Here is a 144,179-nt window from a genome sequence, read left to right on the forward strand (position 1 = left end):
AACCTGTTTAATATAAAAGAAAAATATTTCTAAAGAATTTTAATACTATAGGGTAAAGGTAAAGGATTAAGGAAGGGGCAACCCCCCTCATTTATTGAATAAGTTCTGATTGTTTTAAGTTTTAGTGTTGCTCCTTAGTTTTAGTTGAAAAAAGCGTTTTTTTTTATTTAGTCTAGCAAAAGACACATTCCAAGCTGCATTGTGGAATTTTGAGGTAATTTCTGATCCTGTTGTTTTGAAAAACAGTCTATAAACATATATCTGACTTTTAAAAAAGGGGAGTAGAAAAGGTCAAGAGGAAAAACTGAAAGGTGCTGGCCGACAATTCTTAAATTGTCGGCCAAATTCTTGAATTCCAAGAATTAAATTCCAATTGGAATAAAAATTCCAAGAATTAAATTCTTAAATTGTGTTAAATTAAAAAGTATAAAAAATGGCAATGCGCTTCTTGGTGATGGTGATGTTCTAATTATTAACTGTTCAAATCAAAAAATAAACCAGTTATTTGTCTTGTCTGGATTGGCAAAGCCTCTGATTGCATATTCCACTCACCTTAAAAATTACCTACTTATTTTTTTACTAGAATTTACTGAAAACAGAAAATCTTGCAAATGCGTGATACAGGAAAATTACATCCATGTATTCATAAATTAAACCTTTTTTTTATAATGTGTTAGACAGACTGTAAACTGAAGATAAAGTTTATAAAATAAATTTGATTTAGAAAGGTGGAGCAGCTAACCTCCCATTTCACACCTCATTATAAAATTCACGGCATGTTTGTTAACCAGATATGGTTAATCTTACTCCGAGCTCTATCCCGAATAGATTTAAAACACCTAAAAAAGTACAACAATGATGAATGCGAATCTCATTCCGACCTTCTTCGTGTAGTTTATGAAAAGTTGCAAGTCAGAGGTATGGTAATTGTGTTTCAGCCGTGTAAGGTGCATAAAATCTAGTGCTGCTGGTAATTACGGGTTTAAACATAAACCGTGAAATTGCGCGCCACTTTTTTAGGGTTAAAACATTAATGGGCCATTACCATTTTAAAGTTATTAGAAGTACAATGCCTTTGCTGTGTGAGATTATTTCACACAAAAGTTGTAATTTGGATTATTTGATTGGTTGTCATGTTGTTCACGCGAGATTTTGATAATATAAAAGATTATTCCATACTTTCCTTGAACGTCCTAGTGAAAGATTTAAGGGAAATTTGAACTTCCTGTTAGGAAGTAAAGAGGGGGGCTTTGAATAGACTAGGAAGGACGAAGAACGTAGGTAGGTGCGTTGGCCTCAGGCGGCTTACTGCTGGAGCGAGTTGTTAGCAGTAGTAGCAGTAATATTCCATGCTTTCAATTATGCTAAAAATGGGGATGGACTGTTATAAAAGGTCATTATTTTACAAGACAAAAACGTGTGTATTTTTTTGATTTGTTGTGCTATGGACCTAAGTGTTTGTTTCAGAGATAAAGTGTAAACTTCTGATTCCAGAATCCAGAATGGTAGACACGAATCTAATTTAAGACATAATTTAATCTTACTTTTAAAATTACTTAAGAGAAGATACAGTAACACGCTTTTTCATAAACCATGCTGACAAGATCCCTACAAATGCAAGTCTTGGGTCGACCAGTCCAGTTAGACCAATGATCTCCCTGATAGGGCATAAGATATTAATAGGGTTTCCTAGGGGTTATCATATGGAACGAATAGTCGTGGAAGTTTGAAGAAGGGCTAGATTTATCCCAATTTCCGCCCTTGTTACAACGTCGGAATAGAATATGAGGTAAAACGATACATATTCAGCGCTCTCGATGCCCCATAGCTCCACATGGTATCGGATAAAATCATTTGATTATCAATTAAGCCAGAACAGTCATTAGCTCCAAAATATGGCCTCTGAGGACCATGACTACTTCTCGATGAACAAGAGATCTCAGATTTTGCAAATAATCAATATACAAGCGTAGCTTCAGAGACAAATTCTAATGTACAGGTGGACATTTTGTGTCTAATTAACATTAGTAAAAAAAAATCTGAGGGAAGTAAATAGGGAAGTTGAAACTTAAAACAAACTAACAAAACGCGCAAATAAACCGACTGATGATATTTTCCAATGTTTGTATGATTATAGAAAATTAGCACTTTACAAAAACACAAAACAATATAGGAGTTTTGGTATAGTAAAAGCCAACCGATTAAGGACGCTTTAAAAAAATAAATAAAATAAGCATTTTAGTATTGTTGCTTATTTCTTCCTTTAAATTGGTATGACTTATACAGAATAAGCTTAGTTCAATGACTGGATCTCGTTTTGGTTCAGAAAAGGATATTTTATGATTATTTTGTAGACAAGTCTGAAGTGAAGCCATCTTGATAGTATTAGGACTATAGAGTAGGTTTAGAATATGTACCTTAACTTAAAACTCTCCATTGTGTAGAGAGAAATAACCAGATTTCCGGAGTTCATATTACGTTTTATTTGTTCTTCATTTCGAGTAATACTAAAGCGGGTTTTTACAATTTAAAATTGTATATTACTCACTATTGTTATTACAGCTGGTGATACCAAGATTCATTTTTATGTTTAAGTTTTAAGGTAATTTTAATTCTATATTAAAAGTTACTGATATTACAGCTGGTGTAAGACTATGAAAAGTGTTATAGGTTAGTTTGTTGTTTTCAGTATACGTAATAACTTTTGAATCCTACATCAATACTCTTGTTTCTTATTCTTGGCTTTTGCGTTTTCAGTAAAGTGCTAACTTACTGTAATAATACAAACACAGGAAAATATCATCAGTTGGTGTATTTGCAGTAGTTTTAACAATAAATGTTAAACAGACTTAATTTTCAAATTTAGGTCCTTTTAGTCGTTTTAAGTTTCAATTCGCGCTTTATTTCCCTCAGAAAAAAACTTCGGTTTTTAAATTAATGCCACTTTTTTAAATTCCATTTTTTTGTATTCTTTGCCATTTTTTATTAAGATTTAATGTAGAAGCAAAACTGCCATGATTTTTTTTTTCGGGAATGGCAGCCCCCCTCATATATAGAACAATCTCTGTTCGTCTTAATTTTTAATACTACTCCTTACTTTAAGTTACTTAAGAAAACTTTTATTTAATTTGTGACGGTTTTTCAAATCATGCCAGAAAATCCCCACCCCTGTGTAAAACATCTCTTGGGAAGTTCCTCCAGAAGTTTTCCTTCCAGCGGCGAATTTTTTCCGTGGAAAATCCCTTCTGTAAAAATCCCACCCTAAAAAATGTCTGTATATTTCCCAGTAAAAAATACTAGGCTTTACGTGAACAATGGCAAATGCAATAACTTACAACCCTTTCTTCGGAGACCATGGGAAACAAAAGAAAAAATGAATTGCCAAATTCGAATAATAGTAGTATCCCCAATATGGTTTTAAACGCACACATAGGGGGTAAACTATAAGAGCTACTAGTCCCTCAAGACGCTATTACGAACACCTGGGTGTGACACAATAATATAGCGCACGTGTTTGGTGCACCTACGTAGTAGAATTTGCATGTTACGCCATAGAGAATGTTTTCTAATAGACACAGGTGCATGTTACGTAATTGGAGTTGAGGGTGATGTTATCTTGCGTAAATAATGAATTTGTTGTGAGTGACGCAATCTCAAGTGACAGGTTAGACTTCAGGAGCCCACGAGGAACCTTCGCTTTTAACTAAGCACGGTTGACACGTGGGTGTTGCGTTAAGTCAGCGCACACGCGGGTGCTATGTAATGGCGGTGCAAGCGTGGGATGTGACGCAATCTTACCCGTTAGTGTTACGTAACTAGGGGGCACACGTGGGAATTACGTAATGACAGCGCACACGTGGGATGCTACGTAATGACAGTGCAAATTTGAAATGTTACGTAATTAGGGTATGCACATCGGTGCTACATAATACTTTAAGAAATTTTTTTCGTCAGGATTTCTTTTTATTTCCAGACGTTTTATTTCTCAGAGAACCTTTATATTCTAACGATTTTCGTCCCCATTCGGATTCGAAAGGGCCATTTCCATCCAATGGTACTTCGCCCTACACAGCTGGACCAGCAACCTATTTCAAATACCATGATTCAAGAAGATTCTACAAAACAACCAATTCCATACGAGGAGAATTCCCATGTCCCACTTACTAGAATGATTAATCTATTGATTACGTGTTTTCTATGAATGTAATAATTGAGATCCAGAGAGGAAAATCAATTACTAGAGTTTGGCTATATTTGAATGACATAAACTTGTTCAAAACATAGGAAAATACCCCTTCTTAGAGCATATTTAGAGATTTTTTCTTAGAGAATGATCGAAGTTTGCCAAAAATATAAGAAAATGGGGGAACTAGATATGTGACTTATTTGTACAATTTGTTCATTTTTCTTGGTACTATTTTCTCTCAATTCCCAGCTTGTGACACTCAACGGGTGATCCAACCCCTAGTGAGCAATTCCAACTGGGTAGGGGGGTTGATATTAGAGGTAAATTTAAGCCTTATTAAGAGTTATTTCTGAGAGATTTTAATGAAAATGCCGCGTTTCTTTGAGCCAAGACGCTGCATCCCCGATTGACTGAGTGCTAGACATCAGCCCCCCATCACCAAGGTCTTGACTTTTATGAACTCATCTGGATTTATAGGGTCTGACCATGATTAATATGAATTGGCCTTGATTTCTAAGGATTGTTCTGGATCTTTACATGTTGATTTCTAAAATTTCGTGAGTTCGCCTGGATTTCTATGCATTGCTTATGATTTCTATGGGGTTGCTCTAGATAGCTACATATTGACTTCTTGATTTCTTCGGGCTGATCCTCATTTTTCTATAGGTTGGCCCTGATTCCGTCAGTTTGGTCTTGACTTTTATCAATTCGTCAGGATTTCTATCGCTTAGTCTTGATTTCTACGCATTGGTCTCAATTTCTATAGTTTGGTCTTGATTTCTAGAGTTTGGTCTGGATTTCTACGCATTGGTATTCATTTTCAAGGATTATTCTGGATTTCTACACATTGATCTTTTAATGTTTTTAGTTCGTCTGGATTTCTATGAGTTGGTCATGATTTCTTTGGGCTTGTTTCTAAATTTATACATATTGGTCATTTCATTTCTTGGGTTTGCTCTTGATTTCTTGAGGTTGGCCTTGATTTTTTCAGTTTGGTCTTGATTTTTATGAATTCGTCAGGATTTCTATAGCCTGGTCATGATTTAAATTTAATGAACTCTATTTATAGATGTTGCCCTAGATTTCTTCGGATTGGTCGTGATTTAAGAGCTCGGCCTTGATTTTTAGAGTTTGGTCTACGGTTTAGTCTGTTTTTTTTTTGCACTGGTTATGATTTCTGCAGTTCGGTCTTGATTTCCATGTGATGGTTTTGGTTTCTAACGATTGTTCTGGATTTCTATATATTGCTCTCTTGAATACTTTGGATTGGACTTGATGTCTATCGCTTGGCATAAATTTCTACGGCTGGCCCTGATTTTTAAGAATTCATGTTGATTTCTATGCAATGGCTATAATTTCTATGTATTGGTCTTGATTTTAGAGGCTGCCCTCAATTTCTGCAGTTTGGTGATGATTTCTTTGAGGCTGTCTGGATTTCTACGGCTTGGTCTTGATGCTTATTGTTTGGTCTGGATTTCTACACGTTGCGGTAATAAGGAAAAGGCATATTCAAGAAAATGTTTTAAACTTTGCCACGCGTCAGTCATTTAGTGTCACAGACTGGGAATTGCCATGGAACATCACAATCTAACAATGAAATGACAAGTTTCCACTGTTCAAATGAAAATAATGTTCATTTTTAGTTTATATATTTATTTTCGAGGGAAAAGTGCTGAAAAACCATTATATGTGATATTTTGCGACAGAATGGTGTCATCGGGGCTGGTACATTGTACCATGCTGTCCTCAATTTCTAGGAGTCACCAGGAGGAGCCCTAATTGGGACTTTTTATTAACTTTAAATTTTCGATTCTAGTGCAAACGAGTGTTTTTGTAACAAATAGTCCAAGCGATGTTTTATATGTGCTATTGCTTTCTAAGGAGTGTCGTTTGTCAGCTATTGAGTGACACCGGCTGGGAATTGGCATAGAACAACGCAATCTAGAAACGAAATGGCAGTTTTCCGCTGTTAAAATAAAAACAATGGTAATTTTTTGTTTATACATTTATTTTTCAGAGACAAGGTTGGAATCCCCCTTAAGTATGAAAATGTGCACCAGAAGGATGTCATTGGAGGGCTGCTACATTGTACCACGCTGACCTCAATTGCTAGAAGTCATCAGAAATAAACGCCAATGCGGATTTATTCATTAAGTTTAGACGATCGAGTCTAGTGCAAACGAATTTTTTTGCAGGAAAATGCTAAAAAACGTCATATGTGCAATAATTCCTGCTAAAGAGTGCAGTGTGCCAGCCATTGAGTGTCATGGGCTTAGAATTGCCTCGGTAAATCACAATCTAGCAATGAAATGGTAAGTTTCTGCTGTTCAAATTAAATAATGGTCATTTTTTAGTTTATAAATTTATTTTTGAGGGGTAAATGTTGAAAAATCCTTAGGTGTGATCATGTTCGCTAGAAGGATGTCATCGGTAGGGGGGATGTGTGGCCATTATATTGTGCCACGGTGGCCTCAACTGCTAAGAGTCATCAGAAGAAACTCTAATAAGAATTTTTCTCCTTAAAATTAAACGAAAGACTACCGTAAACGAATACTTTTACAGGGAAATGCGGGAACAATGTCATGTGTGTGAAAATACCTGCTAGAGGGTGTCGTTTGTCTACAATTCAGCATGTTTCCACTGTTCAAATAAAAATAATGGCTATTTTCAGTTAATAAATTAATTTTTGAGAAAAAAAAGTTGAAAATCCTTAAGGGTGATAATATGCACCAGAAGGGTGTAATTGGGGGGTGGTACATTGTGCAACGCTGACCTCAATTGCTAGAGGTCATCAGAAGAAACGCTAATGGGGATTTTTCTCATTAAGTTTAAACGATTGATTCTAGTGTAAACGAATATTATTTCCGGGAATTGCTTGAAAAATGTCATATGTGCGATAATGCCTGCTAGAGAGTCAGTGTGTCAGGCATTTAGTGTCACGGGCTTGGAATTGCCATGGAACACCGCTATCTAGCAATGAAATGACAAGTTTCTGTTGTTCAAATAAAACAATGGCCAATTTTTAGTCTATAAGCCTGTTTTTGCGGGGAAAACCCATGTCTGCACTGCCATTACGTAGCATCCGTGCGTGCACTGCTATTACGTAACACCTAAGTGTGTGCCGTGCTCAGTTACAAGTGGGGCCCCACGGACTGCTGAAGTCTAGCATGTCACGCGAGATTGCGTCACCCCCAATAAATCCGTCAAGCCACGCAAGATTACATCACTCTCAATTCCAATTACATAGCAAGCACCTGCATCTCTTAGAAGAAATTCCCTATGGTGTAACATGCAAGCCCTATTACGTAGGTATGCTAAACACGTGTGCTATAGTATTACGTCAGACCCAACATCTTGAGGGACAAGTAGCTTTAATAGTTTACCCCCTATTTGTGTGTTGAAAACCATCTTCAGGATAATACTGATAACTTGATTTAATTTTTTTCAAAATATTAAAACAAAATGTAACAAAAGTGAAACAATTTTTTTTATCCAGAAATTATCAGAATAAATGATCACCCTCAAAATCGCTCAGATTCTTGCTGTTAATCGGGATTTTTTGGTGTAGCAGGAAAACAACATTAGTTAAGAATTATCGTAAACAGCCTTAATAAACAGAGGTTCTAAACATAATCATAAAGAAGGCACAAAACCATGATTGATAAAAATGCCTAATAAGGAAATTGCACCCTTGATATTCTGATTCAGAGTCCAATGCTCCTCCGTCTACATAAACACGTAACTTAATTTAATTTAGTGATTGTATTAGCACCATAATTGCGTAACTTATAGCCCTTTTCCAGTGGACTAAGGAGGGTCATGTCATCACCAAAAGTATAGTTATTGGACCTTTAAACTATGCTTAGAAAATGGTTATCTCAAACTTTTGATTGGGTGAATTGGGGGGGGGGGAATTGCAACGCTTGTATTTAAAGATCCCTGTGGTTGTTGATAACAAATATGATGACAGTATTCTTCTAATTTGTTTCCCCGGGGGTAGTCGGATAAAACAGGTGATACTAAAAAATCGATGAAGGACAAGTTCGATATCGAAGTCCGAGCTATAGCAACCTTTGTAAACGTCCTATGAGCCGCTGGGTATCCTGAAGCCCTACACTACATCTTAAAAGTTAAATATTTTAAATTAAATCATGAATGGTCCGAATGACCGGGACACAGGGACACAACTACAACGGGGACGCCGGGGAGCACAGGGGGATATATAAATGACGACGGGGACACAGAGAATGTTCGATTAGCAATCACCATCAACAAAGTTCAAGGGCAATCATTAGAATCATGAGGTATAGACCTGAATACGGATTGTTTTTCCCAATGACAATTATATGTTGCATGTTCAAGAGTTGGTAAACCTGACAATCTCTTTATATGCACAGACAATGGGACAGCGAAGAATGTAAAGAAAAAAACTAAAAAAAATCAAAAAAAAAGGTAAAAACTACAAAAAAAACTAAAAAGAAAAAAACTAAAAACTAAAATAAAAACTAAAAAAACTAAAAAAAACTAAAAACTGGAAAAGAAAAAAAAACTAAAAAAAGGAAAAAAAACTGAAAAATAAAGGAGAAAAAGAAAACTAAAAAAAAAAAAAAATAAAAAAAACTAAAAAAGGTAAATGTATTCAAGCCGAAGTAGCTGAGTTGGTGAAGCGTTATGTTCCAGGTCCTAGGTCCGAGAGGTTCCAGGGTCGAACCTTGGCTTTAGCATTAATACAAAAGAAGAAAAAAACTAAAAAAGGTAAAAACTACAAAAAAATTAAAAAAGAAAAAAACTAAAAAAAGGTAAAAAGCAAAAAAACTAAAAACTAATAAAAAAACCTAAAAAAAACTAAAAACTGAAAAAGAAAAAAACTAAAAAAAGGAAAAAAACTGAAAAATAAAGGAGAAAAAGAAAACTAAAAAAACTAAAACTAAAAATAAAAAAACTTGAAAAAGGTAAAAACTACAAAAAAAGAAGAAAAAAAGACGACCGGGACACTCGAAGAGAAATTACAGACTGGTACACCGGGACACAAATGACGACTGGGAAGTGTGTGTCGACCGACGTCATGTTTGTCGACTATAAATGACGACTGGGACACAGGGACACAACTACAACAGGGACGCCGGGGGGCACAGGGGGATATATAAATGACGATGGGGACACAGGCAATGTTTGATTCCCTGTGTCATCAACAAAGCTCAAGGGCAATCATTAGAATAATGAGGTATAGATCTGAATACGGATTGTTTTTCCCATGGACAATTATATGTTGCATGTTCAAGAGTCGGTAAACCTGACAATCTATTTATATGTACAGACAATGGGACAGCGAAGCATGTTGTATATTCGCAAGTTTTACGTAGTTAAAACATATATATATATATATATATATATATATATATATATATATATATATATATATATATATATATAATATATATATATATATATATATATATATATAAATATATATATATGTATATATATATATATATATATATATATATATATATATATATATATATATATATATATATATATATATATATATATATATTATATATATATATATATATATATATATATATATATATATATATATATATATATATGTATATATATATATATATATATATATATATATATATATATATATATATATATATATATATATATATACATATATATCTATTTTCACAGGTGGGACACATGGACACAACTACAATGGTGCGTAACGGCTTACGTGCGCGGGCTGGGGCTTGGGGGGTTTTTGGCGAAGCGCCCCCGCCAACTAGGTGTTGGTGTGAGCGCCCCTACCAACAGCTAGTATATATATATATATATATATATATATATATATATATATATATATATATATATATATATATATATATATATATGTATATATTATCTATATATATAAAAATAAGTTGTCTGTGTGTCTGTCGACTGACGTCATGTTTTTGTGTCGACTGACGTCATGTTTGTCGACTGACGTCATTATAAGGATTGAGCTGTATGTCGTCATGAAGTTGTTTGTCGTCTGACGTCATGTTTGTCGACTGAAGAAATTACAGACCGGGACACCGGGACACAAATGACGACCGGGACACAGGGAATATAAATGACGACCGGGACACATCATATACCAATTCAAAAACGAATGTATTCAAGCCGAAGTAGCTGAGTTGGTAAAGCGTTATGTTCCAGGTCCAAGAGGTTCCAGGTTCGAACCTTGGCCTTAGCATTAATACAAAAGAAGAAAAAAACTAAAAAAGGTAAAAACTACAAAAAAACTAAAAAGAAAATACTAAAAAAACTAAAAAAGCTAAAAAACTAAAAAAAGGTAAAAAACTAAAAACTAAAAAAGAAAAGAAACTAAAAAAAAACTAAAAAAAAGGTAAAAACTACGAAAAAAACTAAAAAGAAAAAAAAACAAAACTAATAAAAAAAACTAAAAAAACTAAAAACATATATATATCTATATATATAAAAATAAGTTGTATGTGTGTTATATCTGTCGAGTGACATCATGTCATCATGTTGTCATGTCGTCATGAAGTTAGTTGTCGTCATGTTTGTTATGACGATAACGTCATTAAAGGTATTTAAGAAATTCTTTCAAAGACAAATTTTTAATTGTAAGAAGATCGTGGACGGAAAAATGTTTAATTGTAAAATGACTGAAGAACCTACAATGGCAACTGCCGAGGAAGCTGCTCAAAGAGTCTATGCCAAAAAACTTGTGGCTGATAGAGAAAGTAAGAAAAGAAAGCGTGCCGAGGAATCACAAGAACAGCAAGAAAACAGGCTTGCGGCTGATAGAGAAAGTAAGAAAAGAAAGCGTGCCGAGGAATCACAAGAACAGCAAGAAAACAGGCTTGCGGCTAAAGAACGCAAAACCGCGCAGTTAGATGAAAATCCACCTGGACAGCGAGAGTCAAAACTTATCAAAACTGAAAATGATAGCGATGATGATTGGGTTTGGGATTTTGACTTGGATAAGGTCATCAATGCCTATCAGATTTTAGTTAAAAAAAACAAAGGTTCGGCGATATGTATTTCATAGTGACGCTGAAAAATAAAGAAGTAAAAGAAAACTGAAAAAAGAAAAAAGGTAAAAAACTAAAAAGAAAAAACACTCAAAGAAAAATTACAGACCGGGACACAAATGACGACTGGGACAGAGGGAATATAAATGACGACCGGGACACTCAAAGAGAAATTACAGACTGGGATACCGGGACACAAATGACGACCGGGACACAGGGAATATAAATGACGACCAGGACACAGGGACACAACTACAACGGGGACGCCGGTGGCACAGGGGGATATATAAATGACGACGGGGACACAGGAAATGTTCGATTAGCAATCACCATCAACAAAGCTCAAGGGCAATCGTTAGGTAAATGCGGTATAGATCTGAATAGGGATTGTTTTCCCATGGACAATTATTATGTTGCATGTTCAAGAGTTGGTAAACCTGAAAATCTTTGCTAGAAATCGGACTTCCTTTAATAACCAAATATCTTTGAGAATTAAGATGATGATTCGTTGGAACTACCGGAACTATCAAACGTGATAAGGCCAAGAGAATACCCAGAATATATTAAATTCACAACGGGTGAGAATCAACAACCTGGACAGTCAAATGAGACAAGACCCAAAATACGAAAATTTACAAGTGTTATAAACCATATTTCGTTGGAAGAAAAAGAAGTTTCTGTCCCACCACCCAACAATTAACAAATCGACAAAGTTATGTAAAACTACACCAATAAGGACAGCTAAAGTAAAGGGCATTGGCAAATTGTCTGAACTAATGAAAAATCCAAAATAAAGAAGAAAGAAAAATGGGGTTAAAAGATAAGCAAAAGCAGAGTCAAAACGTGCAAAAATTGAGAATGATAGTTATGATATCATATAGGATTTTGACATGTTTAAAGTCATCAATGCTTTCCATGCCTTTGTTAAAAAATCAAATTTCTGTGATATGTATTTCCTAATGACAAAAGACAAACCGGAGCAAAAGTTGACGTTCAATACTTTATAATAGTTCCAAGCGATGAAATAGCTGTGAATAACGACATTTGAGTTTATAAGGACGTTAACCAAGAACCTGATACTGCATCAGCCTCCGTTAAAAAACAAAGTTTTGGCGTTATGTTTTTCATAATGACAAAAGACAAGCCAAGACAAAAATTACAGGTCCAACTACAAAAAATCGTAATTTTACAAAGGCGCTAATTCTATTTTAAGGTCACTTAAATATTTAAGGGGTTGATAGAAGAAAATGACTCACGAAAAAATGAGATTAGAAAAACTGGTGAAAGTGAGAATTGCAACAGCTCAAAAGTGTCTGCAGTTAGAAGACAAGCGACAATGAGAATCCATATATATAGAAGCCTACCGCGTGCCGAGTGCCTGGGCCCAGCGGCAAAGTCGTCGGGCTCCCGGTACTACACACACACACACACACACATATATATATATATATATATATATATATATATATATATATATATATATATATATATATATATATATATATATATATATATATATATATATATATATATATATATATATATATATATATATATCTTCTATATATATAAAAATAAGTTGTCTGTCTGTCTGTCTGTGGATCAGGTGACGTCATGTTTCTGTGTCGACTGACGTCATGAAATTAGTTTTCGTCATTTTTGCTATGACGGTGACGTCATTAATGGTATTTAAGACATTTGTTCACGGAAAAATGTTTAATTGTAAAATGACTGAAGAACCTACAATGGCAACAGCCGAGGAAGCTGCTCAAAGAGTTTATGCCAAAAAACTTGCTGCTGATAGAGAAAGTAAGAAAAGAAAGCGTTCGAGGAATCACAAGAACAGCAAGAAAACAGGCTTGCGGCTAAAGAACGCAAAACCGCGCAGTTAGATGAAAATCCACCTGGACAGCGAGAGTCAAAACATATCAAAACTGAAAATGATAGCGATGATGATTGGGTTTGGGATTTTGACTTGGATAAGGTCATCAATGCCTACCAGATTTAAGTTAAAAAAACAAAGGCTCGTCGATATGTACTTCATAGTGACGCTGAAAAATAAAGAAGAAAAAGAAAACTGAAAAAAGAAAAAAGGTAAAAAACTAAAAAAAAACTAAAAAGAAAAAACACTCAAAGAGAAATTACAGACCGGGACACAAATGACGACCGAGACAGAGGGAATATAAGTGACGACCGGGAACCTCAAAGAGAAATTACAGACTGGGACACCCGGACACAAATCACGACCGGGACACAGGGAATATAAATGACGACCGGGACACAGGGACACAACTACAACGGGGACGCCGGGGGCACAGGCGGGATATATAAATGACGACCGGGACACAGGGATTGTTCGAATAGAAATTACAGACCGGGACACCGGGACACAAATGACGACCGGGACACCGGGACACAGGGAATATAAATGACGACCGGGACACTCAAAGAGAAATTACAAACTGGGACACCGGGACACAAATGACGACCGGGACACATGGAATATAAATGACGACCGGGACACAGGGACACATCATTAGAATAATGAGGTATAGATCTGAATACGGATTGTTTTTCCCATGGACAATTATATGTTGCATGTTCAAGAGTCAGTAAACCTGACAATCTATTTATATGCACAGACAATGGGACAGCGAAGAATGTTGTATATTCGCATGTTTTACGTAGTTAAAAACATATATTTATATCTATCTCTATTCACAGGTGGGACACAGGGACACAACTACAATGGCGCGTAACTAATATGGCGCGTAACGACTTACGCGCGCGGGGGGGCTTGGGGGGGGCGCGAAGCGCCCCACCAACTAGGGGTTGGGGTGGCGCGAAGCGCCACCCCAACAGCTAGTATATATATATATATATATATATATATATATATATATATATATATATATATATATATATATATATATATATATATATATATATATATATATATATATATATATATATATATATATATATATATATATATATATATATAAAGAATATATACTTGCTGATAAATGTTTTTGTTTCATTAAAGCATATAAGAAAATAAAAACGCTAGTTAAGTTTCCAATTATTTTTTTATACATACAGTTTTGATAATTAACAATCAATTCTGTTTAATTACATAATTCACAAGGGCCCATATTTTGGTCACTCTTTACTTCCCCTCTATTCCCACTCAATATACCAAAAGATTCCGACGTTATTTTGCCTAACTTCCTAAGGTGTTTTCTATGTAATATCAGCCAAATAAAACAATTTTCCACCAGCATGTTTTTTTTTAAATACACTTGTGAAAGTTTTACTATTTTCAAAGTATAGTTATTTTTCTTTATTTATTTATTGTTTTTACATTTCCATATAAACGACTTGCAGGTCAAGAATTATTATGTTTGCCATCAATGGTTGAAGTTTTGAAAGAGATAGATGTAAAATGTTCACTTATTCAATGTTGGTTCAAGTATTCAGTATTGAAGATGCACACTCAAAATTCTGCATAGAATCGAAAGTTCCCAATCTGGCTAATTTTAAAAAAATGAGTGGCTAAATCTGATTATTTTCCTCGGCTCTTTCGCCTATAAAAACAGATACAACTAACTATATTCCTAAAACTATTTATTTGGGTGGTGGGAGGGGGACGAACCCTAGCTTTTCTATTAGAAACCTATTTATATTACTATAAAGATATATTGTAAAAAAAAATCCCCACTTTAATAACCAACATTTATTATTTCTTGTGCGAAACATACTTTTACGTGAATGACTCTTTTGTTTCTCGTTGTTTCCTGAGGTTAACAATGGCTACTCATCTTCAATCACATTTATTTTGTCACCTCATTTCCGTCAGACCATCGCTTTATCTTACCATCAAAATTTAGTGTTCATCACTCAAACAAACCAAATTCAATTCCCATCCATGTGAAGTTTAGATGTGGATGAACCTGACGTGATAACCGTTTTACTTCGCTCTTTTTAACACGAGTAAAAGAAAAAGAGAATTGTATTTGGGATGGTGCTCATTGCTTTGGCCTGCGAGTCTAACTTGATTTACACATCAATTTTCTGGCTTTGACATTTGATCTGATATTCCATGCAGAATTACCTACTGATTTAGGAGATCCTCTACGCATAAACCTGCCAGAGAGGGAAAAACTGCTAAATAAACTGGTTGCTTGCTGGTTTATTTTACGCTGTAATTTGCCAGCAGTATTGCAGCTTTCATACATAAGCAGTCAAAATACGGACGAAAAAACTCATTGATTTTATTGCAAAAGTTTTTTTTTGATGTTTTTAACTACGGCTTTTGTTTCTTTTAAAGACAGCTTTGATTATGACTGCATAATTAAGATGTCTGTGGATCGCTGCCGAGGCTTAGAAATAATAAAATGGGATTTTTGGCCTGGGCAACGTCCCAACGTATTGGGACAATGACCGTCCGGATTTTTCTAGAAGATCTAGTTTCGTCCCGATTTTACAAAATATTTTTACGAGATTGGTTCAAGTACAGAAGTAATACCACTGTGAAAAGAGATTTTTCAGGATTTTCTTTTTGGGGGCGGGGGATGCCAATAATTAACAAAATGTTTTACATTTTGAATAAGAAGTACACAGAAACTGAGAAAAAATCAGGATTTCGGCGGGGTGGAGTGGGGGGGTTGGTTTAGCCCCCCTCCTTTCGTGCATAACCTTTCGTACATACCTGGTTCGGTGAACTGATGAAAAAGCTGACTGCTTTCAGGGACTGTAGAATCAATCTTACAGCGCCAGTTTTACTACAGGATGACCTAACGGCTGTTTTATAATTGCGTAAAAGGGAGAAAAACTTGAAAAAAGCGAAATCCTTCTAAGAATATGTTGTACCAACTGCTTCTGCCGCAACAAGGTCCAAGAAGTTGTGCTAAAAAAAACAAGAAATTGTTTCTAATAATTGTTAATGTTTATTTCTACACCCCATCTCAATGCGTACTGACGAAGTACCAGCTAGATGTACCAGTATTAATCATAGCGATATTTGTTTATGTTGAAAAGAGTTTATTAGCGACCAATTGGGAAATTGTTTCAAGTTATTTTGTATAGAACGGACGAATTAGAAGCGGAAGGAATAAAATACAGACAATCAGTTAACAAAACATTGCGTTTATTCGGAATCATTCACTAAGTTCTATCCATTCATCATTGAGTTTACTTATTTTGGAGAATTATTTAAGAATAGTTTCAGCTATTAAAGTTACTGACGAGGCGTAAAACCCTACTTTATGGATTGAAGGGTTCGATTCTACTTAGAAAGTACATCATGATAGAATAGTTCAGATAGATTTAGGGCCGGGAACATGTAACTTTTTCGGAATAGGTTTCAGCAGCTAAATCGGCAGACGATAGCATTACAAAAACAGTGCCCTTTGCGCAGGATTTTCAAAACTAAACATCATGGACACCAACTGAAGTTTTTTTTTTTTTTTTTTAGTTACTGAAGCCTATGTAGCACAGCGGTCAAAGAAACTGAAGTTTACTAATAGTTGCATGATTGATCTTAACTTAGTTCTTTTGATTTTCCTGCTGAAGAGAGGGAAAGATTAAGGATTGAAGCACCTCAGGAAGAACATTTTTTATGATCACAGTGAAATCCCGTACCGTTTTGTAAATCGGCACAGAAGCCTAAAAAATTGTTCTAGCTCGAATCGCTGCCGTTTTCTACAATTCCGCGCCGATTTGGCAAGTCAGTGCTGAAAAGACCTATGTTTGTCTAGCCTTTTAGGATTACACTCCGTATGCACTGCGCGTGTACGACTAAATAGCTTGAATTAAGTGAGAAGACCAGAAACCCATTATTAGCATGAGAAAGATTGAAAAAGGCCCATAATCTTTGTGAAATTCTTGAGACACGGTAAAAATAGGCGTTATGTCAGCACTTTTGCCCTAGGTGGCTTAGTTAAGTCTGCCCAAAACTCGACAAGCTCCTCGAACGCGAGAAAGATACAACATACTGAAAAAGTTCTACAACAAAACTGCGGTTCACATTCACACCCATGCGCAGGGTTCCAGATGGTGCTTAAACCATACAAGGATAATGAGGCTTTGGATGATATTCCTTAGCGCTAAATATTTACTTATCTTGAATTTTTTACATTGTTGAATGTGAAAGGGATAGGGGGAGAGGGGCTAAATCATGCGCTTTACTTTGAACAATTTGCATTTTGAGCAGAGTATTATTATTTGTCAAAATATTAGCGGCAAACCATCAGCAAAACCATTTCAAAAGGCTAAACATTTTGAATTCAATCCATGGATATTTTTTTGTACCTAGATCTTCAGGGGAAGGTAAAGAGCAATATTAAAACTAGAAAGAGCATTTACCGGATTGAACGTGTTTTTATGTTATATACCGTTTTTAGTTTAAAAAACCCCTCCCTACTAGTCATTCTTCGGCTTCTGAATTCAATCTACGGGCAGTTTTCAAACCTGGACCTTCAGGGGAAGGTAAGGAGCAATATTAAAACTAGAAAGAGCATTTACCAAATTGAATGTGTTTGTATATAATATACAATTTTTTAGTTTAAAAACACCCCTCCCTACTAGTCATTCTTCAACTTCTGAATTGAATCTACCAGCTTTTTTCAAACCTGGACCTTCAGGGGAAGGTAAAGAGCAATATTAAAACTAGAAAGAGCATTTACCAAATTGAATGTGCTTGTATATCATATACCATTTTTAGTTTAAAAATACCCCTCCCTACTAGTCATTCTTCAACTTCTGAATTGAATCTACGGGCTGTTTTCAAACCTGGACCTTAAGGGGAAAGTAAATAGCAATATTAAAACTAGAAAAAGGATTTACCGAATTGAACGTGTTTGTATATCATATACCGTCTTTAGTTTAAAAAACTCGCTCCCTACAAGTCATTCTTCGGCTTGTGGTTTCAATCTAAGGGTTGTTTTCAAACCTGGGCCTTCAGGGGAAGGTAAAAAACAATATTAAAACTAGAAAGAGCATTTACCAAATTGAATGTGTTTGTATATCATATACGATTTTAGTTTAAAAACACCCCTCCCTACTAGTCATTCTTCGACTTCTGAATTGAATCTACGGGCTATTTTGAAACCTAGGCCTTCAGGGGAAGGTAATGAGCAATATTAAAACTAGAAAGAGCATTTACCGAATTGAATGTGTTAGTATATCATACAGTGGTTTAATTAAGGTTTTCCTAAAATCATTAGGTACTTCCCCTTTTTCAAAAATCATGTTCATAATCTTCAGTAGCTTATTCCTAACCTCAGAGCCACCATATTTAAGAAACTCATTTATCACACTATCAGCACCTGAAGCCTTATTATTTTTTCATCCTTTTAGTACTGTCACTAATTCTTCCTCACTAAACAAATCTTCCTTCACATCCAAGGTATCACAAACTTTTTCATTTTCATCTATATCTTTTCCTGCAACTGTATCTCGGTTTAGCACATTCTCAAATTGTTCCACCCATCTTTCTTTAACTTTTTTCTTATCACTAATTGTGGCCCCATTTCTATCTTTAACTGGAACTAGTCCGGAATGACTACTCCCTTTCAATTTATTAACATGCCAGGATAATATTTTACTATTATGCCATCTAGCCGCATCTTCCAGATCCTCAGCAATTTTATCCATGGCCCCCACTTCACATCTCCTTAGTCCATATTTTAATGCTTTCTCCACTTTCTTTACATTCCTTTTGTTTTCATACGACCTATCATTCAGACAATTCTTGTAAAAACCCCTTCTACTCTCTATTAAAGCTACCAGCATCATAATTTTCCGAGAGTTAGTTACCCTTCCGAAATTTCATCTTTAAATTGACCTTAGACACTACTAGATGGTGATCTTTACTTTTAACATCAATAACAGCACTCCTATACACCCTAGTATCTTGTATTAATCCTGCTAGTCTTTGGTTTACAATAACATAACCAATAAGGTTTGCTGTCTTACCATCACGTGAATACCATGTCATTTTATGGGCCATTTTGTGACCAAACACCGTATTGGTTATAACTAGGTTGTTATACCTACAAAATTGCAAAAGTCTATAGCCACTACTGATTTCTTTTCCTACACCAAATTTACCTAGGCTAGGATACCATCTATCCCTATTTCTACTAACCTGTGCATTGAAATCTCCTAGCAAAAACATCATATTTTTACCTGGTTCCCTGTCTATTTGCTCCTATAACTGTAAGTAAAATTCATCTGAGTCCCTAGTATCTCCATCAGTTGGTTCAACTGCGGCTAATACTACTATAACTGATACCCTGAACTTTTTAGTCATAAGATGAGCAATTAATATTCTATTATTAATACCTTCCCAGCCTAAACAAGACTTAGCAGCTTCCTTATTCATCATGAGCCCTACTCCCTGTCTATGTACCCCATCCTTCCTGCCTGAGTAAACAAATTCTATTTCACCTAATTTCATGCTTCCAACCCCTGGGATATGAGTTTCTGAAACCGTCTGAATTCGTCAGTCAAAATGTCGATTCGATAGTCATTTTTTAACGTCGTAACATTCCAAGTTCCAATTTTCTTGTTCTTGAAATCTTTGAAATTATTTTGGCCTCAGGAAAAGCAATGATCCCGGATACCAGTGCAGGACGGGGACCAACATATCTTCTCAAGTCTACACCGAAGCGCTTAAGCCGGCTTGGAACCTGACAGCAAGAAGTCCCTGGGACCTCCAGTAAGTTGGAGGCTTTGTGCAATCCTGGGCCCATCTTGGTCACAACATGGTTTTCATCACTTGGCGATGCTCTTCTATCAACAAGAGTCGAAATCCTGCACAGACAATCCCAAACCTATTGTAGCCGTAGTTGTACTAAAATCATAATAGCAATTGTAGCAGTAATAGTGTATTATTATTAGTAGTGACAACAGTATTAATAGTAGTAGTAGCAGGTACATTTTGCCTTTTGGTCACCTGAGCATCCCACTCGTGATGCCCCTGAAGTTTCTTTTGATACGATAAGCTGTTCCAAAATATTGTGGATTCGCCAGTATCAGCAATCTCTTTACAAAAAGTATGTTTTGATTTAGTTCAACTTTCCCCTCAACGTTTCCTCTGAAGTTTTTTCAATATACTCAGCCTTAATAGTAATCGCTACAGAAGCAGTAGTTTTAGTCACAGTAGTGGTAGTAGTAATAGTAGTTGTTTTAGTTTAGCACTCCCCTCGACATTCCCTGGAGGACTCATCTTAATGCCCTTCGTATTTTGTGAAAATAGAAGTCAAAAATGCATACCATTTCCCAATAATATATACTATATATAAACAATGAGCAAGTTTCCTAGCTTACACCTCTTGCCCTGAGGCCTTGAGGAGGGGGGTTGACTTCCCCAAATGCATAATTACTAAACTTTCAACAATGCTGAAAAAATTGATGTTTCGAAACTTTGTTTGGATGTTTGTTTTGTGAATTGATGGGTGTGTAGGGGGGATTGCATAAGAACCTTCTATGCCCCCAGCGCACTACTTACAACTGTATCCCCATGGCACTGGAAAATTGTGCCAAACCTAGACGCATTGTAATATGTTCTTTGGACTATTTTCAAAAAAAACCTATTTCACAATTTCAATCGGATGGGTTTGGTGAAAAGAGGGGTTGTCGCTGGGAGGGGGGGGGGGGTAGTTACCTTTCATCGTTTTTGACTCTCAAAAAGGAACGAGAACTTCCAATTTTCAACCGAATGAGCCTCCCTTAAAGTTAAACAACCATCCCCTCCCTAAAAACCTTAATTAACAAACATAACTTTAGTTTATAGAGCGAAGGGACAGCTCCTCTTAATTAATAAAAACTTAACGTTAGCTTATAGAGCAAAGGGGCAACTCCCCTCATGTACAGAATAATTTTTGTTTATTTTAAATTTTAATGTTGCTCTTTACTATACGTTGAAAAAACTTTTTCAAGTCATGCCGGTAATGTTCCACTTCTGACCCCCTGTGCAACAAAAATTTAAAGTGCTATTTAAAAAGGACACTGGAACAGTTTATTTCCGTTTGGTTCTCTTCCAATCTTCAAGGACTATTGGTTCGATACAATCACCCATGGGTAAAAAAAGTAACAGCCACTCTAACTTGTCAAGTAAATTAGTTCTTCTCCACTGTTGAGGAATTATAGGGTCGCCTTAATTCTTTCGGTCTGTTCTAAGCAAATTTAACTTGACTCCAGAAAGCAAACTTGAGCCTTGCAAGCCAACCAACTTTGTTGTTCCTAAGCAACCTCCGAAAGGATTTGACACATTCGATGCACATAAAGATAATTTAGAACGTGCTGACGGTGGTTCTTGCTCCAATTCAGTGAATTTAAAGTATCTGACTAACGATTGGAGGGTTGTTCTTGACGGCAAGAAGGGTACAAAAATACCTCACAGAAGCAATGAATAAGGCTATTGACTTGGACGCCAAGTCAGGCGTCCTGCTTATCTTGGTATAATAAGATATGTTCCCAATCCCCCAATGAATTTGAGAAACGCATTCCAACAAGCTGTCGTTTGACAGTAAAGGCAACTTAGTGAAATCTATGACTATTTCTATGATTTTCGGATGTAAGGAGTACGCAATTGAGGAGTTTTGTCCCCTTCCAATTAGGTTTTTCCACTCTCAGGAATTTTGCCATGTTCCTAAGACCTCCATTATACTGGTTCGTTGTTTTCAGTGCGCCAGAAATCATAAAAATCATAAGGACAGCCCTGGCGCATCTTCCCGTAAATACACCTTGTATAAACATCCAGATGACTTTTGTTATAGATGAATATGTCCTCAAGTAAGAAAGCTGATGAAAAGCTTACGAGCTGTTGTGAACTAATAGTGACCTCTTGGAATATTGACGGTGGTTTTCTAAACCAACTCCTGCTAATTGAAAGTCTACTTTGCTGTAATGACGTTTTGTGCTTTCAGGATCTATTGTCAGGATCTATCGTTTCTCTTAAAACTTAATGAGGGCATCTGCGTGTTTGAGGTTCATGGGAAGATTTCAATTATAGAAAGTCCTCTGGAGGCCCTTTCTTGGTTTTCATCTCCCAGCATCATTACACTTTGCAAATGAATTTTTGTTGGCAGTTGAAAACAACCTTAGGGTGTTTTCATGGGAAATAAATATTTTCATGCATTCATTCATATTCCCCTTTGATGTATTTTGCTATCTCTTTTCCTGTTTAAAGAAGGTATTATAAGTTTAAATTTCCATTCAAGTGATCAGTCTCCAATATTTTGCGATAACTGATTTCACGGAATTACCCCTCGTACCAACCACTATCTCTACCCCACTAAAAAAAACAACAAAAAAACATCAAACAAACAAAAACAATACATACCTGTGATGATTCTTCTCAATGTAAAATCTAAGATTCTGTTTTTTATGGATAGGAACTGCACGTCTACTTCCGGGTTCTCCGACATGTTAAATTTTATTGTTCAGTTTTCATCTGTGTTCTTATTCCTTATTAGGGTCTTTTCTCCCTTTGCATAAATTGTACCGGTTATATTATGCTAATATTTTTTTAAACATTAGAATCTGCTCAAATATGTTTCAGCTTTTCTTTTCACTAGTTTTGTAATAATTCTGCTAAATAAGTTATTCCAGCTGAGCTCTATAAGGAAACGGAAAGAAGAATAAGGTGAGAAAGAAAATGGAAGAGATGCTTAGAGTGGTATGGAACACATCCCATACCACATTTATTTTAAAGATTCCAAGACACTCTTTTTTTCCCTGTCTGTGTCGCACACCGGATTAAGATAGATTTAAATTTTGGTTAAGTCTTTCCAATCTTGCTTCTTTTTTTTCCAGATACATGTCAAACTGTACGAATGAAAAACTAGCCCATCGGACGCATGTTTTTGCAAATCTGACAAGTCTTATTTTCAGATCAAAGGCTTTATATTTAACATGCCCTTTAGTAGCATAATAAAAGCAAGGGGATTTGCACCGCCTGCCTGTCTTGGAGATGTACAAATTTGTACTTCATAGAATTCTTGGAGCTCTGCCTCCAATTATGCCCAAGAGTTGCTTCGAGACCTATTTAGTATCATACCCGCAGGGTTCGGACAGGTCGGTTCGTTTCAAATTATAGGCTCTGTCCTATTTTTATAGGATTTCCCGGGCCCAAATATAGACCAAATATAGGATTCGGAAGTCTTCGGGACCAGATCTGTGGTAGATGGTGTGGGATGCCTGGTCACATAAATTACCAAGTTTCATCCTGATCCCTCCAATCTAAGCGTTTTCCATGATTTTAAGTCCCCCCAAATTCCCCTCAATTTCACCAGATCAGGTCGGGATTTAAAATAAGAGCTTTGAGACACGGTATCCTTCTAAATATCGAATTTCATTGAGATCCGATCACCCTTTCGTAAGTTAAGAATACCTCATTTTTTCTAATTTTTCAAAATCAACCCCCCCCCCAACATACCCCAAATAGAGCGGATCCGTTCTGGTTATGTCAATCATGTATCTAGGACTTGTGCTTATTTTTCCCACCAAGTTTCAGCCCAATCCCTCCAATCTAAGCGTTTTCCATGATTTTAGGTCACCCCAAACTCCCCCCAATGTTACCAGATCCGGTCGGGGTTTAAAACAAGAGCTTTGAGACACGATGTCCTTCTAAATATCAAATTTCATTGAGATCCGATCACCCGTTCGTAAGTTAAAAATACCTCATTTTTTCTAATTTTTCAGAATCACAAACTACCCCAAAGACAACGGATCTGTTCTGGTTCTGTCAATCATGTATCTAGGACTTGTGTTTATTTTTCCCACCAAGTTTCAGCCCAATCCCTTCACTCTAAGTGTTTTCCAAGATTTTAGTTTTCCCCCTCCAAACTCCCCCAATGTCACCAGATCCGGTCGGGATTTAAAATAACAGCTCTGGACACAAGCATCAAATTTTATTAAGATCTGATCAACCGTTCTTAAGTTAAAAATACTTGATCTTTCTATTTGTCTGAATTAACGGGCCCCCCACTCCCCCCCCCCCCCCAGATGGTCAAATCGGGAAAACGAATATTTCTAATTTAATCTGGTGCAGTTCCTGATACGCCTGCAAAATTTCATCGTCCTAGCTTACCTGGAAGTGCCTAAAGTAGCAAAACCAGGACCGACAGACAGACAGACCGACAGAAGTTGCGATTGCTATATGTCACTTGGTTAATACCAAGTACCATAAAAAGAGTATGCTACAATGAGATTAACCGAACAGACGGACCAAAGGATGATGAGGCGATAAAAGATAAAAAGCTGATTCCGACAATCTTCCATGCAGGAGGGCCAACTTTGCACTTATATCAGGGACATCAAACTTACGAATTATTTTAACATTGCTATACCAAGGGGGGGGAGATAAAGTAAAAATTTACAATATCTGAAATAAAAAGTCCGAATCTGATTAACACCATTTTTCTTTAGAATGGGATAAAGACCAAATAGATAAAGGACAGATTGATCACAGAATGTAGCATATAGCCTTCCCAGTGCATGTCTATTATACTTCCCTCGATTAGCAACTATCTTAGAATTGCCCATTTGAATAACTGGGCCGTATTCACATCAGCCAGCCAGCGTTCAGCCAGGAAACACAAAAGTCGCAAGAACATCCAGTCTCATTAAACAGAGACTGCTAGCCTATATACTGATCTTCGCTCATTTCGGACAGGCCCAACATGACAAAAAACAAAACATAGGCTACTAAGTCAACACAACAGCATAGCCCAGGCAGAAGCAGCTTACTAAGCCCAACACAAAGCATTTGTTAAGTTCAAAAAGCTCAACAGTAGTAATTAATTATCAATCTACACCAAAAGACAGAAAATTGCAAATCATGAGCAATGTTCTTAGTGGTCTTCAGCCGAAAATATAGGAATAATAGGATTTTAGCCAAAATATAGGCATTTTATAGGAGTGCATCAAAATATAGGAATTTATTGGAATTTATAGGCGAGTCCGAACACTGCACACCCGCACGCTTCCTCTGTCTTTGCGCCTCCAAATTTTGGTGTATATGACGTGACCTTAATGTGAAACCCTTGAACATTAATACAATAAGTACGGCAGAATCTGATACTGGTACTATTTCCTTTTATTGAGTCCGTGATTTGTTTTTCTTTTGTCTGTTTCAAAGTTAGAATTCCTTAGGCCAAGACTACAATAGACAAATGACTATACAAATCTGTAATAGCTTCGGTGCATTCTTGTAGATACACTTAGCTAATTTTATTTATGCCGCCATATTTAAATCTTTTATGCAGTATATTAACATAACTATTTGTAATATCTACAGTCTGTTGCTACTGCTGTCTCGAACAATTCAAGAATCGCCCTGTTCCTGTTCCAAGGGGGTTTTCAGTCTGTGCACCAGTTATAGCTGCTTTAGTTTTGATTTAACTAAATAAAAACCCATCCTTCCAACTGAAAGAAACTAGAGGTATTAGAACTTAAAGCGAAGAGAGATTATTCTGTATACGAGGAAGCTGCCTTGACCTCAATCCCATGCTCTTTACATTAACGTTTTTAGCGATTTAGAAAATCTTCTTGTTCCGATTGAATGGCCCATCTGCCTCCCCTCTCCGTCGACAATATCCCCCATAGAACTTCCCCTAATGATAATTTTCTTCCGTGGAAAATCACTGCAATGAAAATTCCTTCTGGACTGAAAGCTCCCTCTTTCAGTCCAGGTTTCATCCTCGGACTGAAACCTCAGGCCGAGGTTTCATCCTCGCTGAAAGCTCTCTCTGAAAAATTCCCTGGCTTTCATTGAAAAAACTTGCTTTTTATTTAGGTTCTGATCCTTTTTAATATCATACCTGAGCCCCCACTGTTTTCTCCGAAAAGTTTTCCTCAATGGAAAGTTCCTTCTGTGGAAAACTCTCCAGCAAAAATTTCTCCCATGAAAAATGTCCTTGAATGGAAAAATTCTCCCAGTATTTCCATCCCCGCTGAAAATTCCCCCTGGGCACTTCCCTGGAACATCCTCTACACTTGTAAATTTGAGAATCCTAAGAGAAGATAAGACAAGTAAAAAGAATTCTGCATATAAACTCCGAGATAACCCTTGTGTAAAATTGTTCCTCCCCAAGGAAAATTCTCCCCTTTGAAAATCCCCCACGCAAAAAAAATTCCATCCTGTAGAATGTATAATTTATAATTTACAATAGAATAGTATACAATAATAGAAAAATAATAGCATACAATAGAATAGTATAACAATAGAATAGTATAATTTACAAAAATTAGTGCTTGTTATTACAATTTTTCTGCCGCGATGTCGCAAAGATTTTTGAAATTCAAGAATTTTAGAAAATAGAATTGTAAAGCTGTCCTGTGGTGGCGCAGTGGATTTGACCTTAGCTTGGTAATATGGGACCCAGAGATCGAATCACGCTGCAGGAATGCACTGCAGGGCCGACGCAGGGACCTTAGTAGTCAAGAAGCGTCGTTAATTCTTAAATAAAATAGAATTGTAAATATTCAGTGGTTGGCCACTTCTGAAGAAAATATACTATACAAATAAGAGTAGTACAGCTAGATTCCTATTCTATGCTGTTTCTAAACATTATGGTCACTTTTTTCATAATGATCCCTCGTTCTTATGGTCTAAGATATAGCCTAATGAATAATCAAAAACAAAGTGCAAGGAGACAATTTGATTTCTACTTTAGAATATGTAATATTTTTCTATGAATAAGATTATCGTATTTCCTTCCATTGTTATCCACTTTGAAAATCATTTCAGACCACACTTATATTCACAATACTGTTTTCACTTAGGAGGTACTAAATTCCATCAAGTCCAAACTGTCAAACCTGTTCTAAAACAGAACCAATCATATTTCATCATACCATTTAAGGGAAAAACACATTAATAGGGCTACATCTGAGACCATCAAGGGTCCTAGGTATAGCCCAAAGTGGCCATTTTTGGAAGTCACATAAAATAAGGATTCTAATAGAACCACTTTTATTTTTAGGCCATAGCATATTTCCTTCAGAAGAGACTGACCGGTGACTAATCTGATAAAAAGTCATTACTCACATTTGTCAATTTGCTATAGCCATGGCCATATCCCAAAATTTTGTTCGTTTACAGAAAACATTCGGGGGGAGGGATACAAAAAAAATTAATGATTATCAAGGTTTATGTTCGCAAAAATCTGTTTAGTTACATTTTTGTTTATATTTGTGCGAGCTTTACATTTGGGGGGGGGGGTAAAACAAGGTAGCATGCTTGGATATGGCCACGGTTATAACCTGTCGAAACACAAATTAATCGAAATGGCTGATAAATTTGATGGCTAATTAGAAATATTTTGCTCGTATGTTTTTCCCTCTTGTGAGGTGTGCTCCACAAGGTTAGGTTTTTCTTTTTTCTGAGCACTGAAAACGATCAAAACTAAGACGGGATTTGTTATCGAAATACCGTGCTTATTTTCACTTCATGTTATTCCACTGACTTGCAACTACCCTCGTTTTTTCGACTATTTGATTTTACTTTTCATTTATTATTATTCTCTTCTTTGTTTCATAGCATTTCGGTCGTCTCCTTAGGCATTTTACGCAGTAAACAAGAACACATCCCCCCTTTTTGTAGTGGATCTGCATTGTTGTAGTTGAGGGTTTCAGGATTTATGTAAGTTACCAAAATCTATTGTTGCATATAAATATATTTTTTTGTCAAGTCTATACAATATCGTGCAAATTTTTATAAGATATCTTTTAGAAAACTAACGGGCGGAGGTTGCTAAATGGGCTGAAAAGGGTAGTACTAAAAAGATAGAATTATAAACCTCTGGTTATTGGTTTTCGCCATTGTGGATTTGTATGGCTCATGCTTCCCATCATTTCTAGTCCAGAAATTGGTCCAAAGAACGTCATTTTGGTGCAATATAGAACTTTACGATGGAGTTATTGAGACAAACATACAAAGAGCGCGTTCTCTATATATCACCAAGAACTTGAAAATGAGCCATTAAACATCTCTCTGCGATGTTGGGGTTGCCTGATACATTCTACTTGTCAACCTGCAATTTATTAAACTTACTAGGGGGATGGTAGGGAGAATATATATGAGGGAGGATTGGAAAACTCAGATTTAAGATTTTCGACCAGGGAAAATATGACGGTGCTCTTTTTATGCTTCCTAGCCTTCCCACTCCCAGAAAGTGCTAGTTTTATGTCATCGAAAAACTTGTTATTAAGAAAAACTTATAAAAAGCACGCATATGTAAAATTAGCTTTCAAATGCTTTCAACAATGGTGATTTAAATGGTGTACTTTCCCTTTCGGTCCAAAACGATCTCCGAGGAGTTTCAAGCTCTTGTTCAACATTCGTGTAAAATTATTTTCAAATTAATATTTTCTATTAAAATTAGTCGAAATAACAGTCCCCATTCCTGAATCAGATGCGAATGGCAAGTTTTTTCTCGATATACATTTTTCGTAATGCATTTTTGACTTTTAGTTGTTTTTGGCCGTGGCTTGCTGGCATCCTAACACAAAATGATTTGAAAATTGATGTTAAGGAGACTATACTAAGAATATGGTTCAGTAAACGGTCCAGAGCTTTTTTGAAAGAATGGTTAGGACGACGTCGTCCAATTTTACGGGAAAAGAATGCTACTACTACTAGCACTACTACTATTAACTCAACGCAGCACCAGGCTGCCAGAGCCTATCACAGCTGCGCATACTCCTCCTCCAAACCAATCTGTTCAGAGCTATCCTCTTTGCACTATCCCAACAAGTTCCAATTTCCTTTAAATCCTTTCTTACCAACTCTTCCCAACCTACTTACCACCTAGGATGTTTTTTGGTTGGCCGAAAAGGCCAACCATCAGATATGGGACGATCTTTGGCAATCTGTCATCCTTCGTATGCAGTAAATTTCCTCGTTATAGCCCTAGAAAGTGGGGTAGATCCGCATTTTTTGTACAGCTATACTGCTTGATACTGATACCTCTCTACTGCTTGAAATACGTGTTTGGGCTGACAAAGTGAAGCTTTGAGTAAATTAAATAAAAAAAAAAAACTAATTTTTTTAGCTGAAAGTAAGGAGCGACATTAAAACTTAAAACGAACAGAAATTACTCCGTATATGAAATGGGTTGTCCCCTCCGCAATCCCTCGCTCTTTGCGCTAAAGTTTTTAATTGTTTTAAAAAGTAGAATTGTGGCAAAGAGTCAAACTTTAGCGTAAAGAGTGAGGGATTGTTTCCCCCTATTTTCTTAAATAATGCAAATTTTCACAGGCTCGTAACTTTTGATGGGTAAGACTAAACTTGATGAAACTTATATATTTAAAATCAGAATTAAAATGCGATTCTTTTGATGTAGCTATTGATATCAAAATTCCATTTTTTAGAGTTTTGGTTACTATTGAGCCGGGTCGCTCCTTACTACAGTTCGTTACCACGAACTGTTTGATTGGCTCGGAGTAAAAGCGTCTCCAGCTCTTTTGACTCATAGGTAACTAGACTTGTAGTAGTATTTTACCATTCTTAAAGAAATCTTTTGATATTTTTATCAAGATACCATGCTAAGTGTGCACTCTTACTTGTTTCCAATATTGCCTGCTTGCTCTGACTTTAATTTAAGAAGATGAAAGATGATGATTTCGTCTTTGAAACTTCGCTAATCTTTTCTTATTCAATTTTTTGGCCATTTGAATAACAGTCGAAATGGAATTTCTTTATTCTCAGTTACATGTTACACAATGAAGTCTCAATAAAAGATGTTGTAAAAGGATGCCATTTTTCTATAAGCTATAGCCATGGCATTTTATGAAAAGATCCATTCTTGTTGAACAGCTTGCATTTCTGTTTTTTATTCTCCCGCTACTCTGATAAAAATCATTGAAGAAATTTTCACACGATTGAAAATGAGTGATATTGATGTGGGTGTCTCAGAAATTGTGAATACAAATTTGTACGGGTTTTGCACGTTTTTTTCGATTGAAAACGTACTTATATTGAACACACATTTATACTGAAAACAAACCAGAACAAAAGGGCAATATAGGACAGGAGCAGGTTTTTGTTCAATGATTTAAACGAGGAAAAGTGTATCAAAAAGCTCGCGGTGACGAACTGTAAGTAAGATGCAACCCAACTCAATAGTAACGAAAACTCTAAAACATCAGAATTTTGATACCCGTAGATACATCAAAAGAATCAGATATTTATGCTGATTTCAAATATGTAAGCCTTATAAAGTTTTGTCTTGAGTAATTTCGAAAAAAAGGGGTGAAACACCCCGTAAAAATCATAAAATCCTTATGAAAATCACACCACCAGATTCAGCTTATCAGAGAACCCTACAGTAGAGGTTTCGAGCTCCTATGTGGAAAAATGTGGAATTTTGTATTTTTTGCCAGAAGAAAGATCCCGGATGCGTGTTTATTTGTGTTTTTTTTTCTTCCCAGGGGTGACTCTATCGACCCAGTGGTCACGAGGATATCTCGTGAGAGCTAATTCGAAAGTAAATTAAAAGTTCTGTACCTTTTTAAGTGATCGATAAAATTGGAGGACAACTAAGCTTTTTCCCAAAGTCACCCGATCAAAATCTTGAGATAGCCATTTTGTTCAGCATAGTCGAAAAACCTAGTAACTATGTTTTCGAGGATGAATTAATCCCCCACAGCCCCTGGGGGAAAGGCTGCAAGTTTTGAACTTTGCCCATTGTTTACATATAGTAATGGTTGTTTGGAAGTATACGGACGTTTTCAGGGGGGATTTCTCTGGTTGTGGGAGGTCCAGGGGAGAAGGCTATGCGGGAAGGTCTTTTCATGGGGAGAGGAAGTTATCCTTGAAGGGGGCATCGGATTCCCCAGCATTATGTAAAAAAACAAATAGAAATTAAATAAAAAACAAGTTTATTCAACTGAAAGTAAAGAGCAACAGTAAAACTTAAAACGAACAGAAATTATCACGTGAATGAGGGTATTTACCCTCTTGTCAATACCCCCCTCTTTATGCTAAAGATTCTTTTAGTACCTTCAAAAGAGCTATTTAGTCTAACAAAACTCTTTATGATTCAGGGATTATTCTTAAAGAATCGGAACAAATCAGAACTTTAGCGTAAAGACCGAGGCATTGACGAACGGGCGAACGCTCTAATATACATAATAATTTCTGCTTGTTTTAAGTTTTCATGTTGCTCCTTACTTTCAGTTGAAAAAACTTGTTTTTAATTTAACACATAAACTTTTTTTAGGGGGCCCAGCTTTTTAGGGGTTCTGAACATAGCCCAGGTATTATATTTTTATGGGTTTTTACATATTAAATCACAAGACCTCACATACACAAATAGGATTTAAACTCAGGATTTACTTCTGGTATGTATGTAGGCCTATACAAAATATATATATAAAAAAAACATATGTTTTGGGAAATTTTCGGTTCATTTCTTGAATACTATTCAAAATTAATATACTTACAGTATATAAAGCTAGGAAAGAAAGAAAAACATAACTAAATATCTAAGGCTTCCATCAAAAATAATTGTCGAACAAGCAAACCAGTACTACTAGTAATAGATGGCCCTATCCAAGATTAAATAAAATATTTAACTGGAAGTAAGGAGCGACATTAAAACTTAAAAAGAACAGAAATTACTCGGTATATGAAAGGGGCTTTTCCTCCTCAACTCCCCGGTCTTTACGGTAAAGTTTGACTCTTTCTCTTAACTCTACTTTTTAAAACAGTAAAAAAAACTTTAGCGTAAAGAACAGGGAGTTGAGGAGGAAAAGCCCCTTTCATATGCGGAGTAATTTCTGTTAGTTTTAATTTTAAATGTCGCTCCTTACTTCCAGTCAAAAAAACTTGTTTTCTTATTTAATTTTTGAACATTTTTGAATTAATTCATGTTTTGATTTTGGCTTTCCGCATATAAATAATTAAAACGAAATTTGCATATTATTTTTTTTTTGGCTAAATGGTTTTCTCATAGTTTTAATCGGAAGATTTTGAAAAAAGAGTGGAGGAGGAGGCCTAGTTGCCCTCCAATTTTTTGATTACTTAAAAAGGCGACTAGAACTTTTAATTTTTTACGAACGTTTTCATTAGTAAAACCAATACGTAAATTACGAATTAACTTACGTAACAAACTTCTATAGTCGTATGTTTTATTACGTATATGAGGGGGTTCATCCCCTCGTCAATACCTCGCTCTTTACACTAAAGCTTAAATTTTATCCTAATTCTTTAAGAATGACCCCTGAATCACAAAGGCCGTAGAATAAATAGTTGAAGTTACTAAAAATACTTTGGCGTAAAGAGCGTGGTATTATGAGGAGGTGAACCTCTCATATAAGTGATAATTTCTGTTCGTTTTAAGTTTTAATGCTGCTCCTTACTTTCAGTTGAAAAAACTTTCTATATTTATTTTTTCATTGTTATTTTTTACTAATGTTATAAAATCCCGCGTCCCTTTCATTGAAATTTCCTTCCCCTTAAAAAATTCCTCCATGGAAAGATGCTTCCACGTAACCCCCCCTCAACTTCTCCCCCCCCCCCCCAAACCATAAAAATCCCCCTGAAAACGTCTGTACACTTCCCAATAATTACCATATGTAAACAGTAGTCGAAGTTTGTAACTTGCAGCCCCTCCCACAAGGACTGTGGGGGAGTAAGTCGTCCCCAAAGACATAGTTGTTAGGTTTTTCGACTATGGTGAATAAAATGGCTGTCTCAGAATTTTGATCCAGTGACTTCAGGGAAACATTAGCGTGGGAGGGGGCCTATATGCCCTCCAATTTTTTTAGTCATTTAAAAAGGGCACTAGAACTTTCAATTTCCGTTAGAATGAGCCCTCTCGCCACATTCTAGGACCACTGAGTCGATAGGATCACTCCTGGGAAGAAAAGCAAAAAAAAAACCAACAAATAAATACGCATCCGTGATCTGTCTTTTATATTAGGGTTCTCTGATACGCTGAATCTGATGGTGTGATTTTCGTTAAGACTGTATGAGTTTAGGGGGTGTTTTCCCCTATTTTCTAAAATAAGGCAAATATTCTCAGGCTCGCAACTTTTGATCGGTAAGACTAAACGTGATGAAACTTATATATTTAAAATCAGCATTAAAATGAAATTCTTTTGATGTAACCATTGGTATCAAAATCCTATTTTTAAGAGTTTCGCTTACTATTGAGCCGGGTCGCTCCTTACTACAGTTCGTTACCACGAACTGTTTGTAAACAAACCAAAGAGCTCCGGACTAGTAAGACCAAAACCCAGGAACTTCCTATGTCAGGTCCAATCTATACAAAGAGACAAGCTATCATCTACCTACATAATCAAACAGTTTGTGTTGACGAACTGCAAGTAAGGAGTGACCCGGCTCAATAGTTAAAAAAACTCTAAAAAAACAGAATTTTGATACCAATAGATAGATTTCAAATATATAGGTTTCACTAAGTTTAGTCCTACCCATCAAAATTATCAGCCTGATAATATTTACATTAAATTAAAAAAGGGAAAACATCCCTTAAAAGTCCAATCTTAGAATGTCATGATAGGGCTCATTCCAACTGAAATTGAAAGTTCTAGTGTCTATTTTGAGTTACCAAAAAATTGGAGGGAAAATAGGCACCTTTCCACGCTCATTTTATCCCAGAGAAAGTTCTAATAACTTTGTCTTTGATGGAGACTTAAACCCTCACATTTCCGGGAGAAGTGCTGCAAGTTATGGACTTTGCCCATTATTTACATGTAGTATTGTTTATTGGGAATTATACAGACGTTTTCAGGGGTGGATTTTTATGTTGGGGGAGGGTTTACGTGGGAGGATACTGCCATGGAGGATATTTTCAGGGGGGAAGAGAATTATCCTTAAAGGGGGCGCGGGATTTAAAAAACGATCAGAAATTAAATTTAAAATAAAACAAATTTTCAAGTGAAAGTAAGGAGCAGCGTTAAAATTTTAAAGGAACAGAAATTATTATGTATATAAAGTAGTTTGCCCTCTTGTCAATACCTCGCTCTTTATGCTGGAGTTTCTCTTAGTACTTTCAAAAGAGATATCTAATGTAATCTAATGGTCTTAAAGAATTATTTAGAAAAATTCTTAAAGAATTGGAACAAAATTCGAACTTTAGCGTAAAGACTGAGGAATTGAAAAGGGGTCAAACCCCCTCATATACGCAATAATTTCTGTTCGTTCTAAGTTTTAATGTTGCTCCTTTTTTTCAGTTGAAAAAAATTGTTTTTTTTTTAAGTTAATAGTAGCATATCATCAATAGACGCAGATGGAACGCCTGAGACTCTACGTTTTTCCTTTGAATACGAGCGGAACACCTCTTTTCCATATTCTAGATGGAACATAATTTTCATAATCCTGGCAGGGCCTAGCAACCAGGTCAGGTCATGAACCTTCCCTAGCAACAGATTTCCTATGGATACAAGCGACACACCTCATTTGCATATTCCCATGAGTTCATAATTACTGGTTTACCAAATTTTCTATGAATACAGAGGATACACATCATTTGTATATACCAGCTGGTACATAATTAATATTCTCTAACTCCATGACAATCCTGTGAATTAATTTTATCTGGATTGAATGAAACTGATTTACGTTTTCATATGTTTCCTAGACTGAGTGAATACATAGCGTGATTTTAAATGAGTGAATATAAGGCGAGAACAGAATTTTAATATACCTGAAATTAAAAAAATAACGAAAAATAAAACGACATGTCTGCTACCCTTTTTTCTGATGACACTCGTTTGGATAAAGTAAACCAGTGAGCTTTTGTCCCCAATGAATTAATTATTTTGTTTTTTAGAGGGAAGTTTTGGACATCCATTTCCCACCTTCAAGAGCCCCTAATTGCTTTTCTCAACTTTTCTCTTCCCTTTTTAACTTAGAAATTTTTTCAACTTTTTTGGGGAGTTATCCTTTCAACTTTTTTTTCATACATTCAAATGACGTTAAATATACTTATAATACAAGTAATTCACTTCTGATATTATCAAAATATGAAATGAAGATGATACACATATGTCAGTCTGGATTAGAAAAATAATTTCCTATTAGAAAAATAATCACACCAAGTGAGCCTAAATGAACCTAAGTTAAATGCAATTATTTGAAAAACAGTTCGGTTGAAGGTTGACTGTAGGTAACCGGGTACTTGTGCTTGTGTGTTTGTGACCGTCTATTTGCCTGTCTCTTTGTCTGGCTGTGTGTGTATTTCTGTTACTCTCTCTCTCTGTGCCCTTGTCTGTGACCGTCTGGTTGCGTGTCTCTGTGTCTGTCTCTGTGTGTTTGTGTGTCTGCTTCTCTCTCTCTTTCTCTCTCTCTGCGCCTGTATGTCTGACCATTTTATTCCCTGGGTCTGTGCCTGTCTCTATGTATTTTGTACGTGTGTGCGTATGTTTCTGTCTCTCTCTCTGTGCCTGTGTGTCTGACCGTCTGTTTGCATGTCTCTCTGTCTGTCTTTATGTGTTTGTGCGTTTTTTTCTCTCTCTCTCTCTATGTTTCTGTCTCTACCTCTCTCTCTGTGCCTGTGTGCCTGACCGTCTGATTGCATGTCTCTCTGTCTGTCTCTCTGTGTTTGTGCGTGTGTGTTTCTCTCTCTATCTCTCTCTCTCTCTCTCTCTCTCTCTCTCTCTCTCTCTCTATCTCTACTTCTCAGTCTTTGCCTGTGTGTCTGACTATGGTGTGTATTTGTGTGTTTGTGTGTCTGACTATGTGAGTTTTTATGTGTTTTGTCTCTCTCTCTATGCCTGTGTGTCTGATCGGCTGTTTGCTTGTCTCTGTGTCATCTTTGTGTTTCTGACTCTGTGCGTTTGTATGTCTTTTTTCTCTCTCTGTCTTTGTGCAGGTGTGTCTGAGTGGCTGTTTGCTTGTCTCTGTGTCTGTCTTTGTGTGTTTGCGCGTCTAAATATGTGTGTTTGTATATGTTTTTGTCTCTCTCTGTGTCTGTGTGTTTGACCATCTGTTTGACTGTCTCTGTGTCTTCCTCTGTGCGATTGCGTGTGTGTTTCTATCTCACTCTCTCTGTGCCTGTGTGTGTATAACTGTCTGTTTTGCCTCTCTCTGGGTCTGTCTTTGTGTGTTTGTGTTCGTATGTTTCTCGCTTCTCTCTCTCTTCATCTGTGCCTGTGCGTCTGAACGTCTGTCTACATGTTTTTATGTCTGTCTCTGTGTGTTTCTGTGTATGTTTCTCTCCCTCTCTTTCTCTGTGTGCTTACCGTCTATTTCCCTGTCTCTGTATGTATGTCTGAGTGTTTGTGTGCGTTTTTCTGTCTCTTTCTGTGTCTGACTGTCTGTTTACCTGTCTCTGTGTCTGTCTTTGTTTGCTTCTCTACGTGTGTTTATGTCTCTCTCTCTATGCCTCTGTGTATAACCCTCTGTTTGCCGTCTCTGAGTCTGTCTCTATGTGTTTATATGTTTGTTTCTGTCTCTCTTTCTCTGTGTCTATATGTCTGACTGTCTGTTTGCTTGTTGCTGTCTCTGCCTGTTTGTTTGTGTATGTATCTGTATCTATCTCTCTCTGTACCCGCGTGTCTGACCTTTTGCTTGTGTTTGTGCATTTGTGTGTTTCTGTCTTTCGTTCTCTGTGGCTATGTGTCTGAAAATGTGTTGGCCTGTCCCTGTGTCTATCTTTATGTGTTTGTGTGTCTCTCTCTCTCTTTCTCTCTCTCTCTCTCTCTCTCTCTCTCTCTCTCTCTCTCTCTCTCTCTGTGCTTGTGTGTCTGACCGTGTGTTTTTCTGTCTGTGTGAATTTCGAAAAAAAAACCAGCTCATCTCTCTCAGACTTGGGTAAAACCCTGTTAACCTACCTCAGATTCTAATATATCCCCTATGAGCCGGCTAGTAGTACCTATGTCTCTTAAAATACCTTTTCTTACACCTCTGACTTTTTAATAAACATTCTAAACGTTGCATAGGTTAGCGTATCTTAAAAATAATGGAAACATAACAAAACATTGCAGTGAAATATTTTTATTGAAATAACGACATGTAGATTATAATCATAATAAATATAAATGAATGTTTTCAGTACATTTAGTAAAATATTTCATCATGTAGTTTCTTGACATGGCACCTATTCCATTGAGAGATCATATAAAAGTTGTTGACAAAATTTCCAAGTCCCAAAAAAATTTGTCAAAAAAGTAAATAAAGAAAAGAAAAAATGTCACTTCAAACATTATTTCTCTAATAGGAAAAATCCATATCCCCCGAAAACATCGAAGAATTTTTTAAGTTAAAAAAATAACTTTGAAGTTAAAATAAAGGGGCTAGCAAATAGTTCGGGGAGGTGCACTGGGGGCCCTTGGAGGTAGGACATGGATGTTCATAAGTTCCCTCAATAGAAATACCATAATAATTGATTCATTGGGGCTCGCCAGTTTACTTTACCCCGTAGTGCGTCATAAGGAAATGAGTAGCAGACTTGTTGCTTTACTTTTTGTTTTTTAAAATTCAGATGATACTAGCTGTTGGGGTGGCACTTCGCGCCACCCCAACACCTAGTTGGTGGGGGCGCTTCGTGCCCCCCCCCCCCCGAAGCCCCCCGCACGCGTAAGTCGTTACGTGCCATATTAGTTACGCGCAATTGTTGGTTACGCGCAATACACCCCAACACCTAGTTGGTGGGGCGCTCAGCGCCCCCCCAAGCCCCCCCGCGCGCGTAAGTCGTTACGCGCCATATTAGTTACGCGCCATTGTAGTTGTGTCCCTGTGTCCCACCTGTTAATATAGATAGATTTATATATGTGTTTCAAACTACGTAAAAATTGCGAATATACAACATTTTTGGCTTTCCCACTACTGGAAGCTTTCCGTTTCCAATTGCCAGCAATTGATCTGAAAATGTTTGACCAGAATCATCGTTTTGCAATCGGACACGCATATTTGTAGTTAATTTTAATATTTTTACGTGTGCCCATAAATTAGAATTTTTCAGGCAAGCATTCATTTCGTCTGCAGGAGTTAAACTACGTAAAAATTGCGAATATACAACATTCTTGGCTTTCCCATTGTCTGTGCATATACAAAGCCGTATGCACTAATAATGACGTCATATGCAAACGCTCTTTTTACAAACAAACAAACATGCATACACACAACTCGTTTTTATATAGATAGATAGATAGATGGATACAATACAAATTAACTGCGTAAAACTTGCGAATATACAACATTCTTCGCTGTCCAATTGTCGCTGCATATAAATAGATTGTCAGGTTTACCGACCCTCGAACATGCAACGTACAATTGTCCATGGGAAAAACAATCAGTATTAAGATCTATACCACATTTTTCTAATGATTGACCTTGAGCTTTGTTAATGGTGATTGCAAATGCTAATCGAATTGGGAATTGCAATCTTTTAAATTGAAAAGGCAGATCCGTTGGAATCATGGGAATGCGAGGAATAAGAACAGCCTTACCCTCAAAATGCCCTGTCAAGATTGTCGCCTTTATTAGGCTTTCCATTGTTTTTTTTACGGCAAGTCGCGTGCCATTGCAAAGCTTTGGTGGGTCGCCTATTTTTAGTTGTAGCACGTGTGGTGGAAACCCTGAAAGATATATGGAATTTAAAAATTCAGATGGATAATTAACCGCTTCATTTGGTTCCAAAACTGTGTCGACTGACTTGCAAAGGACTGCCTGGTCTCGAATCTTGGTCAAAACAATATTGTTGATTTCGTGTACGTCTATATTTTTGGGTGCGAGAATCGCTCTTTCACTTAGCCATTTATTATTTTTATAATTTTTTAGAATATTCGGAAATACTTTTTCAATCGATTCATTTTTGGACGTCACTAAACTACAGAAATCAGCAGGTAGTTGTATACGTCCTGAAATTGAGTCTATCGTATCATAAATGTCTTTTTGTTCCGACGTTAACTTGTAAATGTTATTTTGTACATACGACAATAGATCACTCGTACTGTAACTTTGTTCACGATCCAATTCTACACATGTCGAAACAGCAGCGATACGGTTAGGTGAAGGCATTCCCAAATCCTGAAGAGGTTTGTTTGCCATACGTACGCACAAATCTTCTATAATAACTAAAAGCCATTTATTATTTTTATAATTTTTTAGAATATTCGGAAATACTTTTTCAATCAATTCATTTTTGGACGTCACTAAACTACAGAAATCAGCAGGTAGTTGTATACGTCCTGAAATTGAGTCTATCGTATCATAAATGTCTTTTTGTTCCGACGTTAACTTGTAAATGTTATTTTGTACATACAACAATAGATCACTCGTACTGTAACTTTGTTCACGATCCAATTCTACACATGTCGAAACAGCAGCGATACGGTTAGGTGAAGGCATTCCCAAATCCTGAAGAGGTTTGTTTGCCATACGTACGCACAAATCTTCTATAATAACTAAAGTGTCGTTATAAATTTCTGATGTAAAATCAAAAGTCATTTCTGACGTCTCTAACTGTTTTCGATGGAGTATATCTTCGGACATTTTTGACTTATATTTTTCCCATAACTCTGTAGGAGCTGATGGAGAGCAAGTGTACGAATTTGACTTGGGGTTGACGTTTCGCACGCGTCATTGATGCAGTTATCCCAGTGTTGGTCATTCTCCAATAAATTCAGAGCTTGGCATGCACTACGGTAAGTGTCATGTATAGTACCGATTTACAGTTCTCAAATACTCAAAGGATGTCGGACGGGTACATTCACCAAAAGCAGGCGTAGAAAGAAGCATTCATGTTGATTGGGGTGAACGGTGTAGAGTCTTCCTATCGTGGTATCTTTGAAGATGGTAGGTTGGCCGTAAACCCACTGGTTATCTACTTCGATGGTGGTACCGTTGCCATTGTAGGTTTTTCAGTCATTTTACAATTAGAAATTTCTCTTTCAACGGTCTTCTTACAATTAAAAATTTGTCTTTGAACGATATTCTTAAATACCTGTGTCCTGGTCGTCATTTATATTCCCTGTGTCCCGGTCGTCATTTGTGTCCCGGTATCCCAGTCTGTAATTTCTCTTTTTCTTTTTTCAGTTTTCTTTTTCTTCTTTATTTTTCAGCTTCACTATGAAATACATATCGCCGAACCTTTGTTTTTTTAACTAAAATCTGGTAGTCATTGATGACCTTATCCAAGTCAAAATCCCAAACCCAATCATCATCGCTATCATTTTCAGTTTTAATATGTTTTGACTCTCGCTGTCCAGGTGGATCTTCATCTAACTGCGCGGTTTTGCGTTCTTTAGCCTCAAGCCTGTTTCCTTGCTGTTCTTTTGATTCCTCGGCACGCTTTCTTTTCTGACTTTCTCTATCAGCAGCAAGTTTTTTGGCATAGACTCTTTGAGCATCTTCATCAGTCATTGTAAACTTAAACATTAATAGAATTCTACGCGAACATATGTCTTATATAGCTTGAATGACGTCACCTTCAAAGCAAAAATAATGGCAACTAATTTCATGACGTCAGCCGAAACATGACGTCACCTGATCCACGATCCACAGATCCACAGACAACTTATTTTTATATATATAGATATATATATATGTTTTTAACCACGTAAAACTTGCGAATATACAATATTCTTCGCTGTCCCATTGTCTGTGCATATAAATAGATTGTCAAGTTTACCAACATATAATTGTCCATGGGAAAACAATCCGTATTCAGATCTATACCTCATGATTTTAATGATTGCCCTTGAGCTTTGTTGATGGTGATTGCTAATCGAACATTCTCTGTGTCTTCGTCGTCATTTATATATCCCCCTGTGCCCCCCGGTGTCCCCGTTGTAGTTGTGTCCCTGTGTCCCGGTTATTGGTATATGATGAAATAATTCAGACGTCATATGCGGACAAACATGACGTCACTCGACAGACAGACAGACAACTTATTTTTATATACATAGATTAAAATTCTATTCTCGATGTCTTCCGAATTAATACATTTAAAGTCCTGCTTTATATTCACTCAATGAAGGAAATTTATTAAAATATAAATCGGTTTCATTCATCCCACATAAAAATTTATTCACAGAATGGTCATGGAATTAGAGAATATCAAGTATACAACGGCCGGAATATGCAAATGAAATGTATCTTCTGTATTCATAGGAAATCTGGTTAACCAGCAACTATGTACTCATAGGAATATGCAAATGAGGTTTGCCGCTTGCATCCATAGGAAATCTGGTTGCTTGGGAAGCTTCATGACCGGATCTGGTTGGTAGGGCCTACCAGGATTGTACAAATTATGTTCTATTTGGAATATGCAAATGAGGTGTTCTGCTAGTATTCATAGGATATCTATAGAGTCTTCAGAGTATGAAGTTTCATCAGCGTCCACTGATGCTGCTCTACTCATAATTGTCTATGTCGGTATATCCCAGTCAATAACTAATTATCAGCTTCGACAAATTAGGTGACGCCATACGGAGAGTACAAAAAGCTTGAAGCCAAGCGAGTGTAGGCACCGCAATAGCTTGGGCTCTAGTAAATTAAAGTAAAGAGCGATGTGAGCTCTATTTATTATTAGTTTATCTTTTATTTTTCTCCTTTTTGCTTCCCTCCCTCCTCACCCCTTTTTGCTGCACATCTTTTTTTGCAACCACAACGCACGGTCTCACGACAGACTTTGACACTGGTTGAAGGAACTTAGCTAATTGGGAAGCCACTTTTCATCGGTGGCTCTGAACCAGCCAAAGTCAGAAAACTGGAAAGTATGGGTGTTGATTTCAAGCTGCGACTGCACACACTATCTGACTGTTGCGCAACACTAAGGATATGTTGTAAAAGTGAAGTACTACCTGGAGGAAGTCTCTGCGTGTTCTTGGTATTTTGTCGTAAAAATGTTTCTTTCCTAAATTCATTCACGTCGCCACAGTTTTGTTTTACGCTGTATGTCTTCATGACAAAGCGTTCAAGGTTGTGTACTTGCAGTTTTGTCACTTGGGAAGGCTAGCTGGTCAATTGAAGGAAAGTGTCCGTTAGTCCTGGCATATTTGGCCTAGCCACAAAAAAGCTGCCTCTTTGAGTGGTGAATAAAAGAAGAAATGGGATAACATCCTGTAAACGTGTGGAAGAACGAAAGTGCCGGTGATTTCGTCGGCCCAAGAGATTAAACTATTTCATGAATAGGATTGTACTTTAGGTTGGTACCGATATCAGACACAATAAATAGTTCGCATATTTTAATGCGATCAAAGCATCAGATCTCAATCACAATCACGTCCGTGTCCACCGTTCGTATGAGAACCGACGCATGTCCTTGTAAGACTCCGTCACAAGCGTGAACTAAAAGACGGGCGTCAGCCTCTCCGTGTGAACATAACTGGATGAGGTTCTACTCATCGAATGTCTGGTTAGCTATGTATATGTTTCCAGTAGTGCAAAATACTCGTTTTGATGTTGGAGACTTTTTTCACGACAGCATGGGACAGTCGGTTAAACAAGTCTATCTTGTTTGCATCTACATGCAAACCATGAATCTACATCTTGTTTGCATCTACATGGAATTTTTTCCACTTTTTCCAATGGGGTATGTGTGTTCAAAACGACCTTTAATCGGGAGCCCTTTTCTTTCTGACTTCTGAGAGACAATTCTAGACTATTCAATCTGTAAATATCGATTACGAGGTCAAGTTGTTCGACATATCTGAGTTGATACTCTATCATGGGAAAAAAAACAAGTTTTCTGCATACTTTCCGAAGGTCTTCAAATTCCTTGGGTTCAACATTTTCACCAGAGCAGCTCCGTCTGTCGCTGTAATATTTGGAACCTTAACCTCAGCAGCTGAGGTTAAGCTGACTAGGACATCTGCAGGTTCCGCCTTGTTGCCAAAATGAATATGGCCATCACAGGTCGATGCCGGTGGTTACCGGCTGTTTTCGTGTTGTAAGAAGGAGTTTATGTCGCCTCCTCGAGCAACAGCCCACATAAAGTGCTCCAAACAGTGATACATTATTTCTAGCTGTGCTGAGCTGAGTTTTCGCTGAGGTTCATATTTTCTTGTTACGCCCAACAAATATGGCAATGCAATTCTTGACCAACGGAGTATTGATGATGACCAACGAATTATACTGACCAATGTATTTTTTTTTAGTTAGTTTAGCATCAAAATGCTCATTTTCTTATCATTCAGAACAATAGACAGAATTCCAGATGTTATTACTTTAGTCCACTCTTACTTTCATATTACAGTGCAATCGATTACCCTAGACTAGCCTATTGGAGCAGTCATGTCATCTCATTTAAACAAACACGTACTTTCGCCAGCCATTTTGAATTTGAGGTACCTAGCAGCATAACGGCACAACTTATGCTATTTTTGCGTTTTTACTCGAACATATGCCATCGATTAATCAATAGTAGCCTATTTGAACGGCCATGTTTTCTCATTTTGACAAATTATATTTTTGTCCACCATTTTGAATCATGTCTTCTCATTTTGACAAACTCATATTTTCGTCCACCATCTTGGATTTTTAGCCACCTAGTGGTTTTTCTCTTGCATAATCGAGCCATATTAAAGAGCCTGCTTGAAAGTACAGCTCAGCCAATTTTAGTTCTATCCTCAAACACGAAAGTATTCTGGTGTTTTCCGACACTTTCCGCCCGCAATAACATTCGCAAGCAACGTTTTTGGGTTGCTGCCGATTGATATTGTTTTTGCATTTGTTTGATCTTTTTGAAAGACAAAACTTATCTTATAAACTCAGCTTCAAAAGTTAAAAAGCAGTTTTTAAACTCCCCTCTCGGCACTTAACCGGCGTTATGGTCATAACCTCAATCCATAGAATCTCTAAAGGGGAGGAGCTCAACCAGGTATTTCTCTACGAGGTGTAAAGAATTGTATATGGTAGCCTGAACTTAGGTTGATATATGGTTCGGGCAATTTATTACATGATGACGTGTAATATTGGTAAAACGTGCTTAATTACATGGGTAAAATGAGCCATGTGAATTTAAATTTCTCTGTGCTAAAGCCGTGTTTTACACATCAGATTAAGGTACCAACGAGCTATGGAAGTAACTGCTCAATGATTTATTGTGCTTGCTTTATCTTTGAGAGGAATGCGACCAGGCATTTGAACTTCTCCTCAAAATTACCGAAGATTTCTGCTTATTTCTGTTTCAGCATCACTCATTACATTTATTTGAAGTTTATTTTTATTTTTGTTCGTTTTATTCAAACATCCTTTTTTTAAAATCTAGTCAAAAAATAGTTGTGTAAGACAAAACACGTATGACTGTAGAATTTCCAATTAAACTCTAAGTTTATAATAAATTGAATGGCAGATCCCTTTGCTCTCACTTTCCTGCTCCAATAAAAAATATCAGATATAAATTTGAACTGAGGAGAACATCATTTATCAAGTTTTTTAAGATTTTTTCCACAAAAAGCCCCCCCCCCACCAAAAAAAAGGTAATTTAATCACCTACTATAGGTCAGAAATTATTTTCAAAATATTAATAGGACGTCTTCAGCCCCTAAAATGGTATTTATGGAAATTTTCGTTTTGTCAAGCTGCTAGAAACTGGACGATGACATGTCACGAGAAACAGGAATATTACTATATTTATAAAGTTAATACAATATATGTTTGTCTTTAAGATTATAAAATTCACACCTAAGCCAATGAGCCGATCATTATGAACTTTGGAATATATTTTCAAAGAAAAATGATGAGTAACATCAGCACATTATTTTTCCCGCATTTATCATATGATAAATTGTAAGTTGTGGCAAGTTGTGGCTTCCAAAACCACAACTTGCACTGAGTCTAAAAATCGCGCGAAAAAATCACCGCAAATATAGCGAGGAAATAATTGCTAAGGCTACACCTCCTTCCCATTTATAATCAGAATGAAATCAAAATATAATAAAGGCATAACTTTTCCATTTATAATCAAAATGAAATAAATATGTAATAAGGGCTTAACTTTTAATCAACATAGCGAATGTTGAATTCTTTTTTTCATTTGTTAGAAACAGTTCGTGGTGACAAAGTGTTAGAAAGGAGTGAAACGGATCTATAGTAACCAAAATTCTTAGAACAAAATTTTTAACAATAACTAAACAATAATTAATGCATAAAAAGGATGTGTTTTTTATTCTGATTCCAAATGTATCATCAGAATTTATCATCCCATTAAATCCAAGAGTCTCAGAAAATTTGACTGATTTTGAAAAAAGGGCGGAAACATCCCCAAAAAGACAAGTGAGTCTAAAGAAAATCATATCATTAAATTGACATGTTAGATTTGACATGTAGCCTTATATATTTTGCTATTACGAAGCTACTAAAAGCAACTAATAAAGCTGTTATGAAGGAGGGGTGGTGGGTAATTTTGTTGGCGGGAGGCTTTGGGAGGGTAGCTGATGCCTCAAAGAGTGCATTTCAATGCACAAATATCATTACTCTCATTAAGGCTTCAGATAAATAGAGAGTTAAGTTTTGGGGAAGTGGGAGGGGAGGTAGAAATTACTGTTTGACTCGTCTTGATTTCTGTGAATTTTTAGTCTATACCATTATTACTGGTGCTGGGGCTGTGGCTAATTGCTCTTCTCACTGCGACAATCTTTCTCCTTGTAGCTTAAAATATCATGTTCACATGCCTACTGGCACAGAGATGGTAAAGGCAGGGGCAAAGGAAAAGGCAGGGGCTCATGAACCTTGTCCAGAAATTTCTTGGGGGGTAAGGCTGGCATGGGCTACTTGGAAAAACCTTTTCCGTGAGTGATTTTAAGTGGTAATATTTCTCTTTTCCTATTTATATACAATCTCTCAACGTATACGTGCACAATGTATTTAAATTTCGGAGAGCCCTATTGTAGAGGTCGCGATACCTTCAACTGCGTAGAAAATCAGAAGTCACAAATAATCCCCATGAATATGAACAATAACACCTTTCTCCGCTCGCCTGAAATTCTACAGTCAAAATATTATGAAGAACTTATTCTACCAAACTACTACTCATCAAAAATTACGACTTAATGCTCAATTTTTGCACAAAATGTCAATTACAGACCAATTTTTTGATTCTTAAGCAAAAAAAAACTGAAAAAGCGGGACGCTACAAATCAATTCCCAATTGTTCACGTATACAATTTAACAGCAAGAAGTCAGTTGTTTATAGGCTATGCAGCCCACATCTTACCTTGGTTAGGTCTATCCCATAATGCTCCAAAGGGGACTGGAAAAAATACGAAGCCATTATATCGGGATTGCAAAGCGAAGCCTTGCTTTGGTCTATGTTCCTCGGGTGTGACTAAAAGCAATAGACATTGTTATAGCCAAGCCAGGGAAGGAGGGATATTTAAATATGTGGGCATACAAAATGATCACTTTAACATTCTTTCAATTAAAAGTGATGGAACGACGTATTCATTAGTACCTGATAAGCACTTCAATGACCAAAGATATAATTTCTAAATGCCGAACAAAATTCAAAGTAAGAAGCTCCACTGAAACTGCATTACGTCAGTTGACGTTCAGGTTCAGGTTCATTTTAATAATAAAATAAGTTACAAAATGTCCAATGCCAGGCTGAGAAGACAAATTCATAATGCAAGGGATGGAAAAAAACTTCTTTAAATAAATACAACATCCATACTTCACTACATGCAATTCAAACAAGTGTAATTAAACATATTCCCCCGTCAATTGCCCGGTCAACAGCACCACCCGTTGACGCGTCCAGCGAAATAAACATAAAAATAAATAAAAGATACCAAGAACCCTGGGGAATGCCTAGGTCCAGTATCATAAAAAACCATATAAAATGGGAACAAACTTAACATCCCAAAGGCGACCCCCAACAACAATTCACTTATCACAAAAAAATTATCATTAAATCAACATAAATTTAAGTTTTCGTTTAGCTGTTTTAATTGATTTTGAAGTATCCAATTTAGACGTATAAATATTCCAACACCGAATTACCGAGTTTTGAAGGGAAAATTTCGATCTTTCATTTATTATTCTTGGCTGATATAATTTATTGAAATTTCTAGTTAAATGTCCGTGGTCAATACTTTTAAGTGGGAAAACGTGGCGAGAAGAGCAAGCCTTTGAGAGTAAAGAATATGTGTTGGGCATTTTGCTAGACATAGAAGCTGCATTCGATAATGCCATTTTTGAAGCCATAGAGGAACAACAGATCAAACCATTCAGAAACGGAACTCAAGCATGCTTAGAAATTGAGAAGTGGTCGTAGAGATGAAAGGAGCTAACAAATCAAGAACCGTTCATAAGTAATGCCCTCAGGTGGGAGTTAGCTCTTCTTATATGTAGAGTGTCCCTATGAATAATTTGTTGAGGCTTTTAGAGCAGTATTCCAAATACACCTAGACATATGCTGATGATCTGGTATCCCTCTTGAAAGGGCAATAGTTGAAAACCGTGTTTGAAGTAGAACAACATATGTTGAATGAAATCCAAAGGTGGTCGCAAAGACATAAACTACTATTAGCTCCCGATAAGAGTGAGGTGGTAGTTTTCACATAAGAAGAGGAAATGGCAAGGATGGCAAGAAATGGCCTTTTGCTCTAAAGCCTTAAGACCATCAGATCTCCTTAAAAAGAAAGTTGAAGTACATTGGAGTCATCTTTGAACATCAAATGAGCTGGAAAGTTCACTGCATAGAGAAATCACGAAATAGTAACGACTGGTGGAAAACAACTGGGGCATAGCTCTTAGTAAGACAATGTACCTTAACAAGACAGTAATCAGAAAGACCTTGTCATATGAAGCAGTGACATGGATCTGTTAGACTTAGATAAAAACCCAAATAACCCCTATAAAAGTCTAACATGCCTAATGATAATGTCAGCACACATTTTAGGACTTCAACCTACAAAAGTTTTTCTAGAGGAAAAAGTGGTAAAAAGTGTTGTCAATCTGCAGATTAGTGGTCATATGACGAAAAGACAGCAGATGCGAAATGGGAAAAATTAAAAGCTATTTTTACGTTTGTAACTCAATGATGCTTAAGGGCAAAGAGCTTCAGAGGCCTAAGGATAACATCATCCCACAAGTAAAATCGAAAGGCATCGAAAGGCTGTTTAAGATCGCCATAAAGGATAGAGAAGAAATAGTGCAGGAGCTAGAGATGCTCCACAAGAATAACCCGATATTTTGTTTCACGGATAGCTTGCGATTTGATGAGAAATTGGGAACTCTAATAATAGTATCCAGAACATACCTGACTTGGAGAAGGAAATAATTAGTTATAATATGGAGAGATTCACTATGGCTCCCAGGCTTAAATGGTTGGAATAGAACAGGCAGCTAGAACACTGATGCAGAAATAAAAGTACCCTCAGAAATTTATATTTTCCAACTGACAACCAGGCAATCTTTAAGGGTCTTCAGAATAAAAAGAGCCGGTAAAGAAGTGAGTTGGAATTTTTTGAAGCAATGAATAGTTTAGCATTTATAGAAAATATAATTACTCGGATTTGGGTCTCTGGACACGCGGGGATTCAATGTAACGAAATAGCAGATGAAGCAGCCAAGATTGAAACATCAGTGACAGGCTATGGACCAGAACCTTTCATTCCAATCTCTCAGAGCTGCTAGAAAACGGTGATAATGAGGTGGAGTATTGGAATAGTAGAACAGATTGGCATAGGAAGCTAGTATGTAATGAAACAAAGAAAGTACTCCTGAAGTTTAATCCCACACTGACTAAACACTTACTTTATTCTTTCTTATATAGGAAATACTTTTAATCTTTCTTATATAAAAACGAGGCGTTTTTAGTCAAAATTGAAACGTTAGCGCATAGAGTAGCTCCGTTTGAGAGCTTTAAGGTGCTCTGGATATATAATACTCTTGAATTGATGGATGGACAGACAGTCGAGCTCCTCAATTGGTTCAAGTGGTTTATGACTCTTCTTGTGAAGTATATTTGACAGGTTCGTGGAGTTTTCTTTTTGAAGTTTGTAAGTTAGTATCATGTCGCTACGCATAATCTGCAGCCAAGGGCTTGTAGCTTGAAGTTTTTGAGGCAGTCCACATATTAAGTTGATTTAGGCTTTTTACGTGTTTTGCTGCTCACCTCTGAATACTTTCAATGAGTATCGAATCTTGTCGGTAAGAAGGACTAGCCAGGCATATGCCAAGTTCAGGTTAAAGTGTGACGAGAGCTTTATATAATTTTACAAATGTTGCTGTCTCTCAACCTCTCATGGTCTGTTTGATTTTTCCCAAATGAAAGTTAGCAGTGAAATTACAAACTTAAATAGCATATTTTAAAATAAATAAATTCTAAACTTAAGCTGTCATGTACATGAAAAGGTCTGAAACACCCCTCCCTACTCAATTTGTTTTCCTATATCCCCTGTCCTTAGGCTAAAAGTTGAACTCTAACTCCGAGAACGAATGCCCTCAGCAACTGTGAGTGTGACGCAGAGTTTTTAAAGGAGCAAAGAAGGAGCAAAGAATAAAGGAGCTTAATGCACATTTGCGTCAAACAGACATATTTTCAATTCAAATGCTTTGAAAGGTTATTAGTAAATAAAATAGATATAATTACCAACTGGTTAGATCTTCTGCAATCGAATGTTTTCAGCAAACCACTAGGAAAGTATTAACGTAAAGGTTGGCGAATTACGAGGGGTTAGGATTTTCCTCTTATTTACAGAATAATTTCTGTCGGTTTTAGTTTTAATGTGGCTCTTCAATTTTGTTCGAAAACAAAATTGTTTTTCTGTACGTGTCTGGATAAGAATCTAAACGAAGAATACAAGAATTCTTTTGAGGCAATATCTGGTCATCTTTTGTTTTATCCAACTCACAAGATAATTCTAATTTTTTAAGACGATGCTAATCTTCTAACTGTCTGTTGGGGCAATAATGCTAATGTCAGTGCATTTCTTCAGATCTTCTATCTCTTGGAGTCGTCTTTGTGTCACGTACCATTGAAAAGAGGAGTTGCTGATAAATTGAGAGGATATTGTCGCGGTAAGTTTTTTCGTCTTTTGTATTTTCCTTAGGAAAATCGATTTTGAAAGGAACAGAACTTAATAAAAAATTAACATCCTTGTTTTACTTCGATATACTGAGTAGCAAAAATACACTGGTTTCACGCAAGATTATTGCTAGGTCAGTTTTTTCAAACCGGGGCATAGAAAAGCAGTATGTGCTAAAATGGAGTAGAAAGAGGTTATAAGAATAGGTTATGAGAAGTTGGAAATTTCATGGAAGTGACCAAAGAATAAATCTCAGAATAAGGTGGGATGGAAGAAGAGTTTGTATAGCCGTTTTTGTCTTATGTGGCTTTGGGCAGGGATAATTTATTATTAGTTGCAGTAGTTTTTCAAAAGGGTAGTGTTGATTTCTGTGTAACCAAAGGTGTTTCTTCCCCTTCTTATTTTTCTGTTTTTTGTTATTTTTTTATAGAGGTACGCGGAAATGGACTAGTTAAACTAGTAATATTAAGATTAATGAAAACCCAATATGTTTAGAAATATTATTAGGGAACCGCTTTTTGTATGGTATGAGTTTTGATTGATTTATTAATTTTTTGTGGGGAAAAAGTGAAGTAAAGAAGATTTTTACATATATTTATTGTTCACTGTGATGGTATTAGTGGTGGCCAAGTGTTCTTTTTTTTTTTTAAGGATTTTGTTTTCTCTACCTACCTTATGGACAATCGTTACTTTTTAGGGAAGATACAAATAATTTTTTGGCTATTGTGTGTTTTGTAAATAAACACACAATAGTCACACTCAAACTAAATTTTTGGGTGGAGAGGTGCATGATACCGAGAACCACGACACTGCATGCGTACCAGATGTTAAGTACCTAGACCTCCAAAGCAATAAGCTGTGTTTATTTATTATAACTTAATTACAACTTATGACCCATCCCTCCCTAGATTTGGCCGCGGCCCAAAATCAAATGACGTTTTTCATGTTTTTTTTTCAAAGTCAGATAAGAAAAAAAAAATTGCTACCTATTCCTGTAAAAAAGAGCCTGCAATAGATGTGCGATGGTTCCCTGGTCCTATCCGTGAAATTAAATAAAAGAAATCAGCTGAAAATAAGGAGCAACATTAAAACTTAAAGCGAACAGAAATTATTCTGCATATGAGGGGGCCTGCCCCGTTTTCCACGCTTAATCTTTACGCTTAAATCTTGAAGATCTTTAAGAATACTTTTCATTCAAATTCAACGGTCCTTCTGTTTACGCAGTCTTTCGTAAAGAACTATGACAAAAAGGCAATTTTTAGCATCAAGAGCGAAGGTTGAGGAAGGGACAGCCTCCTTCATATACGAAATAATTTCTGTTTACTTAAAGCTTTAATGTTGCTCCTTAATTTCAGCTAAAATAAAATCCACTTTTAAAAAACTTAATATCTGATTTTTTATCAAATAGTGCCAGGAAATCCCCCCTTGTTCCCCTGAGGAAATTCCCTCCCCATGCAAAATTCTCCCGTAGGAAAATACCCCTTTTCAGCAGAGAATTCCCTTAAATAATTTCTGTATATTTACCAGCAACAAATATTAAATGTGAATAATGGGCAAACTGTGTAACTTACAGTCCCATCCGCAGTGACTATAGATTTTATGTGATCCCTAAACTTATATTGGACCTTTCTTCTATGATGAATCAAATGGCAATCTCAAATTTTTTATCGAATGAGATTATGGAAATCGGACGTAAGAGGGGGCTAGTTACCATCCCACTCTTTGGATCAAATAGAAAGGGCACTACAAATTTTTTTCCGTTCGAATGATCCCTCTATCAATATACTAGTGCCATTAGTTCCATAGAATCATCCCTGGGGAAAAACGAATAAATACGCATCGGTAGCCTAATCTTTCTTCTGGCAAAAAGTACGAGCAAAACCGGTAATGATTGCGGTTAAAAAAGTAACAAGTCATGGTTCGGGGCGAAATGACCTAAAAGCTGATTTAGAGAATAAAAGGGGAGCAATGAAGCTCCATGCCTCTCACATTCCGGTCCCCAAGCTAGCAGGAAACTAGTAAAGAGCAATCCTCAACCCATAGCAAGAGGAAAATTAGAAGCACTTAAAAAAGGTTGGTGAGAAAAATTGTCCATTTAAAGCTGATTCAGGAGCTGTAAGAATTATTTAGGCTTGAAACTCAGTAACAAAACGCCTTTTTAAGAAAACAGATTGTCTGGCATTGTTAAGTTAGAGCTCAAAATCCCTTCAAAATGGTGGCATATCCAAATCGGAAGTAAACCATTAGAGTCACCATGCCCACTCATTTCATAGAGTCACTCATTTCACAAATCAGAAAAAAAAATGTGTCATTGATTTGTTACTTTTTTTCTCAAACACTAGCGTGGCATTACAAAATTGGAGAGAGCTGTTTAACAACTAAGTTGAAAACAACTTATTACACGGTTTTTCAAAATTCGCCTTATAAAGTGCCCTATGGGACATAAATTAAACTTATTGTTTCCATTTACAGAGAGCATAGCAGTGTCTACTATTCAAATCTCAAAGATTGGAAACCCATAACGAAAGGTTTGCGATCTGGTCTGTTGTATAACCCCCTCCCCCCAGTTTCTTTGGTAAGTGAAAACAAGTAAGTGTTTATGAAGCCCAATCACGAAAGGATATACACGAAAGGCTCCCTAATGCAACCCCGATCCTTTCTACCGTTTTATTTTACCAAAAAGATAGGCTTGTCCTAGCTTTTTTGAAGTAGAACAACTTTCTTTCATTATAATGCGCAGCATAAAGTAGGCTCTTGATTCTTTTCGGAAGCGGAAAAACGCGTCGATTTTCAGTTCTTTGACGCTAGATAGATTTGGTTCCTCCTCCCGTGTAATAGCCTCTAAGCCATCCCATGGCCAACTTTTTAGCACAAAGATAGGTATATAACATCTTTTTTAAACAGGGAAACGCAAGGATTTTCAATCTGTTTAATTAGAAGCATAAGGTGAACTCTCGGTCCCTCAACTTCTTTTTTTTCGCCTGAAGCCAACTTTTCAGCAAAAAGGCAGGCGTTTTGCATCATGTGTGCGGGCAGAATCGTGTAGAACTTCAACGGCAACATTTTAGCATAAACAATTTTATTTTGCATGATGCACCTTGTTAAACCGAAAGCATGCAAAGATATTTAATCCGTATGATCACAGAGCCAATTTTGGCCCTTAGCAAATCCAACACACTCCTACCTCTAACCATCAGCTTTTTAGCAGAAACGTAGGTGTGTTGAACCTTGTGTGAAGTAAAATCTATCGCCAAATGTTTAGCTCATCCAAGCATACTGCACCTTTCTCGAAGCGAAGTTATGCAACAGTTGTATTGAATTTATATTATTTGAAAGGTAAAGTAGGCCTTAGGTCACTCTAATACCATCGTTCCTCCTACAGTCTACTCTTTTAGTAGAAAGGTAGGCATTTTATGCCTTTCTTGAAGTGGAATTACTGACGAATTTTCAATCTGCATGATCACAAAACCAGCTTGGTCCCATGATCTGCCCATTACCCCCTCTCCTTTCACCAACAATTCAGTAAAAGGTTGGCTACATTCTGTTTGAGCCAAAATAATACAGAGATTTTCAATATTAATTCTTTGGCAATCAAAATGGGCTCGCAGCCCCTCCAGCCTAGCCCCACTACTCACCTATCAACATATAGGCAGAAGTTTTTCACAAGGGCTAGAAACTTGTAAAGCATGTACTTTGGATTGCTAGGACATGAGAATGATCACTTTCAGGGTTTTACGCCCCTTCTCTGATCTTTGTAAAAGCGTGCTCAGATTCTTCCTGGAAAACATCAATTTAAAATGTTCAGGGGAATGACAACTAAATCCTTAGCCGATGGTGTGAAGAAACAATAACAAAGTATTGCTTCTACAAGACTATTGTCAGCAAAGGCGAAAGAAACTTTATGCAAGACCTCATATCACTAAAACAATATAACATATATTGTTTATTGCATTTTGTTTGACATAATATTGTTTCTATGCAATAAAACACCTCATATATGCACCTTATAAAAAACATCAATAAACACCTCAATGCAACACCTCATATAAATGCAATTTCCGTTTGTTTGAAGTTTTAACGTGACTCTTTTGCTATCCCTTGAAAAAAAAAACTAACTGATGCTTATTTAATTTCTTTTTGTTTTTAGTTAAGGGTCATCTTAAATATGAGGGAGATATCCCCTGCTCTTTACACTAAATTTTATTGTTTTTGTTTGGCAAAGGTTTGAGAATTTTTTATCAATAGGTGCCCATTTATGTATTATTTCAAATGGACATTATCCCAAATGTCTTTTACGATCCTAAATACGAGGGACGCTGCTAACCCCATCAAACGTTATTTATGCTTAATTCATTATCACAAATATTCGATATTTTGAAAACATCAATAGAATAAAGCCTAATAAAAGAATCTTTTTCACCTTAAACCTCATCAAACTGTTCATGGCAGTGAACACCAATTAAAAAGCGAACAATGTATATAACAACCGAAACTCCAAAAAACCGAAATTCTGTAACTTATATAAAGTAAGGAAGACAAAAATCGGATAGTATAGAACCTTAGTCTCTCATTTCAGACTGTTTAGCTTTATTGTAGCTGAATAGACTACAAATGAAACTGAACTATCAGTAAAGACAGACCTATTGTCCTAGGTTAGCGAATCCGAATAGATCATTGCTGTAAAACAATTTAAGGGGTTCATACTAGTCAGCTAAGTGAAGTCAACCTACTCAGGTTAGTCATCTATACACTCTTATTTTACAAAATTTTGTTTATTTAAATCCTCGAAAAAAAATGTCTCAGCTAAAAACTTGTAAGCCTTATACTCCAATCCTTAAAAAAATTGATAGCATAAGATTGTAGCTTCTGGTTTTATGTACACATGATTAGTGTATATTTTTAACTCAGTATTGAATATCGGTCAATCGATGCACATGAAGAAAGCATTGACCTTTCGAAAAATTAAACTAAAAACTAAGTTTCTTTTCAAAAGAAAGCAAGGAGCAACATTAAAACTAGCAGAAATTATTTTACATATGAGGGGGGCTGCCCCTTACTCAACCCCTCACTTTTTGAGGTAGAGTCTTAAAGATCTTTAAAAATACTTCCCATTCAAGTAAACGGTCCTTTCCTGAGCAGTGGTTTTTAAAGAATTATCACATAAATTCAAACTTCAGCGTAAAGAGCAAGGGTTGAGGAAGTGGCAGCCCCCCTCATATAAGCAATAATTTCTGTTCGATCTAAGTTTTAATGTTGAGCCTCACTTTTAGAAGAAAAAATTTGCTTCTTTAATTAATTTCTGACCCTTTTCCAAATTACACCAGGACATTACCTTCGATCCCCTCTCCTATGTAAAATTTTCCCTGAAAAATTTCGCCCGAAAACTTCCCTATAACATAAACATTTCCCCTTTGAAAATCCCCAACCCCCTCCAACAGAAATTTCCATATGTTTCCCAATACTGCGAATACTGCAATAAAAACATTGCATGTAAATTATGGACAAATTCCACAACTTACAGCCCTTTCCCCATGGGCAGTGGGAGTCATGTCACCCACAAAAGCATAGTTACAAAAACTCTCAACTATACTGAATCCAGTGACTATTTAAAAATTTGATTGGATGTATTTAGGGAAAACAGGGCATAGGATCGGGCTAGTTACCCTCCAATTTTTTTGGTCACTTGAAAAGGGCCCAATAACTTTTGATTTCCGTTCAAATAATCCCTCCCTCGGCCATTAGTCTTCTAGGGCCATTAGATTCGATTTAATCACGTCTAGTCAAAAAAACAAATAAGCACGCATCCGTGATCTTTCTTGTGGAAAAAAAAAAATACAAATTTGACATTTTTGCAGGTATGAGCTTGAAACCTCTACAGTAAGGTTATCTGATATACTGAAACTGGTGGTGTGTTCGTTTCGTAGCTTTTTTCTCGGGTTCGTAACTTTGATGGCTAACATTAAACTTAACATATTTAATATATCTAGAATCAGCATGAGAAGCCAATTCTTTCGATGTATTAACTGTTATCAAAATTCTGTTTTTTATAGTTTCGGATACTATTAGGTCGAGTCGCTCATTATTTACAGTTTGTTACAACGAACTGTCTGATTGAAGTTGATACCCTTGGTGTAGATGTACAAAGTAAAATGAAAATTGAATACTCACCCTAGGGATTATTTTTCGGAGTCAATTTACTAATTTTTTCCCAAGTTCATTTCTTCGAGCCTGGTCCAGGGCACGTCGGAAAACTTTAGAGACCTCTATTCAAAACACTAAATTTGACAAAAAATCTAGTAAATAAAACGATCTTTATTCTGATTAAAATATATCTTTTGACTAGTAAAACAAAATACTAGCTGAACAATATAAAATACGGACGGTTTATAAAATGACTAGAAAATTTTGACAAATTAAATTGTCACCTATATAGATAGCCAACAAGATATAAGTACTACCTTTAATTTGCAACTGTATTATATGTAGAAAAAACTTTTATTTTGACGAAAAAACAAACCATATATATTTTTCAGTATCCGCTGTAGGTCGGTGATTTTCGGTTTAGGAGAGGGAGGGGCTTGTGAGCTCAACAAGCGGTTAGTTTAGGTCTTTTTTCATCCCAGTTATGATCTTTACCAAGACCAATGACGATGTTATTGTTAAAGCAGATATACTTTTTATTGACGCTAGTCATGATATTAAGCTTGAGATAGAAACCTATGTAATTAATAGGGAAAAAACATTTAAAAAATCCATTTTGATATGATATTTAAAAACATTCAGGCTATGGCACCTACAGTCCAGATCAAGAATTGTTTTAAGGACTTTGGCTCTTTTTAGGGTATAAGTTAAACTAAGAGAATTTTGTTTAAAAAACCCTCAGAGTCCAAGAATGAATACATTTTCAAAACCTTACAAGAGAGCTTCGTCTCCAAACCACTCACAGGAGTGGAACATTGTGTGCTGTTACGTGGCCTATTGTATTGCAAAAACCTAATAGCTTTCAATTGCCTTAGCTTTCAATATTCCATATTCAATACATGAGAGCTTGAATTATATCATAATTCAAATCGAAGATGATAAAAGTGAGTTTAAAAATCCACGACACTTACTGTTTATGATACAAATCAGCAAATTACACAGAATCTTATATTTCAATGCTTGATTTTTTTTTAATTGTTCGTTCAAAAATAAACAATTATTGTTTAGAGAATACTGAAGCGGCTAAGCTGTTTTTTATATTTAGGCGTGGTTCATAACCAAACATAAATCATGGTAGGTATAACTAACTTATGTTAGAAAACTCTGAAGGAAAGCAGTAAACTATACCGGGTTTTTCAACAACTTCATACTTATAGCCTGTTGACGATTTGTAAACACAAAATCTAACCAGAAAGGTTTTTAAAGCGCTCGAACAACTTTGAATAGCATGCTTTCTTGATTAACGTTGAGATAATATAAACATTAATTCATTTGTAGGTGGTGTTAATGGGGATATGAGAAGATGCATAACGTACGAGGGAAAAGTACCGTTGATGTAGTTACGCAGCAAAGAAGATTATTGATGAGTCGCGTTTAAGGAGCTGATAAGTCACACAAGCATATTTATTGGCTCAATTGGACAATGGGTTTTTAAAAATTGAACTTCATCAAGAAAAAGGGTATGTATATCAAAGAGCACCCGCACACGGTATTCGAGGGAGCTTTTTATTTTGTGGATACCTTTCTGTGTATCGTAGATTATTCAATCTAAACTGGTTACTGATTCTGACAGTTTCTATCAAAGAAAGGTGTCTCTGTCTCTCTCATGCTACCCTCCCCATTCTTTGCAGGCATGAACTTGTTTATACAGAATTTGGCGCAAAAATCCAAAAGATAATTACAAATGCTAGATTTTTGCAGTCAACATATTTAAGGCTAGTTTTACCAGTTCAAGGATTGTGTAGATTGAATGTTTTCTCAATAGCACTGTCTAATTGAAACATTATTGAACTTCAAAAACAATGAATCTAATAAATTGCTTTCAAAATAGCTACATGCGGGAAAACGGAAGAAGGGAATTCAAAGAAAACCTTAGAAAAGGAAATTTCTTATTTGGAAAACAACAAAGCTCTATAATTAAAGTTAAAAAAAGAATTATAAATTTAATATTAAACTTAATTCTAGGGATGTTTACTTGTTTTACATTCATAAGCAGAAAAGCGTTGCTTTTTAGGTCGGCTAGATTAAAAAATTTGTACGGCTTAAAAAGAAAACAAATTGAGCATTAAACATATTGAGAAGGTACGTGAACCTCAGAACTTTCACTATTGCCACTATACCTCTTTTGAGGGCCTTGTGCTTGCCTGCTAGGTAAGGGCGGTAGCGGCCGTTTAAGTGAAGTTTCATAGTCATAAATTTCACTGAATGTTTGATTTCGCGTCAAGTTCGGTGCGAGATTCTGAAGCAGCTGAGGATCAACTGCGACGTTATCTGGAATAACTTCCAGAGCCACTGGCATTAGATCTCTGCCTCGAATCGAGGCCCTACTTATCGTGTGCAAATTGCATGATACTGGTGGAACACAATGAGGAGTGTGACAATGGGGTATAGAAAATACAGACTGCACGTGAGCACGTGTCGGTCGACAACATGTTGAACAGGATCGAGAAGGAAAGCGTTGCAGTCGAGGGTTTGAACAAGTTCGAGAACACTGCTCTGGATTTGATAAATCTGAGTAATATGCACTACTGCTTGTTGATGATGGACAACCACTGGATAAACACTGCTCAGATGGTTGATTCACTGCGTTTTCATAAGCATTTTCACGAATCATATGTCTAAAACTCGCAGTAATAGGTAACTGATGACCATGATGTACCGCATGCAATGGTATATCAACTATTTCTGAATACATATTCGATAAATAGCCATGATAAAGGTCATCTCTGTTATTCAAAGAACTACTGGCACTATTTAATTCTGCATACACTGCACTAGCTTGGTCATTCACTGAAGCATATGGATTAGCACGATCTTCTAGTGAGTTTTTTGGTACTTTTTTCCACCATTTTAGGCTCCAACGGCTTCTTTTTGAATTGAAGTTTGATTGCTGGAGCGTACAAATATGAGGAACATTTAATGTGCCACAAGAATGTGCCAAAGCTGGTATAGAATGAGAATTAATTGTGCTATTTTGTGAGGGACCATCTTTGTTTGAACCACTATTGTAGCCTACTGACAACATTGCAGAGTTACCTGGAATATTAAAAAAAGATCAAACATATTCTGTTGCCAAAGTGTACATAGGATAACTGCAAACGCAAAATGTAGTTAACTATAGAATAGGCAACTAGTTAGACAATAATAAGATTGGCAAAGATTTAGAATAGGCAAGTAAGACTGGCATATATGTATACATATATATATATATATATATATATATATCCTACAAATTATTCATTAATTATGAATGTATGTTTGGTTTCAATTTTATATGCGGATTTAATTTCTAATTAAAAATTTAAAGAAGGCTGAGGGTTTCGTGGCGCAGTTGCCACTGAAATTACGACTGGGTAAGCCATTTTAAAGAAACAAATACTTAGCTAAGGTTGAACATTCTAAATTGATTTGCACAATAGCTCTTCTAACATATCCCAATCAAGATATTAGTAATATACCCTTTACTGCACATTTTGTTTGATTGCACACAAGCCGAGTGACCTGGTAGAAAATACCGCAGTGACGAGTGACGAGTGACTTTGAATTGAATTACGATTTGAGATTTCTGAAAATGTAATTTGAGATCCACAGTGACGAGTGCCTTACCGATTTTTTTCTGGAAAAAATGTTATTCCTGTGTCCACCTAACGGCTAATATATTATAGATAGATAGATTGATAGATAAGTGTATTTTAAATACACTTATCTTAGTATATTTTACTTACTTCGAATTGAATTACGATTTGAGATTTCTGAAAATGTAATTTGAGATCCACAGTGACGAGTGCCTTACCGATTTTTTTCTGGAAAAAATGTTATTCCTGTGTCCACCTAACGGCTAATATATTATAGATAGATAGATTGATAGATAAGTGTATTTTAAATACACTTATCTTAGTATATTTTACTTACTTTGAATTGGATTACGATTTGAGATTTTTGAAAATATAATTTGAGATCCGCAGTGACGAGTGCCTTACCGATTATTTTCTGGAAAAAATGTTATTCTTGTGTCCACCTAACGGCTAGTATATTATAGATAGATAGATTGATAGATAAGTGTATTTTAAATACACTTATTTTAGTATATTTTACTTACTTTGAATTGAATTACGATTTGAGATTTTTGAAAATGTAATTTGAGATCCGCAGTGACGAGTGCCTTACCGATTATTTTCTGGAAAAAATGTTATTCTTGTGTCCACCTAACGGCTAGTATATTATAGATAGATAGATTGATAGATAAGTGTATTTTAAATACACTTATCTTAGTATATTTTACTTACTTTGAATTGAATTACGATTTGCGATTTCTGAAAATGTAATTTTGTAAGTATCGGAGCATTATAGGGCAAGAATTTAAGAGGCACGGAAGTTTCACTGAAAAAAAATCTGTTGATACAAGCTATTAGGCTACACTTGTTGGTTGCGGCCTTATTTGTGTCATCTGATAGTCCTCAAAACCACAATTCAGAGATGCCGAAACGAGAGAAGGCAAAGTATAGCTTACAGCGTTCTATTATTTTTTTTTTTGTGCTATCAAATTAATCTGATCACGATGAAGTTATGGCGGTCTTTTTAGAATACAAAATTTTCATTGGCTGGCTTGTGTATGACAAAACACTGGACTTAAAATGGCTTCTACCATTCTACCCGCTCTTTGACGAATAAAATCCTGTTTGGTTTGAGGTGAAACAAAAAAAGAATCAAGAATAAACAAATGATTATTTGCAATTTTAGCAATGACAGTAATGGTAGAAATAACAATTACATAATTAACAATAATAATGCTAACAGGAATAGCAAATATCAAAAAGATAAGACGGATGATAGCAATTACAAAGTTTTAAATTACAAAACATTATAATTATAACCTAGAAAAACAACTGCGGAAAAGCCAGTTCTGCATATTGACATCTTAGATTGTTTTTTAGAAGAATTAAATAAATAGAAAAAAGTTTTGTTTTTAAACTCAAAGTAACGAGCAACATTAAAACTTAAAACCAACAGAATTATTATGCCCCCTCCTTGACACCTCACTCTTCACGCTAAAGTTTTTTGATACCTAAAGTTTAAAAAAAAAAAAAAGCTTCTTATTGCTCTAATTAAATGGTCCTTGTGTTTCAGGAGTTGTTATTAAAGAACTGGGACAAAATTACAACTTTAGTGTAAAGAGCGAGGGGCTGAGAAGGGGGCAACCCCCCTTAATATATGTAATAATTTCAGTTTTTTAGGTTGTAATGCTGCTCCTTACTTTGAGCTGAAAAAATTTATTTTTTTATTTTCTTTTTTTTCTTTTTCAAGAATTCCGGGGAATCTGACTCCACATTCACGGAAAAATCCCCCAACACAAAGATCTTTTATGTATCTCAATCCCGGGAGAAATTTACCCCGGATAATTACCCTTAGCATACGTAAAATTGAGTCAGCAAAGAGGAAGTAAGACAAATAAAAAGAATATGTTGTAGAAATTCCGGCAAATTCCCCCAATATAAAATTTCCCCTGAAAACTTCACCCCGCAGAAACCTCCCTCCCCGTGTAAAATCTCTTCGTCATAAAATTCACGTCACCCAAAACCAAAATATGTATGCAAACTTCCCAGTAACAAACACTATAGGCTACGCAAACAATGGGCAAAAAGACCTTTTCCTAAGGGGCTCTGGGGGGCTCCAAAGGTGTAGTTATTGGACCTTTCAACTATGGTGAACAAAATGGCTGTCTCAAAAATTTTGATTGGACGATTTTGGCAAAAAAGGGGCGTGGCAGGAGGGGCTACTGGCCATCCACTACATTCTACATTTTCGCAGATAGGAGCTTCAAACCACTGATTAAAGTTTTCTGGCACGCTGAATCTGATGGTGTAATTTTCAATATGATTCTTTGGCTTTTAGGGATTCTCCCATTTTTCAAAAATTAGACAAATTTCTCAATTAAACTTACTGAATCTTATATAATTGGAATGAGCTTAATAAGCCGATTCTTTTGATATATCCATTGATATCAAAGTTCCGTGTTTTAGAGTTTCTGTTGCTATTAAGCCACGTTGCTCAGTACTTTGAAACAATAATGTTAGAGCTCGAATTAAGCCATTGAAACTAACTTTGAAACTACTAAATAGGTTTTTTCTCCAAATATTCTGCTTTGCATGTTTTGTAACCTCTTATGTAATTTTTTTAATTAAATTAAAACAAATTTAACAATTTTAATGATTTTAATTTAATGACTAATTGGAACTCATGGAAAGGTATATTACTTTAAAACATTAAAATATTATATAAAATATTAAAATATTCTTTTAAATATTACAAAATTGCATTAGGTGTTTTAACAGGGTGAGGGGAAGGGAGCAACAGACCACTTTTAGCCAGCTCCCTATGAGTGACAGTTGTAGAAATCAATTCAAATCTGAGGTAAACCGCATAAGACGGAAAATAGGAGATAATTTAATTTTAAAAGCTTCACTTGTAAAAATAGTGACTCGTAGACAGGTCAACGTAATGAAAGTGGTATTAACTTGGAAGTAAGATTTACTTTGAGATTAAATAAACATGGTAGCACGCTACAATAAATTCCAACCAAAATAAATCTTCAGAGAAAAAAAGCAATATTCTTTTATTAGGCTGTACATAATTAATCTTTATTAGGAGGCAATCTCCTTGGAGGAAAAAGTTACAAAAAGTAATGGAAACATTTATTGCGATGAAGACGCAGTATTGATTGAAAATTAACCATTTATTACCATTTTAGTCTGAAACAGAATCTACAGATATTTGTACCGTCCTCATGGATGCGGGTATTAAATTTGGTAAAGCTATTGTAATTCTAGTATGTTGGGACAGTTATGTTTAGTAGGAATTCAGGAAAAAAAAATATTAGGCTGATAGAATCTTTTAAGAATAAGTACCAAGATCAAGTTTTGTCGGTCTTTTAAATTCTGTAAACACTTAAGGTGAATTATATAAGGCTTACAGAAAGGGGAAGACTTCTGTAGTTGTCCACGTACTCCACTTGTTATTAAATATAAAAAAAACAACATTTTTTCAACTGAAAGTATGGAGCAACATTAAAACTTAAAACGAACATAAATTATTACTTGTATGAGAGGATTAGCTCCCTTGTTAATACCTCGCTCTTTACGCTAAAGTTCAAATTTTTTTCCAATTCGCTAAGAATGACCCCTGAATCAAAAGGCCGCTTAACTAGAATAAATAGCTCTTTTGAAGTGCTAAAAAAAACTTTAGCGTAAAGAACGAGGTAATAACAAGAGGGCAAACCCCCTCATATACTTAATAATTTAAGTTCGTTTTAAGTTTTAATGTTGCTTCTTACTTTCAGTTGAAAAAAACTTGTTTTTTTTTAAACTTAATTTCTGATCGTTTCTTAAATAATGCTGGAAAATCTGGTGCCCCCTTCATGAAAAATTCTCTTCTCCCATGGAAAGATCTTCCCACGTAACCTACTCCCTCCGACCCCCCCCCCACCAGAAAAATGAAAACGTCAGTATACTTCCCAATAACCAATACTATTTGTAAACAGTGAACATTGTTCATAACTTGCAGCCCTTTCCCCGGGGACCGTGGGGGATTAAGTCATCCTCAAAGACATAATCATTAGATTTATCGGCTATGCTGAACAAAATGGCCATCTCCAAATTTTGATCCGGTGACTTTGGGAAAACAATGAGTGTGGGAGGGGCCCTAGTTAACCTCCATTTTTTGGTCACTTAAAAAGGGCACTAAAACTTTTAATTTCAGTTCGAATAAGCCTTTTCTTGATATTCTAGGACCATGGGGTCAATACAATTATACGTGATCTTTCTTCCGGCAAAAAATACAAAATTCCACATTTTTGCAGATAGGGGCTTGAAACCTCTGCAGTAAAATTCTTTAATACGCTGAATCTGATGGCGTAATTTTCATTAGGATTCTTCGACTTTTAGGGGGTGTTCCCCTTTATTCGAAAATAAGCCAATTTTTCCTAGGATCGTAACTTTTGACGGGTATAACTAAACTTGATGAAACTTTTATATTTTTTAAATCAGCATACAAGTCGAATTCTTTTTATGTATATATTGGTATCAAGATTCTGTCTTTTAGAATTTCAGTCACTATTGAGCCGGGTTGCTCCTTACTTATAGTTCGTAACCACGATTGATTATTTTTATTCTAATCTCTGGATAGCAAATCTGCTGCGACTGCCTGTCTTTGTCATGTGTCTTCCTTGTTTTACTAATATCTTCACGAGAGATAATTTACTAATTTTATTAGACGGAAGGAGAAATTTTGCAGTTGAATTCATGTATATACAGCTAGGTTCGCTTATATAAATGATCTTTCTAACCATTTTTTCGTATGATTTAAGAGGTCTTTCTAACCAATTTTTTTCTATGATTTAAGAGTAACAATTAAAATTAATTAGTACACATTGAGATAATTTGTCCAAAAATTTGGTCGACTCGGTTGCTGGGCAATGAGCTAAGTCAACGAGTAAGCCTCAAGCAAAGAAATATCAACTGCAATTTCCTAGGGGGGGGGCTTGGCAAGTCGAGCCTAGCCCACTAATTCCCAAGTTAAGACTACTTACAGTATTAAGCCTAGGTCAGTCTAGACATGGTTAAAGAGAGAGGCTTAATGCAGCAACAGTCGCTTCAGGGACGAGTGAGGCAAAATCGTTTCAGTGGGAAGCTTGGAAAATAATTCATGTTTATTTTTATGAGATTTAAAGGCAAAGAGACACTGCTATTACAATAGAACTGACTGCGAGGACGAGTTGTCTAGACGTACACTGTTTGATGGAACACCACCAATGGAATTTACTCTTTCGACTGATTTTAAATTCATAAAATTCCTAAAATTTACAATTCACTATTACAACTTACTAGCAAAGGAAAATTTGCAAAATTTTTCAAAAGGGAGAAACAAAAAGAAAAATGGGTGCAATACTGATGAAACACCATCATATCTTATCGTATGTTGAACAGGTCTGAGAACGTCAGAATAGAGTTTTCTATCTATCTATGAAATTAGGCCTTTTCTTGTTTTTCTTAAAAAGACATTGACGGGCGCTGGCTACATTGCTATTATTTTTTTAAGGGGTTCTGGTTTTACAGAAACAGTGGTCGCAAGATTTTGGGAGGGGACTCATTCGAACGAAAGTTGAAACTTCTAGCTCACTTTCTAAGCAACAAAAGAGATACTCTGAGGGAAAAATGGCGATCTCAAATATTATGTGCCCCAGATTAATGATTTTGACTCGAATACAGCCAAAATTTCGTTGATTGAAAATTCGTCGCACGGAATTTTTACTAGAGTTTAACTTTTTGTCAAAATTGTCGAAGAAAGACGGCTCAAAAACATAGGTCGTCGAATTTAAATGGAAGTATTTTAAAGACCTTTAAGACATCAGCGTAAAGAGTGGGGTTGAGCAAAGAGTAGGCTAGTCCCAAACATACGGAATAATTTCTAGTCATTTTAGTTTTTAATGTTGCTCCTTACTTTCAGTTGAAAAAAAACCTTTTTTTATTCAATGACAATAAAGAGCGACGTGAAGACTTGAAAATAAATAAATTTAGACTTCCCTATATATGAGAGAGGCTGTCGCTTTGAGTTTGACTTTTGTATCTCGAAGCTTCAAGAATGAACATTCTAGCATACAACCACTGTAATAAAAAGCTGTAATTTTTTACATCACTATTCTTCATGGATGATCTGGTTGCATTTGTCTAAAGCAAAAAAAAAGAAGAAAAAAAAAAAAAATCAGTCATAATGCGTTGAAAGGCAATCGGTAAAAATAACATTTGTCATCACCGTCTGGCTAAACTTATTGCATTCTCAAATGCTTTAAGAAAAACAACTGTCAAACTTAAGCGCAATGAGTGGGCAATGAAGTTGGTGACAATTTACTTTATATATATATATATATATATATATATATATATATATATATATATATATATATATATATATATATATATATATATATATATATATATATATATATATATATATATATATATATATATATATATATATATATATATATATATGTATATATATATATATATATATATATATATATATATATATATATACATATATATATATATATATATATATATATATATATATATATATATATATATATATATATCATGAAAAGAGAAATCACCGGAATAATCATTGTGGAATAATCATTGAAGTTTCAGTTGTCACTCAGGCATACACATAAGGTGGGAGCCTTCAGACCTGCCCCTCCATCTTCCTAATACCAAGGCTTATAATTCCTTATCCTTTCCGTCTATTTTTGATAAGTTTTCAAAAGTGAGCCTCCCTTCCCCCTTCAAAATTGTGTGCTCCCTCCAAAATAATACGCACACGTGTTTGTTTTCGCTTCTTGTTTACAGCTGCCTAGGGGAAACTTTCTTTTTACAGAAAGAAGCTTTTTTTCTTTTCCTACGGTTAAAGGTGGTAAGCTTTTCTTGAATATATCTTTTTCCTATTTTTAGTTTTGTTCTTATTTTAGTTCATACCCTTACATTTAAAGTTGACAGTTAAATAGTAAATGACCGTATCCGCGAATAAAAATCCTCTAGTTGATAACTTTGCCTTTTATTTATGCAAAAAGGCAAGTAACCTATATATAGTTCTAATAAATAAGCAATAAATAGACTACAAACGATTTAATTAATAAATGAAAATTCTCTCACCTGCTGTTGGGATGACTTTCAACCTAAAAAAAAAATAATGTAAATTTAAAGTGCATGAATATTACGCATTCAATTCGTTTTATTTGTCTTTTATCTAATTTTTAGATAACAAGACCCTTTTGCAAGGGTAAAAACTTATTTAAAAATTTAAAGGAGTTCTTGGACACTGGATTAATAACTTACCAGAGACAAAAATAGTACTAAAATCGGCAATTTATTTCAACAAAAGGAATAAAGAAAGAAAGAAGCTCTAAGCTACAATCTAGTACAAATTTAAGTTGTTTTTTTTATAAAAAGGAAACTTCGTTTAGAATATCCGAGCAGATCCTCGTAGTTTTGGAAAGAACAAACGACAGAACTGAAGAAACAAATTGACTCAACCGAGTAGTCCACGAGTAGTCCATTAAAATGTCAATAAAGCTACTGTGATAAACAGCATTTTAATTTTAAAAGCAACTTTTTATCTAAAGTCTTTTTTGAATCTAGTTGTCTAAGAAAGGTAAATGAAATCAAAACAAGACAAAGAAGAAGAGGAAGAAGAAGTTTCAGTTCAATAACTGGGTTTACGCTGAATGCAGGGATGCTCGAATACAATAGACTATTAGAAATGAAAAAAAAAGTTTCTAACAAGGCAATTTTCATGAGACCTCAAGAGTTCCTAACAGGGCAATTTTCTAGCAAGAATTGATTTATATCTAAAGATGCAAACTTGTAAGTGGTTCCAGAGATGAAAACACTCAAAACACCCTCCAAAATTGCCTGGGAAGGGCAAGGCATTTATTATTCTCTTATTATTTGTTGAGAACTGGAGGGGGTATAATTACTCAAGCCCAACTGTAATAGAAGGCTCATAATAGTTAATTTTCTCACTAGTGCTGCTATTATGTTTCTTGGCTGATTAGAAAAAACATAATTTATGTCAAATAAGCCTATTCCAGGGATTTGCTACTAATTCTAACAAACTTACTTTATTTCTACTATGACACTGCTTTTTTTTTATAAAATTAGTGAACAAAGGAAAAAAAGTTATCTTCTTTTTCTATTCTCTCTGAAGTCTTGTCCTGTTTTATTGGTTATGTTTCCGTTGTTTTGTACACCTACAACTTCAACTTTCTGTGCTTTGTTGACAAAATACTGTTCTTTGAATAAAACATGTACGCTGTTTTGTGTTTTAAGTATGTTCCTTCTGAAATTAAACAAAAAAACAAGTTTTTTTAAATGAAAGTAAGGAGCGACATTAAAACTTAAAACGAACAGAAATTACTCCGTTTATGAAAGGGGCTTTTCCTCCTCAACGCCCCGCTCTTTACGCTAAAGTTTGACTCTTTCTCTTAACTCTACTTTTTAAAACTGTAACAAACTTTAGCGTAAAAAGCGGGGCGTTGAAGGGGAAAAGCACCTTTCATATACGGAGTAATTTCTGTTCGTTTTAAGTTTTAATGTTGCTCCTTACTTTCATTTAGAAAAAAAACTTGTTTTTTTGTTTAATTTCTGGACGTTTTTGAATTAATGTATGTTTTGATCTTGGCTCTCCGCACATAAATAATTAAAACGAAATTTGCATATTAATTTTTTTTGGCTAAATGGCTTTTTAATAGTTTTAATCGGAAGATTTTGAGAAAAAAGGTGCGAGGGAGGAGGCCTAGTTGCCCTCCAATTTTTTTATTACTTAAAAAGGCATTAACTTTAAATTTTTTACGAACGTTTTCATAAGTACAAAATATACGTAACTTACGAATTAACTTACGTAGCGAACTTCTGTATTCGTATATGAGGGGGGTGCACTTTAGCGAACACTAAAGCTTAAATTTTGTCCCAATTCCTTAAGAATGACCCCTGAATCACAAAGGCCGTAGAATAAGTAGTTGTAATTACTAAAAATACTTTAGCGTAAAGAGCGAGGTATTACGAGGAGGTAAACCCCTCATATGCGTTATAATGTCTGTTCGTTTTCAGTTTTAATGCTGCTCCTCACTTTCAGTAGAAAAAAACTTTTCATATTTATTTTTTTGAAATAATGCTAGAAAATCCTGCGCCCCCTCCATTGGAAGTCTCTTCCCCCATGAGAAGTTCTTCCATGGAAAGATCCTCCCACGCAACCCCTCCCCTCAAATCCCCCCCAACAAAAAAAAATCCCCCTGGAAACGTCTGTACACTTCCCAGTAACCATTACTATATGTAAACACAGGTCAAAGTTTGTAACTTGCAGCCCCTCCCACGGGAACTGCGGGGGAGTAAGTCGTCCCCAAAGACATTGTTATTAGGTTTTTCGACTATGGTGAATAAAATGGCTATCTCAGAATTTTGATCCGGTGACTTTGGGGAAAAATGAGCGTGGGAGGGGGCCTAGGTGCCCTCCAATTTTTTTGGTCACTTAAAAAAGGCACTAGAAGTTTATATTTCCGTTAGAATGAGCCCTTTCGCGACATTCTAGGACCACTGAGTCGATACGATCACCCCTTGGAAAAAAAAACAACAAAAAAACAAATAAACACGCATCCGTGATGTGTCTTCTGGCAAAAAAATGTGAAATTCCACATTTTTGTAGATAGGGGCTTGAAACTTCTACAATAGGATCTCTGATACGCTGAATCTGATGGTGTGATTTTTGTTAAGATCGTATGACTTTTAGGGTGTGTTTCCCCCTATTTTCTAAAATGAGGCAAATTTTCTCAGGCTCGTAACTTTTGATGGGTAAGACTAATCTTGATGAAACTTATATATTTAAAATCAGCATTAAAATTCAATTCTTTTGATGTAACTATTGGTATCAAAATTCCGTTTTTTAGAGTTTCGGTTACTATTGAGCCGGGTCGCTCCTTACTACAGTTCGTTACCACGAACTGTTTGACAAGCAATTTTGCGACCAGCCTGCAGTCGTAATCTGTACCAGAAGGACAAGATACTTATATCATTGGATTTATTAGTTTCAGATCTGTCCATTAACCGAGCTAGAATTATTATATTACTTAGACTTATTCTAAGAGAAGGATCTAAACTTGATAAAAAAAAAAGAAATTTGTCCTTTTTTCAGTTCAATTTATCCTTCCTTAAGGTACCTGTTCTTTTTGGAGCAAGTATGCAACTGTAATCTGCACCAAAAGGACAAGATAATTATATATTAGTTTCAGATCTGTCCATTCACCGATCTAAAATTATTATAATATTTAGACTTTTTCTTAGAGAAGGATCTAAACCTGTTAAAAAAAAGAGGTCCTTTTTCAGTTCAATTTAAGAAAAAATGTTAAAAAAAAATTGTCCTTTTTCAGTTCAATTTATCCTTCCTTAAGGTAGAAATAATCTGGTTAACTGAGCTAAAATTATTATATTATTTAGACTTTCTCTTAGAGAAGGATCTAAACTTACTAAAAAAAAGGAAATCATCCCTTTTTCAGCAATTTTTAACTAATACTCAACGTATGTTCAATCTAAAAATCTATATAAGCAAAATTTCAAAAATTTAACTCGATTGATGGATCTCAGCTATGGAATTATAACAAAGTCATTGGCTTTCGTCGATGCGTTAAAAACGTAGTCAAGTAGAAAAAGAACACAGCAAAAACTGTACAGGAGCATAAACCTTCCTGAAGTAAAATATATTTTGAGCTGGTGTTGAGAATCTATTAGCATTTTTAGCAGAACATCAGTAAATAAGATTACCTAAGCTTAAAAGATTCATAGAGTGTTTTTAGTGTATATCTTTATCATAAAGTTTAGCATAGACATAAACTAGAAGTATATCCTAAAAAAAAGTTCCGCTCAAGTTCCTTAGCCTACTCAAACGAAATGTTTGTTCACCTGAACAGTTTTTTTTTCCATGTAACTGAATGAAAAATATTAACTTATTCCGACAGAAACAATCTGTTTAACACAGTTTAGCTCAAAATAAGGCTATAAAAAATAGATGTTTCTTTCATTTATTTTTTTGATGGAACAAACCAACTACCCAGAATAAAATCGACGATACTTGTGTGTTATATGGTACATACTCGAGAATTTGGATCTACGGATCGGACGCAGCTGGTTTATACCTGTCACTATTTGAAGAAAATTAGCTTAGGCTCAGACAAAATCTATGTTGTAGGTATATTTCTGTTAAATATCTAATATATAGAGATGGTATTTTGGTTGGGTTAGGTTTCTAATATAATGCGTTCTGTGCGGCTCCCCTACCATAATTCTTTGTTATAGTTTTCATAATTTTGTTGCTGAAGTATTGCACGTTCATCATGTTTTTGTATATTTCATTAGGATTAACCTAACTTCACTTCTCGAGTATGTACCACATAATACACAACCACCAAATCGATTTCTATTTAAACAACTTTACTAATTATCAAGCTTGTACAGCTGAGAAGGTAGGAGAACATGAAACTAGGGGCGCAAAAAGAAACTTCCCTTTGGAATGGCTGCGTGCCAAGCACTAGTTGCTCAGAAGTGAACACTGCCAAGTGCAAAAACGACTTTTAGATTGATTCAGCTGTTCATTAATTTCAACTTTTTATCAAAACGCTAACCAAGTTGAACAAATTGTAAGGTTCATGCTGCAACTTTTATTAGCAGCAATGATCATCTTTTATCTGTGAATTAAATAAAAAAAAACTAATTTTTTTAGCTGAAAGTAAGGAGCGACATTAAAACTTAAAACGAACAGAAATTACTCCGTATATGAAATGAGTTGTCCCCTCCGCAATCCCTCGCTCTTTACGCTGAAGCTTTTAATTGTTTTAAAAGTAGAATTGTGGCAAAGAGTCAAACTTTAGCGCAAAGAGCGAGGGATTGCGGAGGGGACAACTCATTTCATAAACGGAGTAATTGCTGTTCGTTTTAAGTTTTAATGTCGCTCCTTACTTTCAGCTAAAAAAATCTAGTTTTTTTTTATTTAATTTCTGAACGTTTTTGAATTAATGCATGTTTGGTTTTGGCTCTCCGCACATAAATTATTAAAATGAAATTTGTATATTAATTCTTTTTTTGGCTAAATGGCTTTCTCTTAGTTTAGATCAGACGATTTTGAGAAATAAGGGGTGGAGAAGGAGGCCTAGTTGCCCTCCAATTTTTCGGTTACTTAAAAAGGCAACTAGAACTTTTAATTTTTAACGAACGTTTTTATTAGTAAAAAATATACGTAACTTAAGAATTAACTTACGTAACAAACTTTTATTACCTTATATTTTTATTATGTATACGAGGGGGTTTGTACCCTCGTTAATACCTCGCTCTTTACACTAAATCGTAAGTTTTGTCCCAATTCTTTAAGAATGACCCCTGAATCAGAAAGGCCGTAGAATAATTAGTTGAAATTACTAAAAAATACTTTAGCATAAAGAGGAAGGTATTTATCTCCTCCTAAATACCTCGCTCTTTATGCTAAAGTATTTTTAGAACCCCTCATATGCGTAATAATCTCTGTTCGTTTTAAGTTTCAATGCTACTTCTTCCTTTCATTTGAAAAAACGTTTTCATGTTTATTTTTCATTGTTTTCTTGTAGTAATGCTAGAGAATCCTGCGCCCTTGTCATTGAACTTTTCTTCCCCCATGACAGATTCCTCCAAGGAAAGATCCTCCAACATAGCCCCCTCTCCTCAGCCCCACCCCCAAACAAAATAAAATCCCCCTGAAAACGTCTGTACACTTCCCAATAACCATTACTATATGTAAACACTGGTCGAAGTTTGTAACTTGCAGCCCCTCCCCCAGGAATTGTGGGGGGGTAAGTCATCCCCAAAGACATAGTTATTATGGTTTTCGACTATGCTGAACAAAATGGCTATCTCAAAATTTTGATCCGTTGACTTTGGGAAAAAATGAGCGTGGGAGGGGGCCTAGATGCCTTCCAATTTTTTTGGTCACTTAAAAAGGGCACTAGAACTTTTCATTTCCGTTAGAATGAGCCCTCTTGCGACATTCTAGGACCACTTGGTCGATACGATGACCCCTGGGAAAAAAAAAACAAAAAAAAACAAATAAACACGCACCCGTGATTTGTCTTCTGGCAAAAAATACAAAATTCCACATTTTTGTAGATAGGAGCTTGAAACTTCTACAGTAGGGTTCTCTGATACGCTGAATCTGATGGTGTCATTTTCGTTAAGATCCTACGACTTTTAGGGGGTGTTTCCCTCTATTTTCCTAAATAAGACAAATTTCCTCAGGCTCGTAACTTTTGATGGGTAAGACTAAACTTGATGAAACTTATATATTTAAAATCAGCATTAAAATGCGATTCTTTTGATGTAGCTATTGATATCAAAAATTCAATTTTTTAGAGTGTTGGTTACTATTCAGCCGGGTCGCTCCTTACTACATTTCGTTACCACGAACTGTTTGATTCTTGACAAAAGCGATGGATTAGGCGTTTTATTTGTCCATTAGCAATATCCAATGTTTTCCTTTGCCGTCTTTAATTTTGATATAGCATTGGTGATATCACTATTCGTGAACACAAATCAATTTGATTCTTCAGTTAGATTAGATTAACGATCTTAGACCGACTGGCGAGCCTAATTGCGCAGTAGATAGAGTGGAGCTACATCACTAGGCTCTGGTGTCAATCGGTCAACTGCTCTGCAAAATGGCAGGTGATACCAAGCGAAACTACCTACGATAAATAAATAAAGCACAAATCCACTGATAATATTCTAATTGATCCCTATTGACTTGGATTATCTTTTTTTTTAGCTTCAGTGAGAGTTGGGACGTGCAGACACACCTATGGGGTATGGAATATGTACGTCCGGGGCAAGTCCTTCAATGCCATTTACAGGTGTGAAAAAGAGCTTTTCCCAGTGCAGGGTTATGTAATCGGTTTCAATAGCATGCAAAGTAAGCCTCTTTCACTCAGCGGATCATATGCAAGTATATTAGCAATTACAGTCAACGATAGAAAGATTAGAGACCAACTTGTCTTTTCGTAGAACAACATTTTATTTCTTTTCTTTTTTGTAAATCTCTGTTTTCACAAGATTTCTCCTTTCATGAGTAATGACATTATTTTCCCTCGTACACCACTTAAGTTCTTCCGTTACACTTTGATTTTTAATCAAATAAAACCTATTCCTAGCATTAATACACTTCTGTCAGGTATTTTTTTAATTTTATTAATTCAGAGCTTATTTATCACCAAGATACAAAAAGGTTTTTTAATTCCGCAAAAGCACTATTTGACTGCTCTATTGATAGATTTTCCATATATCTGAATATTTTTTCTTTGGCCTTGGAATTTTACTATTGTAAAAGTTTACTATTGTTAGTTTACTATTGTGTCACTCTTGAAGAAGTGATCCACTGAATACATCAATATCCAAAAACTATTTACTAGGTTTAGCGGACAAAGAAACAGGCCGTACGGTAAGCAAATCCCCGATCAATCCGTATGCTTTTGGGCGTTGGCAATAATAAAGTCAATTGCATTCACTAGTCAGTTATCAGACAGCAGTCCACTGCAATGCAGATTTTTGTCTTTCCTTCTACTGACCAAATACTCTATGGAACATCACCGGAAAATCTCCACATAAAATATCACATAAGGTTATTTTTCTGGAGTCAAAATAACTACACGTGGAGCGAATTGTTGGAAGACTAGCAACAATCAACTCTTTTGTAAAGTAGGTCTCCAACTCCGCTCCTCACCTCTTTTCCTATTTACAAACATTAACAACATACTAATAAGAGTGGTCTTGGGTCTCATTTCAAAGGTATATATTCCTCAGAAATATTGCTTAGGTCATATATTAGGATTAAGGAAACAATAAAACCATTTGATAAACGATCGTAGGGAACGATCAGAGACAAATTACCGACCTCTAATTGGAAGAACCGATCAGAGGAAAGAGAAAATTAAGGTCTTGGGAATCCATGAGGCTCATAACATTTTTTTGTTAATTATTTATATCTTAATTTAGTTTTACTAAGTTTAGTTTAAAACGACAACTACATTTTCAAAATCGTCGCTTCATGAAACAGACATACTGGCTGCGTTGATTCAAATGTGTTGCATGACATATTTTTACAACTAATATTTAAATCCCAATAGCTTACACAGGCTCCATTGGTTTAAAAAGTTTTGCCACATTTCTTTTAGTTCTAAAGATATTTGGAGGTTTTGGATAATACACCGAATGCTGGAGATTGCTACTCTTGATTTAAGACTCGTCTTTTCCATATATCGAAAGCTTAAGGAAATGTTCCTGGTATAATTAACTGGTCTTCAGAAGTGGGGGAGAAACCCAATTTCATTTTTCATTTTATTGTTCTCTTGTGAAACATCTTTTTAATTTCCATAGTTGTCAAAGATTTAATAGTGAAAAAAAATAATGAGCAGATTTAATATTCGAATTTTAATAAACTTTGCTGATATTCTTTCAGGTAGAACTTCAATATTTCAATTAAATAATGACTTACTAAAGAATGAACCACTAGAGGATAAAACCCATAGAAAAGACTTTGGTTACCTTCAAACTTTTTGACAGCTTGGAGATAAGGAAGATCTTTCCTTTTCTCTAAATATGATCGTGTGGATGAAACGTCATCACAAACTTAGGAAAGATTCTAACTTGACTAATCTTCCTTTATTTAAATAACAAGGCTCCGCAGTAGCTAGTCAATCGCGTGAGGTTATATAGCGGGTAGCTGGAGAAAACTATTGCAATCAGGGTTGCCAACTCGACATATTTTACGTCAAAAGGACATTGTGCCGGGACACAATGACATAAAAGGTAAAAAAAAAGAGACACATTGTGTAAATTTATGACATAAAACGAAACATTTCCCAGCTGGATATATAATTTGGTTAAAAAATTGCCACTTCTTACCAAAGTAGTGCTTTTTCTCAGTACTTTTTTTTAGCACCCAGGTTTTGCCAGAAATGTCATGAGTAAAGGATTTTCTCACAAAAAGGGAATTGTATGTTTATACAAGTTAGGAGCATTCACACTAAGCCATTTCGTATGAAGGTTTTATATGTTGTTTTTTTTTGTTTCAATATATTTAATGCCAACTCGCCGCTTTGAAATATATTCACAAAGCATCTTTTGCTCAATAACACAACTAGGAAAAAATAACCTCTAGCTTTTGAGATTTTAAGACGGGCACATTTTAGCTAAAAATGACACATTTTTGAATGTTCAGGGGACGAATACATAGACCAAAAAGTTGGCGATCCTGAGTATAGCTAGGTTCAGTTGGTTTCCGATCATCGCTAGAAAGTATATCCTGTTTTGTCTCGCGGCTGGGGGATCGAGTTGAAGCTTTTGAGAATTTCTTTCTTTTCATGGGGGGTGGAGGAATTATAATTTTCTGTTTGAGGGAAGGAGATAAAAATTTCTCTCTGATCATTAGAAGGGAGCATACACCACGTATTTTTTTTCTTTATTTTCTTTTCTTTTTTTCTTTCTTTTTTTCTTTTTGTCTATGCCTGTCGTCTGACAGGCCATTTGGCAAATAAAGATAAATTATCGGTAATTTTTCTAAACGAAATTGAGGCTTACCTTCTACACCTTAGAAGAAATATCATTAAAATGGCTCCAATCATGGCCGACGCTAACGCCACAATAATTAGCATTGAAATCCATGCCCGCTGTTGTGGTATCTCTAAAATTTAAAATATAAAATAATAACTAAGGAATAGATCTTACTCAGAAGTGAAGATAAGCATAAAGTAAAACAGGAGCATGAATTTTTTTCTTCCTAATACTGTAGGAGGTTTAACGTTATCCAAACGTAAAATACTGAACCGTCGTTGGAAGGGATTTTTGTCTGGGATTAGTTTTTGGATTAACTTTTCCGAATTCAATGAAATGACGATCCCCAGACCCAGGCCAGTTCTGATTATTTATACTAAAAAAAAAAAAAAATGAAAAAGCTACATAAAAGAAATTAATACAAGTCTTAAAACTCTGTAGTCTCATTGGAAAAAATGGGTATATAAGAGTTGTGTGACCATCTGTGCATTCCGACGTACAACCATGAGCAACTCCTGCATAACTTCATGCAATTGATAAAGCTGTTATTACTGACATCTACTCTATAATGAAACATAAAATATAGAATGATAGAAATGTAGAAATATAGATTGTCTGCAATGGACAAAGTGATTATATATGTGATTTTATTAAATTCAGTCAACGAAAATAATGTCAGTTAAGTAATTTTATCATTCACAAGCAGACACTCGGCTATTTTCAATAATTACCTGACAATTATGAACTATTTAGTTTTAATCGTTTAATCCAACATCACTATGCACTATCTTGTTGATATATTATTGATCTCCAGGTCTTAAAAATTACCTTGTTTGAAGCTGCAATCACGCATGACCTTAACTAGCAGAAAAAAAACACATCTTCAGCATGTTTTTAGAGCTTTGAGTAATGTAATTATTTATTAAACATCCATTATTCACACAACATGATAAGACAGAGGAGAAGGTAAGGAATATATAACAAGCTATTTTAAAACCTGGCGACTCATGAAGTAGAAAATTTATGTAGAAGTAAATAGAAAAAAAGTATTTTTAAGTAGAAAAAAGTAAAAAAATAAGTATTAAGTAGAAAAAAAGTAGAAGTAGAAAATTTATTCATGAAGTAGAAAATATATAACCTGAAGATCTTCAGGTTATATATTCAGGATCTTCAGGTTTTAACAATTACCTTGTTTGAAGCTGCAGAAAAAAACACAGAAAGACATGAGAAAAAAACACAGAAGCTGCAAAAACACATGATGAGAAAACCGATTATTGCACTAACTTTTGTCATAGCAACGACATCGAACAATAAAAATAAAACATAAATATTTTTTTTTACTGAATAGAAAAGCTTTCAGTTATCATTATGCTTTATCGGTTGGTATTGCCTGAAACTCACCAATCTTCGCTTTTATAATATTTACGATTCTAAACAGCAGGTACGTGCACATGAATTTTTGTTCGTGCTGGTTACTAACACATGAAAAAAAAAAATTGATTTGACAGTTCAAATAATAAATGCATCCTGGAAGGCATTATGAAAGTTTAGGATTTGCAGATGGGACAGGCCTTGAGCCCCCTCTCCGTCCCTTATAAACACATTAAACATTTGAACATTCCTTGCATAAACTGTAACTGTTATAAATTTAAAATTTTACAAATAATTTTTTTGATTCTCAAACTGCTGACCGATAGGTTCATGTAGGTTAAATCAAACAGTTCGTGGTAACGAACTGTAGTAAGGAGCGACCCGGCTAAATAGTAACCAAAACTCTAAAAAATGGAATTTTGATACCAATAGACTACATCAAAGGAATCGGATTTTAATGCTGATTTTAAATATATAAGTTTCACCAAGTTTAGTCTTACCCATCAAAAGCTACGAGCCTGAGAAAATTTGCCTTATTTTAGAAAATAGGGGGAAACACCCCCTAAAAGTCATAAAATCTTAACGAGAATCACACCATCAGATTCAGCGTATCAGAGAATCCTGTTACAGAAGTTTCAATCTCCTATGTACAAAAATGTGGAATTTTGTATTTTTTGCCAGAAGGCAGATCACGGATGCGTGTTTGTTTGTTTGTTTGTTGTTTTTTCCCCCAGCGGTGATCGTATCGAACCAGTCGTCCTAGAATGTTACGAGAGGGTTCATTCTAACGGAAATGAAAAGTTCTAGTGCCCTTTTGAAGTGACCAAATTGGAGGGCACCTAGGCCCCCTCCCAAGCTAATTATTTTCCCAGAGTCACTGGATCAAAATTCTGACATAGTCATTTTATTAAGCGTAGTCGAAAAACCTTATAACTATGTCTTTGGGGACCACTTACTCCCCCACAGTCCCCGTGGGAGGGGCTACAAGTTACAAGCTTTGACCAGTGCTTACATATAGTAATGGTTATTGGGAAGTGCACAGACTTTTCAGGGGGATTTTTTGGTTGGGGGGAGGGGTTGAGAAGAGGGGGATATGTTGGGGGAACTTTCCATTGAGGAATTTGTCATGGGAGAAGAAAATTTCCATGAAGGGAGCGCAGGATTTTCTAGCATTAATTAAAAAAAAACGAAAAAGTAAATATGAAGTTTTTTCAACTGGAAGTAAGGAGAAGCATTAAAACTTAAAACGAACAGAAATTATTAAGCATATGAGGGGCTCACCTCCTCCTAATAATTCGCTCTTTACGCTAAAGTATTTTTAGTCATTTCAATTATTTATTCTACGGCTTTTGTGATTTAGGGGTCATTCTTAATGAATTGGGATCAAAATTTAAGCTTTATTGTAAAGTGCGAGGTGCTGACGAGGGGGTGAACCCCCTCATATATGTAATAAAACATGAGAATACAAAAGTGCGTTACGTAAGCTAATTTATAAGCTACGTTTATCTTTTACTAATAAAAACATTCGTAAAAAAGTTCTAGTTGCCTTTTTAAGTAACCAAAAAATCGGAGGGCAACTAGGCTTCCTCCCCCACTCCTTTTTTTCTCAAAATCATTTTATCATGAGAAAGCCATTTAGCCAAAAAAAAATATATGCAAATTTCGTTTTAATTATTCCTCTGCGGAGAGCCAAAATCAAAACATGCATTGATTCAAAAACGTTCAGAAATTAAATAAAAAAAAAACAAGTTTTATTAACTGAAAGTAAGGAGCGACATTAAAGCTTAAAACGAACAGAAATTACTTCGTATGTGAAAGGGGTTGATTCCTCATCAACGTCCCGCTCTTTACGCTAAAGTTTTTTACTGTTTGAAAAAGTAGAGTTGAGAGAAAGAGGGGAACTTTAGCGTAAAGAGCGGGGCGTTGATGAGGAATCAGCCCCTTTCATATACGAAGTAATTTCTGTTCGTTTTAAGTTTTAATGTTGCTCCTTACTTTCAGTTAAAAAACTTGTTTTTTTATTTAAAAATCTTCAATAGGAATCAGAGGTTCATGTTTAGAGGAAGTAGAAACAACAGCTCAGAGAGTGCTTACTGTGTCCTCGATAAAATCAACTTGTTCCTCGGTCCTCTAGTGATCCTAAATATAGAATGCATACTTAATTTTCAAAATGTCCTTCGGAATAGTTTAGGGAATTTTCTTTGTGCATTCAAAAGCAGGCTATCTTTAGAAGGGCTTTTCACTTGATCCGTTTTAATAGATAAATTATAAAGAAATGCATTATTTCAGAAAAGGATTTCAGTCTACTGATCCCTTGTTGAATGTCAATCTAGAATTCCCACCAAAATTATTTATTTGACTTTTATTTTACTCGGATGAGTTCGTTCATTTTTTCCTAATCTCATCGGTCGTGTAAACTATTGCCGTTGACTTGTTAAAGCCGTTTTGATAGATTGCTTCTTTTGTCCACCTTTCATTTTATGCTTTCAGCAGTGGTGACAGAACTGAATAGGTCAACATGGGTGGTTGTTCTGCTTTTGTTAAATAGTCCCTCTTTTGGTGCGTCTCAAATGCCAAGTCAAACACAATTAAACTAATGTTAATTTACATTTTTGTTTGCAGGTCCTGTGTAATTAAAAGTAATAGCTAGATAATTTTATTATACAAGACCGTGAAATATCAAAATAAACATGCATTAAGAAAAAATTAATTTATAAAGGAGAAAATGTAATGTTACACACAAAAATAATAAATAATAAGAAGAATGGCCCAAAAGGCCGAGTTTATTGGCCCAAAAAGCCCAAAAGCTTCAATTCTTTCAATATCTATAATTGGCAGGCCTCTTGGTATATAGCTTTTATTATTGATGCAGCAAAGCCGAGAGTGCATCTTACCATCAAAAAAGCATACACATTAAATATAGCACATTTATGCAAATGTTTCCCTGTGCTCCAACGACAGTCTCAGGATCCTTGGCAGCTTTCCAACATCGGTTATACAAATAAGACATTTTTAGCGGCAGAGAACCTCCTTCCATAAATATATGACAACCTCTAAACTTCCATTTTGGCTCATTTACTACCGTTTACACAAGCGGTAACAATATCATAATGTTAGTTAGTTATATCAGTCATGTTGTCAGTTCCTTCAACTCAACCCATTTAATTGAACTCCAATTCAACTCAACTCCAATGCGACTAAACCCCATGTGACTCAACCCCCACGCAAATCAATCCCCGTGCAAATAAATCCTCACTTAACTCAGACCCTTATGCAACTCAACCCCTGTTTAACCCAGCCCAGTTTGACTCATCCACAGGGACCATGAAATTCTAGTGGATATGGGCTCTGGGCACGAAAAAGTTTTGCTAATTTCAAATATATAAGACAGAACGAAACATTTATTTTTGAGGGGGGGGATGTTAAAGCAGCATAAGAAATACGCTTACATGATAATTAGCCTATAATTGAGGACCATTTCATTCGAGCTAAGTATTATTACTCCCGACAAAACGGAGTTGAGTTGCACAAGGGTTGAACTGAATGGGGTTGAGCTAAATGAGAGTAACATTAAACTGAGATTGAGTTGAACGAAGCTCTAGCTACACAGGGTTTAGTTTAACGGGGCTGAGTTACAATTGTTAAGTTGAATAGGAGTTGAGTTAAAGCGAGGTTGTATTAAAGGGGAATTGAGTTAAACAGGGTTGAGTTGCACGGGAGTTCAGTTAAATGGGTGTTCAGTTGCACTGGAACCGTTTATTTTGTACTGAGCATTTAGAGCTTGCTTATTAGTTAAACATTCGGTACTTCGTATCAACCAGAACACACTCGAGAAAATTGCTCTTTTGAATCTGATATAACCGGCTTATAGCTGTCAGTATTCGGAGACATTTAGCTTAGGCTCAAGGGAAAAACTACGTGGCGAGTATATTTAATCAAATATTTAATATATAGAGTTGGTATTTCGATTAGGTTTTTATATAATGCGTCCTGGGTGGCCTGTTTTGCATAATTCAATGTTGTAGTTTACATAATTTTGTTACTAATGTATTACATATTTATCATATTTTGGTATATTCCATTATGTTTAACCTAACTTCACTTCTTGAGCGTGTTCTGGGTAAGTGAGCGGGAACAGTGTAAATGACAGCTCAAATTCCACCGTATGACACTGTCAGAATTTCATTTTTATGATCCCACAGCCAGTCTTTCTACAGTTTTTATAACGACATTGACTATGCTGACGCAAAGACCAAAAATAAATTTAAAAAAAAGATGCGCCATATCTACATCTCACTGGTTAAAAAGCCTTTCATATCTATTGGCTTAAACTATCCTGTCTTAGGACTGCCACCTGTAAAGATTCTCTTTGGGTGTTTCGCAACCATATTTGTGTTGTCTTACGCGTTATCAAACCGTAAAGCGGATTTTCTTAGCTCTTGAATTCCAACCATTTGGTTAGCATTTAAAGCAATTAACCAAATTTTGTTTAATACTGGTGATCTTTTTTTCAGTTCAGTCAAGTTCTAGAGAGCCGCTAATACATCTCGATCTATTAACTAACAGAATAGTAATATCAAAAATTGTTCGTCCGTGGACCGTATTGCCAACTCTATCCCTTGAAAAATCGCGGCAACAATGAAGACGTTCATTGGGCTAAATGAGAACCAAACTACATGTTAAAAAGTCAAATGGCTAACTGGGCCATTAGAAAACCAACCCAACAAATAAGGTTGATTTTTAACTTTTTTAAGCATTAACATAATCAGAGTTCCTATATCTAAATATTGTACAATGAGAAGGCTATTCCCTAAGAAGGAGGAGCGATTCCACGAAATTGACAAAATCTGCGTTACCATTGAGCATTGAACAGTTAAACACAAGTGCAAATACAAGAAAGTCATAAACACCCCCCCCTCCCTAGACTGTTTGTAAATCAAAACAAAACTAACTGTGAATTTTCTTTTACATTTTTTTTCCATTGTTAATTTATGAACTTTGTTCATCTAACATGTAAAGGTTAAAATTACTTCAAAAAGGGTTATTAAACTTGTAGCACAGCTACAAGCGGTTCATGAAGTAGCCAAGTCCATACAGAAATTACAGTGAAGACTTATATGCAGAACCAGGGGTTTCCGACTATCTACCACCTGATGTGCATTACAGAGTGCCAATTGGACCGCCACGTTAACGCTTTTACGCCAAGGCTACACCATTTCACACCACGCATTGCAGTCTTCGTACCACGTCTAATATACTTCCATCATGCTTAGCGCGCGCTAGTCAGTGCACACGATTTTTTTAATTGAACACTGTCTCTATACAAAATCTAATCAAAATGTGATATTAATTCCCATCCTTAATTTCTAAACTGATACGCCTATTTACTTCGTTTATTAGAATGTTCCGCCATATTATCGCTAAAATAAAATACTAAAGAAAAGAACCGCTTTTTAAGCTAAAAAACAAATGTCTCTATTTTTACTTCCTTTTTATATTTTTTTTCTTTCTTCCTTTTTTTTAAAATGGGAATTTTATAGTTCACTATAGCCTACATTCTACGAATAATACAGTAAAATCACCACAAAGAGAGCAAATTCTGAAAGTTTGGTAGAAATTAGTGTAAACAATATACATTTTTTGTTAGCGCAAGAAAAGTAATTAAGCCTTTAACCTGAAACAGAAATAAGTGTGGAGCGGGATTAGAGAGGTTTAATAATAATAATAATGGAAAAACGAAGACAGGTATAATTATTAGTGACCGTATTCAGACTAATTAAGGTATTTAAACATGATATGAGTTGACGTTTTTTTAAAGGAACGATCTTTCCATTAAAGCCTTAAAACCCTTGAAGTCTAACCAAGATCATGCAGATGCTATCAAAGGCTATTAAATAACTATTGCTAAGGAATGGCCTAATTCGAGAGAAAATTTTTGTCCTAGTTGAATTTCTATTTACCACCCCCTCCCTTACCCTCCAGCTGAAATGACGACTCTACAGGTATACCTGGTAGTAAAAATATTACCACTGCATGATTTATAATTACTGTAGCTTATAAACGTACATTTTCTAGAAACACGACATTGCTAGAATAAGTCAAATGTCCCTGGGAAAAAAAACAAAAAAAAAAACAAACAAAAAAAAACAAACAATAAATAAACACGCATCCGTGATCTGCCTTCTGGCAAAAAATACAAAATTCAACATTTTTGTAGATAGGAGCTTGAAACTTTTAAAGTAGGGTTCTCTGATACGCTGAATCTGATGGTGTGATTTTCGTTAGTATTCTATGACTTTTATGGGGTGTTTCCCCCTATTATCTAAAATAAGGCAAATTTTCTCAGGCCCGTAACTTTTGATGGGTAAGACTAAACTTGATGAAACTTATTTATTTAAAATCATCATTAAAATTCAATTCGTTTGATGTATCTATTGGTATCAAAATTCCGTTTTTTAGAGTTTTGGTTACTACTGAGCCGGATCGCTCCTTACTACAGTTCGTTACCACGAACTGTTTGATACGACTGAGCACGGAAGTCTTTGGCTCAGTTTGACATCTCAACTGACACTTAAATCATACATCCTCTTCTACCTTCTTCCTTCTCAATCTTACCTCCCTTCTGTTAGTTTTGTATATTTTTATAGTAAAAATGGTTTGATCTAAGGGAAATGCTTAAGGGCTTAGGTTCACCATTGAAATTGTAAAAAAAATTACAATATGATAAATTTTGATGATATAATGGTTACAAAACAATCTAACTGTATAATTACACCCCTCCCTCCCCCCGCGAAAAAAAGTGTTTGGCCTTCCTAGAATGATATCCCAATTGCACCATTAACAGCTAATTAACCTGCAGTGATTTTCTTTTTAAATTGCTGCTTCACAAAGCTTCGGTTAAACCTTTAACCCTGGCAAAATCTGGTCAAATAAGCGTTTGCATGTCAATCACTTTACATAATTATAAGTCAAATTAAACTTCAAACAAAATACTGTATGCCCTTATGCCTTTGGGCTTCGTAGTAACTACCATTAACTATAGATGTCTTCATAATTTGGTGGGGTGAGGTGGCTCGATAACAAAATTAAAGAAAATTAACCCTATCATATAATTGGGGTTCGTATTTGCAACAAATGCGAACCCAATACCTATGATTTCGTATAAATGTGTGTTTTTTGTTGCTTTTTACCGATATTCATACTCTTTCTTACAAATATAAAAAACGAAACTAAATAGGCATCTAAATTATTGGGCGTCCTTTGAAAACAATTTAGTATATTTATACATATTGGCGTGAGAATACACGGAAGGATCAAATAATAATAAGCAAATATTTTAGACAAATGGGAGAGGGGGCTATTTTCTAGTGTATTTAGTTTTATGCAGTCACCTAGCTCAACAGCTTCCTGAATTAGTGGAAAGCTGCTCTTCATTCCTTTAACAATTCCAGTAAATAAGAAATAGAACTAAAAGAAACTTTGTAATAAATCGTGCCACAAATTTGAAGTTGCATATATAAGTAGATCAACTGCAGCTTCTCCATTCAGTGCTGACAGTAAAAGTGCTTTGAGCCATGCCAAACCCAAAACTATCCCAATTTAAAGATGCAAATGAACAAGAGCTCAAAATCAGAGATAACCCAAAAATTGTGAATACTAAGGTTCAAACGAATTGTAATTTTGGGTCTTTGACTCTAAGAATTGTTTAAACAACTGTGAAGTAAGTAAAGAATCTCAAATAGCTATTTCTGATGGCTCCGGAAGTGACTTGCAAGGAAATGGAAACCTATACCTCATTCTTGACGTTTAAAAAAAGTTTTTGAAGTGAAAGTAAAGAGCAACAGTAAGCCTTAAAACCAATGGATATTCTTCTTTAATAAGGGAGGCTGCCACCCCCAATTCATGGCCCCCTCTTTGTACAAAGGTGTGACTAGTGCCCTTCTGTAAAAATCTTTGAATGCAACAATATAATATATATATAATGTATATATATATATATATATATATATATATATATATATATATATATATATATATATATATATATATATATATATATATATATATAATATTTCTTTCAGAAAAATGAAAATATTTGGCGCGTTCAAAATGAAATTGCGCATTCCTTTTTTTTTTTTTTTTTACCAAATTTTAGAAGTAGCCTACTTCGATAAAAGAAAAATTGTCACATCGCTCTTGTATTAAACGATTCATGAACAAAAAAGAAATTAAACCTTTTTCTGATGAAAAAAGTGAACCTATGGCAGCATGCCCCTTATGTTAAGGATAAATTTTGAGCTTGGTGTTTTAGTGTAGCCCTAAGCTTTCATTTGAAAGAAATTTAATATCATAATCGGAATTATCCTAAATGTGTGAGGACTGCCACACCCTCAACGTTCTTTACGCTAAATTTAACTTCTGTATAAAAATACTTAAAATTAAAGCTTCTCCATTCAATGCTGACAGTAAATATGCTTTGAGCCATGCCAAACCCGAAACTTTCCCACTTTACATATGCAAATGAGCAAGAGCTCAAAATCAGAGATAACCCAAAAATTATGGATATTACGGTTCAAACGACTATCTTTAATTTAGTTTTAGTTTTAATTTAGTTTTGTCCATCTTTAATATCATAATCGAAATTATCCTAAATATGAGAGGACTGCCACACCCTCAACGTTCTTTACGATAAGTTTAACTTTGTCATAAAAATACTTAGAATATATGGGTTTCTTTGGCATATTTGCTGTGAAAATAAAATGATATATTCTAAACGGGATGGAGGCTGTCGATCTCCTCAAACGCCTTGCTCTTTAAGCCGGCACAATACTTTCACATTTAAAAACGAATTTTTTTTTTCCGTTCCAAGGTGCAGTTTTCGCAATAAGAGATCACCCGTCACCCCGCAAGCTTAGCTAAATTTTTACGATGAAAGATGTTGAGGAAAATACATTCAACCTCTTCGCATTGATTTGAAGGATATTTAATTGAAAGTTTGAGATTTTCGGACAACACATTCACTTTTTTAGGCTTTAGAATCCCCCCAAGGCCGATCAGACTTCCCTAATAGCTGAAGAGCGGCTACAATACCGTATAATAATAATAATAATAATAAAAGAAATAAAAATAACAATATACCCATCATTATAACTGTACAAGCTGTCTATAATAACTTTTGATTGTTTCTTAATTCGCAAGACCCCCTGAAACAAGGAGTTATATTATATAGTATTTCGTAGTTGTGAACTGATTCTCTATCGTAAAATTTTCGTCAGAAAGCTCTTTGACCTGAGTGGGACAAAAACAAAAGTGTCATTTTAAAAAACAATTAAAATTCTGTCAATATTCTATAAATAACTGGTCCAATGAAATCATCCTTAGGAAGTAGCTTAAAATATAAAAAAAAAATTAAGAAACAGACGAAACTGATTTCATCCTTCTTAGGATGTAAACAGGGGATTGAAAGCTTTACTTTAGGTTAGTGCTTTTGAGCATTTTTAATTTAATGGTGTAATTTTATCAGCATCACGTCCTTGTTTGCTACTTTATCCCTGTTCTTTAAAACTGTGAACGTAAAAAAAAAAAATACGAATTGAATTTTATGATAAAAAATTGATTCAAACGAAATTAATAACCATACTAAGAATTCAGCTCTTTATTCTGTCAATAATCATTAATTTTGCATTAATAACTCCAGTTAAGGTTTATCTTCTTACCACGGTTCTTCCAATGAAACTTCGCCAATATTTGAATGTTTAAACTTTAAAGTATATTAAGCATAAACAAAATGATTTATCTAAATCTATTACTCTTGCACTCTCTGGGATTTAGTGTTAATAAAACAGCGATGGAACATTGCCGGTGGTTCAGTTTGTAGAGCCGTTATGCTCTAATGATTTTAAAATTATTTACATTGCAAGGAAGATTAAAAAAAAAAAAAATAGTTTTCAACACGTTTTGGTTATAAAAGAGAAAAAAAACTTTTAGGTTACAACATAGGCGTAGCGAGAAATTTAACAAAATGAATACATTAAATACATAAATATCAAATCATTTGAGTTTGGATCCGAGGAAACAAGGAATGTTCAAAGCTTCTACCCCCACATGTTTCCTACCAAATTCCTTGAATTCACCTATAAAACTTTGTCAAAAAAATCTTTTTCGCATGGTGACCAATGGTCTGCGCAATGCAGGTACTGATCTCCTGATTCTCTGTCTTCGCCCCGGGAGTGCAATGGGTAGTTGGGAGCAAATCATCCGACACTTCCGTATTTTGACTCCAAACTTCCCCAGGTGCCCACTTGGGGCTGGGTCGACTCTTGGCTGAGCTTACAGAGTCACACCGCTGACCCCCGTTCCAAAGTAAATAACCAGCGACACCTATACTTTCTGCAGTGACTTAACCTAGACTTTCAAAAAAAAGAGATTTCCAACCGCCAACAATTGTATTGTCTAGAATAATTCACAATTATCTATTTTTCACAGAAAAAAAAGAACTAGGATTTTAGGAATCCAAAGCTAAAACAAATTCTGCATAACCTTTGATGGCTTCGAGTTCGGCACACCATAAGGTTACAGACCATAAATTGTCCATCAGTGACACATAAAATACTTCTAAGCTTCCCATTTTGTTTATCCTGTTAAACAACAAAATAAGTGTCATCAGTGTTCTTTTTACTATGGAACTTAAAATTCCCATTTCCTAAAACTTTTTTTTGCCTGTAAAATTGATGTGTTTTGATTTTGACCAGCCCATTTTCTGTTAGATTTTCTTTAAATCCTTTCTTCCGCTTCAGAACACGTTTTGTGGTAGCAAGCATGCATGCAGGAAGGGGTGAGGTCTTTCACTCCCTGAAAATGTTAGAAGAACTCTTTTCCCAAAGAAATTCGAAAAATAGTGAACTCAAATATTCCTTTTCCCCTTATGTGATCTCAATTGAAAACCCCACTATCAGTCCCCAAGATTTGCACTGGTGTTCATCTATGGTAAAAAGTATAAAAATATCAGAGTAGTTCTCACGCAATATTTCATCAAGTTGAGATAACCTTGGTCTGTAAGTAAATGTAAGAACAACGAAAAAAATATGCTTTACGATAGCCAGTCGACTTCAGATTTCGAAACTTGAAAATGTTCGCAAACGAGCGGCGCTTGTAGAGAAAAAATAACAAGACAATTACATTATAATGTCTTTATATATCTCTCTGACCTTTCAGTAAATTGTATATACCGTCGACCATGTAATGGGTTTGGGGCGTAGATTCAAAATTACTTTTCCTACGGGCTAACACCTTCGAGGAATCTAAAGAGCAGTAATTTTCGAAGATGTTATTTTAAGATTCAAAATTTTGTGAGGGTTGAACAGACATAATTATTTTAAAGAATCGTAAATCTTGGACGAAATATGAGCTATCAGCGTGCTTCAAGAAGTGAAAAATGAAGGTTAATAAAAAAATAGATCACTAAAATCGCCGTAAAGGAGTGAAATGTAAAAAGGAAAAATCGAAGTAAATAAATAATTAGAAGTAAGTAACTAAGTAAATAAATAATTCAGTAATGTGTTCTGGCCTCTACGGGTATGATTTTATTAGTATTTTTAATTTGTTCGTTGAAAGGCTTGTGGTGCCGATTAGGTCGTACTATTGGTTTTATAAATGTTTTTTTTTCTTTCTCCTGTATTGTTTTCTAATTTATTTGTCAACCCCTCGGACAAGTTTTAACTTCTCGAGGTGGCTGTTATTACCGTTTTGTTTTGGTTTAATAATAAATGTTTTCTCTCTCTTTAGAAGTAAGAAGAAGAAATTGACATGCTAAAAAAAAACAGTAGGAGCATTACTTCATTGAGTGGTATAATTTTGCTAGAGCTCCTTTAGACAGGTCCCAGACTGAGAAAAAAAAACAACACTTTAAATTACAGACTCAGCAGAAGGTCCCACACAAACCAGAACATATTCGGGTCGAGAGGAATCTCCGTCACAAGGATTGTAAGAAGACCCCACCCCCTCCCCAGACTGATTTATTAAAATATATTATACGTTGCATCAATTACGATGTGTGAGCCTAAAAGATTCAGATACGAGCATGGTCTTAAGACCAACCAAAATTTAAACAAAAGTGTGCAAATGCGCATTGTCTACATATAATGTAGCATACACTATTTTCCTGTTCTACTGAAACATTACGATTATATTTGAAGATAGGGTAGGCTACACAAAAATCTAAGATAAATGAAATTTCAATAAAAACATACAAACAAAGAGCAAAAAAAGGCTATCAAATAATAATAGTGGTTTGTCTTGTCGGACACTCTGAATGCCCGCAAATCCTCGCCGTTAGGCCTAAAGGTCCTACCTAACGTTTTTACTCTACTGAAATAAGCGCAAAAGACTGCTTGGTACGTTCTTCTCAAATCGAAGATCACCAGGGCAATGCATGTTCGATCGTGCTTTGATAAGCCTCATCTGCACTGCCCTGTGAATTCTTCCTCTAGGTCTAGCTTAGCTAGCAATTATAGCGATAATGCCAGAGATGTTAAAGAATCAAATACGAACTTGAAATTTCACCTGCGTAACAGCGACGTTGTATTAAACACAATGGAAAAAGCGTATACGCACATTATTTTATATAATTTATTTATTTTGTGATTAATTTTCATTTAAATTGAAGATAAGGATTGTTTAACATTCAAATAGTGAAATAGCGCTGATTCACATTGATAAGTTAATTTTCAAATGCCTTCCCTTTTTCGCCAATTCAAAAAAAGTTAGTGGGCTGCGTATTCCAAAAAAGACTCCAGTTTTGAAGGACTGGTCACTGTTCAGAGTATACACGATTTTTTTTTGCTAGATTTAATAAACAAAAAGGAGTCATTATTAGCTTATTGGATTTTCCAATTACATCTAAAACGCATTGAAAAGACAGTTTGCCTCAATCTTGTAGTAGCAAACATCAAAATATAGCTACGACTTAGTAACGATTATTTTCCTTGCATGTGTGTGCTTATTAATAAGCACCTGCTACAAAGATTTAATGGTTACTTATAAGTCAGAGGTCTGTCAATCTCAAAGATATAAGCACTTGGGCACAAGTTGTCAATCAAAACGTTAAGGAGACTGATCTTTCAGGCCGTTTGAGCAGTTGATCAACCATTGAGCAGTGCTTGGTTAGTGGGATTTTCGTGTTAATATCATGAGGTACTGGAAATTTGAAGTAAGATAGTAGATCAGAATCAAATCAGTTTATGTGCAAAATTCATCTTACGATCAATGGCAATTTGACGCTACTAAAATATTAGAAAAGTGGTTATACACAATGAGTTTTAAACTGGATAACCTCGAAAAAGAGACAGCTAGAGGTTCTCCACAAAGAACGACGGGTTTGATATGTGGTACATCAAATTGAAAATCAAAAAATAAGTATACAATTATCTTCTATTTTACACCGACAAGCTGATACGTGATGGCGTGTTTTCTATTTTTTTCAACGATATCTAAGGCTTCTTCTTAGCAAATTTTTAGCTGAGTTCTGAAATCAAGCCCAACTTTTTGCTTTTTTGTACTACTTGGAATAATACCATTCTTGATGAGCAAATACTTCGTAAAACAAATACCGTAAGTGAGATACAATAAAGACATAGTTGAAAAAGTTGAAATAGATCAGTTGGAATGGCCCCTAAATTAATGGGAATGGAGCAAACTCATCGAAAAGGCTTATAATACAAGAATTTATAAAAAAATAGGAGAATATGGAAAAATATTGAAGAATCGAAAGGAGGATTAGGCTTCCCGCTCCACCCCTTATATATTTTTTTTAAAGTTCCCCCCCCAAAAAAAAAGTGTTTTGTGCAAACCCTTCCCCCGAAAAAAATGCTGGATACGGCCCTGACTATTACCCATTGAAATAAAATAGACAAATCGCGAAGGAGTGTGCCTGGTAAAATTAATAATCCAAACTAGACCACAGAACTGGTAAAGTAACATCTACAAAAAAGAAAACTATTTTATCATATTGTTAATGTACCCAGAAAAGAAAATACACCAATATCGAGTTTTCTCTAAACTATTCGAACAAGTCAAGTGTCTCATCTGCTTCTTTCATGAAAGAACATCACCTAATGTCTACCTTAAAGTTTACTTTTAAGAGAGAGAGAGAGGGAGAGAAGAAAATTAATTGAACCATCTATTCAAGTTTTGAATAGCGTATAAAATCTGTGAGCGGACTCGCGGTTTTGAGTAAATCAAATTATTCCATCAGTTTTATGTGGTTTAATGGCTGTCCAAACTTAAAGCGGAATTAGAATTGCTCTTCAGTTGTTAGTAAATTTACACAATGATTCTTGAAAGTTGCTATGATTAGATTATAATCATTTATTCATAAAAAAAAGACGTATACCAGAATAAAGACTCTTTAGAATAAAGATTAGATCCGCTTTTTCTAGTAGCCTACCTCAATTTTCTCCTCCGACTCCCTGTTTTACACCGAATATGCATGCTCGGAGAATTAGTGCGAATTATACAATTTTAATTCAGCTGCCCGAGCCCGGAGACCCTCCTCGTGTAAAAGCTTTAAGTGGTCTTTATGATTGCGTTTGTACATACTTCATCTACTTTTCCTGAGTGATTGATTTTTTTGTGTTTTGTATTTATGTGAAGTTTGCTTCTTTGTTTTTTCCTTTTTGTTTGTTTACTGCGCCCATTATTCTTTTGCTGTAGGGCGGGTTATAAATAAAACTCTTCAAATCATGAGCAAAAATCAGCTCCTGTAATTGAAAAGGCAGTATGTGCCACTTTAATTTTCTAAAATGAAAACCGCCGAATTTAACGTTATACGTTCAATTGGTCAGTTCAATCGGCTTTACTAAAATGTATCTCGTATTTAGTTCTCACGATGATAAGAGGTTTTACTTTTTTCTTCACAATGTGTTATATTTCCCTTCGTCAATTGCAGAAACAATTGGAATCTCGATCTTTTAATAATATAATTGTATATTTCTTATCTTTAAAGTCGGACAAAAACCTTACTTCTATATACATAACTTTTCGTTAATAACAATCGGAAAACCTGAATGGTCTTTTTTTTCAGTTTTCTAATCTCCTGTAAAACTAGTATTGTATGACATACCCCCTTATGAATAACCACAGACGACATGTTATTAAAATAGGTAGTCAATTTTCCCAAATAAAATTTGAGTCACTCATATATTGGAGAGCAGAAACTCAACATATGTAAATTGCAAAAAAGATCGTACTACTGGAAGGAGCCCAGCCTCCCTCCCTCTTTGTTCCTGAGCAGAAGTTTTACGTAGTTTCCAAGAAGGGTCTGATTTTGGAATCCTGGTTAGAAGGGGAAAATGACTGAGAACTAGAAGAAAAAATTAAATATCACATATTCAAAACTACAATACTTTGAAGTAGAATTTAGCCGTGTAATTAGAACCTGACTGAAAGTTGGATTTTGATAAATACAAGTTACAAAAATCCTTTTTTCACAGCCCCGTTAAACTTAAATGGAATCTAATCGCAGGTATAACACTTGAAGGGAGCGTTGTAGGCACATAAACCGGTCATTTTCAGTGAGTCATATTTGGTAACATGAACTCGGAAAGAACGTACAGCGGGCAAAAGCAATTTGTGTAAGAAATGTTTACATAATTAAATAAAGGTTTGTAACAAAATTTGAGACCGCAGAAAGGGGAGGGGAGGAAGTCCCTCTCCTTACGAGTATCATAAGAAGTATTCAGCACATGGGTGCATTAAAGGATATCCTTGATAATCAAAGCTCTTCTTGGCCATAATTTTCAAATTGTCCTGGGAAAAGGGGGAGGGGTTCTTTAGTTAACTTTTGAGTAAAATCCTAAAAAAACAGGGAGTCCTTACTTTCTTTGTTAAGGTACGAGAAAAGTTCTTATTCGGATCCCTAGCAGTACAAGAGTAACTGAAAACACCGGCTCTGAAAATTCCCATTTCTGGCCGTGAAGAGATCCCCAAATTTGTTTAGGGGTTGATACAGGATGTAGTCAAAGTAGCTCTCTAACCATTCTATTTATTCAAACCCGCACGTTGCAATTAATGATATGTATTTTCCTATAATTGCTCAAGGCCATTATAAACCTAACAGCCGTGACGGTTACATTAATTAGACAAGCACTAATTTACTATTTTACTGCTCCTAGTTGTTCTCGCGTTCTCTTTTTTTTCTTTTTTTTTAACAGTTCCTAACAGTTTTTAACAGAAAAATTACATTTTTGTGCCGATGCCTAATATATAAATTCATTGAACCATCAAAAACTATGAGCTATGAACCATCATATGCTACCCATCAAAAGCTATGAGCCTAAAAAAAAATTTCTGATTTTGAAAATGGGGGAAATAACCTCAGACTACAAGTGGTCTTAATGAGAATGACACCATTAGACTCAGCATATCAGAGAACCTGACTGCAGAAGTTTGAAGCTCTTAACAACAAAAATATGGAATTTTGCATTTTTTTTTCCTAAAGAAATGATCATGGATGCGTCTTTAGTACTTCCCACCAAAAAAGAAAAGAAGAGAACTGAAGCCATATTGCCACTGTACAATTCCCAAGCATCAATACGGCCTAATAATGGCCATGACACTAAACTCTACTAAATCAATTTCAAGCTTGAATAAGAGGAAGTAATCATCCTTCCTCTAAGAAAAAGTTGACACGGGGGTTAAACTACACGGTGACTTAGCACTAGCCTACTGTGGTGAAATATCCCTTTTCAACATTAACTACCCATGCCTATGAGCATATACAAACCAGCATGATCAACTGCTCCAACAGCGATGTTTCTTTTACACTTTATACCTTGGTTATGATAAATTTTATTCCAGCCATTCTATTCACGTATACATGCTTTCAAAAGATGGCTCTCGCCTCCCTTTTTCGCTTCTAGATAAATAACTCTAACAATATTATTTTCTTAATCAAATTTCTACAGAACTTCCAGGGGCGAATAAAAAAAAATAATAGCTTGAAAATGCAAAGACTTAATTTTAACTCGAATGACTAATTAGTATCAAGCTTCGACTGAGTATTAAAAACCAATGAATCATCTACCTTCATTGACTGTCGAAAGAATGATTTAAGTTTAATTACTAATTAGTATTCATTTAGTCATTAAACGCTACCATAAGTTTCTTTAAGTAATTCTATTCTCCTCTTTAAGATTCTCCGCGGATTACCATCACATAGTTTTGCAGTGACGCCAGAACTTGTTGAGAGTGAAAATGCGAAGGAGCTTCAATCCAGATATCAACTCTTTTGATAATTTCTTTAAGGGAAAAAATCATGCGTCATAGAGGACTGACAGTATATAAAAGGTTTCCCGATCCCTCTCCGAAAATCTTTTCATATAATGACCATGTTAGCTTTTGTTTTTCAAGTACCCCTCCCCCAAAACGAAAAAAAATATGTGTACTTGTAGGACGTAGATTGTGCATTTAATATGCAGAAGTGTTCAGTACACTTTTCCAGATATTAAACAAAGCAAAAATTAGAGCGTTAATCCCTTTTCGCAAAAACTGTTTGGATCTTTTAGGACACAAATAAGTATTGATAAATTATAGGGCCTTGCTGGATATTCCGTGTGCTAATCTCTTGAAATGATGTAGAGAGAAAACATAGAAACATATATCGCAACCCTGACCTGATGAAATACTTGTATACCTTTCTTCATTTTCTCTAGTTTCTACTTCTTACTTCTCTCCCAAAAGAGGATTAATCAGTTTTTGAAAAGTGGCACAAGATAAGTATATTTAAATTTCTGTAGTTGCATTCGTAATCAAAGAAGTTCAAAGAATTTACTGTTAGAAGGTTTAAAGGCTTAAAGAGGTTTTTCATAATTTTTATGACTCGTAAAAACGTAACATATATGAACATAAGCACATTTTTTATGCGTTTTTAAAAGAAAATGAAGCCACCCCCCAAACATTTTGGTATAAAAGCTGAATAATATATTACCCAGCATTGAAGATAGGAGAAACTTAACAGTCGATTCTAGAGAAAAGACTTGATCTTTACAATACCGACCTTTTGGTATTCATCCCAATCTTTTATTATCGTCTTAAATCTGTGCGAGACATTAAAGTCTATAATGATGATTTAAAAGCTATTCAACGATCTTCTTTACATGGAAATTGCCGCAAACCGGACTTCAGAAAATGTAACAGATGTCAGATCTTGCAGATCAACTAACCAAATGCTAGCTGTAATTTGGTTTGCTTAGTCGATTATATTTTTTATTATATTATATTTATTATTATTATTTATTATTATTATATTTATTATTATTATATTTATTATTATTTTTGTATAATAGATTATATTTATTATTATTTTTCTTCATTCTTTTTAGGATAGAAGCACGGGGAATTTTGCAAAATCCTGACAGAAAGAAAAGATTAAGAATTTTTATCGGCATACATACAATTTTAATACGATTGACGTTTCATCTTTTTTAACTATAACTATTAAATTCTTAACGATAAAAGCTTCAGTTGTGAAACGCTATAAGTTTCTGGCAAAGGGAGGTGTCTCCCCTCTTCTTATAGCTTCCTAGTTAATTACCGTATGCTGAAAAAATAAATTAATATATAAAATGCATTTCCGTTGCTTTGAATATTTAAGACTTATTACAGAAAGCAAGTTATAAATCAGCATTGAGAGGGAGGTTTAGTAGAGTAGTCCCTTTAGATGGGTTTCTTCATGTTCATCTTTAGCTATCGATAAGGAGATCAATACTGTCTTTAAATGCTGTTTTACATTTATCCATTTCATTTGCAACATACCGTTAAAAAAAGAAAGAATATTCTTCAGTTCATTAGAACTCTTGTCATCGCTAAATTTTCTTGGAAACAATAAAATTCATGTTTTTGAAGACCAGTTGATACAGAATGGCTGAAAACCAGCAATTGGTTATTAGTCAAATAAACTCAAACTTTTAGTTAGATAGTGTCAATAAATTACAGAAAAACGAGATTTTGTAAAAAATAGCTTTACTGCTGAATGGTGTGAATTTTTTGATTTTCATAGAGTACCTCAAATATAATGTGGGCCACTCGTAATGTTGTAAATAATATACTTATGATTTAAATACTCTGTGAGCCAGCCAAAATAAAACCGTTTGCTGTAACGTAACACAAGTAACTGTTTGTTTTTCGCTTGGTTGGCTTAAATTTTATTTCCTTCATTCTCTATTGTGTCTTATTTTTGTGTTTTTACTCAGTCAGAGAACCACACCTTTTTTTGGTCAAACCAACACGACAAACTCAGTTTTCTGCTGATAAGCTTCAACCAGAAAGATCAGGTCTTTTTTGTATTTTGCGGAAACATAACACAAAAAATGATCGAAGTAAGATATAGTTTGTGCTTTCCACCGCAAGTTTACTTTTTCAAAAGGGGATAATAACTTTCAGTTCTTTCAGCTACTTTTGTGTCGAACAATCTCCAAACAAGAAATTTATCTTTACTCTGACCTCTTGGTATTATATTTAACAAGAGATAAAAACTATTTGGGACTAAAAATCGATGTTAGACAGTATTAGAGAAAATTTGAAGTTATAAATTTGACACAACACAGTAAGCACTGTTCAATTTATAAACATAATAATAATGATTGTAAATTCGCAGTCGAAAAACACTAAATTGATTAATGCAGCCTACACACCACCCCATGAGACTGCTAATAAGATATATGATACATCTATTTTAAGCTTAATATTTCTTGTACTTTTTGGATCAAATTCAGCAAAAACTTTCCTTGTTTTATATTAAAAAGGTTTCTAAAATAGTGCATGCTCCAAGAAAGTATTATTAACATTGCTTTAATATTGGATTGAAAATTAAATTTTTTAAACTAATTTTTAATTAACTTTTACACTTAAATAATTAAAAAACGAAATACAAAAAAAAACACTTAAATCCCGTTGGCTATTAGACAATTTTCTTATAGGCTATATATAGACTATTATTGTTTTCAAATACAGTACATGACCTAAGTGCATAGATATTTCTTTCAAAATAATTAGATCTAAAAATTGAATTTTGCATCGTTTTCTTAACAGGAAAATCACTTAGGATCCCAAAAACTAGTACTATCAGCGAAATAATGTAAAATGTTGTTACCGAAACCTCTTTGTTTTCGTTCACATTAACGCAGCTTCTAATGAAAACTATTTTTTTCACTATTTACGCTCATGTTTTAACCATTGATTTACATTCATTACTTGTGCACAATAATAGGATTAAGGTAGAATTAATTTTCTGACAATTTGACATTTTCTGACACACGAGGTGTCTACAAGACAAACAATAAATATGAATTTAGTTCTGGCTTCCCTGGACCTGACTCGAATCTTAGTTAGGCCTATAAATTTTCAAATAGAATTTCAGTCCAGTTTGAATTTGAGTTATTGGCTTATATTTCTAAAAAAAAAAACAGGTAATAAGATATTAATTTTCAAAATTGTTTTCTTTGGTGTAACCTAGGATGAAAACTAGAAACTAGCTTCTAGGTCAAATAAATCAGTCAACGTAGCTTACTCTGTGTAAGGCATATGTGCCTAACAAGAGTGATTTTGCAGAAGGAGAAAGCGGCCATTGGAACTGCGGGAATTTTAACGCCCGAGCCATACCATAGTGACAGCTGTTGATGAAAAAGTCAAGAGTTATGAACGTCAGGTATATTTCCTCGATTTTAACATCACGATTTCACTAGGCAAACAGGAAGGTAAACAGGAAGGGTGTGCGAAAGCACAGGATGGCTGGCCCCCAACCCCCCATTGCACTTCCTGGCTGAAGGGCCAAGAAACGGAGATCAGCACCGCCGGTACGGACTGTAAAGTCTAATAACGTATCCTTTACCTTTTTTTTTACTTATTGTCTGAGAATACTATGGGTATGTGTCTTTTACCAGGTTCATCTTTCAGATAGAAAACTACTGTTTCAAGCTTCTACCTTATCTAATTTTAAAAAATTGTGCCTTAAATCTTAACTATGATTGATCAATCCAAAATATTAGCCTACGCTTGGAAGTTGAACATTAATCAACTCAATAAATTATGAATAAAATACAGAATTATCGCTGTAGTCGTGTACAAGTTTGACTTTATCAATAGGTGTGACTGCGATGCGGCCCGGGCATGAAGCTCTTCGACCAAAAATACTCTGTGTAGATGATCCTGCTCAGGCTGCTGATTCAGAATTAGCTTAGCATGACTTCTAATACCTCAGTCAAATGGGATTTAAAACTCCCTTGCCTTCCAATTTTTCTCGTTTTTCGTCTCTAGCCTATGATTTCTGAGTTAAATCCAATAATTCACGTAAAACTTCCATAAATACTCGGTTGCTTTTGTCAAGTTTGCCTTTTCTATTCTTTAGCTGGAATATTCCAATGTAAACAAAACAATGAGAGATAGGTAATTATTAAAATTACCTCCAGAATGTATATCCTATTTAAACATGAAAGAACTTGGGATATCTGCCTTGCAAATATTAAAGCTTCTCTAAGGGATTATTTGGTTTTACCTGCTGAAGAAGGAAAAGGAAATGGTTGACTTTTAACATTGAGCCTCTCCCATGTTTAAACGAGTAAACATGGTTGTGGAAATGTTTAGTCTTAAGAGAACACGGCATCACTGTCCCTCTATCAAATGCTGCCAATCTTCAAGTATAGTATACATTCAAAGCTACAGGTCATTCAAAGCGACAGTTTAGGACTGCCAGCTATAACAAGTTGATTTAGCAACTTACGCTTTTAGAACATTAAAAAATAGATTCTTGATAAACGACTAAACTTAAAAAATTTAGCAGCGGCGTAATTTTGTTGTAACACGACACCGCAGAGTAGAGCCAAGAATTTGCGAATATTAACCCCTCAATCATTTTTTGGGACTGTTACTTTGTTTTAATCCCCCTCCCATTCATTGGTAATTATTTTTAACCAATATAAATTAATAAATCGGGCTAGGTAAAGGTATCACATCGGGTGTGGGGAAACTTCCTAAATCCAATAGGCCTCACCACCACCCACCATATAAACTTTTTTATAGTAATAATGAAACTCTATAGAGAAAACAAAACCACTGAACTGTTTTTTTTTTTTTTTTTTTTTTTTTTTTTTTTTTTTTTTTTTTTTTTTTTTTTTTTTTACTGACAGTCAACTAATATATTTTTCTTCAAATGCTAAGATGTATTTGGTTAAGTTTTTATTATGTTTTTATTATTTTAATAATTTTTAATTTAAATTTTATTTAATATAATAATATTAGGCTATATAAATAATTTTTTTAATGTTTTTATTAAGTTTTTGTTATTTTATTATATATATGTATATCAAGGTGCATGCCTTGGAAGTGTCCTTTCCGAAAGGAATTATTCCCACACTGTAATTCTGGCATCGAAACAATATTATACAGGGTGTCGTATTTAACAAGGATTTGTTTTGGTGATACAAAACATCAAAACTTGTGAATTTCAGAATTGAGCATCCTCAATGATCCTGCTCAGTTGAGACGATTAGCCTTGTTAGTCCTTTTTTAGACTAGCTCCGACTGGACCCATATATTTCGGCCATTAAACAAAATTTATATTTCAAGCGAAAAATATGTAGCCAATATAATGCTAGATCATTTTTTTGTGGTGTTTTCAGAAGGCCATGGCTCCAAAGACATAAAAGAAGTGGTATTCTTTACATTAGAAAAAAAATCCCCGAAGTAGTTAATACTATTAATGTCATTGGGGAAGCTCCGTGATTTCAATACATTACTGGTGAATACAGTCTTTTACTACCCAGGTTTTTCTAAGATACATAGAATTATATTTGAGAATCTGGAAAAATTAACATGAAGATTATAAAAAGAGTTTCCATGCAGCACTAAAATTTTTTAATCTTCTTAGGATCAGAATTGTTCACAAGAAATAGTTTTTATTAGAAAAGTACATTTTTGCTGGTGTACAGCAAAGTAAATATTTTTTTTATCAAAAGAAATTCTTTAAATCTGTGAACCCTAAGGAAATGTTTCGTTAAATATTGTTGCTATATTTAAAATTTCTAGTTTTGCACAATTTAAGAAAAACTGAACGGTCAGCACTTTAGTAATAACGAGAAGATGCACAACTAAAATTCAAAAAACGATACATTTCTTAAGAGCAGAAAATTTTTTAAAACATAAAAACACTACTTTTTCATATTCTATTGAGAAGTTATGGCCGTCTGAATTAGCATGTCAAAAGCAGAAATAATAACAATAATCAAAAATAAAATATTTTTGCTGATAAGGTAAAATACCAAATGATTGAATGATATTTTTTGGTAAGATGTAAAAAAGTATTTACAAAAAAAATCGTAGCTATACAGCTTTCTATTTATTAAAAAAAAATCCAGATGTGTGAACCTAATGTGAAAAGAGAATCACAAGTCAAACAAGGATCGTGACACGAGCTGAATGGACATGTTCCAAGGTTCTCTATCACCCCGCCACAGCTGGTTTTTGCAAGATGAAAGCCCCCTATATTGTTAGTGAAAGCAAGGCTATATTGAGGGGGGAGGGGTGGTTATCGGCTTTGAACCCCCCTCCCGAAATTTTGTACCGACTCGTAAAAACGTAACAAAAATGCATATAAAGAAATTTTTGACGCGTTTTTCAAAGTTCTTTTGTACCCCCCCCCCCCTACAAACAAAATCCTGGATACGCCCTTAAGTGCAAGCAATTAAAAGATTGATTTTGTTTTCTAATACCCGAGTAAATATGATCAATAAATTTGACGATTTTAAATACGAACCTAAAATGTCATCTTCTTACATAGTGACTGGACATATTCATTTGATATGTATACATCACACAACTACGAATATTACAAACTTGGATGTACAGTAGTGGCAGGTGCAAACCCCCCAATAAATCATACATAACCCTTCATATGATAATGGACTTGCGTCATAGGGGGGCCCAGATAAATGTACTCAGGGATGAATATGGAGTGTCATGTTAATTCCCACTGACAAAAGAGCAGCTTCAATTGTATCAACTGTATTGTTGTCTAAGATCAGCGTGCCTGCTGAAGAGGCTCCGTTAATGGCTGTACCACAATTGTTATGCCAAGTACATCGTTTTGATGAGTAGATAGAATGATCTATAATTTTCCAGGCTATTGGGAAGTTTAGTTGCATAAAAATTGATTTATTTGCTCCTACCTAAATACAATTTTACGCTAATATAGTTTTACGTTGATCCACATACAAACAGGAAAGGAATAATTTGAAGAAGCTGAAAAGGGTCAATTTTCTTGTGGGTGATTATAAATATGGAAGACTCCCCTCCCTCATGGAAGACCACAATAAACAAAAACGAAAAATTACTCAGCGTTCTGGATAAACAGTTTATTCGCAATAACTTTTTTTTAACCCCACCAAAATTTCAAACTGTATGCCTATCTACTAGAGAACATAAGTCGATCCTTCAAATTTTCGTGTCAAAATTTTGTTTGACATGACAAAACTCTATTTGCTATATACTGCACTAACACTATCTAGTAGAGTAAAAAGACTTATAAACTGATACTAAGGAATTGTAATGATAAAACTAGTATAGGTTGACTTTCAAATTTTTACTGAAAGGAAAAATATTGAAGGTTCAAAAAAATGAAAAGATAACTTTTTTTTTTTTTTTAATGAAGAACTTGTGAGAGCTTATAAAACTTGACTTGGCTTCTTGGCGTCTTGGCTTCAACCCAATCAATCTTGTTTAACCCTGGTGGTTAAATTTGATTATCTGCTCTTTATGAATAGGCTACCATAAAATCCACTTAACTGGAGTGACCTAATAGCTTAAAACATAAGAAAAGGCTATTTAAGTAATTTTCGGATATCAATTCAGCCAAAAAGTATAAAGGGGTGGGGAACGTTTGGGTATCTTGAACACATTCTAAGAGTCACGTCATGTACATTTGGATAAATTTTCATAATAAACTTCACGGATGCCAAAAGAATCAGAGTTTTTTAATCCTCCAAACTATAAACGTCTCCTAAAGTCTCTTCAGGTAAGTAAGGTTTATCTATATGTATGGTGCTGTCTTTCAAGTGGACAAAAGAGCAAAATGTCTGACGTATGAGAAAACATTTCGCATTTTTTTTTGGGGGGGGGATTTCAAATTTCCTTTGTGTGTAATAAACGCCAAACGTATTAATGTGTAATAACTGGCAAGACAAAATAGTGTGAAAAGCTAAACATTCGGTATAAAGTCATCATTTACATCGGGTCTGAAGAAATTTCATACTTTATAGCTTTTTTGAAATGTGATCAGAAGAAACATAATTATTAACTCTAGAAAACAAGAACCTGATACATTATGATAAATCTTCGCCTTATCCAGGATGGATATTAAAGCTTTTTGTAAGCAATACTATTTTAATGTAAACCTGGAGGACCACCTAATATGCTTTGAATATAGTGATCAAACGAAACAAAAAAAAGTTGGTTATGAAGGGTTATATAAGAGACCATTGTAAAAAACAAACCACTGAAGATTTAGACATACACTAGAACCATCCTTGTCAGGAAACAAAGTCCATCTGGCAAGGTTTTATTAAATGGTTTTTCAGATTGCAATCAAAAACCGTTGACTAAAAACAAATTAACGAGACCAAGCAATCGTTTTTATGAAGGAATGTGATTTATTTCTCGTTTGTAAACATCAGTTACCGAACACAGCAGTAAAAACTTATACTTAAAACATCTTTATAGTGGAGGGGAGTAAAGTGGAATAAAGTGGGGAGTAAAGTGGAATAAAGTGGGGAGTAAAGTGGAATTCTCTAAAGACAACTCTGCTTCTCTTATCTTCGTTTCTTCTACTCTTACATTTCATTTTCTTTAGCCTCTACTTATTTACTTTTTATGCTCAAAATTTTCATTCATTTATTTAAAACAAAAGAAAATACCCCTGAAACAGTAACTTTTGAGGGATTGCACATCCAACAAGGAGGGGGTGAAGTATACTGAAGATACTGGGAAAAGATAAAAATAGAGAATGAGTGACAAAAGAGGAAAAGATAATAAGAACAGCTGTTCAAAATTTATAAGAGCTGTTCAGATTCCCAATCAGTCTAATCATTTTACATTTTGTTTTGTAAGTGACAAACCACTTTCATTAGCTCTTGAACTTTGCACTTCTATAACAATCAAACAGTTCGTGGTAACGAACTGTAGTAAGGAGCGATCCGGCTCAATAGTAACCAAAACTCTAAAAAATTGAATTTTGATATCAATAGCTACATCAAAAGAATCGCATTTTAATGCTGATTTTAAATATATAAGTTTCATCAAGTTTAGTCTTACCCATCAAAAGTTACGAGCCTGAGAAAATTTGCCTTATTTAGGAAAATAAGGGGAAACACCCCCTAAAAGTCGCAGGATCTTAACGAAAATGACACCATCAGATTCAGCGTCTCAGAGAACCCTACTGTAGAAGTTTCAAGCTCCTATCTACAAAAATGTGGAATTTTGTATTTTTTGCCAGAATACAAATCACGGGTGCGTGTTTATTTGTTTGTTTTTTTTTTGTTTGTTTTGTTTTTTTTTCCCCAGGGGTCATCGTATCGACCAAGTGGTCCTAGAATGTCACAAGAGGGCTCATTCTAACGGAAATGAAAAGTTCTAGTGCCCTTTTTAAGTGACCAAAAAAATTGGAGGGCATCTAGGCCCCCTCCCACGCTCATTTTTTTTCTAAAGTCAACGGATCAAAATTTTGAGATAGCCATTTTGTTCAGCATAGTCAAAAACCATAAAAACTATGTCTTTGGGATGACTTACTCCCCCACAGTCCCTGGGGGAGGGGCTACAAGTTACAAAATTTGACCAGTGCTTACATATAGTAATGGTTATTGGGAAGTGTGTAGGCGTTTTCAGTAGGATTTTTTGGTTGGGGGGAGGGGTTGAGAATAGGGGGAAAGGCTGGGGGAGCTTTCCATCGAGGAATTTGTCATGGTAGAACAAAATTCCCATGAAGGGAGCGCAGGATTTACTAGCATTATTAAAAAAAAAACAATGAAAAAAGAAATATGAAAAAGTTTTTTTCAGCTGGAAGTAAAGAGCAGCATTAAAACTTAAAACGAACGGAAATTATTACCCATATGAGGAGCTCACCTCCTCCTAATACCCCGATCTTTACGCTAAAGTATTTTTAGTGATTTCAACTATTTATTTTACGGCTTTGGTGATTCAGGGGTCATTCTTAATGAATTGGGACAAAATCTAAGCTTTAGTGTAAAGAGCGAGGTACTGACGAGGGGGCGAACCCCCTCATATATGTAATAAAACATGAGAATACAAAACTTCTTTACGTAAGCTAATTTATAAGTTACGTATATCTTTTACTAAAAAAAAGATTCGTAAAAAATTAAAAGTTCTAGTTGCCTTTATCTTAATTAACCAAAAAATCGGAGGGCAACTAGGCTTCCTCCCCCGCTCTTTTTTCTCAAAATCATTCAATCAAAATTATGAGAAAGTCATTTAGCAAAAAAAAAAATAATAAATATGCAAATTTCGTTTTAATTATTCCTCTGCTGAGAGCCAAAATCAAAACATGCATTGATTGAAAAACGTTCAGAAATTAAATAAAAAAAAACGAGTTTTTTTAACTGAAAGTAAGGAGCAAAATTAAAACTTAAAACGAACAGAAATTACTCCGTATATGAAAGGGGCTGCTTCCTCACCAACATCCCGCTCTTTACGCTATAGTTTTTTACTGTTTTAAAAAGAAGAGTTGAAAGAAAGAGTCAAACTTTAGCGTCAAGAGCGGGATGTTGGTGAGGAAGCAGCCCCTTTCATATACGAAGTAATTTCTGTTCGTTTTAAGTTTTAATTTTGCTCCTTACTTTCAGTTAAAAAAAACTTTCTTTTTTTTTAATTTAATTTTATCATTTAAAAACAAGGATTAATATAAAAAGTAATATTTGGCTTCAGGACGGCACATTTATTGATTTGCTTGTGGATGATATTGTTAATGTCATGCTAATTAATAATTAGGCCTATGCTGTCAATATTTCATCGAATTTAACCTACTATTTTCGATAGTCCTGTTTTTTTAATGGCTATTTTAAAATGATTGCATACGATGAAATATTCAGTAATATTGTTGTCTCACTGCTTATTCGACTTTTTACTCAACTATTAAGGGCCACCGATCGGTCTTTTGAAAGGTAACGATAAATTCTTGCTCGTTTTTGTTTGAAACAATTCAAATAGCTTGTCGTGTGTACTTCCAGCTTTTTGATTAAGCGTTGCGAAAAATATTTTCCTTACGGTATGGCATGATAATTAGAAGGCTAATTACCAGTGAGTAAAATTGAATATATTTAATTTAATTACGTTTAATTTTTGTTGACAATACGAATGGTGATTCTTGTGTAAATGTTTAGATTGTATTTTTATCAAGATCAAGTCCACTTTTAGTCAAATGCTGGAAATGTTTTCAAAGAAGATGTTTGATAAGTTTTTGCGTTTAAATATACCATCTCAACAGTTCAAAATCTAAACATATATTTGACATATTTTACACTTTTTTTTTTACCCGTATTTCACTCATTTCAGCCTGTAAGAATAATCAGCCTGCAAGAATAAGAATAAGCTTCGTAAGAATAATCATTTCATTCCGTCTTCGGAAGAAAAAACAACCTGAAAATATTTCTGAACTTTATGATATTCAGAAAAACTGTAGAAGACGATGTTCGTAATCCGAAACATATATATGTATTACCCTGAAAATTTCTCTTGCTCAAATATTTTAGTGTTATATTTATGGTCTTTTCTCACGGTTAAAAGAATGTATTTTTCATGGGCAATGCCGTCTCCAGGATTTTTGTTCGGAGGGGGGGGACAAAAAAATAAATAAAAAAATTGATTATATGTATTTTTGTTATGTTTTTCAGAGTCAGACAAAAATTTGGAGGTTAAACCACATAGCCCCCTCTCTGGATACGACCTTGTTCATGTGCATAATATTTCAAAAGGCCTAATCAGTTGGCAGGGAAGTATATTTACAAATCGAGATAAATCTTCTTCAAGCCTTTGATTTGGGCCTATACTTTATTTGATTTGACCGGCTATGATCGGCAATATTTCTTTTTTTCTCGACAGTGTGAATATTAGAAGTAACAAGAGGAATTTGACAAATTTAGTAGGGTAAATTTGTCTCTTTTAAGATTTTTCCATGAAAATACCAGAAAAGGCATTTTTAAATGAAAATAAAAAAAATGTTTTTAAAAAAATCTAAGGGGGAGGCAAAATATAAGGGGCAAATGCCCCCTCCCGCCCTTGTAATTTACCACCCTGCGTTTAAACCAAATAGTTGACTGACTGTGTGTAATATCTTAGAGCGAATAATGCTGTCCATATTTTTCAAAAGCACCAAAAACCACAATAATAACAACAGAAGGGCGGGAAGAAGGCAGAAGGTGCTGGTTGTAGTGATTATTAAGTTAGTGGACAGAACATAAGTGAAAATAACATAAAACCCTGTAGAAGATAATACTAGGTTTAATTGAAATGTAATTTCTAGACATATGACATTTTTAAACAAATAAGAATACGTGAAACTATCAAACAGAGAACAAACATAGAGGTCCAACTTGCCTGTACCACAATTTCCATCAAAGAAATGTTAAAAACTTTTGTTTGATTTGGAAATTTTGGAAAGTTTTTGGTGGGAGGGGTAGGCCTCAAGTACATAATTATTTAGCCCAATGCACAATAAGTACAAGTATAAAAAAAATATAAAAAAGAATTAGACTGATTTAAAATCTGAACAGCTCTTATAAATCTCGAAAATTTGCTCTTATTAATTTTTCCTCTTTTGTCACCCCTTTCTCATTTTTGTCTTTACCTTGTATCTTCCCTATACTTTCTCCCTCTTTGCTGTTTATGCAATTCCTCACAAGATACTTTTTCCGGGGTAATAGCTTGTGTCTTAAATAAATGAATGAATATTTAACCAACAAAGTACACAAATTTAAATAATGATAGAGACAATATTAAAACAAACAAAAAAGGAAAGGGTAAATAGTGTTCAAATGAAATATTTTTACTTCATTATAAGGATGTTTTTATTTTTTTTTAGTTTTTTAGTTTTTTTTTAGTTTTTTAGTTTTTTTTTAGTGCTGTTTGTGAAATTCCTCACAAGATACTTTTTCCGGGGTAATAGCTTGTCTTAAATAAATGAATGAATATTTTAACCTACAAAGTAAACAAATTTAAATAATGAAAGAGATAATATTAGAACAAACAAAGATAGGAAAGGGTAAATTGTGTTCAAAGAGAATATTGCATAGGGGTAACCTAGTAAAGAACAAACTCTAGCCCACAGTAAACGAAAATGTAATCGGCAGCAATGCGTCTCATGCGAATAAATCAGAATGTCCAGAGTTTATACAAGTTTCCAGAGAATTGTTTCTAACACCGTTAGAATACCCATCTTCAATTCTTGAAGCACGATCCAAAAAGGCATTATAAAACCAATAATTCTTTATATCAATACTTTTTTTTACACTTTTCTGAATATAAGCCGTTCCAGTACGTGTTTGGGGGTGGGGACTAATTAATTTCTTCTATCAGGGTTGAAACTACAGAAAAACCTGATTTAACCCTATTGTCATGAAATTTTTCCATTTTGGAACATGTTTTATAGGTCTTGAACATTCGAAAGGCATGGTTATCCCTGTTTTCTCAAAATGGAATAGAATTTGTTCCACAATTCTCTATAATTTCATTACAATCCACATTTTATCTTTATTGTTTAAATGAATTAGCCCCCCCCCCCACACACACACACACAAAGGCGCGTAGTATGTGTGTACAAAAAAAATTGTAATTGGAAATGGTTTGCATTTTACCTTTCGGCGTTTCCCTAGAAACTTGACACTAAAAGTATAGTTCATAAATCGAGTCTTTTAAACTAACTCTTTAATCATGTTTTTGGGAAGTAGGTTGACAACGAAGAGCTCGAACATTAGATAAACATGACAATAAAAACGTTAAAACTCATTTCAAACAGTTTTGAAATACAAGTTTCCATCAATAGTCATTAAAAAAGTGACCCAAGTGGCAAAAACTGGAAAATTCTAATATAGGAAATGAGCTAAAAGTCTTTTGGTGTGAATACCTAAGAAGTGCCTTTAGTAGTTAGAAAACTTTTAAACTAGCTGCTCTATGAACTTAATTGACGAGGAAAATTCGTATCTATTGCTCAAATCGAAAGGTTATCTTGAAAATTAAAGCAACATCTGTAAATTAATTTATATCTTACCAACCTCAGTGGTAGCGCCACGGTGCTAGTGGACTGCAAGCATAACTACCTACAAATCTGTCAGCTTTACTATTCGAACAATCATGTTTTTATGTGCCAAAACACGTTTTAGGCATTATCATATGATAGGATCGTATCCAAAGGGGTCATGGCATGGAATTATAATGCTACGACAGAACATTCTTTGTGTTCATTTTAGTAGCATTGTACTTAAATGTTCTTTTCCTTCAGAGAAAGGTGCATTTTAAGCACCTATTGGTACTAGACCTATTTATGGACCATTTTTGCTGATAACATTTGTTGTCAGCGCTTTTGACCAGCATTTTCCAAGATGACCCATCAGCAAAAAACACAACTTTGGTCCAACGTTCTACTTACTACAAAAGCTGTAAAATATCGAAATACAGTATGAAGAAACACTGACAGGAAATTCGTTTTGTAATAAGATTAAACAAAAAAAAAACAAGTTTTTTTTTAAAATAAAAGTAAGGAGCGACATTAAAACTTAAAACGAACTGAAATTACACCGTATATGAAAGGCGCTTTTCCTCCTCAACGCCCCGCTCTTTACACTAAAGTTTGGCTCTTTCTCTTAACTCTACATTTGAAAACAGTAAAAAACTTAAAGAGCGTAATCAGCATAAGGAGCAGGGCGTTGAGGAGGAAAAGTCCTTTCATATACGGAGTAATTTCTGTTAGTTTTAAGTTTTAATGTCGCTCCTTACTTTTATTTTTAAAAAATTGTTTTTTTTTAGTTTCTGGAAGTTTTTGAATTAATGCATGTTTTGATTTTGGCTCTCCGCACATAAATAATTAAAACGAAATTTGGATATTAGTTTTTTGGGGCTAAATGGCTTTTTCATAGTTTTAATCGGAAGATTTTGAGAAAAAAGGAGTGAGGGAGGTGGCCTAGTTGCCCTCCAATTTTTTTATTACTTAAAAATGCAACTATAACTTTTATTTTTTTACGAAAATTTTCATAAGTAAAAAATATACGTAACTTACGTAGCGAACTTCTATACTCGTATGTTTTTATTCCGTATGTGAGGGGGCTCACCCCTCGTCGGTACCTTGCTCTTTACACTAAAGCTTAAATTTTGTTCCAATTCCTTAAGAATGACCCCTGAATCACAAAGGCCGTAGAATAAATAGTTTAAATTACTAAAAATACTTTAGCGTAAAGAGCGAGGTATCACGAGGAGGTAACCCCCTCATACGCATAATAATTTCTGTCCGTTTTAAGTTTTAATGCTGCTCCTCACTTTCAGTAGAACAAACTTTTCATATTTATTTTTTCTGCTAGAAAATCCTGCTCCCCCTCCATTGAATGTCTCTTCCCCCATGAGAAATTCCTCTGTGGAAAGATCCTCCCATGTAACCCCCCCCCCAACTCTCCCCCCAAACCAAAAAAATCCCCCTGAAAACGTCTTCACACTCCCCAGTAACCATTACTATATGTAAACACAGGTCAAAGTTTGTCATTTGCAGCCCCTCCCACGGGGGCTGCGGGGGAGTAAGTCGTCCCCAAAGACATAGTTATTAGGTTTTTCGACTATGGTGAATAAAATGGCTATCTCAGAATTTTAAGCCGGTGACTTTGGGGGAAAATGAGCGTGGGAGGGGGCCTAGGTGCCGTCCAATTTTTTGGTCACTTAAAAGGGGCACTAAAACTTTTAATTTCCGTTAGAATGAACCCCTTCGCGTCATTCTAGGACCACTGAGTCGATACGATCACCCCTGGGAAAAAGAAAAAAAACAAAAACAAAAAAACAAATAAACACGCATCCGTGATTTGTCTTCTGGCAAAAAAAAATGCGAAATTCAACATTTTTGTAGATAGAGGCTTGAAACTTCTACAATACGGTTTTCTGATACGCTGAATCTTATGGTGTGATTTTCGTTAAGATCGTATGACTTTTAGGGGGTGTTTCCCCTATTTTCTAAAATGAGGCAAATATTCTCAGGCTCGTAACTTTTGATGGGTAAGACTAATCTTGATTATACTTATATATTTAAAATCAGCATTAAAATGCAATTCTTTTGATGTAACTATTGGTATCAAAATTCCTTTTTTTATAGTTTCAGTTACTATTGGACCGGGTCTCTCCTTATTACAGTTCGTTACCACGATTTGTTTGATGACTCATCAGCAAAAACTTTGACTCTGGTCAGACTTTCTATTTACTACAAAAAGCTGCTAAATATCGGAATACAGTATGAAAAAATAATGGCAGGAAATTCAAACCATATCTCCACTGTTCGGTTTATATTAAAAAAAAAAAACTTTGAAGCTTTACAACAGCTAGAGGCGTAGCCTCAGCATTTTTTATTGGGGGCATAACAGGGATCCGTATCCGAAGAGTCAAGGGACCAGGGCTATATAATAATTTTTCTCCAAATTATTGGGGGGAGCAACTACCCCCCTTGCCCCCTCCCAAACGACGCCACTAACAACAGCTACTGACGGTAAGTTCGTGATACAACCAGGAAAATGGCAAAAATGTCATAAGTAAGCGTTAAAAATTTGGAAACTCGGTTTTTCCATAATGGCTATTTAACAAACTACAAAAAAATGATATAAAAAAATAACAGGAAAAAATAAGGAAATTATGAAAAACATCAAAGTAATAAGATTTTAGATTGAAATTATTGGACAAAAGGGCTCACCGCGTACGAAACTGTTCTCAGCCCTTTGGTAAAGCAATTATGTGAAAAAGGTCTATAGGTGGGTAAGTTGACATTTCACCAGCAGGTAAGAAGTGCATCGTCATGAGCTGCAGGAGACCGCCAATACGCAAAAACATCCATGTCATTTACTATGATCTTTACTCCATCCCAATCTTAGAAATGCCAAGGAAGCCAGACCGTACCCAGTGGGGGGGAAGATTACACGGTTTGACCCCCCTCCAAAATTTTTGCCCGACTCTTAAAAATTTAACAAAAATGCATGTAAACAAATTTGTGATGCTATTTTTAAAGTTCTTTCCCCCCCCATAAAAAAACCTGGATGCGCCGTCGCAAGGAAGCAAATGTTTTCGTTCCTGAATGGATAATTTTTGCCTTGGCTTATAAATACGCAAATGATGTCATTAGAAGCTTACCAGTAAAAAGGGGACCCCCATCCTCGAGATTTGACAGAAGATCCCCTCTGAATAACCTAAAATACACTGAAAGCGACATGTAATTTAACATGATCGTGAAGATTCCAGCGCTTAAAGAGCTAAAAGCCTCCTTATATATCAGATTCAAACAACCGTACCTTCAAATAGACGTAGTCCGAACCATTCGGCTAACAGTTATGGAGAACGTCTATGAGAAAGCTACAACACCAACCCTAACTTATTGACAAAAAGAGATAAAAATGGAAACCAGCTCTAAAAAGTAAATATTGTATTGTCTTTTGATACAAAACACTTTTTACTTTAAGTAGGCAGTGTTTCAGGTAACTTATATGAATAGAAAACGTTTCACCTCACTTTAATGTTTCAACTGTGCCCTTCAATGTATTACTGGACTACCACTTTGCTTCATCAAAACCTTATCATTTTTGGATGAGAATCTCAAGCTTTAGCATTGCACAAATGCTAGATCAAATACGAGTTCCAACTAACATATTCTAAATGAATCCGACTTAAAGATGAAGAAATTGCAATATGTCCTTTATGGACGAGGCATCACGAAATAGGCGACTAGCACATTCATGCCCCATAAAACAAATAAATGGATTGTTATGTTCTTTTGACTACGGAACCCCATAGCAGAAGAATTACTAAGTTGTGGATCCCTATAAAACACGATCAATTTAAGAATGACTGTGGGAGATGTTAAATCTTAAAATTATGAGTTATTTCCCCAAACGCTAATTCTGCTTTCTAAAATAGGTTGATTTGGGTAATATTTCAAGCAAATAAAATAAGTGAGAAAGAAATATGTTTTGTGAACGATTGGATGATTCATGGAATGAGAAATGCGAATATATAAAAAAAATTCTAAGTGATGGCATGGGCACCAATTTCGTACTTCCTAGGGGAAATTAATTTGTCTGATTTTTAGCAGCGTTTCTAACGAAACAATTAAATATAATATAAAACAACAATTAAAGATTGCCTCTACAGTTTAACTATGGCAGTTCCAGAAAGAAAAAACATTCAAAGGCTTATCAAGAGTCTAACAGAAGAGAGGTGGAGCATTTGTTGCGGAAAATCAGAGTAAAAATATACAAGAAAACAAAATTTAAGTCCTCCCTACTTCTTCAAGTAATGTATTTGGCTGAAGCCACTGCTAGTTATAATCCTTTGCGGTATTTTAGCGCGCGAAATTTAACTAAAGCCCGACGGTACTCACTTTTAGGCCATAATTACAATAATCGAAAATTTCATACAATGAAACTACATAGTAAAATGAAGCAATAGCAGCTATCAAAGAGTTACCAAGAAAAATCAATTAAATTCCCATATAAATACTGTTATTTAAAAAAGAGGTGACTATTATGGACCTTTTTTCATTTTAGAAGCGAAAATATTTTCATGCAAAGAAAAATAAATTAAGTGCACAATTGTAGATTTAGACACAACAAGCATCTACAAAGGGTAAGGACATGGCTTTGGCCCTGTTTTCCCCCGAAATCTTAAGAGTTTTCCTAAAATTCCATTATTTTGCAAATAATTTACCTGTTTTTCAAATTCTACCCTTTTCTTAAGATGTTGCTCGCCCCAAATATAAATCCAGCGTACATGCTCAGAGTGTATATAATTATATTTAGTTAATGGATCACATTTATGTTAATCACAATTAATTTGACAGGACGATGTATCGTTTAATTAATCTAATCTTTAGAAGTTGTCAATTAATTTAACTGTTATAATCCATATTGCGCAATTATTTGCAGTTATCTAAACGTGAAAGCTCACATCTAACCTCGAAAGCAGTTTGAACTTCACTTTTTAATATTTGCACTTGCATCGTACTCTGCTAGGCAAACCCTTTTACCCCATCCCCTGTCTACGGATATACTCCTGCCTCATCATCATTTGAAAATAGAATTAGATTAATGCTTGGATTGCCTCAAGATCAAATACAATATGGATACATATATATATATATATATATATATATATATATATATATATATATATATATATATATATATATAAGCATCCAGGTTTTGCCTGAAATGTCGTAAGTAAAGAATTTTTTCCATAGTAAGGGAATCGCATGTTTATACGAGTTACATGCTTTCACACTAAGCCATTTCGTATGAATGTTTTAATTGTTTTTATTCGTTTTCAATTTATTTGATGTTAACTGGCTGCTTAGAAAGAGGTTTACAAAACATTTTTCTGTCAATTACACAACTAGTAAAAAATAACCTCTAACCCTTGTGATTTCAAGATGGACACATTTTAGCTAAGTATGGCACATTTTTGGATGCTCAGGGGACACATTCATAGACTGAAAAATTGGCAACCATGTCTGACTGGCCTTTGAAAAAATTCGAATCTAAATAATTTTCCAACTCATTGCATTTACTTTCGCCTTGGATCCATTAGCGTGGCTAAGAGGACATTTTGGGGAGGGGGATGAGAATTCTAGCATTCTTCAAGATAGAATCCTAGCTATGCCAGTACCTCAGTTTAAACAATAATATTTTGCAAGAGCTATTTTCATGCGACACAATTGATTATAAGTCCTGGGTTGAGAGTGATCGCCTCCCTTGAGATAAAAAATAGATTGACGAAACAATATTTACCAGAAAAAGAGTAACTTCTATAGGATATGCGTAAAGGAAGGAATTATTTTCAAACTAGGCTAGTCCTAACCTCCAAGGAAGTATTTCTTCTGACGATATAGCCCAGTACAATTCCTCGTTTTCTTTTGTTATGCTTTGCATAAGATGATCAGACGCCAAAAAAATATGCAGATTCAGCAAAAACAACAACAGTACGAAAGAGTGTAAGATAAATTTAGGATCAACTTAAAAATTACCTGATAAGTGTATTCAACCAAAATCTTTTCTTAATATATCCGTTTTTAATATATAAAAACGGTGTAAGTATAGTTTATGTCCATTGGTGAACTAGTTTATGCTAGTGAACAAATTATGTTATATGTATTCTAGGTTTTGTCCACTTGTGGACTAAACCTAGAATGCTCCCAGTAATGAAGGAAGAATTTTGTTATTCTATTGTTTAGTTCAGAAGAGGACATTAAACTGTTACCAAATAGACTTATCTACAATGGTATCGACATCCAAAGGCTCTAAACTCACCGCAGATCCATCGGAGCCAGGGGAACCCTGGCCCCCAAGATTTTTCTGGTGCCCTCATTCTTTCCATTTTTCTATTTTTACTCTGTTTTAAATAAATCTGTCAATTTGGTCAATAATTGGCGCCCTTGTCACATTGCCCCCCAAAGATTTTGCCTATTGGCACCCTTTTCACATTGTCATCCCCCAAAAAATGTTCTCGATCCGCCCCTGATAAAACTAGTATAGAATGTAGAAAAATCTAGAGTTGCGACAATACAAAACTTACCAGTGTTAGATAATAAAGATCCAGTAAAGTTAGAATTAATCCAATCACACATAATACACCGTTCTTCATCATCAACATTGTCTAATTTTAAACCTTCTTGAACAAGTTCGGACATAAACGGTGGGGCCGGTGGAGGAGGGACAAAAGAAGGGAAAGCCTCACAAAACTCAAAGCTATCACAGGCCATCGGTTCCTCCCAGCCGTTCTCTTCTACTAAATCTATAACATCTGCATCATTCCACCAATTATCATCTTCAACATATTGTTCCATCTCATCACACCTATTTCAGACAGGTATCTCTGCTTCCACAAATGTTTCAGCCGCGATGTTCCGCTATTGACTGAAGACATATCTGCTTGAAGCAGAGGTACGGTACCGAGTTTGGCAGAATCTGCGCAAAGGTAGCTTTGTAATGGAAAAAGACAGCAATATCTTGTGCAAAGAAATCTGATATAAGATACCCATCAAATTAACCTCTCGTTGTTCAATGTACACCCAAAGAGCAAATAAAGTGTATAATAAAGTCATATCACCAACCATACTATATAAAAAGAATGGTAGGGAGAAAAGTCATCAACAATTTGGAGATTCATTTTGTCTACTTTACAAGTTGGTAGATATGAAGTCAGTGTAATCACAAAAAATGCAATTAATTTTGTCAGGAGCGAATGATTAAAAAAAGTGCTATAGAAGCCTGGAATTGGGGCTATTGAGAAGGAAGCATGTTAAGAAAACAATTCTTAATTCCTAATATGCAAAAAAAAATACAGTTAACACATTTTGAATGGGCTTCCACTATACTTTACCCCCAACCCCCCTAATGTACAAATATACAGTACAAATTATGTATTTCTCGTGTATTTTCCGTTTCTTGATTTCGTCAGTGTTGCTTCAATTTACGACTACACGGGTTGAAAGAATAGCGCATGGAAAAATACATGGGAAATTTATAATTCGGGTTATATATTTGTATATTGGGAGGGGAGTGTAATTTATGAGACTATAATTAAGTATATTCAAAACTTATTAACTATAGTTTTTCTGTATGTTATTAAGTAAGAATTGCTTTCTTAACATGTTTCCTTCTCAATAGCCTCAATTATAGGCTTCTACCAGAAGCACTAGTATATTTTTGGATTTCTGTATAACATGTTTCAGATAATGATATAAAAATTGACTGACCAATATCTCTCCTCAGTCAACTATCCTACAATTATAATCTTTTCGACAAATTGAAATTTCCTCAAGTAAACTGAAGAATTTTACTTACAATGTAGACTTGACGAAACTTCAAGTAAGAAGGTTCCTGGAGACTTTTTCCTCCCCTCATTCTAAAAAGAGAGTCAGTAGATTAATCAAGATAAGTGGTATAAAATGAAAAATGCAAAAATAAGCAGCATATGAATACGAAATTTTTACCATATTAACTATTTTTTATCCTCTGTTCTTTTTATAGTAAATCTTTGACTCAGATAAAACAATATGTTTGATTATATGAGTACATCAACATATTTTTCTAGATTGATTTGATTAATTTATATAATCACTGGTGTTTTTAGGCTTTTGAAATCCGCTTAGAATTGGGCTACCTTATGACTAAATATAGCGAAAAATGCATATTTTTAGAAAATATGAAACTCACGAGAATTGGGTGCAAGTGATTGTTACAAATATAAGCAGGGGGAAAGTAAAAAAAAAAAAACAGTGACAAACCTACAGGAGACCACAAATGTTAATTTCTGGTGATTTTAGTTTTTCATAGATTGCAATTGTCACGACCAAATCATATCTCACTTGAATGGTATTTAATAATACAAAGAAATCACGCGTCTTATTTGCATACAGTGCATAAAAAGGGGCTTAGGGTTGTATGTCTTGTTCACTAAGGATTGTAGGATAGACATAGACACATGGGTGTACGACTGGAAGCAAGGAAGTCAACCTAAATGTAAAACTATTGTCTTGTGGATGCAGATTCTGTTGAAAGGCTGGACAGAAGGTAAGGTCACAGGTGTAGAAGTTCTGTATGGGTACGACAACGGACTGTAGTCCTTGTTCTAGATTAAATAAAAAAAAACTTTTCAACTGAAAGTAAGGAGCAACATTAAAAACTAAAACGAACAGAAACTATGACGTATATGGGGGGTTTGCTCCCTCCTCAGTACCTCACTCTTTCCGCTAAAGTTTGACTTTTTGTTCTAATTATTAAAGAATAACTCCTGATATACAACAACCGTTTAATTAGAATAATAAACTTTTTACAAATTCAAAAAACATTTTAGTGTAAAGAGTGAGGTACTGAGGAGGGGGCAACCCCTCATATGCGTAATAATTTCTGTTCGTTTTAAGTCTCAATGTTGCTTCTTACTTTCATTTCAAAAAACATTGTTTTTATTTAATGTATGATAGTTTTTCATTAATACTGGGAAATCCAGCTATTGCTCCCATGAAAAATTCCCCTCCCCCTCGAAAAGTACTCTTTGGAAAGATCCTCCCTCGTGAGAACCCCCACCAGAAAATCCCCTCCCCCGAAAACATCTGTATACTTCCTAATAGCCAATACTATATGTAAGCAATGGACAAACTTGATAATTTGCAGCCCTTCCCATGGGGGCTATGGGGTCAAGCCATCTACAAAAACATCGTTATTAGATCTTTCGACCATGTTGAAGGAAATAGCTGTCTCGAAATTTTGATCAGACAATTTTGAATAAAAAGGAGCTGTGGGAGGAGGGCTAGCTGCCCTCCGATATACTTGGTCATTTAAAAAGGGCACTAATTCTTTTGATTTCCGGTCAAATAAGTCCTCTTCCGATCTTCTAGGATCACTGGTCTGATTTGATCAACCACGGGAAAAGTAAAAATAAAAAAAAAAATTTATAAACCCGTATCCGTGATCTTGCTTCTGGCAAAAAATTCCAAATTCCACACTTTTATAGATAGGAGCTTGAAACCTCTACCGTAGGGTTCTCTAATATTCGAAATCTCATGGTGTAGTTTTGATTAAGATCACTTGATTTATTAGAGATGTTTTCCCCCTTTTTCAAAAATTAGTAAAATTTTCTCAGGCTCGTAACTTTTGATGGGTAACATTAAACTTCATTGATTTTATATATTTCAAATAAGCATCAGAATTTGAATCTTTTGATGTACCTATTATTATTAAGACCGTTACTATTGAGCCGCATCGCTCCTTACTTACAGTTTGTTACCACGGACTGTTTGTTTAAATAAGAAACAAGTTTGTTAACCAAAAGTAAGGAACAGTATTCAAACTTAAAATGAAAAGAAATTATTACCTATATGAAGTAGGTTGCCCGCTCTGCTACACTTTGCCCTTTACGCTATTAAACAAAAAAAAAGTTTTTTTTTTTAAATGAAAGCAAGGAGCGACATTAAAATTTAAAACAAACAGAAATTACTCCGTATATGAAAGGGGTATTTCCTCCTCAACGCCCTGCTTTTTACGCTAAAGTTTGACTCTTTCTCTTAACTCTACATTTTAAAACAGTAAATTGTCCCAGTAAATTGTTTCTTAAGGTAACATTTCATTGTTAGATTATGATACTTCAAGGCAGTTCATGCAAACTTGGCAATATATGGCTTCCCCATGGTATCCTTGTGACCCACGTTACTAATTCTAAGGCATTTTCAGACATTTTCTTGATAAAAATAATGTTTTAACACCATTGTTGTGTTTTCGAATTGGTCTGTGTTTTCGCAAGCCAAACCCTTCGTGATGCCCCATGGCAGTTCACGTCATCGCGGCATTTTTTGTCTGGCCCGTTGCACCATTTTGAACCTTTCATGAAAACTGCCCCTTTCTAACCAGGGCTAAGCATCCCTGATGGTGTGACACATAATGGTTGTACTGTTGTATGTTAAGATCAAACAGTTCGTGGTAACGAACTGTAGTAAGGAGCGACCCGGCTCAATAGTAACCAAAATGGAATTTTGGCTATCAAATAGCTACATCAAAAGAATCGCATTTTAATGCTGATTTTAAATATATTTGTACTAAAAGAGCAGGAGATCCAGTTATGGCAGGCTGGTTGGACCGCTGCAGCGTCTCTAGGTGTGTACGTGTAGGTCAAAGAGGTATAGGGAGAGGGATACTATTTTAAAGTAGGACTTCAGGGGGAGGATATAAGGCATTTCAATAAGGGGTAATTTTATGCCTTTCGGTGAAAGAAGGAAGTATTTGGAGAGGTTTAGGTCAAAGAGGGGCCCGTATTTTTGCCCGATGTGCGGAAAAAATGAGGAATCAAAGCACTTTATATGCAATTATAAGGTGTTAAAGGATTTGAGGGTAGAAAGTTTTGGAGGTCAGATAAAAAAGAAAGATTGGATGGCCGAAATTTTAAAAAGTAAGTGTAAAGAGGATATTAAGAATGTTGGGAGGCACGCACGTGTAGCCATGTTGCACAGAGAAAGATGTTTGGAGGTTGGACGATAGGTGGGACAAGAAAAGAATGTTGAAAGTTAATTTATATGGTGTGCTTGAAGCATTTTCTTTTTTCTTTTTTTCAAGCCATGATCCAAGTAGCTTTAAAATATTTAAAATATATCGATCTTGTGTCTGACATTTTGTGTAATTATGTGAGTTTTATGGGATTATTTGCCTTTTTTGTTTTCTTTTTGCAATTTTTATGCTTTTTCATAGTTATTATTATACACCCTTTTATGTGAGTTAGTATCATGGGGTATTATTTTGTATTATTTGTTATTTTTTGCCATGCTAAGTGGCTTTTGTTGCAATAAATATCTATCTATCTATCTATATTTGAATCATAGAAACGTGATCTCTTAGCATTTACTATATATTTATTACAAAAAAATGGAATTAAAAGTGTAAAGTTCTACTAATAGTAATACTAAAGCGGACTCACTTGCTTCTTTTCTCATTTATTTGTTTTAACCAGGGCTATTTTTTTTTCAAAACATAGCAATGCCCAAGCAGAATTGCTTTGTTTCTTTTCTCGTTCTAATGTTCCAATCTAGGTTATTTGACTTTTTTTTCTTTTTTTGAAACAGCAATGCCTAAATGGATTCGCTTTATTTCTGTTCTAGGGCTATTTCTGATGATAAAGAAGATTATGCCATAGTGAAGTGAAGTGGCGTTTTACGCCATTTGTGACACCAAACTACGATTTTGCCCCAATGAGGACCAGGTTGCTATTAATTAAAAATTCTGAGATACCCAATCAATTTAAAAGAATAAAAAGAATGTATATTGAGCTTTCCAGTTGCAAAAGAATTAATGCCACACGGTGGCACATTCGTTCCTGCAACGAAGTCCGTTGCTTTTTATCTTAATGCTTGATTTGCACAGTTCAATTCACATGATTTTTCATTAAATTTTGTTTAGAAATGTATAAATGTTTTTCAGGTGCTAGAAAAGAGGGCCGGTGAGTCATTGTATTTCGGGAATGGGGTGTCAGACTGTACATTTCAATGCCCAAATTTTCTAATTATCCATGAGCCCTCGGAGAAATCTGGAAGGAGTATGGGGAGATAGGAAATAATCTCCCATATTCTTGCGTTTAGACTGACCCTGAATAGGGGTGATACTACCCTTCTTATTGCAAAATTCGCTTCTTGTATTTATCTTAACACTTCATTTAATCAAACTGATTTTCTTCGTGTTTCATAAATTTATATATAATAATGTGTAAGCACACATCAGCTAGTATGAAGGAGGGTTGGCGGGTCTTTTCGTAGGGGTGGAGGTGTATGCTTCAAACACTGTATTTAATGCCCCAATATTCTAACTTTCCTTGACCCTTCCGATAAATATAGAATGAGTTTTGAAGAAGAGGGGGGAGGTTGAAATTGATTTTTAATCCCTCTTGATTCTTGGGATTTTTTTTATTTACGCATTTACTATTGGCCCAGGGGTGGGGGGGGGGGTAATAGCTTCATCTTGTTCCGATAATCTTTGAGTATGTAGCATAAAATATTACATTGACATTGACGTGCCTACCGGAAGAGAGGTGGAAAAGGCAAGGCGTGGTATGCCTACCCAGAACAGAGGTGGAAAAGGCAAGGCGTGGTATCATGAGCCTCACCTGGAAATTTCTAGGGGGAGGGGGAATTATTTGCCAGTGTTACTAGGAGCTTTTTTTAATGATTTTAAATGATAATATTCCTTTTCATATTTATTCACAAAGTTTCATGTATTTAAACATATTTACGCAATATATTTAAACAATGCAGGCCCTTATTGTAGAAATTGTGATGGCTTCAGTCGCATAGAAACTTCTGCTGATCGAAAATTCTGGCTAAATATTCAAACTTTTGTCCAAAAATTTTTTCGAAAATTTTAGTTTGAATCCAACGTTTTTGTTCTTAAGCAAAACAAATGAAAAATCCAGATGCTACCAACCGATTTATAGTTATTGATACAATTTAACAGCATACAAAACAAGAGAAGAAAACAGGGAAATTTGTGAAGTCAGTGAATAACTCAATGAATACTACCTAAGTGGACATTTCGGTTATGTATAAAATAGACGCAATCAGCGAGTTACATAACAAACTATATAAAATAAATAAAAATAAAATAAACTTACTAAAAATTCTCATCGATAAAAATACAAATTCAAACTAAAACCATGAAATAAAATTTTAAAGTCTCAGCGTTCTTACATCAGATAGGTTGAGTATTGGCTGAACCTATGTGAGGACTAAATAGCGAAACTTAATCACTTATGTGGCTAGAAACAGTCAAATGTCGAGTTTTATTGGTAAATGCAACGCTTAGAATTATAACCTGTCGATAGTCTTTGCCAAAGTGAAAGATAAAATCTAGGCCAGAGAGCCAATGGCAGGGGAACCTAAGTGCTCCCCATTCCTATGGAACTTTCAGTTTGCTGCAGCATCATTCTGTAGTTTTTCAGGATTCAGATAATTCACAAATTTCTTATAGAAAAAGAATTTTGTTTGTCTGATTCAGTCTCTGTCCCTTATTTTACTACTGTTGCATACCCAGTTAAGCATAAACTACCCAATATGGTGCTCAGGAACAAAGCCACCGCCACTCGTGTATGTGTGGCATTGGAAACAACCACATTTTAAAAGACTCGTTGTTTTAAACCAAATGAAACTTTGTTCATCTGTATAAAGTTATGTAAACTACATTAGAGACGAAGTGCCCCTCTATGGTTACGTATCCAATGCTGTTTGTTTGTCTTGGCCAAAATTATTATTGTTTCGAAAAATGACGAAAACAGCATGCTAATGTGGGGTGTTGTTAAACAGCTGAAAGAGAAAAGTAATTACGTCTGTGCTTTTCTTTACACTTTTTATGTAGATAGGTAGGTCATGTGAAAATAAAGAGATAAAATATGCACATCCAAAAAGTGAAATTTTAGATTAATTCAGTCTAATTTAAAGATAATCCTAAAATTTTGTTGTTATGAAAATTTGACCTTTTTCAATAGTTAAAATTGTACGGAACATATAACAAATAATTACCTTCTCTCAAGAGTGGTGTATACGCCCGACCACTCCCTCATAGTTATAATTTTGACCAGGTATATACACCTAAAATTTTGGGGGGTAGGGTGTTGAAAAATACAAAGCCGGCTAAAAATAAGGAAATTAATCAAAACTGAAAAAGAGTATGTAAGAAACTACAACAAAACTAGAAGTCTTAGTAGATGGGAGTCACAATCTTTTAAAAAAGACTTCACCTCCCCCTCTGCGCACATGCTTTCTATTGACTGTAAATGCTAAACTTAAAAGAAAAATAACACTAAATTCCTAGTTCTCTCGCCATAGAATTATGAATAAAGTAGGTTTGAAGAACTAAAGAGAATTCTCTTTTTATTCTAACTGAAACATCTGATTGAAAAAGTATTACATTACATACTTGTAATTAAAATAATTGCCTGCATGACTAGGCATAAAAAGAAATAATTTAAAGACGAATTTGACCTGTTCCTAATTTAAGAACTCATGTAATAGCTTACAAACGTATTATACCTTACGATTTAGAAATTCAGACAATAGAAAAAAAAATGGTTTAAAAGTTACGAAGCGTATATAATTGATTTATTACGACTATTTCTTCAACCGTTCAAATCGCCAAGCTCGTGATTATCAAATCAAATACGGGAAGTCGGTGAACCAACCATAGCATTGGATAAGCCAGGTATTCTTTTGTTAAATACCGAGTATTTACAAGCTTTTCTTTCACAGAGAATCTATTCCCTTTTTATTTTGGCGAGGACAGGTGACAAGGAATCAATCTTGCGGAAGGGCTCCCGCTGAATAGGGAATTGGGTATGGATCAACTGTTTACCGTGTGCCTTGACTTCTGATCTCTTTTAATGGTTCTGATGTTTATCTAAAACGAAGGTAAAAACGAAGATTTTCTTACTTACTTGGTGGGCGAACTGCTTTTGTCTGTGTATTTTTGCTATTAAAGTGTGACCGCTTTACACAGTTTCTGGGATGCGAACCTAAACTAACTTCTGTACGTTTATCAACGCCTAAATATATTTTATCGACCAATATATCTGCGTTTGTGTAACCATAGTAAAGTGTAACCCACGTCGGACTCTGTTGAAACATACTGCCGTGTTTGTACATTATGTTCCTAGATACTAAAATTAGTATCTAGGTAATCAAAATAAATTCTTAGGTAGTTCATCATAAAATTGGTAGCATAAATTTAGCAACATCAAAACAAATTCTTGCCTAAGTAAAAATTGAAAACTCAACCATGGGATGCTGAACATAAGGATGAAAATGTAGTGCATAATAAGCATACATAAAGAGAATCCAAAAGAGGTACTTAATCATCCCATTCCCCTAAAACATGTTGAAGGAAGTTTTAGGTTTTAGCCAAAATAGAGCTTTCAGTAAGTTCAAACAAATACAAATAACGGGCAAGTAACATGAAGAATGTACTGAATTGTCGATAAAAATAATGACATCTTGAATTTTTTTGTGTACAAAACTTATTTACCTGGGGTATTTGTTTATAAGTGTTCTATACGATTTCAGTTTGAAGCTACAGAGATAGGGAGCAAATTGTGAAACGATAGACACACATATGTTGGGCCTTTGTTTTTGAACCCCCTAAAATCAAAAGATTTTTTGCGATTTACGCCTTAATTTCATATATTTGTCATGTTGTTTGTTGATTTTCTCGAACTTGCTTCCATTCCACCAACTGTCCTGCTCTGTCTCCCAAAACAAATGCTTGCATGCGTAGCTTCCAGGCTTGGTACATGGGAAAAATTGAAAAGATGACGCGATTTTTTTTAGCAGTATATGAGAACGGTAAAAGTCTTTTTTAAGTTTGAATTCTGCAACTGCACTTTTTCTCTTTTTTAAATACTGGCAGTTCAATGCTTGTCGTTTCTTCACTTAATCAAGGAATTTCCAACCCATGGGACGTGTATCCCTGGATTACACTTTGAACTGAACAGTGGTACTGGGACAAAGATCTCAATGATGGTGCAAACCTAACTTATCCTTACCGATCATCATCCAAAACTAACCTATATCTATATATATAAAAATAAGTTGTCTGTGTGTCTGTCGAGGGACGTCATGTTTGTGTGTCGACTGACGTCATGTTTGTCGACTGACGAAATTACAGACCGGGACATCGGGACACAAATGAGACTGGGACACTGGGACATAGGGAATATAAATGACAACCGGGACACCCAAAGAGGAAGCGACCGGGACACAAGGAATGTTCGATTAGCAATCACCATCAACAAAGCACCGGGACACAAATGACGACCGGGACACAGGGAATATAAATGACGACCAGGACACTCAAAGAGAAATCACAGACCGGGACACTGGAACACAAATGACGACCGGGACACAGGGAATATAAATGACGACCGCGACACTCGAAGAGAAATTACAGACTAGGACACCGGGACACAAATGACGACCGGGACATAAGGAAACAACAACAACGGGGACGCCGGGGGCACAGGGGGATATATAAATGACGACGGGGACACAGGGAATGTTCGATTAGCAATCACCATCAACAAAGCTCAAGGGCAATCATTAGAATAATGAGGTATAGATCTGAATACATATTGTTTTTCCCACGGACAATTATATGTTGCATGTTCAAGAGTCGGTAAACCAAGATTAGAATATTGGAAGCTACAGTGATGACAGTGGTCAAATATGGCTCTGAAGCATGGGCACTCCGAAAAGCAGATGAAAATTTACTAGATGTTTTCCAGAGAAATTACCTACGGATTTTTCTGGGTACCCGGCTGACTGACCGTATTTCAAACAGTAGGTTGTACGAAAAGTGTGGTTCAATCCCGTTTTCTGGGGCTATAATGAAAGAAAGGTTGAGGTGGCTAGGCCACGTTCTACGGATGAAGGATGACAGATTACCGAAGATTGTCCTTTTTGGCCAACCGTCTGGGGCTACACGGAAAGCAGGTCGTCCTTGTCTGGGTTGGGAGGATGTCATAAATAAAGATTTAAAGGAAATGGGAACTTCCTGGGAGGGTGTAAAGAGGGAGGCTTTAAATAGATTAGGTTGGAGGAGGAGCGTGCGTAGCTGTGTTGGCCTCAGACGGCTTGGTGCTGTAGTGAGTTATTAGTAGTAGTAGTAGTAGTAGTAGTAGTATATATATATATATATATATATATATATATATATATATATATATATATATATATATATATATATATATAAACCACCTATGCTGGGCTGTTCTATAATTAACATGAAACATAACGTATAATTATACGCTTCTACTGCTCCTGTTTCTATTCTTAGTTCATTTGTGTTAAATTCTGAAAATTTTCACAGTAAATGTATTTAACCGACACAAATGTTTGAATGAACTCGGGTAGCCTACCCAACGTCTCTATGTCTGAGGTGCTTTTGGAAATAAAGTTAGAATCACTGCAAGTTCAGTTATAGTCAGAACAAATTTTTTCGACAGGCTAAAAACCCGGATTGGAACCTGATTTCATCGACTACGTTTGGCTTATTATCTGCTAGAACGCCCTACAGGCGCAGTGGCATAGTGGGCTAAAATTTATGTACCACTAGGCATCTGAACGTAATATTTTTATAGTATAAAAAGAAATATTTAATCGACACAAGTTATTGAAAGCACTAAAAGTTTAATTTTAACTGAATAAATAAAATTGAACAAGTAAAATTTGAATAGTGCAATATGTATTTTCATTTCAATGCTGTAATAATCGGAAAAGAGAATATCTGTAGTATAATTCGCTTTCAATAAAGCGCTACAGTAGGCTTTCAAAGCTAGCTAAATTCTTGTTTGTAGTGAAACTAAATTTGTCGTGAACGATCTTGGGAAGAAATAAGGTTAAAATAAATATTTGATATATAATGATGTCAACTGCTGAAAATCCAAACAGTTCAAAATTTTATTTACTGTAATTTCAGTTTTTATTTTCAATGTTGTAATAAGTGCGTAAGAAAATGTTTGTATTAAAGCGCCATTTTCAGTAAAGTGCCAATGACGCAATATGTTTCAGACTGTTCAAACAGTTCGAGGTAACAAACTGTAGTAAGGTACGACCCGCCTCAATAGTAACCAAAACTCAAAAAAATGGATTTTTATACTAATAGCTACATCAAAAGAATCGCATTTTAATGGTGATTTTAAATAAATAAGTCATCAAGTTTAGTGTCACCCATCAAAAGTTACGAGCCTGAGAAAATTTGCCTTATTTTAGAATATAGGGTGAAACACCCCCTAAAAGTCATAGAATCTTAACGAAAATCACACCATAAGATTCAGCGTATCAGAGAACCCTATTGTAAGAGTTTTAAGCTCGTATCTACAAAAATGTGGAATTTTGTTGTTTTTTTTTGCCAGAAGCCAGATCACTGATTTTTTTTTTCAGGTTGATCGTATCGACCCAGTGGTCCTAGAATCTTGCGAGAGGACTCATTGTAACGGAAATGAAAAGCTCTAGTGCCCTTTTTAAGTGACCAAAAAATTGGAGGGTACCTAGGCCCCCTCCAACGCTAATTATTTTCCCAAGGTCACCAGATCAAAATTCTGAGATAGCTATTTTATTCAGAGTAGTCGAAAAACCTTCTAACTATGTCGGGGACGACTTACTACCCCACAGTCCCCGTGGGAGGGGCTACAAGTTACAAACTTTGACCAGTGCTTACATATAGTAATGGTTGTTTGGAAGTGTGCAGACGTTTTCAGGAGGATTTTTAGGTAGAGGGGGTGAGAAGAGGGGGATATGAAGGGGGAACTTTCCTTCGAGGAATTTGTCATGGGGGAAGAAAATTTTCTTGAAGGAAGCGCAGGATTTTCTAGCATTAGTTAGAAATAACAATGAAAAAATAAATATGAGAAAGTTTTTTCAACTGAGAGTAAGGAGAAGCATTAAAACTTAAAACGAACAGAAATTATTACGCATATGATGGGCTTACCTCCTCCTAATACCCCGCTCTTTTTACTGTTTTAAAAAGTAGAGTTAAGAGAAAGAGTCAAACTTTAGCGTAAAGAGCGGGGCGTTGATGATGGACCAGCCTCTTTCATATACGAAGTAATTTCTCTTCGTTTTAAGTTTTAATGCCGCTCTTACTTTCCTTTAAAAAAAACTTGTTTTTTTATTTAATACAGTTAGGGAAGGAGGCAGTAGCCACTTATCTTTAATTTTTTTCGTTTCAATCGTGTTTGGCATATTTGATTAAAGCTTTATCAAACAGTTCGTGGTAACGAACTGTAGTAAGGAGCGACCCGGCTCAACAGTAACCAAAACTCTAAAAAATAGAATTTTGATGCCAATAGTTATATCAAAAGAATCGCATTTTAATGCTGATTTTAAATATATAAGTTTCATCAAGATTATTCTTACCCGTGAAAAGGTACGAGCCTGAGAAAATTTGCCTCATTATAGAAAATAGGGGAAAATACCCCCTAAAAGTTATACGATCTTAACGAAAATCACACCATCAGATTCAGCGTATCAGAGAACAGAATTGTAGAAGATGCGTGTTTATTTGTTTTTTTGTTTGTTTTTTTCTCCAGGGGTGATCGTATCGACTCAGTGGTCCTAAAATGTCGCGAAAGTGCTCATTCTAATGGAAATTAAAAGTTCTAGTGCCCTTTTTAAGTGGCCGAAAAATTTGGAGAGCACCTAGGCCCCTCCCACGCTCATTTTTTCCCCGCTGAAGTCACTGGATCAAAATTCTGAGATAGCCATTTTATTCAACATAGTCGAAAAACCTAATAACTATGTCTTTGGGGACGACTTACTCCCCCGCAGTCCCCGTGGGAGGGGCTTTAAGTTACAAACTTTGACCTGTGTTTATATATAGTAATGGTTACTGGGAAGTGTACAGACGTTTTCAGGAGGATTTTTTGGTTTGGGGGGAGAGTGAGGGGGTTAAGTTGGAAGATCCTTCTATGGAGGAACTTTTCATAAGGGAAGATGCTTTCAGTGGAGGGGGCGCAGGATTTTCTAGCATTATTTAAAAAAATAATAAATATGAAAAGTTTTTTCTACTGAAAGTGAGGAGCAGCATTAAAACTTAAAACGAACAGACATTATTACGCATATGAGGGGTTTACCTCCTCATAATACCTCGCTCTTTACGCGAAAGTATTTTTAGTAATTTCAACTATTTATTCTACGGCCTTTGTGATTCAGGGGTCATTCTTAAGGAATTGGGACAAAATTTAAGCTTTAGTGTAAAGAGCGAGGTATCGACGAGGGGTGAGCCCTCTCATATACGCAATAAAAACATACGAATATAGAAGTTTGCTACGTAAGTTAATTCGTAAGTTACGTTTATTTTTTACTTATGAAAATGTTCGTAAAAAATTAAAAGTTATAGTTGCCTTTTTAAGTAATCAAAAAAATTAGAGGGCAACTAGGCCTCCTCTCTCGCTCCTTTTTTCTCAAAAGCTTCCGATTAAAACTATGGAAAAGCCCCAAAAAAATAATATCCAAATTTCGTTTTAGTTATTTATGCGCGGAGAGCCAAGATAAAAAAAATGGATTAATTCAAAAACGTCCAGAAATTAAACAAAAAAAAAACAAGTTTTTTAAATGAAAGTAAGGAGCGACATTAAAACTTAAAACGAACAGAAATTACTCCGTATATGAAAGGGGCTTTTCCTCCTCAACGCCCCGCTCTTTACGCTAAAGTTTTTTACTGTTTTAAAATGTAGAGTTAAGAGAAAGAGTCAAAGTTTAGCGTAAAAAGCGGGGCGTTGAGGAGGAAGAGCCCCCTTTATATACGGAGTAATTTCTGTTCGTTTTAAGTTTTAATGTCGCTCCTTGCTTTCATTTAAAAACTTATTTTTTTTTGTTTAATTCGTTTTAAGGTTTATTTATTCATTTATGTTAGTACATGTTGAATGTTTGGTGGCTATGATTGTTTATTTAGCTTCTGTTTGATTTGGGTTTTGTTTATTCTACAACAGTAAAATATTTTTTTTCGTTTTAAGCTTGATTTGCATATTCAATTTTAGCTGAACTCGCTTTAAGATTTATTTATTCATTTATATCAGTACAACAAAAGAATAAAAACGAAAGCAAGACGAAACCGGAAGAATGGAACAATAAGAACAGTGCAAGAAGAGATAATAAAACTAGAAACAATATTTTTTTTTAAAGAAAACCAAAAACAATTGACCCTCCTCTACCTCCCACACAAAGAAAGCAAACAAAATATATTTAAGCTACTCCAACCCCATCCAGGTAAAAGGAATCCAGCCTAATGCAAGTTAGATTTTACTTACTTTTAGTTTTATTGAAGAGCAATTTTGATCTTCCCCCTCTCTTCTTCACCTGATTAGTTGCAATTACTTTTGTTGATTGTTAGACTTTTCTGTTCTTTTATGAAAAGGTCTAGGTCTTTTTTTATCTTTCCTTGTCAGTTTTTGGTGGCCTGTGTTTACCAGCCCCCCTCCCTCCCTGAAAATACAACCCGCGTAAAATAGCCCCCTACGAAAAACCCTTCCTCAGAAAAAAAACACGGGAAATGCTCCCTCTCCGGTAAATATCACCCCCCCCACGCCATTGGCTGGTCTCCAATCCCTTTGGACTTCTGATCTAAAGAGAAAATCTCAATTTCTGATCTAATGAGCCCTCTCCAAAGTTGTTGGGTTTTTTTTTGGGGGGGGGGAGATGGTTGTTTTACAAAGGGTTTTTTGAGGGGTTGGAGGGGGGGTACAAAACGCATTAAATTTTTCTAATTTAATTTTTATTACATTTTTATGAACCATAATTTTTAGAGCGGGGTCAAACCCTCTATCCCCCCCGAATAAATTCTTGGTATCAGGAGTTGCTGCAAAGGTTTATAAGGCTCTGCACGGCACCATTGGTTTGAGCTATTTTGGTTTGACATATTTTTAGTGTAAGAACTCTGGAACATAAAAGAAAGTTGCCCTGACAATTTATCAATATGAAAGAAAACATTAAGTGGGCTTAGGTGCCAGCTGCTTTAGCCTATTTCGTCCGCGTAGCTCATATCTTGATAATCTACCTACTGCTATTTAGCAGCTATGACAGGTATCGGCCGCATTTTCTTGTGATAATATCAAAAATTACATCAGACTGTCAATCACGCTCAAGTCTCTACAGTAGCATGATAACAATAGCTTAATTGAGTTTGATTGAATAGCTATGAAAAGGCTATTTAGACCATTGGCATTAGTACAGATTAAAGTGGGTTTGAATGGTAGCGGTAGTACCCGGCCGTAGCTTTGTTCTCATCTGCTTGCTATGCAAGTTGATTGTGGACTAACTTTCTTTTAACTGATTTCATAGAGTATTATTTGAAACTAATTCATCTACGACGGTTCTAGGGTCCATTTACAAAGCCGTATCCAGGGGGAGTAGGGGGTTTGAATCGCCCCGAAATGCTTGTCGAATCGTAAAAACGAGTGTAAACCAATTTGAGATGCGTTTTTTTAAAGTTTTCAAACCTAGTCTTCTAGAAACATCGGTCCCTACCTAGCCCTCCCTGACTCCGACTGCAAATTTAATTTTCATGCCATCTAGCTCCTCTCTTATACAGAATTTGGTCCTATACTCTCCCCCACTGTCCCACAATTGAACGATATTTTAGCACACCGAAATCATCATTCCTATCATAGCGGGGTAACAACAGTTTTACTAACAGTATTCCTATCTAACGGGTAACAACAGTTTAATAGATTATATCCAAAGCTCTTGTTGTTCCTTGTTTGGTTCACTTCATTTCAAAAAACTATTGACCGCCCTCCTTTCCTCTCAGTCCCGGTCCATTCCCTTTTTTATTATTCTGCTTCTTAAATTGGCCACAGTTTTCACGCCTAAAAAGATGGCTGTCCTTCTCAGTTTCATATTTCTTTTATTCCCGTCTGGCTTCCATAAAAGAACTACCGCTTGTAGTTGTAATCGTGACACAATCCTTTTATTTTTTCAAGTTCCTTGTTACGAACGCTCAAAGCCTGATTTCGATAAATTGACTGAAAAAGAGTCCAACAGTTAGTAGTATAAGATTTATATAGTTGCCATAACAGGGGCGCAAGCACAAAGTACTCATCAAATGAAAACTGATTAGTTGAAAACCCCACCTGCAGCTCGAACCTATTTTCGGCTGTTGACATACCCAAGCCTGTAAAGGAGGAGGGTGGGCAGTGGGATTGTGGGCAGTGATTTCTCGAAAATAACTTCTGCACTTGGCCAACGGATAAGATTTGGATGCAAAAATATAATTGAAAATCGTTTTTTTTGAACGTTCGAACGCTAACACAGCAGTTGAAAGTAGAACAGCTAGATAATGAGATGACCCACTATCGGCTAGACATCATGGCCTTCTTAGAAGTGTGATGACCAGAAAACGGAAAGTAACTGCTCAGCAGTGGAAACACCTTATTTTTCAGTGCACACTGAAACTCGACTCGATACGGGAATGGCTATAGTCTTTTCAAAACATGTGGCAAACCCCTGATCAGTTGGAAACCCATGAGCAACCGCATTATGATTGCTCATATGCATGAGAAGCATGCCAAAATGACTCTGGTTGTGTGCTATGTACCCGCTAACGAAGCCACAGACAATCAGAAAGAAACTCTCTACAATGAACTGACATCTGTCCTTAAAGATGTACCCGGCATGACTTTCTATGTTTCATGTCGGATTTCAGTGCGAATGTTGCCAACGATGGAGATTATAGTGGCGACGTTTTGGGCAACCACGGGCTTGGAGAACACAACGAAATTGGAGAGCTGCTTCTTGAAATGGCTCAATCCTTCGGGCTGGTTGTCGGCGGTACATCCATAAAAGTATACAAAAGTACTCCCGGACATCATCTGATAGAAGCACAAAACACAGATAGACAACTTTCCTATTAATAAGAAGTGGCAGGTGTCGCTATCTGATGTGTGCCCATTTAGAGGCGCTGGTATCTTCTATGACCATAAACTGATGGTTGCCAAAATCACAGTAAAGTTGCCGGTCCCAAGAAAGGTGAGGACAACAAGGAAACGGCAACACGACTGCAGAAAACTGAATAAACGAAAAATCCAGTCACAATTTGTGCTAAAACTGGCTAAAAGGCTTGAAGTCCCTGATCTACTGCGAGATGAAACTCCGAAGCCTGCTTGGACTGCTATCAAATACACCTATAATTATGCTGCCTACTAAACACTTGGTATGAAAAAGTTGCCATGGGAAGAATGGAACTGCGTCGAATCTATGAGATCTGATCGAGATGAAGCTGACAAGAAGAAATCATTTCTCAACGCTCTGTCCTATGCTGGGAGCCAATCCCTTGAACTACAGTATACTATGCTGGATAAGGCTATAAAAAAAAGCGTCCACACTGATAAACGTCGTATCCTTTAACAGAAAGCTGAAAATGCTAAAGAAACTGCTAGACAGGGAGACTCGCAGTCAGTGTCCCACATCACTAATGAGATAGTTGGAAAATATAATAAGACAGATGGACTTGTCAAAGATGAGTCTGGACTACTTCTTACTGACCCTGATAAATTCAAAGAAGCCTGGGCGATACATTTCAGGAAGCTGTTAAAGAGACCACTACCTGCTGATCCTCCAAGTATACCAAACTAGTCCTTTCTAAACCCAGCCCTCAATATTTAAACACCCTCATTAGGGGAGTTACTAAAGGTGTTCTAGGAAAAGTCCGGAAAGTCCCCTGGGAAGACGGGGTTGCGGTTGATATGATTAAATACTCGGTAGCTGCGTTTATAGCTGTGTGGACCGTGTTTTTCTCTATATTTTGAAGAACGGAAAGAGATTCCTAAGGATTAAAAGAAAAGCACTCTAGTCAAAATGTTGAAAAAAGACAACGCTGTAAAGTGAAAAAACTGGAGAGGTATCAGCTTTGTCTCTATGCCTAGGAAACTATTGGTGACTATCCTCCTTAACAGAATCCAACCAGCGTGGGACAAACATCGCCGGGAGGAGCAGCACGAATTCTGGCCAAACCGATCGTATGCCAATCTTGTTTTTACTCTCAGAACAATGATAAAAGAAGCGAATGAATGGCACAATAAACTGTACTTGGTCTTCATAGATGTCGAAAAAGCTTAAAACTTATTAGATCACCTGACGCTTTGGAAGGTCCTCCGATACTACGGTATTCCAGATAAGTTCGTCAAAATTATCGATACCTTCTACAAAAGCAAATAATTTTCCATGAAGACTAGTGACGGGTGTACCCGTTACTTTCGCATCATGACAGGGGCGAAACAAGGCTCTGTGCTATCGGCACTTATATTTATCATCACCATTGATTATAATCTCTGGACCTGGGACGGCCACGGAATCCAGACGGATAATGAGAGACTCGGAAATGTTAATTTCGCTGACGATATCAACCTCCTAGAGTTCTGCAAACAAAAGCTCTAGCAATACTTTAAATAAGTCAGAGACACTACCGAACCTTTTGCCCTTAATGTAAATGTCTCAAAACAAACAGTTTGGAGAACATTGGATCTGCACTCCCCGTGCATATGATAACCGGACGATAGAGCAAGTCATGAAGCTCAAGCAATGAGGAAGTTCTATCCACAATTCAGGATCGTGTCAGCGTGAAGTCAAGCTAAGAATCGGCCATGCTTATACATCCTTCAGGAAACTGTCTCAAGTTTGATTTAGCTAGCAGTACTCTCTCTGACTCAACTTGAAGCTGTTCAACAGCAACGTCCTCTCGACACTCTACTTCAGTTTTTAAACTAGGCACCTAGATCAACAACTTGAAACGTAACTCCTCGCGTTGGAAACATGTGTTTAAGAAGCATTCTAAATACCCACTGGTTCCAAAAAGTAACGAAAGGGGCTCTAGACAATACATCTCAGCCACTGATAGCCGAAATGATCAAATATAGGAAGTGGAGATACCTCAAGTAGGTGATCCACATGCCCGAAACTTGACTACTGAAGATTGCCCTTTAGTGGCAGCCTCGTGGTACCAGATGAACAGGACGCCCCAAAAAATCTACGACACAGCTACGGGCAGACCTCACAAATCTCAAGTCTTGCTGGCCGCAACAATTAGATATAACTGGCGATTGGTGCCCTAAGCGCCCCTGCATGTCAAGAGGCTCTAATGTCTAAGTTAAGGAAAATCAATAACCACCCCGAGTTCATCGGACTTGGTTCTCATATCCACCCTTATTTAAAAAAAGTTGGAACATTATTGTTTCTACGCAATTATCTTTTCCCAAAACTAATTACCCCCCTCCAACCTCTCAGAATATGATGAGATCATATGGCTACATGTAAGACCCAAACTTTGCAAAGTCCATTTAATTTGATTATTTTTTTTATTTTTATTATTAAATAAAAAAACAAGTTTTTTTAACTGAAAGTAAGGAGCGGCATTAAAACTTAAAACGACCAGAAATTACTTCGTATATGAAAGAGGCTGCTTCCTCATCAACGCCTCGCTCTTTACGCTAAAGTTTGACTCTTTCTCTCAATTCTTCTTTTTTAAAACAGTAAAAAACTTTAGCGTAAAGAGCGGGGTGAACACCCTCAATATGTACATGTCTAATAGTATGTTTTTACCTCACAGGTTCCACCTAGATATTTCAATACTTAAATTAAGAAGTCAGCCCATTCAAACTTATTTAAACTTGTTTCGAACGATGTTCGTACAATGAACCGATCGTCTTAGCCGAGTGGTTAGCACGATATACTTGAAATCTTTTGTCTCGGAGGACAAGGGTTCGAGTCCTAGCGTCACTTGTTCTTTGGTTTGGAAGGTCAGTGAGTGACTCTGTAAGCTCTGCCAGAGACGACACGGCACTAAATGGGTACGTCAAGAAATCTAAGGAAGGTGAACAGAAAGGATGTGCGAATGCACGAAATGGCTGGTGTCTAGCCCCCACTGAACTTCCTGGCCAAAAGGCAACGAAAGCCAATGCCGTATTTTTATCATAATAAAAAAAGCGTTCACTTAGACTCGCAAGAATCATGAAATACGATTGCTGAAAACACAGTAGGCCTGCATAAGAAACAAGTTTTTTCCCTTTTTTTGCACGTCTCATGGCTCAATATGACAGGCAACTGAATTTTCAAGGTTGTATTAACTGTCGCATTTCCTAATTTTAGACACCGGTGAGTGCATAATCATTGAATATCCTTTTATAATGAAATTCCAAGCCATCCATTCTGTGATGCGTGCTATAATTGGATTGAAGTTATTAATGGCTTCTGCGCCTCATTAATCGTGGCTACTGAATTGATTTTTAACTTACAAATTAACTTAAGTCCAATGAATAGTTTTAATTACAGCATAAGTTTTAAGTGCTTCTTGCTGGAGTTGGTCAATGACATTCAGTGTTCAAACTTGCGAACACGTGGTGAAGAGAGACCCTCAGCCCATAGTGCCCCATATCTAAAAATCAAGAGTTAAGATCTAAAGTGGAAAAGACTCAGTTGTTGGCTGACTTCAAATATACAACTGCTTTGGAACAAGGTTAACTGAAAAAAGGTCTCTGTTTATAAAATTAGAAAAAAACTTTCTGAAAAAGAAGTTTTTCAGAGAAAAGTAAAGGCCATTTTAAACTTAGGATCAGCAGATACAAATAGACGTTAATATTCAAAGTTAAAACGACCAGAAATTACTATTAAAAAATAAATGAAACCCAAAACGAACAGAAATTAAATAAACAATCATAGCGAAAAAACATACAACAAGTAATAATAAAAATGAATAAAACAAATCTTAAGGCGAGTAATGCTTAACTTGAATATGCAAATCAATGCTTAAAACGAAAAAAATATTTTACTATTGAAGCATAAATGAAACCCAAAACGACAGAAATTACCTAAACAATCAGTAAAAACAAACATACAGTAGATAATAATATAAATGAATAAATAAATCTTAAAACGAGAGAAACTTAAAGTCAATATTCAAATCAAGCTAGAAACGAACAAAATGAATTAAAAATAGATGGGAGGTACGTGGTTCTTTACTAAGATTTCTATGAGAATAAAAAAAGATTAACATTTGCTTGTTTACAAGGATTGGATGAAAAGTGTTTATTGCCCTAACCTACTCCCCTCACCACAAAAAAAATCTGTTTTTAAAAGTTTCAACTTGATTCTGCAGCCGTAAGACGAAATGCAGTCGACTTACCTAAATATAACTTCGAAATCTTCATCCGCAGAAGAAAAATAGTCAATTTTTTATAAAGGATTTTCTTATAGAATATTTTTTTTTTTTTTTTAATAGAAAAATTTCCAATTTTTCTCAAATATATTTAAGTGCTTCCTAATAAGTTGAGATCAATAAGTATGTGTACAAGTAAATTCCATGCAAGCCAAAGGCTGCAATTACTCTGCCATAACCGACAATAGCGATTTATGCGATATTTGCAAAGGCTACAAAGCTGACTAACAAAACGCCTTTTATCAAATATTACTTAGTTAACCCACAGAAAATCTTGTTTAAATAATCCTTACTGAGTTAATATTTACAAAGGTAACTCCTAAGGTATTTTGAATTGAACCTAAATTCCTGTTTCAAAAAACCTATGTTTGACCCGTTTGTAGCCGAAAGACTTTAACAAGCCAGTGGAATCTTGTAGCCCATTAAATTGAGCTATCACTCATGCAAAATAGTGATTTGTCGTTGTTAGCCTAAACCTTATGTGGTGACTGGGAAATTTTAAAACATCTTTGTGTAGGTGTAGCAATGTTTAATCGACGGGGGGCAACCCTTCATGACAGTGGGTCCCGACGTTGACGTTTCTATTAATTTGCTAATCATCCGGCTGATATATTATACCTTCCACCCATCTTTGTACCTACAGATAATTTTATGAATACATAACTAGGTATGTGAGGTTACAAATACATTTCACTTGGAAAATCATTGTTTATAAGTAATCTTGACTTCATATCGGCCAAAAATTATGATAGCCCTATTTGGTTGCAGTTCTATTGCTAAGATGAAGTCTTTAGGGTTATGAAAAAAATTGTGTTTTACATAATTTGTTGAGCCGTTTAAATTATATTCATCTTTGAAAGATATATTTTTTCTTGAAAAGATGATGAGCTTTCTTGAAAACACCAGCTTCAACTTGAAGCAAAAGGTAGATGAGTAAGATTTGTTCAAGCCTTAAAAGCATCGCTTGAACAGTTGCATAATTTTATCAAAATCCTTAGGGGGGAGGGGGGCAAAGCTGGAGTCAATTTTTCCGAGTCAAGTGAAAATAACATTGAAAAACAAAGAATAAGCCATAAAGGCAAAGGTGAGGTATGCTAATAAAGGCAAAATAAAGGCAAATGTGTGCTAAGGAAAACTAATTAGTCTCTATGGATGCTTAAATTATGTAGGCCTATCTTAGTTTTGACAAGATTTTTGAAGACGCTAAATTTCAGCTGGAGGGAAGCAAGGTGGCGTCTGGGAGACAGTTGTCCCCATGCCTCATAGCAAATTAACGCCCTTGGTTTGAGGTCAAAAAGCTAAGTTAGTTTGGTAGGTAGGTAACCAGCTATTGAGAAGCGAGGTCACCCGCGTAACCCGAGTTAATCCCCATCCACGATGAGATTTTACAAAAATTGGGATTTAGCTAGGACTAATTCCAGGCAATCAGGAAATTCTATCAGAAATCAAATTCTGAACGCCTTTGAAACCCCTATCAGAATAGACAACTCCTAGTTATAAAAGCATGAAACTTTCCCCTTCTCGTGTTACGGGTGCAGGTTTATTGGATTTTTTGTTTATGTAGTGGGAGGACTAAACCTACACTTAGTCTACCCAAATACCACTACGAAGTTTTATTTTATAGAAAGGTTTATACGATTTTTTTATTTTATAGAAAGTAGCACCTTCTCTTAACCAGAAACATGGAATGGCTTTTAATCTTGTGATTATATGCAAAAAAAAAAACATTTTTTCAACTGAAAGTAAGGAGCAACATTAAAACTTGATGCAAACAGAAATTATCACGTATATGGGGGTGGGGGTTACTACTCCAAACCAAATTGCTCTTTACGCTAAAGTTTTTTAATACTTTTAAGAAAAAGCTTCTTATTGTTCTAAAAAAACGGACATAGCATTTCAGGAGTCGTTCTTAAATAATTAAGAAAAAATTCAAGCTTTGGCGTAAATAGTGAGGTCGTTTGGAGGAGTAGCCCCCCCATCATATACGTAATAATCTCTGTTCTTTTCAATTTTTAATGTTGCTCCTTAATTTCAGCTGAAAAAAACTTGTTTTTTTATTTCATTTCTCATCTTTTTTTAATAATTCCAGGAAATCTGGCCACTCCTTCACGCAAAAATCACTCGTCTCCAAGGATTTACTCCTTAGGCAATTTAATCCTGGTGAAAATTTACCCCGGACAATTACTATCAATATCTCTACGCGTAAAATTGAGTCGGCAATGAGAAAGCAAGACATAAGAAGAATTTGGTATGGGAATTCAGACAAACTCCCTCAGTTTAAAATTTCCCCTGAAAAATTCGCCTCCGGGAAACTTCCCTCCCATGGATAATCATCCCTGTGAAAAGTCCTATCAACAGATAATTCCACCCCCTCCTCCAAAAAATAAGTGCACACTTCCCAATAACAAATACTATGCGTAAACAATGGGCAAATTTTGTAACTTAAACAACTTTTCCTTAGGGGCTGTGGCAGGGTCATGATATCCCCAAAGGTATAGTTATTCGGCCTTTCAACTATGCTGAACAAAATGGCTGTCTCAAAATATTGATCGGATGACTCTGACAAAAGGGGTGTGGGAGGGGACCTAGTTGCCCTCCAATTTTTTTGGTCACTTAAAAAGGGCACTAGAGCTTCTAATTTGCATTCGAATGAGTCCTCTTATGATATTCTAGGACCATTGGGCTGATATGATCAGCCCTGGACAAAAGAAAATAAAACAACATCAAATAAACAAATAAACACGCATTCGTGATCGTTCTCCTGACAAAAAGTACAAAATTCCATATTTATTTAAACAGGCACTTGAAATCTGCTCGCTAATTAGTTCTTTACCACGAACTGTTTTATTAGAGTAGCACCTTATATGAACCAGCATCATGCAAGGGTTTCCGACCCACAGTGTGTATGTGACAACTTTCAGCGTCAGGGTAGGCCCATATCACCTTGTTTGAACCCGAAGCCATAAAATAATTTTTCATTCCGTGTGATTGAAATGCTTAAGTATATACTAAAACGAGTGACCAAGGAACAGCTTCCTTGGTCATTTATGAACAAGTGACCAAGTACACTGACAAAATACACTAAAACAAGTGACCTAGGAACAGCTTCCTTGGTCACAGCAAAGGACTCGTGAGAGCGCTATCCCTTGCTGGTTAAAAGGAAAGACTAGTTTTCTTTCCAAAAATCTTCCTCCCCATAGTTAACGGCAAGGAATACACAACGAACAGGCCAATAAATAACGAAACATTCATCTGCGATCATCCTTCTCGAAAAAAAAATATGGCACTCGGTATTTTTGTAAATAGGAGCTTGAAACATTTACGTCTAGGTTCTTAGACATGCTGAATTTTCTTGGTATAAGCTAGGTCTTGATCGCAATTTTATTGGGAGCGTTTCCTATTTTATAAATTATGTAATTGTTTATGATAGTATTTGTTTATGAGTTAATTTAAAATCAATCAATTTGAAGCCTTTGAAATCCATTTAAGAAGTAGATTCTTTTGATGTATTAATTAATAAGAAAATTTCCAAAACAACAGCATTTTGAAGGACGGTAAAGAGCGAAATCAAAACCTAAAATGAGCAGAAAGGAAAAGAAGGATCAAGTCAGCCTAAAAACGGACACACAAAAAATTACAGCTACCACTCCCATGCCTCTAAACGTAAGAGTGTCATTGCTGAAAACATAATGTTTTCCGTCAAACTTTGCTGAAAACATAATGTATTTTAAACAGTTTCTCTTTTATCCTCATTAATCGAGCTCTTAAAACCTAAAGTGTTTGTTTTGTTTGGTGAAAACAATTGGTATTTCGAACAGTATTTTTTTTCAACAACTACGAAAATTCACAGGTATACAAAAAAGAGCCACCACAAGAAAGGTTGACTACCACCCACTCAAATGCTCTTAAAGGTCAATGTCAATAGAACTTTACTGACGAAACAGGAAAACGAAGAAAAGTGAAGTGAATTCGCTTTTCATCTTAGCATGCTCGCATTCCAACTTTAGCCTCATAGACCCCTGAATATGATTAAATAAATAAAAAACGAGTTTTTCACCTGAAAGTAAAGAGCAACATCAAAACTTAAGACAAACAGAAGTTATTACGTATTTTAAGAGGCTTCCCCCCTTCACTACCTCGCCCTTTACGTCAAAGTTTAACTTTTTATCCCATTTCTTCAAGAATGACTCCTGAAACACAAGGGTTGTGTCGTTTAGTTACAATAATAAGTTTTTTTTAGAAGTTCGAAAAATTTTAAGTAAAGAGCGACGCATAGACAAAGGGAAACCCCTCTCATATATGTAATAATTTCTGTTCATTTAAAGTTTTGATGTTTCTCCTTACTTCCAGTTTAAAAAAACCTTGTTTTTTTAATTAATTTCTGATCGTTTTTACATAATGCCAGGAAATCCGGCTCGCCCTCCATGGAAAGTTGCTTTTCCCCACGGGAAATTCCTTCATGGAAACTTCTTCCCACGTAAAATATCCCCCACCAGGAAAATCTCCGCCAGACAATTTCATTCTAGCTAAAAAAATCCCCCCCGGAAAATTTCTTGCGGACGATTCCAGCTGAAATGTTTTTCTTAGCACGCTTTCACTTAAAAAAAAAGAAAACTTTGTTTTCTGGTTGTTTTAAAATCATGCCAGAGATCCCCTTCTTCAAAAACTCATTCCACTCCCCCCTAGCCCCTAGCTGCCGCAGAAAATCGCCTCTGGAAAATTTATCCCGTGGAAAACTACACCATGGACAATTTCTTCCGTGGAAAATCCCCCCCCCCCTACGGAAAGATACTCTAGACAATTCCTCTCAACATCTCCACATGCAGAATTAAGACGGTCAAAAGAAAGCAAGACAATTTAACAGGATTTCGTATTGGAATTCTGGTAAATTCCCCCAGTGCAAAGTTTCTCTTGGACAGTTCATCCCCAGAAAACTTCCCTCACCAAGAAAAATTATCCACTCAAAAACCCCCCGCAAAAAATCCCCCTAACCGGAAAATGTATGTATATTTCCCAATAATAAATACTGTTCGGAAGCAATGGGCAAATTCCATGACTTACAGACCTTTCCCCAGGGGTTGAGGGAGGGGTCATATTATAGCCAGAAGGTATAAAAATAGTTATCTCAAAATTTTGATCAGGCAGCTTTGAGAAAAGGGGATAGAAGAGGGGACTAGTTGCCTTCCAGTTTTTTTTGTCATTTAAAAAGGGCACTATGACTTTTAATTTCTATAGAATGAGCCCTTTACCGATGGTCTAGGACTACTGGTTCGATACGACTGCCCATGGGGAAAATAAACAAAAACAAATAAACATGGATCCGGTATCTTTCTTGTGGCAAATAATACATAACTCCACATTTTTGCAGATGCTTATAGCTTCTACAATAGGGTTCTCGGTTACGATGAATGCGTGGTTTTCATCAAGACTCCTTGTTTTTAGAGGGTATCTCCCCCCCATTTTCTAAAATCAGGCTAATTTTCCCTGGCTCGTAGCTTTTGATGGGTATCACTAAACTTTACTAGTTTAATATATTTGGAATAAGTACAATAAGTCAACTCTTTTGATATATTTATTGACATCAAAATTCCGTTTTTTAGTGTTTCAGTTACTATTGAGCCGCGTCGCTCCTTACTTTAAAGTTCTTTACCATGAACTGTTTGAAAATCTGGAGTCCGATACTAATTAAATATTATTGACAATTTTTACAGGGTTGATAAATGTGGGTGAGTTGTCTAGTTTGAATTTACATGGGTGGTGGTTGTGGGAAATATATTTTTGTACATATAGAGTTGTTTGGTGGAGAGATGGGTTGGGGATTGTGGTTGGGTGGAGAATTAGGTAATGATTCACAGGTTGGAGAGTTGTGTCGGTGGAAAGTTGTACGGGTTATAATTTGTGTGATGGAGAGTTGTTGAACATAGCTTTTTGGTGAAAATTAGCAGCATGGGAAGTTGTGTGGCTGTGGGGTGGAAAGTGTGTGGGTGTGGGGTGTCATTGGAAATAATCGGTTCAGTGACGCTGGCATCATATTTTTAGCTAAATCGAAAATTTACACTTCTTCTTTTGGAAATTCAAATTTGGAGGCTACGACGAATTAGTGGCATGTGTTTAGACGTACTGAATATGTAAATATTATTTAAAAATATATTAAAACGACAAAGATTGTTAGACTAGGTGGGTAATTTCGTAGTGTTTTACACAACAGGCTTAAGTCCATTTTTTTCCGAAACGAGTTAAGCATATCGTTCGAAAGAGGTTAAAGAGACCTATCAATTTGTCTATTTACAATGAAGGTTATTTTTAATTTCAATCTAGATATAAGTTTCCCCAGAAGGGCGGAAGTCCACATTCTTGAAAAAGTAATACGCAGAAAACGCATAATTCCAATTTGTTCCAGATGATGATCCAGTGACATATAGCAATCGCAATTTCTGTCGGTCTGTCGGCCCCGGTTTTAATAGTTTGGGCACTTCCAGATAAGCTAGGACAATGAAATTTGGCGGACGTATCAGGGACCAGACCAAATCAAATTATAAATAGTCGTTTCCCTGATTTGGCCATCTGGTTGGGGTGGGGGATGGTTAATTCGAAAAAAATATTTTTAACTTACGAACAAGTGATCGGATCTTGTTGAAATTTGATATTTAAAAGGATATTGTGTCTCAGATTACTTGTGTAAAATTTCGACCAGATCCGCTGACATTGGGGGGATTTGGAGGGGGAAACCTGAAATCCAGGA

General features: G+C 35.4%; 1 protein-coding gene across 1 annotated transcript; it reads right to left on the reverse strand.

Moving 5' to 3' along the window:
• Nucleotides 1–56,493: 56,493 nt before the first annotated feature.
• LOC136030094 (uncharacterized) lies at nt 56,494–116,143 on the reverse strand. Its single transcript, XM_065708763.1, has 4 exons — nt 115,788–116,143; nt 76,593–76,695; nt 67,104–67,126; nt 56,494–59,433 (listed from the first exon to the last, which is right to left on the reverse strand). The coding sequence occupies exons 1-4, from the start codon at nt 116,056–116,058 to the stop codon at nt 58,463–58,465; spliced, it is 1,368 nt and encodes a 455-aa protein (XP_065564835.1). The 5' UTR covers nt 116,059–116,143; the 3' UTR covers nt 56,494–58,462.
• Nucleotides 116,144–144,179: the final 28,036 nt, after the last annotated feature.

The sequence above is a fragment of the Artemia franciscana genome, chromosome 8, assembly GCF_032884065.1.
Source record: "Artemia franciscana chromosome 8, ASM3288406v1, whole genome shotgun sequence".
NCBI lineage: Eukaryota > Metazoa > Arthropoda > Branchiopoda > Anostraca > Artemiidae > Artemia > Artemia franciscana.

Coding starts and splice junctions, on each gene's coding strand:
- LOC136030094 (XM_065708763.1), bottom strand. CDS start 116,058: ATGGAACAATATGTTGAAGATGATAATTGGTGGAATGATGCAGATGTT. Junction 76,696..115,787: donor ATCTTTATTATCTAACACTG/GTAAGTTTTGTA, acceptor TTTAAATTTTAG/AGATACCACAACAGCGGGCA. Junction 67,127..76,592: donor TTTCTTCTAAGGTGTAGAAG/GTAAGCCTCAAT, acceptor TTTTTTTTTTAG/GTTGAAAGTCATCCCAACAG.